This window comes from Phocoena sinus, chromosome 18 (assembly GCF_008692025.1).
Source record: "Phocoena sinus isolate mPhoSin1 chromosome 18, mPhoSin1.pri, whole genome shotgun sequence".
NCBI lineage: Eukaryota > Metazoa > Chordata > Mammalia > Artiodactyla > Phocoenidae > Phocoena > Phocoena sinus.
The window spans coordinates 74,455,662-74,599,840 of NC_045780.1; the positions used below are offsets into that span (position 1 = coordinate 74,455,662).

The 144,179-nt window shown below is 42.9% G+C and overlaps 2 protein-coding genes across 5 annotated transcripts; both read right to left on the reverse strand.

The window, feature by feature from the left end:
* Nucleotides 1-28,144: 28,144 nt before the first annotated feature.
* Nucleotides 28,145-73,029, reverse strand: EFNB2 (ephrin B2). Its single transcript, XM_032611619.1, has 5 exons — nucleotides 72,550-73,029; nucleotides 49,514-49,797; nucleotides 33,205-33,297; nucleotides 32,366-32,479; nucleotides 28,145-30,639 (listed from the first exon to the last, which is right to left on the reverse strand). The coding sequence occupies exons 1-5, from the start codon at nucleotides 72,669-72,671 to the stop codon at nucleotides 30,251-30,253; spliced, it is 1,002 nt and encodes a 333-aa protein (XP_032467510.1). The 5' UTR covers nucleotides 72,672-73,029; the 3' UTR covers nucleotides 28,145-30,250.
* A 7,042-nt stretch (nucleotides 73,030-80,071) lies between these two features.
* Nucleotides 80,072-103,934, reverse strand: ARGLU1 (arginine and glutamate rich 1). Of its 4 annotated transcripts, none has more exons than XR_004346672.1 (4): nucleotides 103,329-103,934; nucleotides 94,973-95,198; nucleotides 92,607-93,174; nucleotides 80,072-80,910 (listed from the first exon to the last, which is right to left on the reverse strand). XR_004346672.1 is itself a non-coding variant. In XM_032611208.1 (4 exons), exons 1-4 carry the CDS (start codon nucleotides 103,673-103,675, stop codon nucleotides 80,746-80,748), a joined length of 822 nt encoding a protein of 273 aa, XP_032467099.1. In that variant the 5' UTR covers nucleotides 103,676-103,913; the 3' UTR covers nucleotides 80,072-80,745. The 4 variants fall into 4 exon arrangements, 1 of the variants encoding a protein (XP_032467099.1); XR_004346671.1 differs by having other exon boundaries at nucleotides 92,607-92,687; nucleotides 93,117-95,198; nucleotides 103,329-103,932; XR_004346670.1 differs by having other exon boundaries at nucleotides 92,607-92,690; nucleotides 93,117-95,198; nucleotides 103,329-103,932.
* Nucleotides 103,935-144,179: the final 40,245 nt, after the last annotated feature.

Sequence of the window (144,179 nt, forward strand, 5' to 3'; positions counted from 1 at the left end):
GCCTTCATCAAAATCCACCTGCAACCAACAGTCCAGCCCCTGGCACCAGCCACGATTAGGACATCCCACAACACTGGATGATTTTACTGTGGATAAAGCACTTTGACCTTCATAACGGTGTGGAAGCAGGGCCTGGGAAACTCCATGGAGAAACTCAGGCTCCTGACTTGGCCCAAAGAGGGCTTTTGACCCACTCTACTCATGTCTCAGGGCCTCCTCTTGCAGGCTGCCTGCCGAGATAGCACCTGGGAGAGGAGTGGAGAGAACCAGCAGGTCAATAATCAGTAACTGGGGTTGAATGAGACGCAGCTACTAAAAGTCCTACAGAGGGCTCAGTCTGGACTGGCCTTGACATTGACCAGAGCGACAGCATGATTATTCAGCTCTTCATTTGTGGACAAACTGAAGAATTCAAAGGTGAAAACCAGCAACTTCAAAGAGTAGTCTCGCTTTGTAAGTCTAAGGTGACATAAGCTCTATGTCACCAAGCCAAGACCAGATTTTTACATGCAATACAAACTTTTCTTTTTCCAGAAAACCTGAACGTGGAGAAAATTAGTCTCTGTTTGTTTGATTGACTTTTAGGCTTGCTTTATTATTATTATTATTGAAGTACAGTTCCTATGATAAACCATAATGAAAAGGAAAAAAAAAACAAGAATGTATATATATGTATAACTAAATCACTTTGCTGTATAGCAATAATGACCACAACACTGTAAATCAACTATGCTTCAATAATATAATAATAATAATAGGCTTGTTTTTCTTCTTCTGAAAAAGAGAGTTACGAGATCGTAGCTGGGCCTTGCTGGGTTCCAGGGCAGGGGAGGGACAGGTACCTGGCGGAGGGGGACGCCAGCTGGTCCTGGGCCCAGACCAGTCAGGAGGGACACAACTGGGGCACAGGAGTGAAAGAGGAAAGGTGAGGACAATTTGCCAGGTTTTTAGGACGTCAAACTTGATAGAACGTGAGAAATAGTTGAACAGAGAGAGGGAAGAAAATCGAAGAAGAATTAACAATTTTTTTATTATACAACTCTGCATGCATACACCGAAACAGAATAGTGTAATCGACATCCACACTCATTCCACAAAGTTAACAATTATCCAGATTTTGTCATATTCGCTTCATTTACACTTTTCTCTTTGCTCAAGTATTTTATAGGAAATCTTGAAGAGCATGCCACTGCATTCTGCACCTCTGACAAGCACACTGATTCTGACACACACACACACACACACCCCTACAACACCAACAATAGTCTCTTGATTCGTCTAATGCCCAATCTACAAACAAACTTCCCAACGGTCTCAAAAATGTCCTTCTACAGTTGGGTTGTTCAGATCAGGGTCCAAACAAGGTCAATACCTTACGTTTGATTGCTGGGACTTGTAAGTCACATTCGTCCGGAGCCATCTCCCCTGTTTTTGTTTGTTTGTTAGCTTTGTTCGTATCATCGACTTGTGTGGAAACCCCGTCACTTAGCTTCTAGAAGGCCCCATACTTTGGATTTGTGTTTGTTTCCTTGTGCCGTCCCTTGACTACAGTTTTGAGCCTGGGCGATTACAAGAATATTAAAACCACCGGCAGAACTGGAGAAAACTCAAGAGGAGTGCTCTGGAAGAAAAGGTACGTTCCATTTGTTTTTATTAAACTTTATTATTATTTTTAAGGCAGTTTTAGATGTACAGCAAATTTAAGGGAAAGGTACCGAGCTTTCTTGCAAAACCCCTTTCCCCACACAAGCACAGCTCCCGCGTCGTCAACATCGTCCAGTGGAGTGGGACATTTGTTATAGTGGGTGAATGTCCATGGGCACATCACAATCGCCTAAAGATTGTAGTTAACATTAGGGTTCACTCTTGGTGTACATCCCATGTGTCTGAACAAATGTATAATGACATGCATCCATCATTACAGTGCTGTACAGAGTATTTTCACTGTCCTAAAACTCCTTCATGCACCATCTATTCATCCCCAAGCCCCCCAAATCTCTGGTGACCGCTGATCTTTTTACCATCTTCATAGTTTTGCCTTTTCCAGAATGTCATATCGTTGTAATTATGCAGTATGTAGCCTTTTCAGATTGGTTTCTTTCACTTAGTAATATGCGTTTCAGTTTCCCTTATGTCTTAACATGACTTACAGCTCATTTCTTTTTATTACTGAATAATATCCCATTGTCTGGACGGACCAGAGTTTATTTCTCCATTCACCTGCTGAAGGACATCTTGGTTCCTTCCAAGTTTTGGCAATTGTAAAACTGCTACAAACAACCAGGGGCAGGTTTTTGTGTGGACATAAGTTTTCAACTCTTTTGGGTAAATACCAAGGAGCACAGCTGATGGACAGTCTGGTTTGAGTATGTTTAGTTTTGGAAGAAACCACCAAACTGTCTTCCAACATGGCTGTACCAGTTTTCATTCCCAGCAGCAACAAATGAGAGTTTCTGTTCCACATCCTCAGCAGCATTTGGTGTCATCAGTGTTCTGGATTCTGACCATCTGAAAGGTGTGTAATAGCATCCCCCTGTTTTAATCTACATATTCCTAAAAACAAATGACGTGGAGCATCTTTTCATATGCTTGTTTGCCACCTGTGTATCTTCTCTGATGAGGTATCTGTCCAAATGTTTGGCCCACTTTTTAACTGAGTTGTTTCTTATTGTTGAGTTTTAAGAGTTCTTTGTATATTTTGGATAACAGTCCTTTATCAGATATGGCATTTGCAAATATTTTCTCCCAGTCCGTGGCTTGTCTTTTCATTCTCTTCGCAGTGTCTTTTATAAAGCAGAATTTTAAAAATTTAATGAAGTTTAGCTTATCAATTATTTCTTTCATGGATCACGTCTTTGGTTTTGTATCTAAAACGTTATCCCCAATTCCAAGGTAATCTAGGCTTTCTCCTATGTTATCTTCTAGGAATTTTATAGCTTTGCATTTCACATTTATGTCTGTGATTCATCTTGAGTTAATTTTGGTGACAGGTGTAAGGTTTGGGTCTAATTTTTTTTTTTTTTTTTTTTGCGGTACGCGGGCCTCTCACTGTTGTGGCCTCTCCCGTTGCGGAGCGCAGGCTCAGCGGCCATGGCTCACGGGCCCAGCCGTTCCGTCGCACGTGGGATCTTCCCGGACCGGGGCACAAACCCGTGTCCCCTGCATCGGCAGGTGGACTCTCAACCACTGCGCCACCAGGGAAGCCCTAAATTAATTTTTTAGCATGCGGATGTCCAGTGGTTCCAGCACCATTTATTGAAAAGGCTGTCCTTTCTCCATTGTATTAACATTGTTCCTTTGTCAAAGATTAGTTGGCTGTATTTATGTGGGTCGAATGGGCTGTCTGTTCTCTTCCATTGCCTGTTTTGTCTATTCTATTACCAAGGAGAAGTCTTGATTACTAGGTTTCATAGTAATTCCTGAAGTCAAGTAGTGTTAATCTACAACTTTGTTCTTCTCCTTTCAATACTGTGTTAGATATTCTGGGTTTATAGCCGCTGCATACAAGTTTAGTTTTGAAAAGAGCTTTTCAGACCAAACCTCCAGAATGACTACATGTTTAATTTACTTGCAAATAAAACCTTATTGATCACAACCACAATAGAAATAAACAGACACAAATGACCACCGTATCTCACCCTATGTTAATGCTGTTTATGTTTTGGAATGGCTTAACTTTGTGAATATCAGGAAGTGGAGACTCTGAAAGGCAGGGAGAGCTTATTCAGTTTGGTCCCTGCTGTTTATGCCCCAGTTTTCCTCATTTTATGAACTGTTTTGAGGACAGTCAAACAAAAACACTTTTCGCTTTGAATACGTTAAAATGGAAATGGTGAATGCATTATCCTTATAACCGTCCCTTTTCCTACCTCCAAAGAAAATATTTTCATTGAAAAGATGAAGTGTCTCTTCATTCTAGTGATGCCAGTGACCACTGCAGTTTCTGTTTTGCTTTGTTGTGCTTGGACCCCAAATCTTTCCCTGCTCCCCCAGGATTTGCAGCTGAACTTTGGGTCTCTGATATTTACTGAGGCTCCTTCCCCCCTCGCTCGGCCCCTTTCCTTCCTTGAATTCTCTCTCCCTCTGATCCTGGAGACCACTCACCCTTGCTGTTCCCATGATGAACCCTCTAACATGAGTTCGGTTAAGTCCATCTTTGTAGAACACCCACATAGGAATTTATAAGCAAATTATAGTCTCCTTCAATTCTGGCCCACTTGAGTCTGTGTACTTGTTATCTGGACAATAGAAACAAAACTGTAGGTCGTATGGGGTGTGTAGCACGTGCTCAGCTATGGGCTGAGCACCTCGGATCATAATCTTCTGCTCCTCGTAATGACTCTCTAAGGGTTGCTGTGTGACAGAAGGGGAAACTGAGGCCGGTAGAGGAACGGAACTTATCTCTGGTTCCAGAGGGAGTAGATGGCTGAGCTAGGATTATAGCAGTCTGACAATTGAGCCCTACTCTTTTTAAATTTTTAATAATTTTTAAAATTGAGGTATATTTGACATAATATTAGTTTCGGGCATACAACATAATGATTTGATATTTGTACACGTTTTGAAATGATCACCACGATAAGTCTGGTTAACATCCATCACCATACATAGTTATAAAAAAATTTTGTGTGTGTGGTGAAACCTTTTAAGACCTAGTCTCTTAGCAACTTTCAAATGCACAGCACAGAATTATTAACTATAGTCACCGTGCTGTACATCACAGCCCCAACACATTTGTATTTATTTTATAACTGGAAGTTTGTACCTTTTGACCCCCTTCACCCATTTCTCCCACCCCACCCCACCGTCCCATCTCTCGGAACCACCAATTTGTTCTCTGTATCTATGAGCTTGGGGGTTTTGTGTTTGTTTTTAGATTCCACATGCAAGTGAGATCATATGGTATTTGTTTTTCTCTGTCTGACTTATTTCACTTAACATGACACCCTTGAAGCCCATCCATGTTATCACAAATGGCAAGATTTCATTCTTTTTTATAGCTGAATAATGTTCCATTGTGTGTGTGTGTGTGTGTGTGTGTGTGTGTGTGTATACACACACACACACACACACCACAATTTCTTTATCCATTCATCCATTGATGGACACTTAGGTTTTTCCGTATCTTGACTATTGTAAATAATGCTGCAATGAACATGGGGGTGCATGTATTTTTCTGAGTTAGTGTTTTCATTTTCTTCAGATAAATATCCGGAAGTAGAATTGCTGGGTCATCTGGTAGCTCTATTATATTTTTGATTTTTTGAGAAACCTCTGTACTGTTCTCCACAGCGGCTGCACCAATTTACATTCTCGCAAACAGGGCACAAGCATTCCCTTTTCTCTGCATCCTCACCAACACGTGTTATTTCTTGTCCTTTTGATAATAGTCATTCTGGTAGGTGTGTGGTGGTATCTCACTGTGGCTTTGATTTGCATTTCTCTGATGATTAATAATGCTGAGCGTCTTTTCATGCTGTTGGACGTCGGTATGTCTTATCTGGAGAAGTGTCTATTAGATCTGCTGCCCATTGCTTAATTGGATTGTTTTGGGATTTTTTGTTTTTGCCATTGAGTTGTGCGAGTTCTTTATATATTTCGGATATTAACCCCTTATCAGATACACGATTTGCAAACGTGTTCTCCTATTCAGTGAGTTGCCAAATTTTCACTTTGTTGATGGTTTCCTTTGCTGTGCAGAAGCTTTTCAGTTTGATGTGTTCCCACTTGTTTATTTTTGCTTTTGTTGCCTTTGAATTGCTGTCAGATCCAAAAACTCACTGCCAAGATGGATGCTAAGAAGATTACCACCTATGTTTTCTACTAGGAGTTTTATGGTTTCGGGTCTTATGTTCAAGTCTTTCATCCACTTGGGCTTAATTTTTGTAAATGATGTAAGAGAGTGGTCCAGTTTGATTCTTTTGCATGTAGCTGTCCGGTTTCCCCATCACCATTTATTGAAGGGATTGTCCTTTCCCCACTGTATATTTTTGAGCGCCTTAACTCAACAAAAACAATGTGTTCAAGCCATTTTTAATGTTACTTACAGTAACATTCCTCCTTGTAGCTATTAATTTGAAAGACGGAATGGTCGCCTTTAAGTGCATCAGTACCTTCAGTGAAAGCTGCTTTTTCGTGAGCTCGTCCCTGTGAGCACCATACTATCCTGAGAAGCAGGGAAACACACCATTCTCTCCCTGAAAGAATGTGTGACATGAAGTGTCACTTTATCACCCATGGAAAATGCAGCTATTTTCACAGCACATCGAAGGTTGGGCAAATACCTCGAAATGTCATCACCACTCATCACTACTTCTGAGTTACATGCAGGTCTTACTACTTAATGAGTTAATAAAGAGGCACTGGGATTACTATAATATATGACAACTATTCTAATATTTTGATAACTGTATTTCTTTTTTTTTTAATTTGTATTTTTTTGATAATTGTATTTCTTGATATTTGATTTCCTTTGATAACTCTATTTCTTTTTTTTTCTTTCTTTCTTTGGCCACACTGTGAGGCTTGCGGGATCTTTGTTCCTAGACCAGGAATTGAACCTGGGCCACTGCAGTGCAAGAACTGAGTCCTAACCACTGGACCAATAGGGAATTCCCTGATAATTCTATTTCAATATAATTGGTATCTGTTTTTTTTTTTGAGAGTAACCAACACATTTTATTTTTTTAATAATTTTTAAAAATTAATTAATTAATTTATTTATTTTTGGCCGTGTTGGGTCTTCGTTGCTGTGCGCAGGCTTCCTCTAGTTGCGGCGAGCAGGGGCTTACTCTTCGTGGCGGTGCGTGGGCTTCTCATTGCGGTGGCTTCTCTCGTTGCGGAGCACGGGCTCTAGGCACACAGGCTCAGTAGTTGTGGCTCGTGGGCTCTAGAGCGCAGGCTCAGTAGCTGTGGTGCACGGACTTAGCTGCTCCGCAGCACATGGGATCTTCCTGGACCAGGGCTCGAACCCGCGTCCCCTGCATCGTCAGGAGGATTCTCAACCACTGTGCCACCAGGGAAGCCCCCAAATTGCTCTTCGAATTTGTACATTGCTTTGATTTCAGCCCCTTGCCCAGGACTCTGCAAGGAGCATGTGAGGGTTAAGCCAGAGGGCTCTGCGGCAGGCAGAGTGTTACGTTCTGAATCAGGCCTCCCCTGGGACCTTGGCCCGTGGCCTTGAACCAAATTGCCAAACCCTGTCTCTTCCTGGTTTGCTGGTGATCCTTTCCCAGGAAAGTCCTCGGCCCCTCATAGACATAAGCCAGTGCCCCTGGTCCACGAGCTGCCCTAGACAGGCACACACACACCCTGGGGTGATGTTCAGGCCCAGGCCTGGTAACACCTCATGCATGGGTGATGAAGCAGAATCCTGGAATCAGCCTCCAGCTGCCCTAAAGTTCAATTAAACAGAGAAGAGAGCTGGTGGAGCCTTTGGATGAGGTCTTCGTAACAGAGATGGAAATTGTGGTTTCTATAAAATGAAGGCTTGCCAATATTCTTTTCATTGGCATATTGTGCTAACAATAGACGATTTGGAAATAGTGTCGGTTGTAAGTTGGTAACGATTATTAAGACAAATCCCATGAAAGCTGCTGATTTACTATTAGGCGTTGTAAGTGCCATTTTTAATGAGAAGCCTAAGGCAGCAGGAGATTTCATCCTCAGCTCTGGTTTTTAAAGTCATTATGTGGTACACCTGAAACTAATATATGTCAGTTATGCCTCCATAAAAATAAATAAATAACTTTTTGCATCTTTATAAATTCACTAAATCTGCTGCATGGGAATATAACAACAATTATAATAGCAATAAAATCTAACAATCTTACTATACATGGTATTATTTTAAGTGCTTTATTAACCCATCTACCATCACGATGACCCTGTGAAGTTGGTACTGTTAGTTTCCCCACTTTACAGATGGGGAAACTGAGGCCCAGGCCCAATTAGAAACCTGTTCTCATTATGAGGCAAGATTTAAGAAGCAGAACCATGTGGACGCAAGAATACTTCTCTTTGTTCACTGCTCTGATGACCTTACCTTAATGCCCCGATTACTCTGAGCTCCTTTTGAGAATCATAAAACTCCTCTACCAGTGATTTTCAAATTGTGGGTTTGACCCCATTGGAAGCTGGGAAAAGTTGTGAAATGATGTATTGAGTTAGAGGTTTTTTTTAACTGAAATAGAACAACACGGTGTGCAAATAACATCCCAATGGTGAATGTTTCATGAAAGCTTTTCTTCAGTCGTGTGTGTGTGTGTGTGTGTGTGTGTGTGTGAAATAACCATGTGACGTATCATTGGGTTACAGTCAAAAGAACTTTACAGTCTCTCCAGCCTGGGGCAGGACTGTGAGGGTTTGAGCTCTTGCAGAGTTAACTGGACCCTGCCTGAAAATGCTTAACCTGAGCTCAGGTATCGTATCCCTTTGCCTTTAGAGCACAATGACAGATATCTGTCTGTTTCTTTCCTGGTGAGAGCCAAGGTAGCCTATTATCTTCATGGCGTAGTTAAACACAGAACCCCAAGAAACGAAACCACACACACAGCCTGACTCACTTATGACGGTCCTCACAAGGGAGCTATGGCAGTGGGCTCTTTGCCTGCCCTTTTCCCTCTGATCGCCCCTCCTGAACAGAGCTACATTTAGCCTAGAGCAACTCTCACTAACCTGGCAGCTAGACTGCACTACGTAGGAGCCTTTGGAAGTGTAATTTACTGGTGGCCATTGTCCCAGGAGTGGCAGCCCACGTGGAGGACCTATGTCACCCTCCCTTGGGTTATAATTAGGAGCATCCCTGCCGAGCTTTGAAAGCCTCCTGGTCATTGGCTAAGCTATCTTCATCCTGTATCCCTTGTGCCCCTGGCTTCGAAGTTGGCATGGTTGCAGTTCATTGCATATTTGTTGAATCTGAGGGGCCACGTTTCTGGTGTGTGCAGACATTTTGAAACATAATTTGAACAGAATTATTTTAAAAATAGAATGAGTAATTACTTCAAAGAAGTGCATGAGAAGCAACTGATACATAACATGCTTTGAGACTTGGCGGATTCATCATCATCATAGATCTAAGCTAAAAGCTAGAAAGCTACCCTGAAGAAGACTCAACTTGTGTCCTCTTAAGCTGCACTGCTTCAGCCTAATGCTGCAACCTGACCGTCATATGTTTTCAGGACCCAGAAACTTCTCTGGCTTTGCTGACCCAGCAGCAACACAGCCTGTTCACATCCCAACCCTTTGTGGGAACAGCCTTGTGACTGTGTGTGTTTGTTACGTATTTACTACAAAATTTTCAAGTATGAATCATTGGCAGAAAGTGTCCAAGGAAATTCCCGGCTGTTATCAGGTTGGGAGATATGGAAGACTTAGATTGTACCCTTGACTGTGACGACACTTTCTCCCCACGATCCTCCCCAAGCAGTGTGATGCTGCTACCCCAGAAAAAATCACGGGTAGGGCAAAATCTCTTCTTAGCTAAGTTGCATAGCCCCTCAAACTCTGTGTGTCTTCATTTTTGCCTTCAAAATAATACCTGCCTGCATTTAATCAGCCAACACGCTATTCGTCGTGCTCTTAGAATATGATGTCTTTTATATTCATTGACTCATTTGAGTCCTGTGACACCCCATGCGGTATGTACTACAACTATGGCCATTTTATGGTGAGAAGACTTAGCGCTACAGAGCTTATGAAAGATGCCCTAGGTCACAAACAACTAAGTTGTCCTCTGGAATGCAGGCCAAGATCTGTGGAATCCCAGGCCCTGCTCTGAGCTGTGCATCACTCTATTTGACTGCCCAGCGTCTAGGCCAGCATCCAGCAACCCAACACCAAGCGACAGCCTTACACTAAAACTTTATAATTCACTGCCTCTTACACTGGGGCCTCTTGGTGTCTTTGTAGGACAATATAGTCAATGTTTTAATCTGTCCAGGTAACATAACTCCTTTACCCAGGGTTAAAGCATAATGTTCCCAAAACAGGTTGAATCGTGATTCCCAAATCTATATAAAACTGGACAGAGGGTTAAAGATTTTACTTAACTCATTAACGAGGGAATTACGATGCAACAACCAGTTTAAAAGAGGATACAAAGGACAGGCACAATTTTAGCTCAGGAACGTTGAGATGAATGGGCCAACAAAGCCAGCCTCTTCCATGGTCAAGGAGGAAAGCCCATTGAACTCCTGTCTCTACCCGAGAGAATCTATTTCCATGTCTTCAGACAACATTGCATTGCTACCTGTTATCTGTTACTTATGTTGCTATAAACTAGTTCAAAGGCACGGAAAGGCGTGAATGAGGCAGCCCGGGTGGTGTGCCCTATTCCAGGCGTCTGCAAAGCCAGCCCGCCACCTGTTTCTGTGACTTTTACGGGAACACAGCCCATCCCCCGTTTGTGTACTTATGGTCTGCAACACCCTTCACTGTACATCAGCAGGATCGAATAGTCACAGCAGAGACCTGAGGGCCTGCAAAGTCTAAACTGTTTACTATCTGGCCCTTTATAGAAAACGTCGCCAACTTCTGCTCTAGATAATGCCCCGTTTTCTACTGAAGCATCTTTTCTCCTTATATCGGCTAAAGCCCGTGGCTTCGTATGTTATTAAAAAGCAGGTGACAAGGAGTCTAGGAATTTCTTTCAGACCAATAACTAACTGAGGGAGAGATGTGGTGTATTATTTGTCTAGAGCTGATGTAACAAAGTACCACAGACTGGGTGGCTTAAGCGATTGATCTGTATTGTCTCAGGATCCTGGAGGCCCGAAGTCTGAGATCAAGGTGTAGTCTGGGTTGGTTGCTTCTGAGGCCGTGAGGGAGGATCGGTTCCAGGCCTTTCTCCTTGACTTGCAGATGGCCGTCTTCTCCCTGTGTCTTCACATTGTCTTCTCTCTGTGTGTGTTTGTGTCCAAATTTCCTCTTCTTTGAAGGACCCCAGTCCTACTGGATTCAGGCCCACCGTGACAGCCTCACTTTAACCTAACCACCTCTGTCAAGACCTTCTCTCCTCTTCCTGGTTAGAGAGGAATTTGTACACCCATTAAACATAGCATGTAAATGGTCAGATTCTCCACCAACTTATGAGAATCGCACCCCCGTGGCCACGTCCAGAAGCAGACCCATCACCTTCCCGCTCATTCTGGAACTCAGTAGCTATTTGTGAACACCTTCACACCTGGTCTGACCTGAGTTTGGAAAAGTTCTGCTTTCTGGCTGCAGCTAGCAAATGCAGAACACCGACAGATGAGTAGGAAACCTAGCAGGGGTACATTCACTGCACACCTTTATATTATTGTAGCTACCACGCATTTTGGTTTATCGTATAAACCAGAAAAACAAGATCTTACTTTGGATCTGAATCAGTAGCAACTTAAAGTCTGTATGTATCATCAGCGTTGGATTAGAAAGTCAAGGCAGTAAAGTGAGGTGCAAAGAAAATTTGTTCTTTCCTTATCCTGGAAAAAAATTGCTAATGGGTTTTCCCCTTCATTTAGAGACATCCAAAGATGTTCTGAATGACATGTAATGTAATGTTAATATGAAGGCTTTGGGGACTTCCCTGGTGGTCCAGTGGTTAAGACTCACCCTTCCACTGCAGGGTGCGTGGCTTTGATCCCTAGTCCCTGGGTGGGGAGCTAAGATCCCACGTGCCGCTCAACAGAAAAACAAAAACAAATATTAAAAAAATTTTTAACGCTTTGTGTGTCCATTGAGAAAGGTACAGCTTTAAAAAAAAGTCAGCAACATGGGATGGCTTGCGGTCAAGAGTAAAATCCATCACAAAGCCAAGCCTTGAGGCCAGCTGTTTGATACAGACACGCTTCAGAGATCATTGTGGAGGACCTATTATTTTTCTAGACCCATTTACTTATGTTATTTCCACTAATCTTCACAAGGTGGGTGTTAACAGACCTCTTTTCATGGACAAAGAAACCGAGGTTCCAGGAGGTTATGTATCTTTCTCAAGACACGTAGCCAATCAGCAGTGGGGGCAGATTCCAACCGCCGCCCATAGCCAATGGGAACTCATTCTGAGCGATGTTTCGTGAAAGCTGTGAAGATGACAGCACTGCATTTCTGAAAGAGCCCATTTACGTATCAGATGCTGCATAATATAATTTGGATTGAACAGGAAAGCTGCCCCTGGCAGATTCTGCGCACAATGCAGGGAGGGAGAAATTCTTGATGATGAGCCCCATTGCACCCAGCTGCATACCCCTGGATTCCGAACTCAGGGGGAGACAGCCCTGGCCACTCCAAATCTGCTCTTCTTGCAATGTGATCTTTTCCTAATGTGTTTTGCTAATGCTCTGTTTCAACCTCCCGTAGCTCAGATCCACAGAGCACAAGCCCCGTGAGCTATTTCCCTGCCTGTGGAAATTGGCAAAAAAGAAAGGGGAGGAGCCTAAAAGAAAACAAACAGACCTCATTTTCTCTCTTCTTGGTTATCACCTTTAGCTATGGATTGTGTGTGTTTCTGAAATAGTTAAAAGCCTCACCCAGTTTCTAATGCCTCTATGAAAAAGTTGGGAGTGTTCACAGTGTGAAAAGAGGAGAGAAGGAAAGAAAATGATTATGCTTTTCCTTACTGTTCTAGGGAACCATGGCCAAAGCCAATCATATGTCTGGATGGGGAAAGGCATAGTTTGAATGATACAGAGAAGCTTTTGTTGCCAAAAAAATAATTCTGTATTGGCTTGCTATGAGCTGATTTTTATTGGGAGAAACAAGAAAAACAGGGACATTGTCTTCAGAAGGCCCGAGTTAAATAAACCATGTGTTTCCTGAGCAAGGCCTTCTCACTTTTAGAAATTGTTCATCAAATTAGACAGTCGAAATTTGGGGTCGGAGGAACTGAGATACAGGGAGACGGCAGTGGGTACAGTTTGTGCCAGAGAGAACTTGGAAGCATCGTGACAGGATGAAGGGGTCCCTGGGGAGGGGTGCCAGCCCGCTTTACTGGGGTAAGATGAAGCAGAGGGGCATTAAACTCCTTCAGAACCAACTTCGCTGGCTTTCTAACGGTTGATCCTCTCGCCGGCCCCTCTGTGTAAAGTCTCTGACCTATTGGCTTCATCTCTGTTTCTGAACCATCTGTAATACGTGCAGACAAGTGAGGCCCAGGTGGGCAATGAAGAGGCCTGGGGAGGAGGTGTCTGCCCATAAATGGAGACTTTTGAGTCTTAGGACAAGCCTTACTCAAGACCAAGTGGACAACCACACAAGCAGTGCAGTCTAGGGAGTTTGAGATCTAAGTTCTAGCTCTAAGGTGTTCTAAATTATTGCCCAAGGAAAACAGGTACATACACAACCACATCTCCTCATCCCGGTCCCTCCTTCGCATCTGATAACTGGAATTATGTTAGAGTTAATGTCCTTTAATGGAAGAGATTAAGCCTTTTTAAAAAGAAAATATTGATACCCCCATGCGAGAAAAAACACATCAGACATGGGTGTGTCAGCAATCTTTCATGCTTGCTGGGAAAAAAAGGATTTCGGGGTCACATTCAAGCCCTTATTGAACCTGAACATCTGGTTTCAGGTACAGGAAGCTCTATTTTAAAATGGGTAATCAAAGTTTAAGAACTACTTCAATGGAGAGTCATAATTCTTAGAACAATTCTTTATTGTTCTAAATTTTTTTTTTTTTTTTTTTTTTGGCGGTACGCGGGCCTCTCACTGTTGTGGCCTCTCCCGTTGTGGAGCACAGGCTCTGGACGCGCAGGCTCAGCGGCCATGGCTCACGGGCCCAGCCACTCCGCGGCACGTGGGATCTTCCCGGACCGGGGCACGAACCCGCGTCCCCTGCATCGGCAGGCGGACTCTCAACCACTGCGCAACCAGGGAAGCCCTCTTATAGGTTTTAAAGTACATCACAGAGGAAAAATGTAAACAAACTAGAGAAAGGAGGCAATGGAGCGGAGCAGAAGTTATATATGTAAACCAGAAAAAAAAAAAAGGATAGGAGTGAGATTGCTCGAAGTATTCCGGGAAGATGGCGGAAGAGTAAGACGCGGAGATCACCTTCCTCCCCACAGATACACCAGAAATACATCTACACGAGTAACAACTCCTTCAGAACACCTACTGAACGCTGGCAGAAGACCTCAGACCTCCCAAAAGACAAGAAACCCCCCACGTACCTGGGTAGGGCAAAAGAAAACAGAATAAACAGACAAAAGGATAGGGACGGGACCGGCACCAGCGGGAAGGAGCCGTGAAGGATGAAAGGTTCCCACACACTAGAAGCCCTTTCGCGGGCAGAGACTGCGGATAGCGGAGGGGGAAAGCTTCGGCGCCGCAGAGAAGAGCACAGCAACAGGGGTGCGGAGGGCAAAGCGGAGAGACTCCCGCACAGAGGATCAGGGCCGACCAGCACTCACCAGCCCGAGAGGCTTGTCTGCTCCCCCGCCGGGGCGGGCGGGGCTGGGAGCTGAGACTCGGGCTTCGGTCGGAGCGCAGGGAGAGGACTGGGGTTGGCAGCGTGAACACAGCCTGCAGGGGGTTAGTGCGCCACGGCTAGCCGGGAGGGAGTCCCGGGAAAAGTCTGGACCTGCCGAAGACGCAAGAGACTTTTTCTTACCTCTTTGTTTCCTGGTGCGCGAGGAGAGGGGATTGAGAGCGCTGCTTAAAGGAGCTCCAGAGACGGGCGCGAGCCACGGCTAAAAGCGCGGACCCCAGAGACGGGCATGAGACGCTAAGGCTGCCGCTGCCGCCACCAAGAAGCCTGTGTGCGAGCACAGGTCACTCTCCACACGCCCCTTCCGGGGAGCCTGTGCAGCCCGCCACTGCCAGGGTCCCGGGATAAAGGGAAAACTTCCCCGGGAGAACGCACGGCGCGCCTCAGGCAGGTGCAACGTCACGCCGGCGCGACGTCACGCCGGCCTCTGCCGCCGCAGGCCCGCCCCGCGCTCCATGCCCCTCCCTCCCCGAATCAGCGGCTCCTTTAACCCCGTCCTGTCTGAGCAAAAAACAGACGCCCTCCAGCGACCTACACGCAGAGGCGGGGCCAAATCCAAGGCTGAGCCCCTGGGAGCTGTGAGAACAAAGAACAGAAAGGGAAATCTCTCCTAGCAGCCTCAGAAGCAGCAGATTAAAGCTCCACAACCAACTTGATGAACCTGCATCTGTGGAATACATGAATAGACAACGAATCATTTTCAAATTGAGGAGGTGGACTTTGAGAGCAAGATTTATGATTTTTCCCCCTTTTCCTCTTTTTGTGAGTGTGTATGTATATGCTTCTGTGTGAGATTTTGTCTGTAAAGCTTTGCTTCCACCATTTGTCCTAGGGTTCTATCCGTCCGTTTTTCTTTTTTTAAATTTTTTTCCTTAATAATTATTTTTTATTTTAATAACTTTATTATATTTTATCTTATTTTATTTTACTTTAGCTCCTCTCTTTTTTTCCTTCCTTCCCTCCTTCCTTCCTTCCTCCCTCCTTTCTTTCTTTCTCTTTCTACTTTTACTAATTCTTTCTTTCTACTTTTTCTCCCTTTTATTCTGAGCCGTGTGGATGAAAGGCTCTTGGTGCTGCAGCCAGGAGTCAGTGCTGTTCCTCTGAGGAGGGAGAGCCAACTTCAGGACACTGGTCCACAAGAGACCTCCCAGCTCCACGTAATATCAAACGGCAAAAATCTCCCAGAGATCTCCATCTCAACACCAGCACCCAGCTTCACTCAACGACCAGCAAAATACAGTGCTGGACATCCTATGCCAAACAACTAGCAAGACAGGAACACAACCCCACCCATTAGCAGAGAGGCTGCCTAAAATCATAATAAGTCCACAGACACCCCAAAACACACCACCAGACGTGGACCTGCCCACCAGAAAGACAAGATCCAGCCTCATCCACCAGAACACAGGCACTAGTCCCCTCCACCAGGAAGCCTACACAACCCACTGAACCAACCTTAGCCACTGGGGACAGACACCAAAAACAATGGGAACTACGAACCTGCAGCCTGCAAAAAGGAGACCCCAAACACAGTAAGATAAGCAAAATGAGAAGACAGAAAAACACACAGCAGATGAAGGAGCAAGATAAAAACCCACCAGACCTAATAAATGAAGAGGAAATAGGCAGTCTACCTGAAAAAGAATTCAGAATAATGATAGTAAAGATGATCCAAAATCTTGGAAATAGAATAGACAAAATGTGAGAAACATTTAACAAGGACCTAGAAGAACTAAAGATGAAACAAACAACGATGAACAACACAATAAATGAAATGAAAAATACTCTAGATGGGATCAATAGCAGAATAACTGAGGCAGAAGAACGGATAAGTGACCTGGAAGATAAAACAGTGGAAATAACTACTGCAGAGCAGAGTAAAGAAAAAAGAATGAAAAGAACTGAGGACAGTCTCAGAGACCTCTGGGACAACATTAAACGCACCAACATTCGAATTATAGGGGTTCCAGAAGAAGGAGAGAAAAAGAAAGGGACTGAGAAAATATTTGAAGAGATTATAGTTGAAAACTTCCCTAATATGGGAAAGGAAATAGTTAATCAAGTCCAGGAAGCACAGAGAGTCCCATACAAGATAAATCCAAGGAGAAATATGCCAAGACACATATTAATCAAACTGTCAAAAATTAAATACAAAGAAAACATATTAAAAGCAGCAAAGGAAAAACAACAAATAACACACAAGGGAATCCCCATAAGGTTAACAGCTGATCTTTCAACAGAAACTCTGCAAGCCAGAAGGGACTGGCAGGACATATTTAAAGTGATGAAGGAGAAAAACCTGCAACCAAGATCACTCTACCCAGCAAGGATCTCATTCAGATTTGATGGAGAAATTAAAATCTTTACAGACAAGCAAAAGCTGAGAGAGTTCAGCACCACCAAACCAGCTCTACAACAACTGCTAAAGAAACTTCTCTAGGCAAGAAACAAAAGAGAAGGAATAGACCTACAGTAACGAACCCCAAGCAATTAAGAAAATGGGAATAGGAACATACATATCAATAATTACCTTAAATGTAAATGGACTAAATGCTCCAACTAAAAGACACAGATTGGCTGAATGGATACAAAAACAAGACCCATATATTTGCTGTCTACAAGAGACCCACTTCAGACCTAGGGACACATACAGACTGAAAGTGAGGGGATGGAAAAAGATATTTCATGCAAATGGAAATCAAAAGAAAGCTGGAGTAGCAGTTCTCATATCAGACAAAGTGGACTTTAAAATAAAGACTATTATAAGAGACAAAGAAGGACACTACAAAATGATCAAGGGATCAATCCAAGAAGAAGATATAACAATTGTAAATATTTATACACTCAACATAGGAGCACCTCAATACATAAGACAAATACTAGCAGCCATAAAAGGGGAAATCAACAGTAACACATTCATAGTAGGGGACTTTAACACCCCACCTTCACCAATGGACAGATCATCCAAAATGAAAATAAATAAGGAAACACAACCTTTAAATGATACATTAAACAAGATGGACTTAATTGATATTTATAGGACATTCCATCCAAAAACAACAGAATACACATTTTTCTCAAGTGCTCATGGAACATTTTCCAGGGTAGATCATATCTTGGGTCACAAATCAAGCCTTGGTAAATTTAAGAAAATTGAGATTGTATCAAGTACCTTTTCCGACCACAACGCTATGAGACTAGATATCAATTACAGGAAAAGATCTGTAAAAAATACAAACACAAGGAGGCTAAACAATACACTACTTAATAACGAAGTGATCACTGAAGAAATCAAAGAGGAAATAAAAAAATACCTAGAAACAAATGACAATGGAGACACAATGACCCAAAATCTATGGCATGCAGCAAAAGCAGTTCTAAGAGGGAAGTTTATAGCAATACAGTCCTACCTTACGAAACAGGAAACATCTCGAATAAACAACCTAACCTTGCACCTAAAGCAATTAGAGAAAGAAGAACAAAAAATTCCCAAAGTTAGCAGAAGGAAAGAAATCATAAAAATCAGATCAGAAATAAATGAAAAAGAAATGAAGGAAACAATAGCAAAGATCAATAAAACTAAAAGCTGGTTCTTTGAGAAGATAAACAAAATTGATAAACCATTAGCCAGACTCATCAAGAAAAAAAAAGGACAAGACAAATCTATAGAATTAGAAATGAAAAAGGAGAAGTAACAACTGACACTGCAGAAATACAAAAGATCATGAGAGATTACTACAAGCAACTCTATGCCAATAAAATGGACAACCTGGAAGAAGTGGACAAATTCTTAGAAATGCACAACCTGCCAAGACTGAATCAGGAAGAAATAGAAAATATGAACAGACCAATCACAAGCACTGAAATTGAAACTGTGATTTAAAATCTTCCAACAAACAAAAGCCCCGGACCAGATGGCTTCACAAGCGAATTCTATCAAACATTTAGAGAAGAGCTAACACCTATCCTTCTCAAACTCTTCCAAAATATAGCAGAGGGAGGAACACTTCCAAACGCATTCTACGAGGCCACCATCACCCTGATACCAAAACCAGACAAAGATGTCACAAAAAAAGAAAACTACAGGCCAATATCACTGATGAACATAGATGCAAAAGCCCTCAACAAAATACTAGCAAACAGAATCCAACAGCACATTAAACGGATCATACACCATGATCAAGTGGGGTTTATTCCGGGAATGCAAGGATTCTTCAATATACGCAAATCAATCAACGTGATACACCATAAAAAAAAAAAAAAAAAAAAAAGGAAAAGAGGAAGGAAATTGGAAGGCAACCCAGTAGTATTTATCAAAATTTCAAATGTGCATTTCCTTTTGGACAGCAATTTCACCACTAGGAATTTACCTTAAGGATATCCTTGGAAAACTACCTCACAATGGTGAGCATGTATAAAGTAGGGCAGGTTAGCACACGCTGCGGTAACAGCGCCCAGGATCTTCTTGGCTTACCGCGCAAATTGGAGTCGTCACACACAGAGCACAGTAAGTAAGGCAGACCAGCAGGAGGCTCTGCTCCATACAATGACTCGGGACCCAGGCAGCTGAGCTTTCACCGCCCCTGAGCTGCGCCCTCCAGAACTCGTGACATCCTCATCGAAGCATCAGGGGGCAGGGAGCCTGGGATCCCACACCTGCTCTTTTGTCCTTCACACGACATCCCCATCATGGCCCATTGCCCTCAACCTAATTGCAAGTGAACCTGAGGAAAACAGAGGAGTATGTGATTACCTGATGAGCCCCACTGTCTCTGCCATTAACCATGAGATTACTCATGATGTATTGGGTGTAGGAGCTTAAAAACCAAATTTTGCTAGTGGGTTATGACTTAAATGAAGTGTGGTGCTTGAAAAAAAGTGAATCTGAATGTCCCAATGAGGAAAGATCCCCTAGATGTATTATTTACCAAAAAAAGCATGATCAGTGTGAACAGTGTGATCTCTAGAGACATCATTTAAAAATAGATAGATAGGGCTTCCCTGGTGGCGCAGTGGTTGAGAGTCCGCCTGCCGATGCAGGGGACACGGGTTCATGCCCCGGTCCGGGAAGATCCCACATGCCGCGGAGCGGCTGGGCCCGTGAGCCATGGCCGCTGAGCCTGCACATCCGGAGCCTGTGCCCTGCAACGGGAGAGGCCACAACAGTGAGAGGCCCGCGTACCCCAAAAAAAAAAAAAAAAAAAAAAAAAAATAGATAGATAGATAGATAGATGCAAGTATGTACATACAATATCTTTCGAAACAGGTAGACAATATTCTGGTTATGACGGTTGCTTTAAGGAATGGAGGAAGGAATGGGAAAGGAAATATAATTTTTCCCAGATGCAAGCACAGTACTAATTCCTTTTTTAAATTTATCACATGAATAGTTCTTCAGATGGTAAGTGATGAACACTTTTCTGAATATATACAAATTGTTTTAACGACTAATAAATGAAAACTCTCAGGTGTAACCACTTAGACGAGTCCTCAAGCATTTAAACATTATTACTTAAATACTTCTAAGCATTTAAAGTCCCCAAGTTAGTACAGTTGACCCTTGAACAACATAGGGGTTAGGGGCACTGGCCCTCTACACAGGCAAATATCTGCATATAACTTATGACCTATAACTCTGCTCTTCCAACTTTTCTGGATATCTGAACATTTTCAAAGTAAAAAGTTAAGGAAAATGAAATGAAATGATAAAAAGCTTAGCACCTAAGAACAGAGAGCTTCACGAATCTCCTATCTTTCTGAGGTAGATGGAGTTTAGAGGTTGCCATATTAAAACGTCAGAAATCAGGCATCAAAATCTGAAAGCAAGACATATCACAGGAAACAGTGGTGACAACGGTCTAGTGGAAGGAGTTCCCTAAAAGGATTTCTGTTCAGGCCTATAAAAAGCTGGGCAACCTTGTTAAGCGAAACCAGACCCTTCAAACTGCTTCGTTGCTGTCATAAACATGGTACCTGCTTGGCTGGAGCTGCTGTTTGAAAAACTCAGTTGCCCTGTTTCAAACACTTTTCTGGAAACTGATCTTCAAGTTAATGTAAAGGAAACTCTTAAAAACAAATGTGTGGGGGATGAAAAGCCATAGGACTGTAATCCATCCTCTCCTGCGTCCTTGGGGTGGTGGTGACTCACAGAGAAGGTATGTCCCTCCAGGTCATTCTCGGGGAGGCAGGGATGCCACCATCAGAGTTGACAGCTGACTCTCACTGCATCCTTGATGATGCTGCACACAGAGGTTTATGAGTCCTGCCCGTTGAGTTCCATGCAAACCCTGATATTTCCCACATTCATTTCGCTGCAGCCAAACCCTGTCCCCATGTCGCAGAGCCGAGGTGGCCAGAGAAAAGGAACCATCAAGGGGTATTTTCCATCATCTGACAAAGTGAATCGTAGCTTCCTCTTTGGGTGGTGAGTGGTGCTTCTACCACGTGCTGGAGACCCTTTTAATGAACCTGACACACGTGCTCCTGGAAGGAACACATGTGGCGTGTCCTTGTCTTTTTCTGACACTCAGACAACAGTATGGTGGAAGCCGTGTGTGTCAATTACAGTGAAATTAACACCGTCATTATTTTTATCTAAGGTAGTTAAGGGAGTTGGTAGGCACCCCTTATCTTTTCCTCTCTCCTTTATAAGGAGAAAAGTTAAACGGCAGAGACCCAGGTCTCAGCAGGAAGGGCCCTGTGTCTGCTTGGCTGGAATTCTTCTACGGCACGCAACTTGGAGGTCAGTCTGGCAAACATCCCAGATGCTCACACTTCATTTTTTTTCCTGCTGTTTTTGAGCTCAGTGCTCACTACTGTTAGCAGACGTAAAGCTCACTGCAATTCTTTCCTCAGACCTAGCTACAAGAGAACTACCAATTATAGCCAAGAAACAGTCTTTCAAATACACATACACTTTGTAATGTGGGCTGGAAACCAATTGGAAACGTTTTGATTTGCCCTTTAAGGCCAGAGGCAGGCACTTAAGCAAACTCCAAAGATGTTTTGAAGAACCGTTATACTAAATTTAGCGTCTGAACCAGCCATTTGGCATATATGTAATGAAAGATTTAAAAGGAAAGAAATGCAAACCACAGTAACAAAGACATAGGTTACTACTGGACAAATACGTTTTAAAAAAGGTGCTCCAGGAATAACACATAGACTGGTTATTATCGTTATTACTTCTTTTCTTTACACGTTTGAGATGCTTCATTTTTATTCATGAAAGTTTTGAATTGCCGAATGGACCGTGAGGTCCCCGATAGGAGGAATCTTGTCTTTCATGTTGCCGTCTCCAAGGCTTAGGCTGCTGGCTGGCATATATTAAGTGCTAAATAGACGCATGATGGGTAAGTGAACAAATTAAGTGTGTGTGGGTGTTCACTGGACAGAAGCTTCTAGACTTGTGTAGGGTCTGCTTGGATGGGCCTCTTTTTTTTGCGGTACGCGGGCCTCTCACTGTTGTGGCCTCTCCCATTGCAGAGCACAGGCTCCGGACATGCAGGCTTAGCGGCCATGGCTCACGGGCCCAGCCGCTCTGCGGCATGTGGGATCTTCCCGGACCGGGGCACGAACCCGCGTCCCCTGCATCGGCAGGCGGATTCCCAACCACTGCACCACCAGGGAAGCCCTGGGTGGGCCTCTTGTTAGTGTCTTGGACCAGAGTCTGATGAAAAGGCTCTCACTGAGAATGGCTGAAGCCAGTGGTACTCCTGCCTTTGTGTCTTAAGTGTTCACTGCGGATGAGCTACAGACATAATAGTTTTTGATTTGTTGCTGTGTTTTATAAGCTACACTTCAAAATTAGATGCATGTAACTGAGTTTAACCTTAGGAAGTCTCCGTGAGTGTCGCAAAGAATCCAAGTACAGATGATTGGCCTCGGGGGAGGGGCAGCTATGCAGTTTGCCTGGGGGTCATACAAGGAGCTGGAAGTTCCAGACAGGGGTCCCCAGTTCCGTGGGGTGTGTGCTTTCTCTCAGGCAGATGACACTTCATCAAAAGGATGCAAAGGAGTCCAAATACAGTAAATTACACATGTAAAACAAAGACATTTGGGGTTATGTTTACAGAAACCTCTTACACCTTTCTCAGCATCCTGAGTGATACGCAGATTTCCCAGGTGATAAAAACTAACGGACCAAATAACTTACAGGCTCCAGTGAAGGATGTAGCAAGTTGGGAGCTTTTCCTGTAGCGTTGTTGTTTTTCCCACTTGAGAGATCCCGGAGCTAGACATTCCCGGAGCTAGACATTCATCTCCACTACTGTTTTGGTTTTCCTTTCATGTTGCATTAATGAAGCTACTATACAAAAATGATATACCTCAGAGGCATCTTGTGTTTGGCTTAAGGTTTCAGTCGATTTTAAGCAGTTTTCTTTGATGACATGTATCTCCTCTACTGTTCTTGAACTTTTTAAGATAGAGCCACGATGGCTTTAACAACAAAACACACACAAAAACTCTAATCTCTTTATTAAGCATGAATGGCACTTAGGAAATAATAGTTCCATTATCAAGCAAAGGATGTTTTTTCAGTCAGGCAGTTCTTTGCCACAGACTACAGATTCAGAGGTGTAAATAATAAAGGAGGTATAAATAATAAGGATGTGTTCCAGATACCAGTGTGGAAAGAATGACTAGTAAACAAATGAATCTCAAGTGCAGGGAAGACAAAGCAAACTTGGGCTCACTTAACTGGTGGAAGAGAACATTGCCAACAGCTAACACATTGCCTGGCCCCTGGTGGACCCTCGAGAAATGTTTAAATAGAAGCTGGGGGCCTGCTTGCAGTGTCCTGACAATGTTTTTAAATAAAGACAAAAGAGTTACAGGCATGCCTCGTTTTACTGCACTTGGCTTGCCTGTTTTACAAACTGAAGGTTTGGGGCAACCCTGAGTCAAGCAAGTCTATCGGAGCCATTTTTCTAACAGCATTTGCTCACTTCATGTCTCTATGTTACATTTTGGTAATTCTCACAATATTTCAAACTTTTTCATTATTGTTGTATTTGTTATGGTGATTTGTGGTCAGTGATCTTTGATGTTACTATTATAATTGTGTCGGCCGTTTTTTTTTTTAGCCATAAAGCAATTTTTAAATTAAGGTCTATACATTTTTTAAGACATAATGCTATTGCACACTTACTAGACTACAGTATAGTGTAAATATAACGTTTATATGCACTGGAAACTCAAACAATTCATGTGACTCGCTTTATTGCGGTATTTGCTTTGTTTTGGTTTGGACCCAAACCCGAAATATCTCTGAGGTGCGCCTGTACTTAAAAATTATGGATAAAAGACTGAAAACACAAGAACAGGGCTCCCAGTTCAATCAGTATGTGTAGATGCTTAGTTATTGGATCTTTCTGAGATTTCATGCAAGGAAGGGGTGGAGAACAGCAGAGCTCAGAGTCCAGATGCGGGCTCTTGATGCGGAGGGGGTGAACGGTCAAGTGCAGCCCAAAGCGGGGTGGGGTTTGGCTGTGAACAGTCTTCAGAGCTTTGCCCGTAGGATGCCAGGACAAATAGAAGCTTGCATCGAGATGCTTTTGAACAGCTGAAAAGACTGATGGCTTTGCTTCAAATCCTATAAAAAGTTGAAAGTAACCTTCAGTGTGTTGGAGGCCCACCCTCTCGCTTTATAGGTGAGGATCTGGGGTGCAGAACACAAAGCAATTTGCTGAAAGGCCATGGAGACAACAGTAGCAGGAAGAGAGCAGGAAGCCAGGTCTCACTTTCATTCATTGGACACATTTATCAACAATTTATGATTGTCCATAAACTGTGTGGGTATCATTATTTCTCATGCTGTGTACTTATGTCTCTGGAGATTTCTTATGAGGAGGTTGGCTGTTTCTTAAAATATAATTAAGGGGAAGCTGGGACAAAGTGAGAGAGTAGCATTGACATATATACACTATCAACTCAGCTTGCTGCTTTGTGACCACCTAGAGGGGTGGGATAGGGAGGGTGGGAGGGAGGCTCAAGAGGGAGGGGATATGGGGATATATGTGTACATATGGCTGATTCACTTTGCTGTACAGCAGGAACTAACACAACATCGCAGGGCAATTATATTCTAATAAAGATATTTAATAAAATAAAATATAATTAACTTCATATGAAGAATTGTTTCTAAGAGGTTCCATTAGTCAGTCCGTTTACCACAGTATAAAAATCTTGAGATGAATATATCTTCAGCTTTGGGGGCACAGTTTAATCACTAAAAAATTGATTCGTCTCCCTGGTATGCTATACTTTACTACAAAAATACAATATTTTAATATCCCCCCAATCTTTGATAAATCATTCTCTACCTGGAAAAATGAGGGGTAGGAAATACTCTTCTATTACAACACAGAACATTTGCCTTCGAGGACGTCTATTGTGTAAATATCACAAACATAATCCCAAATTCATTAAAAACAGAAACAAAAGAACATCCAGGTCCTCTGTACTACAGAAGCAATTATGTCTCCTTTTGGACCACCTGAAGACCTATTTGCTACCCAACCAAAAAGTGGGGTAATTATCCTTTTCTGCATATAATAGGAAGTCAGTTTTACTCCTCTGGTTTTTATTTTATTTTATTATTTTTTGCAGTACGTGGGCCTCTCACCGTTGTGGCCTCTCCCGTTGCGGAGCACAGGCTCCGGACGCGCAGGCTCAGCGGCCATGGCTCACGGGCCCAGCCGCTTCGCGGCACGTGGGATCTTCCCGGACCCGGGCACGAATCCGCATCCCCTGCATCGGCAGGCGGACTCTCAACCACTGCGCCACCAGGGAAGCCCCTGGGTTTTATTCGTTTTCTTCTTTCGCTGATTCTTCTCTGGGTTGCGTCCAGAGACTGACAGCAAGCTGCAGAGTCCTGACACTGATATTTTATTGATTTTTTTTCTCATTTCCATTGTGAACCTTTATCACAGTGTTTGAACGGGCAAACTGTTTTCACCGAAAAGGAAATGGACAACAGTGAGAGATGTTCCGAAGAGTTACCAGCTGGCCGGTCAACGCTTAGCAACGCAGGGCAGGGATGTTTCAACAGCAGGGCCACTTTTCAAACAAAACGAGGAGCGGCTGCTTTTACAACCTTTGCGAGAAGTTTCTGTACGTGAGATTCCTTCTCGCCGGTTGAAAAGAATAAACACCGGGCACATTTTATTCTTCTCAGTTGAGGTTGGCTTATTCAGTTGGGAAAGTCTGGTTTCAAAAACAAGGTGGAAAAGATGACACTTAAATCGTAACGGGGTCACGAAGTCAAAGTTGTAAATGCAGTATTTCGTCATTGTTTTCGTTTACTCAGACTAATCATTTGTGACCCTGGTAGGTGGGGTCCAGCATTCAGCTTAGTGGCGTGGCTGTATACTGTGCCCCGAAACTTGGATTTGCAGCGAAAGGGGCGGTTAGGGACAGTGAAATAATGTGATGGAGAAAATGAAACTACTATTCAAGCATCAGCTGAAACTGCGGGCCTCTGGAGAATTTTGTTTTCGGTTTTTGGAAGGAGAGCATTTGTTCGACAAACATTCCTTTAGTACAAGTCTGCTGGGCCAGTGCTGCAGAGATGCAGTCTTTCATGAGAATCTCCTGAGGGGCTTTTGAAACACACAGATTCTTCATTTACTGGGGCTGTGATCTTGGGCAAATCAGTCTGGGCTGGAACAATCTCTGGCTCCTTGCTTCAGGGGCCCTTTCTCATCCTCCCAACCTAAAATACTTCACTCCTTAAGGTAAGGATTAACCAGAGTTAATGCAGCTAGAGATCTGAGCACTTCATGGTGACTAGTAGTTGCTTCTGCCGTGACCACAGCTCTGCCCTCAGACCTCATAGGAAGATGAGGGCAGGTGTCCGATGATCAATCTTAAGACCTCAAAGACAACAAGAGTGGGGAAAACACTCAGGGCACCTGGTCACTTTCCCCAGGAAGGCAACAATGAAAAGGGTGGTTAAATTCACCACTGGCCCCTGACTTGCCTCAATCCAGTATCACAACACACGCTTTCACCCGTGTTACGGTACGTTAGGACTTTTTCCTTCCTCCTGGGATTATTTTGCGAAGAAAAGTAAAGCAGTCGATAGCAAACTGCTCTGCTTGAATGGAAACTAGATCATCTTGAACTAAGCGTCGGGATAAAAGTCCCTCTTCTTCTCCTGGCTACTTTCACTCAGTGCAGGTCAAACTGCTCAGGATGAAGAGGATTTTATAAAATTTTATGCTAAAACGTGAGTTCAGAAGATTTACGGGGAAACCAGTGGGCTCATACTGCAACACCGCAAGATTACCCTTCACGTGTGTGCACGGCCTGATTTGAAAAATGGGCATACACATGCCCGTGGGCAGAAGGGTCTTGATAACTGTAATCACAGAGAAACAGAGAAGGCAAATTAAAATAACAAACGAAAAAGAAAGGAAAAGGAAAAGAAAACAAGAAGGAAAGGAAAATACTTTGAAGGCGCTTTTTCCATAGGAAAAAAGTATTTTATTTTTTTAAGAACAAATTCAGTTTGAAACAGATTTGGAATGTGACCTCATGGATTTCATTTTCGGGGGGCTAACTGCAATGTGGAACTAAAGCAGATCAAAAACTTATGACAGGCTATCAAAATAAAACAAAGAAAAGAAAAAATATTTATAACTCAAGCATAATACTGCGTTACTTACAAATTGGACAACGAAATTTTAAATAAATATTCATGGTACATAATTACGGCACAAATATGCAGCAATTTGGCAACCTTTTATACCATTTTTTTTCCTCATTACAGTGCAAAGGGGAATGACACTGCCGTTTAACAAGCTGTAGCTAAATACATTGCAAAATTCAGATTTTATACAAAACATCTTGCTTAGACTTTATAAAAAACCAACATTGCTCTATGTACACAATCTGGGTAAGAAAAGCCATTTCTGTCTCGTTTTCATGTGTATTTTTATTAAAAAGGTGAATAAGGCTACTGTAACACCCCAAATCCATATACAGTAAAATCTGAACCTATTTACAGCATCTTCACTTAAACATTATGGTGCAAATTCCAAAGTCGGATGACTAGGGATGAGAATACAAGGAAGGCATTTACAGTAACTTTCCAAAGCTGAACCAACTTCAAATAAAGGGACAGTTGGTAGATTGTCATATTCTGCACCACACACAAAACAGACGCACAGAACACTGGTCAATTGCTTGCAGGTAACTCTTCAACAATTCATCTGATTTTTCACAGTTTAGCATATACCCAAAATGTAGCCAACCGATGATACACACCTTTGATTTCATTAAAATCAGACTATTTCCCATTTTCCCCCTTCTTGCCCCTCTCCCCCATCCTAAAGGTAATTTTTGATGGCTCACAAGAAAATCTTGTATGAATGCACGTACAGGAGAGGTTAGGGTGATGGAAAGAATTACATATGTACTGTGGCCGATCACCATGGCAACCTTCCACAGAAATATGATATAGATATATATAATATATATTGTAGATATATATTATACATATATATATACACGTATACCACACACCCACTCACGCATACACACACGCACTTTGGACCAACATCATTTTCAGGTTCAGGAAATAGAGAAGAATTTCTGTGACAACTCATTTTTGCAGGTATTCACTGGAGGTTCGAGAACCTTAAAATGCTGTTGCTACGTTTATTCTTTTCTCCCAATTCAGAAAGCAAAGTGTTACCATAGTAACAGGACTATGTTAAAAGATGTCTATTTTGCATAGCACATAAAAAGTAGGTTTCCTGTTTACTCACTTCTTTTCCCAGAAGGGAGGGGGTGAGGGCAGGGGGAGAGAGGAAGGAAGGGGGTCAGGGTGAACTTTCAGCTGAAACCCCCTCGATGTGACCCGGTGGATTCTGGCGAACACTTCAGCCCACAGGGCAAGGGAAAACACAGCACAGAAAATAAATGCCGGTACATCTTGTCATTGTCGAAAACGATGCAGTAACACCGATTTCCTGGTATTTGGGGCTTGCATTTCCTAATCTACGGTGACGCAAGATGCCTTCAGAGGACTGGGTTATTTTTGTGTTTGCTCCCATTATTGTTATTTTTGGAGTGATGTTGTTTTTCCCAGAAGTAGCTGTCCAATTTTTTTTTTTTAAAGCACGGAGCATTGGGACCACTTAATCGCCACAAATGAATTTCCCATCTTCTGGTGTGGATTGTGTGCAATCTTAAAATATATATTAGTAAAAATCTTTCACTTTATATCCCTTGTGTTCTATATATCTATTATAAATACATCCTACCTTCCTTCTCCCCCTCGACATCATAATTTATTTCGGTCCTCGGGACTCTTAAGAGGTTTGCCATGTGTGCCTCACCTTGATACAGGGTCCCGAGCTGTGGCCTCGCTCAGTACCTACCCCTTGGCCCTCGCGGCCAGGACAGCACCGCCATAAACCAAAGTGTCCTAAGGCGCAGTGGGGAGGGGAGCGGCGGGGAAGGGGCATTGGGGGGGCCGGGGAGTCTGACCTACCTTTTATATATGAGAATGCCTTAATAACGTCGATGATGATGGAATTACAGCCTGTGTGACCTTTGGCTTTTAAACTTCTAGGTCAGATTTGGCTCTCTGCTAATCTCCTAAATGCTCTCCCTGTGTTGAATAAAATGTGATAAGTATAGCAGCTGAGTCTGCCTTAAACATCACCCAAAGCAGACCGACGACTTTCCTACAGCTTCACCGCTGTACATCCTATTGCCAGTACCACGAGTCCTGCCGGTGTCCATCCATCCCTCCAAGCCTGGCCCTCTACCAACAACGCCCCTTTGTTCCACCCAGCGTAGAGGGACTATTTCTTTTTCTTTTTTTCCTGTGCATTGCTCTTTGATAAGAGTGAATTCCTTCAAATGCACCCTAATCTACCGTGTGTGTCGTTGTGTCTCCTACTTGCCTCTTAAAATCTTAGCGAAACCAAAGTGCTGTGCTATCTAATTGGAGTTTTCCCTCCCAACTCTGTTTCAGAGGTGGCAGCGCTGAACTGCCTTTGCAGACGGCCTTTCCCCCCGCCCTCCCTCCCGTGAACTCCTCACCTTCCCGGGCTGACAGCCTAGTATCTGACTGGAAGGCTCCTTATTAGCAAACAAAATTTCTATCCTTGTATCGCCCATTCGGCGGTAGCTGCTGCAAACAGATGAAGCAGGAGACGCCAAACGTTATTAATGTCTCATTAGTGATACGGAGTGTGGCGTCAGAAGAAATCTCATGTGAAGGCCTGCAGCGCCCTGGATGACAGGAGTGTGTGCAACAGTGAGGACTAAAAGCTAGCGCTCTCCGAGAGCCTCACGCGGCCAGAGTCTGTGCGACAAGACAAGTCCGGGGTGCAGCTCGGGCGGGGGTGGGGGGGGGGGAAAGGGCCACGCCCGTGGCGGAGGACGGCCTTTCCAGGCCCAGCAGCCTGGGGGACCCGGGACACCTGCCCGGGATGCTCCCGCCCACCGACCGCTCTGTCTCCCCTCAGCTCCTGCTGAGGCCCGAACGCCCGTGGTACCCGGAAGAGGAGAGGGGCGGGGCGCACGCGGTCCCCACACGCATCTTCCACGCGAGTCTTCCAGCTGCCGGGGCGCATCCTTCGTCACCGTGGCCGAAACGCTACAGACTAGTAAGCTGTCCGACTCCACAGGGCTCTCCCGAGAAGGAGTGTCCCCTCTCCCCGCTGTGCGCCAGTCCTTCGCAGACACAGGGGGCCTCGGACCCTCCGCGGGCGGCAGCGGGACAGTAAGTTTCCTCCAGGAAAGCGAAGGCACCGCCGAGGCTCAGACCTTGTAGTAAATGTTCGCCGGGCTCTGCGGTGGCATCTCCTGGACTATGTACACGGGATGCCCGTAGTCCCCGCTGACCTTCTCGTAGTGAGGGCAGAAGACACTGTCCGCAGTCCGCAGCGGGATGATGATGTCGCTGGGCTCCGAGCCGTTGTTGTTGCCGCCGCGCTTGGGCGTGGCCAGCGTGCTGAGCGACAGCGTGGCCGTGTGCTGCGGCGAGTGCTTGCGGTGCCGTCTCCGGTACTTGAGCAACAGGACCACCAGCGTGATGATGATGACGATGAAGATGATGCACCCTGAAGCAATCCCTGCGAATAAGGCCACTTCGGAACCCAGGATATTGTTCCCAGAATGTCCGGCGCTGTTGCCGTCTGTGCTGGAACCTGCAGGGGGTGGGAAAGTGCAGCCGGAAGAGTCACCGCTCTCGCCGGGGCTGGCCGGCTGCTGGCTGGCCAGAGACTTCCCTGGCAGCTAGACTGGCAAACCAAGCGCCTCGTTTAATAGCTAAATGCAGGGATAGATTTAGGAGGTTGGGAATTACCAGATACACACTACTATATATAAAAGAGATAACCAACAAGGACCTACTGTAGAGCACCGGGAACTCTACTCAATATTTTGTAATAACTTATAAGGGAAAAGAATCGGAAAAAGAATATATGTGTGTATATATAACTGAATAATATATCTATACATAACTGAATATATATATATATATATATATATATATATATAACTGAATCAGTGTGCCATACACCAAAACTAACACGGCATTGTAAATCAGTTATACTTCAATTTAAAAAAATAGCTAAATGCAAACGGCAGAAGCCAGCCATCGGGGAGATGGGACTCCAGGTGGGACTTTGATGCTGCTCCCAGACCTCATTGCTTCCCTTCTATACATCATCATCCATCAGCTGCGTGGACAGGTTGTGACAGCCAGCCCTTGATCTTGCCCCACGTCCAGGTCAGCCAGCCTGCGGCCACCACCAGGAGGAAGAAGGGAAGTGGCCGATTCTCCAGGTCAGCATCTGCCGCCCAGGCCATGCTGTTCTCGTGCCCTCTCTGGCTACCGTGGCTTCATGGGAATATCCAAACCGCCTGCCTTTAAAGACAAGCCCTGCCGACGGCTGGGTGGAGAGCTTGCAAAGAGGGATGGGGCCTGGGAAAACGTTCAACCCGTAACTCGTTTGTATTATTTGATTTACACTTAAAATATATCTGGAAGGCAGCAGAAAACTCTCACACGGAACAGACTGCCAACCCAAATGTTAAGCACTAAAAATCTGCCTGGCATCATTATATTATCCATTTATCAGTTTGTCATAAGAATTTGACACATCTTGTCATTGAAAGTTAGAAATAACAACTTTCCTCCTTGAAGCTTGGAAAGAGATGGAATATTGCTACAGATGCTAAATTCGCACGACTACCAACTAGGCATGCGGATCCCTAATATGGAGCTGCTGACGTCTGCTCAGCGACCACCATATAAAAGATTCATTCCCGTGGTAACAAACACACAGCTATTTGTTCAAAGACCGCTAAAAAACCAAAGTTAAACGGCAGTCAATTTTATCCAGTATTCTAAACTTCTGCCAGGAATCCGTTTAATATTTTATTCTACACTGAAAATGTGAAAAAAAAATTTTGACGAAACCACCTGAAAAATGTGGCATTAGGCAACATTTTAAGATGTTACCATCTTGAATGTAGAAGAGGATCAATCAGGCTCTCTGTGGATTAGCTGTAACTAGATGAAGCACTGGTACAGTTATATATACATTAACACTGGCTTGAAGCTAGGTTTGTAAACAGCACGATAAAGTGTCAGCCAATGAAAATAGCTTTGATCTGAAAGAGCAGTGCTAATAATTGGCACTTACAGCTGATGAATTCTACTCTTTTGAATGTAAGACTTTTGTGGGAATTAATTATTTTATTCTGGTTGAGTAATTGGCAACAACTGACCGAGAGCAAAGATTACTGACTGCGGGAGCTACAAGTTCATCCTCCTGGTGCAGAAGTACATGGACTCTGTTCTACCTGCTGTGATACGAGCAGTGTGGAACACACAGACCTAGGCACACATGGGTCACGCTGCTATACCTGGATTTGGTTTGACAAAAGGACTTGTGGTTGAACTTCTTCCATTTGTACCAGCTTCAAGTTCTGGCCGTCTTGTTGGATCATTATGCCTGGTTGACCCAGTGGAACTCGCATCTATATGAAAAACAAGCGATTACTTACAGCACAGACATCTGATGGGCTCTAGCTTTAGGAGCTGGATCTATATCTCAAGAGGCACAAATAGAAATGAACATAAGATTCTTTATGCAAAGTACTGTGAGATGTAAGAATATAATTTTCCTTTGAAAACAAACGGTTCTGCTAGTTATTTCAGAGGTTTAGATGGTGAGGCCATCTGTGGAAACCGTGGGGATTCTTGCATTTGGCAGGCAGAGCACTGCAGATGACATTTTAATTTAACTGAGTGAGTTGACTGACTACTATCCCAATTTCTAATTAGAAGAATATTTCTTTCTGCACAAGAGGTCATCTCTGTGTGAAAAGGCTCAGTGAACACGAGTCTTCTGTAGTCAAGATGCAGAAGTGGGCAAAATGGCAGAAGCTTAGTTTGTATTCTGGATATTTTAATGGTGAACCAAAGAGGTGTTTTGCTTTTAAGAAGGAAAAATATATCTGCAGATACAGACATGGCAATAGACATTGTACCTGGCTGACCTCAACTTTTAGAAGTATCTCCAGTAAAAGAAGTGGGTTGCAACAACTTGAGGAAATCTGTCAGTGGCTCAAGGTGCAGAGAAAAGTTTACTTTGGAAACTAAACTGCAGAGTGAGTGAAGGCACGTGTGGGCAACGCTCGCGCCATACTAGCTGGGGGCTTGACCAGATCAGTGGCTCCGTGAAGCAGCAGACGGTCTTTACCTTGTCCAACTTTCATGAGGATCTTCATGGCTCTTGTCTGGCACACCCCTCCCTCCTGGTTATCCAGGCCCTCCAAAGACCCATTTGATGTAGCTGATTAAAAATAAAATGGACAAAACAAAAAAATAAAGAAAAAATCAGGAAATCAATAAGCCAAGTTTACATGAACATGAAATGTCTGAAAACAATTTGGAAAATAAGAATTCACCCTTAGTCACAAGTTTTCTTAAAGTATGAGATGCTGAAAGGCAAAACGAAAAAAATAAAGAAATAAAGAAAGATGGATATCGTCCACACTGCCGCACGTATGACCTCTGGTTTCCAATGTACTTAAGTGCCTTCTCCTCCCTTTATAATTAACGGATTTTGTCTGATTCTACAGATAAAAGGGACAGCATCTTCCAAAAACCTGACTATTTTGGAGTTAACCTCCTAAAAGCAGAATAGTAAATACGGTAATTTCAAAACGTGGTAATCATCACACAGCACCTGCTTCCTCTACTATAGATTTCCTGCCTCAAGAACAATTACCTTGATGCTCCCTGTTTGTCAAGCATCCAAGTTCTATAAACACTTGGAGAGGAGACTCCCACGCCCCTTTTCTTTCCTCAGCTTTGCTTGAGCTTAAAAGGTTGTACTAGAATGCAAGTCTTCCAATTCTGGAGTTCTCCTCCATCATTTTGTACTCGACCCGAAAGAACGGATGTGTTATTGCCACCACCATCGACCTTGGTCAAACTCTTCAACCGAGCTCCCTGGTGCAGAAGAACTCTGAATGCACAGAGGGACTCACAGGTACCCGCTGCTCTCTGAGGGGCCTGGGACGGCTCAGGACCTAAGGTGAGGACTTGGTTCAGGTCCACCAGCTTGATGCCCTTCTCACCGCGAGGAGGAGGAGGAAAAGACAGAACATTTGACCAGTTTCAGTGTCTGTTTTTTACCAACAGTCTATGCCCTACTCTGTTTCAACCCATTGTTCTATCTCTTTAGGATGGTGAGTTCTCTGAAGAGCGCTGTAACTAAAGCTGTAAAAAGATAGGCTGCCAGGTACCTTGCTGAGGGACAGGATTTAAATTACAGGTCAAGTTCCAGAAGAGAAAAGGAGGTGGGGAGTGAGACGTTTTCATTCCTCCACAGTTCAAGGGGCAGGGAACGTAAATGTTTCATAAACAATTCTGCCAGGTAAATCCTTCTCTACTTTAATTACCAAAGTTTTGTCAACTAACTCTATACTTTTAAAAGCACTGAAAAAGGGACAGATTTTCTGAAAAAAAAAAATACATCCAAAGACATTCCTTTAATGGGCTGTTTGTTTTCCAAATGGTGGGGCAGCAGACAAGTTGGACAAGCATGCATGGAAATATGCATGCTGTGGGTAATTATCTTGGCTGGAAAACAAGGCCAGGATTGACTTGTCTTTGTGTTCTCAAGTTAGCGACTTTTACTTTCTCTGTTTTCCTTAATAATAATCACTGCCTCTTGTGTGCAAAAATATCTCTTTGCTTATCTGAGTGTTTCCTTAAAGTCCAGCCTCACAATCATATCTCACTCTTCTTCTATTGCTGACACTGAGTTTCTCCTGGGAAACTGGGCAAAAATTGCCATCAGTTTTTTTTTCTTTTTAGGGTGAAAAGTAGATAGTATCCTCTTGTAGATTGTTGAGAAAATGCTTGGCAGATAAATTAGAACAAATACCTAAGAACTAACTCTGCATGCTTCTGCGACTCTTAAAAAAAAAAAAATCATCTTTTTTTTTTCCCCCATTTTCTCCATCTTCTTTCCCTTTTGTTTCTTCCAAACATGTACCTAAATTTCAAAGTAGCCTTTCCTCCTAAAGGCTTAGAACAGTATGGATATCTACAAGCAGGCACTCTTTCTGGCCAATTTCAGAGCAGTGCTATAATCTTCACTTATTCACAGTTTTCTCATCTGATCTTTCTCAAGATGTAGGATATGCTTTTATATAGAAAAAAAACAGTGGAAAGCTGATGTCTTTATTTGGCTGACAGTTTCAAAGGTTTAGTTTACTTAATTCAAGTGGAATCGCCATGTTTTCTAATTAATATACACGTAAATGCACCCCAATGCAAAGTTCAATGCCTAAGTTTTTCTTGCTAAAAGTTGAACACTAAGTTAACAAATGATAAAAATAAGATCTGAAGGGTGGTACCCAGAAAGAAAAAAGGTGTGTGGGGGGAGGAATATAGATTTACTGAATATTTATTTTAACCTTGAGGTAAAAAGGTAAAAGGTTCAGGTCTAAAACAAAAAAATAAAGGAACATGAGAAAGGATAGCCAAGGCATGGCAGAGAACTGTCCCTGGTAAACAGAATTCAGAACTGCATCTGCAGAGGCAGAAACTACAGATGACTTCTACTTTGTCAGTCTGGAAGTGCAAGAGGTGCACATAACCTGAGTGACTTTTTCTTCTGATTTTAATTCGTAGGTCAGTGCCTTTTCTGAATACCAATGCCTTCGTGGAGAGCTCCCTTTGGTTTACTCAAAGTGATATCTGAAGAACTCCCAAATGTAAAGAACTCCAAAAGTATTCAAATTAAACTGCAATCTATAATTTAACATCCACAAACTATACACGGTAGGAAGAAAATTGGGTAGTGTGAGATGAAACGGCTTTGCATCTTTCACAGTGGAAACTTTTTTTATGCCTTGGGGAGGAAAAAACCCCTCAAGCCCTGGAGGTGCACAGAAGGCACCTGAAAATGCTGCCTTTGCTGAGTTCTTGGAGGCCGAGGCCACTGCTGGGATGGGGGAGGATGAGGGGAGAAGGGGGAGGGCAGGCCAAGAGGCAGAACTTTGGGAGTGAGGAGGGCTCTTCTGCTACATTCTGGGCTCTGCACCTTTCCCCTTTAAGTCAGCCTGGAAGGTGCAAAGGCTACTGGAAGATACTGAAAAATTCATTCCTAACATCAAAACAGCATGTTAGGAATGCTTAAGGCTGCTTCAAGGGGGGCTAAACTTTAAAATTCAGAGGAAATCCCCTGGCGGTCCAGTGGTTAGGACTCGGTGCTCTCACTGCTGGGGCCTGGGGTTCGATCCCTGGTTGGGGAACTAAGATCCCCGAAAGCCGAGTGGTGCAGCCCCCCCCCCCCCAAAAATACGGTTAGATGCTCTGCCAGGAAAGATTTTTGCCCCAAGTTAGGTATGATGTAATAAGCAGTCAGGGAAAATCCTGGTTTTTGTTTTTGCTTTTTTTTAACATCTTTCTTGGAGTATAATTGCTTTACAATGGTGTGTTAGTTTCTGCTGTATAACAAAGTTTATCAGCTATACATATACATACATCCCCGTATCTCCTCCCTCTTGTGTCTCTCTCCCACCCTACCCATCCCACCCCTCTAGGTGGTCACAGAGCACCCAGCTGATCTCCCTGTGCTATGAGGCTGCTTCCCACTAGCTATCTATTTTACGTTTGGTAGTGTATATGTGTCCATGCCACTCTCTCACTTCGTCCCAGCTTACCCCTCCCGCTCCCCATGTCCTCAAGTCCATTCTCTACGTCTGTGTCTTTATTCCTGTCCTGCCCCTAGGTTCATCAGAACCTTTTTTTTTTTAGATTCCATATATATGTGTTAGCGTACGGTATTTGTTTTTCTCTTTCTGACTTACTTCACTCTGTATGACAGGCTCTAGGTCCATCCACCTCACTACAAATAACTTGATTTCAGAAAACCCTGTTTTAAGATGTGAGCACCAACGGAAACTTCAGAAGGTCAACTTCATAGCAAGTTCAATTATAAAATAACTCAGAGTAACTTCAACTTACTTTATATTTGATCTCCTAGTAAAAATTAATGTCTCTTCCCCACGATCTGCTTAACATGGAGAGTGGAGAGCGTGGGCCTAATTCTAGAGCTGCCTGCCCACCTCACCACCTTGAGAAATGGCGCAGCTCAAAGTCTTCTGTCCTCATGGCGCCTCTTTACTGGCAGCGAATTCTGCAATAAAGCCTCAAATTAATATTCTGATTTCTGCTGCAACAGCCAGTCACCAAGAAGCTTTAAAAGCCTTAGTGGCTAACTTTGAAATACAACAAGAAATTGCTAACGCTTGGGAACAAAATCTACTTCCATTTCAGGAGACGGTTTTGCAATTATTCTTATTGTTGATTTGAATGTATTGGGAATTTTTAACTTGGAGAAAGTGAAAACAAACGGTTAACCTCATTCTACTTAGTTCTCCTTTGCGTCTCTCTAGCAGTAGCATCTAATGCCACCACAATCACAGTATTACTGTACTAGCTGTATGAAGCTGCATTTAATCATTTAGAGATAGAAAAACTAACACTGTTATATCTAAGCTTTTAGTGCCAGGCCTTTTTTTTTTCCTTGGCCCAGGGAAAAAAATAGACTTTATAAAATTAAAAATTACTAGAAAAGTATATCTAGTTAGAAAAGAGGTTTAATAAAGATACATGGGCATTTTATAGCGTGCTTTTAAAAGCTTTTGCTTCAGGGATCTACCTGCATGTAGTGAGTGCACTGAAAACACTAGACTGTTCCCCCAGGGCCTGATTTTAAGTGGGTGGAAATCATTGCTCAGCAAAAAGTACCCTGAGTTCACAATGCCTAAAAGTTCTCTTCACATCCGAAAACTACTCCGCCAACATCCGGGCGTTCCCATTTATTTGTACACGAACTTATCTACAGTGTGCTGGTTATCTGAGTAGAAAAAAGAAGAACCAGCGGGTAAAGCAGACTGAAAGGGCAGGAATATTTCTGGCTGTGTTTCTTAGACTGTGCCCACGGAGAGGAAGTCCTATCGCATTTTAATGCGTCTTCATTTGGTTGTTACTGCTCTGCACACCAGGAAGGGTAAGCTGCTGCCCTGGATCTTGGCTGTTTTTATTTCAGTCTATCACTTCGGTAGTCAGATGGAGAATTAACTGCTGGATGTGTGCCGAAATATGGGTCCCATGCACAAAGAGGTTAGGAATGAGGGCAGCAGAAACAAATTCTACAGAGTAAATGCATCCCTATGAAGGAATATTCTTAGGTTATCATGGAAAGAATGAAACATCAAAATATACTACTGAGGACATTTTATACTATTTTATTTATTTGTTTGTTTATTTATTTATTTGGCTGTGTGACACGGCATGTGGGATCTTAGCTCCCCAACCAGGGATCAAACCCACACCCCCTGCGTTGGAAGTGTGGAGTCTTAACCACTGGACCGCCAGGGAAGTCCCTATACTAAATGTGGCTTACTGGGATGGGGCTGGGATGGGGTGGGGGGTTGATGGACACTCCAAAGCAAATAGTTTTTATGAACTTCATCAAAGAGGTCCACCAAAGAGACACAGATAATAAGCATACAGGGTCAGGAAAATGAGAGAGTTCAATTTTTTAGTAAGAATGAAAACTTTGTGTTCATATAAACTGCACATGACAAAATTTGCTCTTATTTGATTACAAAACAAAGACCATTTTATGAAAATCCTCTGTCATCTTCTTGGCACTATTCTTGTCCATCATGTCATCATACACTGGCCCTGCTAATTCTGATTTCTTAGGGCAGCCTTTCAACAAATCAGTCTCCTGAAACTCAACTCAAGAACTAGAAGAACTAAATGCCTATTACCTGGCAAACTTAGGAAATAAAAGAAGCAGAACCAAGTGAGAAACGTGAAAAGTAAAGCCATGACATTAAAATAAATATGACACATAAACTAGGTTACTGTTTTCTTCTAGCAGGGCTGACAAATTTTTGAGTGTCTAAAAACAAAAAATTAACTGAGATATGTAAGTTGAAAACCAGAAGGCTGATAAAAATATAACTACCTAATGTGAATATACAACTCAGGAAGCTAAGATCTACCCTACTTCACACCCTGACACGAATTCAAATTCAAAATATATGATGCACATTCAAAAAATGTACTAAAGAGACAGGAATTCAATTTCTAGAACTCAGTGTAGTTCAGTGCCTTGGGTATCATGGTTTTCCTTTAAGATACCAACTTAGAAGAAAAATTCTAACCATGGAAATGACAACAACCCCTGACTGCCAAAAATAAATGCCCTTTTCTTTAATTAATAAAAACTTCTGAAGCAAAAACATCTGTATAATGTGCCGAAAGGACAATGAAAAAAATCACTTCTTCTAACTTCTTCCTTTTTATATGCTTTTCTCTGTGGATTTATAGTCAAAGAAATGAGAATATACCACCATGATTTTCCAAAGGCCTCACTATTTTGCTTGGTGTAATATCAAAAAAAGTTCAGCAGTATTTCAACACATACGGCAGTTTATCCCAGAATGCCTGACCTTAGAGTAAAAGTTTTATAGATTCTTCTTAAAATGGCCTCGATTTGACAAAAGAAAAATACAAAGGAAGTTACACGATGTGTGTGTTTTTCACCCAAGGAAACAGTGTTCCAGAACAATGGGATGAATCACCTGAAGTAAACCCACATCATTCTGGTTGTGTTTTGAAATTTGAAAGCAGTAAGTCAGGCATTAAGAGGTAACTAGCTTAGCCCCAGTGACTTCTTTACAGCACAATTAATTAGTTTCTCCACTAGACAGAACGATTTGGAAAAATGAGTTAAAAAACCAGAGTCACAATTTAGCCCATCCTCCCATATTAAAATATGAGTAAAGATACCAAGTATCCCGTGTAAATGGATGTTCTTGAATAAAATGGTATAATTTTATTTCCTCAATGTTAAATGTTCACCATGAGCAATGATAGGATATTTTACTGACAGCTTAGAAATGAGAGTTTTGAGACATGTAACCTTGAAACACTTCTGTAAACTGCTTTTGTTTCTGTATTCACTGAAAGATTGGATGACATATTACTTTGCCACCTTCACTCTTTTGGGAAGAGGGAAGATACAAAGAACTGAGTCTAAAGGTGCCAATATATGTTAGTATATTTCCTATCTCCCGTGTTATGCGAGACTTGGACGTTGAGGGAGGTCAGCCTATAAGAGAGAACGGTAGTAAACACCATCCCTAGAACATAAGAAATTCCATCACAGCTTACTCATTAAACCTCTTCACCATTAAGAAGTGTATACAAAAATTAAGGTAGTGACAATCACTGAAGATGCTAAGAGCCATAGTCATCTTTGACGAGATAGTCCTGAAAAGCCACTGACTATACACAACCGGAGTGGAAAAGAACAGGCGGTAAATGTGAGTGTGCAAGTATGTGCACACATAGCGGGGATATGTCAGTGACAGAAATACCTTCCAGGCTCAGTGGATGCTCTGACACTATCCTGAGAAAGATCAAGTAGGCCTGGTAATAAATCACCTGTCCCCTCTTTTTACAAGAGGCATGCTTAAACACACAAGATCATTTATGAGTGGCTTACTTTCTTTCCCCTCAAAATACTGCTTGCAACACCTTGATGTCTTGATTTTTCATAAATTCTGTTGCGGGAAAACATCTCTTTCTGAGTCTAAAATTTTATTGCTAAAGTTATGATGATTTATGCAGGTAGTATCTCTCATCAGGCAAGAAAAATTTTCAACAAGATTTCATTAAAAAACTTTACATCTAGCGTGCTTTCAGGGAGTTAATCTTAGTGTCACTGATTCAGAATGAATTGTGAGAATGTGATAGTCAATGGTTAAAGCATAATTTACCTTTATACATGAGAGTCAACCTTACTATGGGCTGAAACCTACTAAGGAAGAAGAATCATGTGTTAAAAATAGGGGGCCAGATGACCACTTCAATATAATGATCAAACTCACGTTAAAAAAAAAAAAGGATGATGTCAGAGTTCTAAAGATAAAACATAATTCCCTATTGTCTATATTAGCTTTACTTAAGCATTCTGATTTTTTTTAAAAAATGAGACTTCCTGGTCAAGAGATAGTGATAACATCTAATAAAAATATTCTGAGCCATGAAAAAACATGTATTTGCATGAATTATTTCTAGCACACAATTTCTAGCCCATCCCGAGTTTTTGACGGTCTTCATCATTGACATATCTTTGTGGAGATGTGGAAATGTCTAGAGAGTGAAGGGTCAGAGTGAAAAGTTCACAGTGGGGAGGGCACACATCCCAGAAGCCTCGTGCTCAGTCTGCTGTCACTAATCGCCTGCAATGATATTAATGACCCAGTAATTGGGAGACCGCGGCACTGAAGTGGAAAACCTCCATCTGAGGCAGGGTTCACCTCTGGGTGGTAGGGCTTCACCAGTGACTGAATTAATGTTTGCTGACAGTTTAGAACATAACACTGTAGATGAGAAAATGCACCACTCTCATGGCATAATAGCTTAGATGGACATGATGTTATTTGCTTTGACCATCTAGAGACCAGTGGTAACCCCAGTAAAGTGCCCTGTCTGAATTTGCCCTACACATGAACCTAATTCCGTTCAGGGGATGTGTTCTATGCTCCAAGAAGCCAAAGCAATTTTCCACATGTTTGCTTCAATAAAAGAATACCTTCATCTCCTGGTTTAACATCGGGAACAAGGAAACTGGGTTACTCCACTAATGCAAAAAGCCATTTGCAAAGCAGGACTGTCTTTTAGCAACACACAGCCTAGCTCCTCTGTGAAGTGATCAGTTACGCTCCTGACAGAGGTTCTGCCTGTCCATCCATCTGCCCATCCATCCATCTATACATTTATCCACTCATCCATCCATCCACCCATCTACCCATCCATCCATCCCTCCCTCCCTCCATCCATCCATCCACCTTGTCCACTCATCCACCCATCCATCCACACAAACTGTAGCACTTGTATACTTGGCTAAGGAAATTTGAAGTTTCTTACTACCTCTTTTGTACATTTGAGAGATTTTTATTATTTTTAATTTTACTATTTAGCCACTTCCCATTGAGGGGCTCAAAGTACATTTGACCCCTGAACAACATGGGGGTTAGGAGCACCAACCCCTACCTAGTCGAAAATCTGAGTACAATTTATAGTCAGCCCTCCGTACCCACAGTTACTCCATATCCACGGATTCAACCAACAGCAGACAGTGCAGTGCTTGAGGATTTACTACTGAAAAAAATCTGCATGTAAGTGGACCCAAGCAGCTCAAACCTGTGTTGTTCAAGGGTCAACTGTACTCGATAAAACAAAAAGCACAGTCTTATTGACGAAATGGAATTGATTGATAGTAGCTCTAAAAAGAAAAAAGGAAATTCAGGAGACCCGACAAATTTCTATTACAACCACCATTAACCAACGGCCCTTTCTCCTTTCCTACTGCTCTGTAGAATTTCTTAGGTCAACTTTGGGGCACATGACTGAAGTTAGTTATACGTTACAACAAAGGACAGGGCCTCTGGCCCAACACGTCTGATACAAACACAGAGTTGTCTGATATCCAGTTCGAGTAGCATCCTTGCATTGCTATGTATGCACTAGGTATGTACATATGCTCTCTTTACTGTCACTGTGTATGTGTCGTGTATGTACTCGTACTCTCTTTACCATACTCTGTAAGTAGTGTGCTTTGGACTAGACCATCTTTCCTCTTGCTTTGTGTACATGTATATGCTTGGTGACCCAGGAGACACTGTCATAAAGTAATGACGTTGGTCGAAGGGTCTGACAGCCCAGTTTGAGTTTTGCCCCTGACATTTCAATGGCTGTGTGAACTGAACTAAACTACTCACACTTTCCAAGTTCTGTTTTCTCACAGTGATAAAAATTCCTCTGTCACCTGTCCTTTGAGACTGTAAAGTGACAGTCTCAAAGAGTGTGTGAGGCCATAACACTTCCCTCTAAGTGATCAAACACCCAGCCTGAGATTTCAGACTGTTAGGAACAAACGTGGGACTCTTAAAAACTATATAAATAAGTTTTCGCCAAGTAATCTTTTCATGTCTGTCTAATGCCTCTTGGCTATTTCTTAAAGTACTTTATTTTGCTTTAAATTTTGATGATACATATTTAAAGGCTATTAAGAAAGAACTCATTCTCATGCTTGTACAAAGAAGTCTCCAGGACTGTTCAGTTATTTACAAGTCTAAGTAAACTTTGCAAAAGCTATAAATACAGGTGCTAGAGATATTAAGACGTATTTTATGAAATAGTAAAGGCAGTTTTACTCTGAGCAATTCCTAAATAATCCTTTTTTTCCAAGGAATCGCCTTCATTTCTCATCTGCTCTTATTTTACATAGGAGGTTTTCAGTCTCTCCCCATTGCTTTAAGAACCAGTCATCTTGTCCGTTCATGAGTTATTTTGGGAATAAGGAACAGTGCTCACAGGGCAATCTCTGTCTAGCTTTAAATGAGATAAGCTGTCACTACTGCCTAGGTGATGCCGTTGAATATGAACAGAGTCTCAATCTACAATAGCCTAATCCTCCTAAACCCTGGCAGATACGGGATAAATACCCCAATGACCATGGCTCCATAAGACCCGCGAGCCAGAAGCTTCTCAGCACAAGCTGCAACTGAGCAGAAGTTGAGGTTTTATTCCTTAAAGTATAAAGAATTTAAGCTGTATTCATATGAAATTGAACAAGGAGCTTTACTGATATACTCTAGGAGAGAGCCTTCAATATGGTCAGAAAAGGATTTTATGTTAAGTTAAAAAATAATAGAAATTCGGGGGACTTCCCTGGTGGTCCAGTGGTTAAGACTCTGTGCTCCCACTGCAGGGGGTGCGGGTTCAGTCCCTGGTCAGGGAACTAAAATCCCACAAGCTGCGTGGCACGGCTGAAAAAAAAAAAAAAAAAAAAAGAAAAAGAAAAAGAAATGATGCTTTTCATTACCAGACTAGTGAAATGATGTAGTGTCCCAGCTTGTCTCAGTGACAAGGCAACCCTGACATGTACGTTTTTCTCTAAAAGAATATTTATACTACATTGGAATGTTGCTGAAATGATCAATAATAATAAGCCTTTCCTTTGTGTAACAAGGAACAGAGAAAAGGCCCTGGCAAGGCTGGTGAGATGGTAAAGTGGGGGATGATTATATGTGTAGAACCCTCCTCCCAGTCTGTCTCTTTTGAGACTCAGGGAGGATCTGCTAACAAGCTTGGGCAATTCCACCAACAAAAAAAAATCCATAAATGCGTGTTTCTTGGTAAGGAAAGCCCAAGGACAAAAGAACTTTTATAACACTCCAAAAAGACAAAAAAGAGGGAAGATCTTATAATTAAGTTACGCAGCATTACTGAAACTTGGACGATCTCTGGAATTTCATTTTGTGGACGGCATTTCAAATAAGTGACACTTTTTGAGCCCATCTTCCCCGCCCGCCAGCTCTCAGGAGAGCACAGGCTGTCTCACACCAGCCCCCCACCTCGCCTCCCCACAAAGAGACTCTCAGTTGTCCTTATTTGGTGCCAGCCATGGAGGCAAGCACTTTACATATATCACCCCATCTAAATGCACATCATCCCCAGCTGACAGATGAAGAGACTGAGGCAGACTGGGTAAGTTACTTGCCGAAGGACATTCAAGAACCCAGGTCTGCCTGACTTGGGACTCTCAGCTAACTACCATGTTCATCTTCGCTCTAAGTGCTGTGTGTGTGTATCCTCCAAACACCCAAGATTCTGATGACCATTCTATTACAAAGCCAACCGTCGTAGGTTAAAAATAAAAATGTGTTTAAATGCTTGAATTCACCAATGGTATGCAAGGTATCGAACGTAAATCCCTACCTCAAAGTCAGATAAGTGACAGGCTGATGTTGTCACATCCTTGAACTTGATGATGTTTAGTGATGGAAATGTAGATCTTGCTACCTTTATCCTATAAATAATTCATCAATCAAAGCACATAATCACGTTACAGAGGCCACACATATATTCTAAAATAAATCTAGGGCTTCCCTGGTGGCGCAGTGGTTAAGAATCCACCTGCCACCGCAGGGGACACGGGTTCGAGCCCTGGTCTGGGAAAATCCCACATGCCGCAGAACAACTAAGCCCGTGTGCCACAACTACTGAGCCTGCACTCTAGAGCCCGTGCACCACAACTACTGAAGCCCGCGCGCCTAGAGCCCGTGCTCCACAACAAGAGAAGCCACCGCAATGAGAAGCCCATGCACTGCAACAAAGAGTAGCCTCCATTCACCACAACTAGAGAAAGCCCTCGCGCAGCAATGAAGACCCAACGCAGCCAAAAATAAATAAATTTTTAAAAAATAATTAAAAAAAAGATATCTATATGTAAAAGTATATTTGAAACCTCCCATAACCATTTTGCTAGGGAAAGGGCTTACAGTACATTCAGTATATTCTAGTGCCACTTGTTACACTTACTCCCAGAAATAAGTAAATCAAAAACAGAAAAGAAAAACACAAACAAAAAAAGGAAAACAAACACTCAACAAAAATACAGGAATGGAATCTGCTGTTTTGATTCTTTAAGAATAGTGTTTCCTTATATTTGTGTGCAAGCATTTTAATTTATTTTGCATTTTTGCTCAGAAGTGGAGTTTATGTCTGAAAAACAGCAAAGCTGACTGAGGAGTTTCCTAATTTTATATGCTCTGATAAAATTTTTTTTAAAAATTGCTTTGGAGAATGAAACCAGTGAAGGGCCTAAGAAATGGTGACTCATTCAAATTCATTCAGTGTTTCTCAAGGAAGACTTTCCCAGGCAAGGAAAGCAAGGAGTGGCTTTTGGAAGGACCACTGTGAACACAGCAGGGTGTAGTTTCAGAGCAACGTTTCATCGAACAGTCATTAGAAATGATGACTTTTAGACTATTCCACAAATCCATGTCTTGGCTACAGATTTGAGGTAAAATAATGTAAAAAACCACACAAAGCTAAATTGGGAGGTACCTCGGGCATAAGGTGTTCTTTCTAACAGCTGGGCTGTGCCCATCGTTCACTTAAAAAGTATCCACACAGTGGCATTCATTTTCATCCATCTCTGACTCACATGATTTTGGTAGTGTGATGAAAACCTCTTTGTAGGTATTTTGCAAGGTTTTATGCTGAGGCTGGATGACCAAGCCATGGAACCTTCGTAAGGGTAGATACTGCAAAGGGCCTCCACACCAGAATTTCTGACTCATTCAGCTCCGGGTTATCACTTCTAAAAAGAAACTGGAAACCAAGCACAGAAAGTGTCTACAAGAAAAGTTTTGGACACAATTATGTATGAAGGCTGAGAACACAGTTAGGAATGCTTGCCTCGTATTAACTGGTGTGTTTTTCTAAGACAGAGCTTCCCTTGACGACGGGCCACCTCAGAACAGATAGTTCTTTTATAAACTTAAAAAAAATTTTAAAGACATGATCAAAACAACTGTAGGTTATATAAAATGTTTACTTTCTTTTTAAGGCAATTAAGAATCTGAATGTAATGACAAACAGACCAAATGGTTGTAACATCCCCACCTCTGGATCATTTAATATTAAGAGATTTTATTATGCAAATTAAACCCAAGTCTAACGACTGAAACGGGTCACCTGAAAAAGTCAATTCTCAACATTAAGAAAACCCATATATATCATTTTGCCACATGTCAAAGCAAATAATCATCTAGGAGAAAAACTAATGAGGATGCATATCATTTTGTCGTGTCATTTCCTAGGGGAATTTAGTGGATACTCGGTAGGTTTAAAAGTACAATCCCCATTTAAAAGTAATGTTGACTTCTAGAACTTAAAAGTGTGATGCCTGTATTTTAAACTTGGTAACACTACAAATCAAATTCAATGTCTTTAAAGAGTTTACAGCAGATCCTGTCCCTTCAACTGGAGAAGAGCCACCCTGACGAGAGATCCCATACTGGATATGTATGTCTAACTATAAAACGGTTTGGAACTAGAGACTTCCATCATTAGCCAGAATAACAACAACAACAACAGTAAAAGCAGTTTCTAGAGAAGAAATCAAAATTCAAAGAAATGAAGTGACTTTCTCGTTAAGCTCACACAGCACGCCTAGAACCCAGGTCTCTGGGCTCCTGGCCCAGCGCTCCTGGAATCGGTTCATCTAGGGAATGACCGAACAACATCAATTCCAAGTCAGTCCATTGGCAACTTGGACTGTTCCCCTCTGGGGTTATGAAGCACTGCCCCAAACTATCACTTCTCTTCTTCCCTCCCATGGAAAGAAACCAGGACACAATAACGATGCTGTTCATACTAATACTCTTGGTTATGAAGGTGCTTACTAGCTAGACAGGAAGATTTGGAGTTAAACACATGTCATATACTTTGTAGCAACTCAGAAATACCAACACTGTTAACTCTCTCAAAGTTGAAGTGGTGATTTGCAGTGTTAAGGGCAGAGTTCCATCATGCCGCCTAGCGTAGTACTGTTTTAAGTGGAGTGTGACTCTGTGTGTATGTGTGAGTGATCACTGGCTGTGGAAAGCACTGACTCTGAAAAATCTCTTAATTGTCTGGGTGCCTTGTGATTCTCGAAGAAGCAATGGAAAGTCAACATTAACTTTTTCAACTCTTTTGAGAGTTGTACTTCTCATCCTTCATTTCCCTTTCAGGGAAAGCTGTCCATCCACTGGCTTTGCTGGAGGATGGGAGGGAAACGGGGCCTGCGTTTCCCGAAGTATCTGAAGTGTCTTCCTGTGTCTGTGACGTGGTGCGAGTCTTTCAACTCTGTGCTCTGAGTCTCCCTGGGCTCCCGGCCACCCTCTGAGCCCTGGGCCCTTCCCCGCCCAGCCTGTAACAACCACCCAACCAGCAGCATTCAAACTTGAAACCCTCATCTCTATTTTCCGAACAGTTCTTGTATCCCGGGCTACCACGTGCTTTTCCGGGTCTGGTGGCTTCCCTCCCTGAAGAGCCAGTCAGCAGCTAGGGCTGCAGGTGCAGTTTTAGAGACGTATTTCGCTCTGAGGAACATCTATCTTCAAGGCACCCCCTCGTCCTTTTTCCCACCCTATTCAGGGGTCTTAATCTGCTAAATGAATTCAGTAGGGTGGGTCCCTATAAATGCTATGCTAAAAACATCCTGGTAAACAGTCCTACTTAAAAAGACTTTTTTTTTTTTAAGACACTGTTGGACTTCCAAAAGCTTCAGGTTTCCGTTTATTTCGTCTAATGACTATTTTATATTTTCAAAGATTTCCCTCTTACTTCATACACTTTACCACCCCATCTGCTTGTCCCAGCCCTCAAAATGCTTTTATTTTCATTTTATGATCATTGTGCTTTAAAATCTATAATTCACCACTTTCTCTTTTTGTTACTTATTCTCACTAAGCCACTCTATGTGTATCACGTTGGTTTAAAACTACGTTTTCAGCCTCTGTGGCATTTCAGGTTCACAGCAAAGAACAAGGATTAGATGGCTATGACCACCTTTGTTTTAATTACTAATGAGTGTAATAAAAAACAGAAGATAGTATATTGTTGAGTATTTAATAAGTAGTCAATGAATTATTGATTTTGCATTCTCAAGAGCAGCTAGGAGGTACAGAAAGCCAGAGTTTCAACCTGATCACTCAGAGATGGGAGAGCACACCCAGCAGACAGCAGCTCAGTACCTCTGACGACCTGGAGCTCACCATGACGAGTGAGTGCGGACTCCCACCAGAGAAACCAAGAAAAACCATTTCATTGCTTGCCTGATGTGAACAGCTATCCTAGTCACCCAGACTGCACTGTGACAGACCCTGGGCCTGGAACAATCCTAACTCTGTACCAGCTGGTAACCTGCACCTAGTAGGCACGTGTTTCATCAGATTTCACAGCCTCAGGAGTGAACAGTAGCTCAGATAGGACCCAAAGGATACACAGTATCTGTTCCTAAAACCATGTGTCAAATTATTGTACAGGTAGATAAAAAAGTAATTCATTGAACAAACCCAAGTTTTTTCTTATTCTTCCAAACCTGGTTTTAATGGCGCCCATGTACTAGTGTGGGTTGCCTGTAACTCCCATTCTTGGAACCTACAAGCTCCATGAGGAATGGGTACCACTTTACCATCTTGTTCACTGTTGAACACCTAGCATTTATGCAGTTTCTGGCACAGAGTAAATACTAAATGAATGAGTGAATGGATGGACGCGTGGATGGATGGATGGATGAATGGATGGATGAAGAGAAAAGTCATTGCACAAGATTCACCTATCAAAATCTCACCAATGGTTCTTAAAAATGGTTTTGTCAGTAGAGATGCTGAATATATTCATATATATCCACTTATTTCAATACTACAAAAACTCTAGGAGGCTTTTTCTCTTTGGGTATCTATGTTAATGAGTAGTACTAGTACAGGGGTCCCTCATTCAACTAGGGCTTCTTTAAAAAACTTTTCAGCAAAGGTTCCCACCCAATTGTTTGCCACTGTGATAATTTTAAGGAAACAAAAATTCCTAATTTCTATAAAATAAATGAATAGAATTATACTTACATATAATGTAATAATCTCTGTTCTTCTGAAATTCTAGACCCCAGAGGTTAGGGCTGAATTCTTGGAACTTGATAGTGAATTTTACATCTTGGTCTGGTCTGGCACAGTTGAGAAGAGGCGTATTTTCCTTCTTAATAGTGCATCTGTCTGCTTGGTCTTTATCCACCATATAAACTTTATAATATTCATACTGGCCAACAGTTTTAGAGTCCACTTTGGGGCAAATAATATCCAATTTGTCTCCTATCTGTGGGTATAGAACCAGTCCTTGTCCAGGCAGAAATCTAAAAGCATAAAAAAAAAGCACCACTGAGTTGATAAAAAATTAACAGTATTAATGATCATGACAATATGGCCAGACAACATGAAGAATTCCAAACCACAATTTTATAGAGCCACACTTTTACTGACCAAACATATCTGAGTTCAGATCAGCATGGGATGAATGTATTTAGGAATTAAGCTTTAAAGAAAAAAAAAAATAAGAAAAAAAAAGAAACCACACTCCTGACTTTACCCAGTAGGATCAAGGCAACCTACTGACATTTCTTTACCGCCTCCTCGCTTGTAATATTTCAGTGTTCCTTTGTGTAACTTCACAATGACTTTTCCTTGGTGGTGAGTCAGACCTTCCCATCTGCTCATTATTTTTTAACCACTGGCAGCCTCAGTTTATTGGGCACGCCACAGAAAGAGGGCAGCAATTCCAGGGAGCAGTGGATGCGCTAAGACTTTGTTGTTCTGTTAGTTTCCATTTGCTGTTGATGCTAATTAACAGACACGTTTCATCAAGAATGTTTCAAATTACTGATCATAATTAGTCAGTCACTGATCAAATAATGGGTTTTTTTATTACCCCAAACAAAAGAAACATCTTACAAACCCATAAAAAATAACCAGAAATAATTAGCTGGAGTATTGATTCAGCTGCAAGATGAAAAGTCCTCGACTGGGGAAGACAGCAACTACTGTCCCTGTCCTTGCCCCACAAACCTTTTTTCCCCCCCTCCCTTGAGATGTATTTGCTTCAGTTAATCCTTAGAAGCAAATCTTTAGAACCCAAACCACTGACACACTATATCCCCTTGGTGCTCACAGACCACAGCGCCCTCCTCCCCTTTCTCTTTTCTCCCAGCCATGCTGCGGAAAGATCTTTCCTAATGGGGAGTTTCTCGGAGAAACTGAAACAAGAGCTTCGTAATGAACATCCTTCTACAAGTGCTAACACTAAAAACACACTTAGAAATCCCCTCTTCTTCCTTCCGAAGGAGCCAAGCCTGCAGGCTCATTAAAATACTGAAGCCGGAGAACAAAGCATCACGTCTGGGTCCTTCCAATCCAACCTCTTATTGAACCAGGGAGGCCCACCAGCCATGACGATGAATGGGTCATAACTCAGAGAGAGAGGAGAGAGAGGGAGGGAGGGAGGGAGGGAGAGAGAGAGAGACAGACAGACAGACATGGTGAGAGACAGAGACAGTCACGGTGAGAGAGAGACAGACAGACAGACTCGGTGTGAGAGAGAGAGAGAGAGAGAGAGAGACAGAGTCGGTGAGAGAGAGAGAAAGAGAGAGGGAGAGACAGACAGACACGGGGGGGGGGGGCGGGGGGGGGGAAGAGAGAGAGAGAGAGAGAGAGAGAGAGAGAGAGAGAGAGAGGGAGGGAGAGAGAGCGAGAAAACCAGGATGATGGGCATCACCAATTTCAAATTGATACTGAGGGAACAGATGATGATGAATGTTAATGAACGGTATTAATTTTTCTGAAAAGTGCATGAGGTTGATTATGAAGCATCATAGAACATAACAGAAATTACATTACAGATTTATATTAAAAACCAATACTCTTTACAGCAGGGAAAAAAAATACATGTTGAACACAGTGGCTTGTCACTCTTCCTTGGGAATGTGTTCTTTTACAATCCCAAAGGGAGGGCGGCCCCCTTTCTTTCTTATTTTTTTTTAAACTGAGCTTGCTAAAGCAAGGATATATGACATTTATTTAAAAAAAAAAGTTGAAAAAGAAAAGTGAATGAGAATCACCTAACAAAATATTTCTGTGAAGTAGAACTCAAAATGACTATTTTTTATAACAATGACAAATTTCAGACCATCATGTGTGCACCCTTATAGAATTCTCTAGAACTGTTGACAAATGTAGATCACCATTCAGTAAGAGCCTCTCTGTGAACCTCTTGGCCATTTCTGCAGTTTTCTGGGGAGGCGCATGGGAAATTCAACTCCAGGGGACTGAAGGCCTCCAGGGTCTTCTCCCTGTCCCCCCTCTGAAGGCCAGTGGTCTCCATCATCTTTGTGGTTGAAACACAGCTCTGGTTTCTGATGAACAGACTGAAGGCTGAATCTGAATGTCTGAGGCTTAAGTCTTTGCCTCACGCCCCCGTGCCTCAGTGATTCTGCTGGGCTTGGGAAGCAGGGGCAAAGTGCCTGGCAGTCGACATAAGTTAGATATGGTTACAAGGCTCACCTTCCTGACACATCCTTCTCCTCATGTTTTATTCTTCGACCTTCTTAGGAAATCTTCACTGCACCCGAGAACCAGAGGCCAGCTCCTGTCTGGGGTTTCCCACCCCCGTTCCAAACATCTTCTCTCCTAAACCGGCTTCTTTACCAGCCGACACAGAGCAAGCCCCACGTTAGCTGTAGTGAAAAGTATTCCTGAATCACAACAGAAGTCTGCAGCCTGGACACCGGTACCTGCCTCTTCTCAGCTCTGATCTCCACACTGAGCGAGTTTCACCCTGGACCACCTCCTCCGGGGGCCCACCTAGGCTTCAGACATCAGGATCCTGAGCAGCCAGATGGATCCATCCTCTTGTCCATCAGTTCAATTCCTTTAAGAGAATGCATCAGACCTACCCTCACCCCCAAGCTGTGTATCATCTTTGCACATCTTAGAATTCTCCCACATTACGCCTACGTCTGAAGCTGGGCTCACCAAGCTCTTTCTTCATTCAAAATGCTCCCAAGATCCCGTCTCCTTCACGAAGATTATTTTTTCCTGCTTAACCAAAGACTCACTGTTGAGTTCCTCCCTGCCCATGTGAGAACCTCATGACTCTCTCTTCACTCACCAAATCCAAGTTCTAGTTTTTGCTGGGGCTGATGGGGTCAAGAACAGAGGACACATGGGCTGGTTTGGCTACAAGGATCTCTGCACTTCAGTCTGTATTTTCAGAAGGTACTAATCACTCAAAAAGCTTTAACGGTCAGTGACAGGGGAGCAATGTATGCGGAGGGGTCAACCCATGGGATGGCTTTTCAAAATAAAAGAGAAAGGGAGGAATCTCAATTTCAATAAGCGTATTTGATACACTCATAAAAAGTGAATCCTGATAAAACCCACTATTCCTAATGCTTTGAAAAGCATTAGCTCACTTTTCAGAAGACACTGTGGCAAAAAGTTAGGCAAGGATTTGCTCCTTCACCGTGAAAAATGGTTTCAAGAGAACAAACGTATGGACACCAAGGGGGGAAAGCAGGGGCAGCGGGGGTGGGATGAATTGGGAGATTGGGGTTGACATATATACGCTGATAGCTGTAAAACAGATAACTAAAAACAAAAAATTTTTTTTTGCTTCCTTATTTAAATTCATATAAAAGAACCCAATATTGGAGTGCTTTAGAGGTTTACTTTTTAAGCGTATATAGGTATACAGATATACAAGCTGGTTAGCACACCAGTCTCTTTAATTGCTGACATTATGGTTTCTCAGTAGACAAAGGCTGTGGTTGAGCTGAGAGCCCAAATGGTAAGTTTCTTACTTATCACTAAGTACATCAAGCCCAGGAGTCTCTTTGCTCCCCTGGGACCTTCACAGTTTTTTTTTTTTTAATTGAGATAGAGCTGATTTAGAATACTATATTAGTTTTAGGTGTACAACATAATGATTCAAAAATTTCAAGGTTCAAAATATAAATTCAATAATTTATAATTATTATATATAAAAATCAATGATATTATATATAATATAATAATATTAATATCAATTGTTATATAATTAATTATACATATAATTGATTACATTATATATGTTATTATAAAATATTGGCTATATGCCCTGTGCTGCACAATTATCCTTGCAGCTTATTTTATACATAACAGTTTGTTCCTCTTAATCCCCTGCCCTGATTTGCCCCTCCCCCCCCCACTGTAACCACTAGTTTGTTCTCTATATCCGTGAGCCCATTTCTTTTTCGTTACATTCACGAGTTTGCTTTGTTCTTTAGATTCCACATATAAGTGATCACACACAGCATTTGCCTCTGTCTGACTTATTTCACTAAGCATGATACCCTCCAGGTCCATCCATGTGCTTCACAACATGGGAGCAAACAGAGTAACGTGAGTGTAACAACTAAGGCACCTCCACACCAGATGCTCTGAGTGACAGAAAACTAGGATCAGGGTCGCCAGGACTTTACAATCTAGCTTCCTGAGGGCAGGCAGGTCCCACGTGTGGCTGACTCAGTACTGAATGCCCAAGGCCTGACATCTGGTAGATGCTTAAAATATGAAAGAACAAATGGCAGCTAAGATACACACAATAAATTTAAGTCAAATTTAGTGCCACGAACTATCGATATTTGCAGATCACAGGCACGGAAGGAATTCTGAAGATAGGATGAGCTAGGATGAGCTCGAGTTGGGATGGGGGTTGCTGAGAGCACAGCAGGATCACCTCTGGTATGATGGTGCTTCTGGACGGCAAGGAGCACTGTGGATGGAGTTTTGGATCCGTTCTCTCAGGATTTATGAATATTGGCAGTTTTCCGGAATCCCTTCCTAGTTGAAATGCAAGGCAATTCACCACCTCCAGAAGCACTAATAACAGAAGCACTGCTGCTTTTGAGCACTTATTCTTCGCTAAGCACTGATCAAAGCACCTTCCACCACTGTCTTCATTCAGTCCCTGTACACGTGCTTGACACACAAACCAGATGAAGACACGCCAGGCCAAAGGTGAGATGCGACGGGAAAAGCCCCTTTGCCTGCACACTTCTCAGGTCTCGCTGCCTCACATTAAAGCATAAATCTGGTTTGGGGAAATGCAGCTTTTTCTAAATTGAGCTTTTCATAGACAAGCCATGAAGTTAAGGGAAATTTAAGAGAAAGTCCATCCACATGCAGGCATCTGCCCAGGCTTCAGAGATCAGGATACTCAGCAGCCAGATGGATCCATCTTCTTGTCCATCACAAGGGCGGCCATCTGCTACCCCTGCCATGCCATGTCCTGGGAAGCCAAGGACCAAAGGGTGAGGAAGAAACTTACCACACATGGAACTTGTGTTTTAAATGTAATATTACAGATGGATCCAGACGATGCATGAGAATTGCAGAATGTACATGGAAAGGAAACGGGGTGAATTTTTTAATAATATCATTTTCGAATGGAAAGCAATGCGTCCTATAGGTTATAATCAAGCCAGTAACCAGAGAGTTCTATTTTTGAAGCCAGGTCACTTATATTTGGATTTGGTTACCTCAGGATTGCTCAGAGACTTTAACAAGTCGGACCACATAGCACATCTATGCCCTGAATATTTGGTAATAGTCAATAAGACTTGTCTTATTATTGACTTTGGAAATGTTTTCCTTTTTTTTTTTTTTAAAGAATAATTAGGGTGGTGACAACTAGCTAATTTTAAATTACTACACTGACTCTGCCTAGTGAATATGAAATGCAGATTTCTTTTTGTATGATGAGATTATGTCCATTTTTGTGGCCAAAGACACCTAGAGGAAAATCCCCATGTTTGTAACCCATACCACAGAGGTGAAGTTGTTTCTGTTAAACTACATCCAAAAAAAAAAAAAAAAAGTGGTCAGAAGTCTTCTTTAATAGTATCTGCTGATTTTTAATTCAAAACAAAAAACAAAGGAGACTCACAGTGCCTCTTGTCTTATACAGGAGAGCGAACACAGGAGGCCAGATCCCTTTCTGGGCCAGGTACTCAAAGTCTGAGCAAGCCACCCTGCTGTGCTCCTGGGACGGGGAAGCTGCATCTCCTCCCCATCAAGAGAGTCTGGGGTCAGGACTGCTTCCTGGGCATTGGTGCTGTGGTTTTGTGTCTCTCACTGGAGGGCTTCCCTGGGATGCCACAGCAGTGGGGTGTGCTGAGCAGAAATAGGCAACTCCTATGGTTTTTCCCAGTGAATCATTCCCAAGCAAGACAATAAGACGTGATGACTCTGAACTAAATCCAGAGACGGTATAACATGGAATAAAATGGAAACTCTGAGTAGGGTTTCCAAAGTTTCCCTGCCCAAAATGAAATGATTGTTTTTTTGTTTTTTTTGGCCACACCATGTGGCAGGCAGGATCTTAGTTCCCCGACCAGGGATGGAACCTGCGCCCCCTGCAGTGGAAGCTCGGAGTCCTAACCACTGGACCGCCAGGGAAGTCCCTGAAATGAAATGATTTGATATTAGAATCTGTTTTTACCTTCTGATTACCTATCAACCTGAATCCAAGTTCTTAAAGGTTATTCACCAAACTAGATTCTAATACTTCCACAGGGAATCAATCTAATAACACACATTAGACTTTAATCTTTAATAATCTAAATTGGATCTCTAATAATCTCAATTAGACATTTATACTTCATAGTCATCATTGTAGGAACTTCTAAAATAATACAGCCATATGTGACACAACATTCTTTTTTAAAAAATCTACTTTGTTGGAGTTGATTTACCATGTGTTCATTTCTGCTGTACAGCAAAGTGATCCAGTTATACATACATATACATTCTTTTTCAGATTCTTTTCCATTTTGGTTTATCACAGGATATTGACTAGAGTTCCCTGGCGACACAATATTCTTTCATGTTTTAACCCACTCTTGGAACACACGCTCGTTGAAAAAACTAGCATAATATGCATTTAAAGCCAAAACCTGCCACTTAAGAGTTCAGGGGTCATGACACACAACTGTCTCTGACTGATCATAACATCACATGTTTTGATCTCAAGTCTGGACCCTTCTGTCGACCAGCATCGCATCCCCAGGTGTCACAGGGTAAATCAGATGGGGGCAGTGGTTGCTTGATTGACTCCTGAACCTGGCCCGACGGAACAGCAAGATCCACGGGAGCAAGGAGCTGAGATGCTTGGGGCCCGCTGGGTAGTGGAGCCACAGCTGCTCTCCCCAGCCCCCCATGGATGCCCCGTTCTCCTTGCTTCTCTTTTTTCCCCTTCCCGCTGCTGCATCTGCACCTGCCCACAACACGTGCACCTCAGGACGAACGTGCAACGACTTCTTACACTTGTCTTCAAGGTTGCCAAAAATAAGCAGGTGACCCTAGAAGGACAGCCAAAGCACTACGGTCCCTTGATGCTGAAAGAGTCTGTGAAAGGAGATTTGAAGTAAGAAGTCCTCGTTCTCCTGAGGGAAATACTACGTGGAGGCATATAATTGAAGGATATGCCAAACTACCATATAAACAAGGGCAAATCAATATATTGTAGCCAAATGCAAAACTATCAAACTGGCACAGAAGGAAGGAGATCAGAATGAAAGGATGTAGACAGGAATGGCCACTTTCTCTGTCCAAACAAATGACCGGGTCACGCAAACCCCCTGCAGACAGCCATGATCACAGTGCTTCTCATTTAAAGAGTGTCAGCTCAGACCCAGAGCCACTGCTGTGTACTGTCGTACACGTACAACTGTAATATCTATTTAAATACCTAATCTTTCTGCACACTATGGCCGCTATCATCCGCCTGAGAAACAGGACCATCTTACTCACGTAACAGGACCGACGCAAATCCTGCCAACGTGCAATCTGGGGGGAAAGAGACCTACAGGTGATACTCTTCTCCCTCTGAAGCAAACTGCTAAGCAAAAGAAGACTCGATGTCTGAGTGAACAGACTTTACTTTTCCATGGAGAACTGATTTTTCCTTTCGTTTCAAAACTACATCATTAGAGTACATGATTATTTTAAGTAAATGGCTAAGTTCAGTTGAAAATATACACACATACACAGTAGGTGGTGTGTTCTTCTGCTCATCTCGCTGGCGACACAGACACAGATTTGGTCAAACACGGGGCCTTCATCTGCGGCTGCTTTGGGCTACTGGATGGTGGACTTGGGGTAATTTTTAGCTTTCTGTATTTTTCATAATTTTCCGCAATAAATGTCAAATGCTTTTGCGATCGGATTAGAACATTACGTTTCAATGTACAGTTTCAAGGAACAAACTCATGTTCTTGAGCAATCTTTCCTCACTCTGATTTAAAACAGAATATTCAAGGCCTGTAGACTTTTTAGACTGTTTTGTAATGTATTTTCTGAGAATGCAACGAAATAAAATTATTCTTCTCTGAATTGTGGTCTATTTAACAAATCAATTCCTGAGTCTACAAAAGCTGTAGTAACACACAACCAGTTTATTCAAATAGATGAAAAATATGGGGTACAGTTTATGCTTAATCATTCAGCTGCACAGATCTGGGAGTTGGCTAACATTTCAGGGACCCTGAATCCCAGCTTTAGGAACAAGTTTATTACCCTAGCAGTTGGCACACCCCAAATCATACCACAGAATAAGTTTATTCTCAAACCAGAGTTCTGTATTGAGTACACGTCGAGTTTACCACATTTTGGAAAACATGCACTTTTCCCAGAAAATGCTTTTAGTTTTAATTAAATGTCAAAGGCTGCGGAGGAAGAGCAGTCAGTTTGTAAACCGGTTCGTCTGAAACTGTGAATGAGGACAAGCCACTGCTGCTTTGCTGTCACTGAGGCTCATCTTCCCAGGTCCTTCCTGACAAAAGATGCTCGCTGCTAGGGATGAGCCCAAAGCCTTGACCCCATAACCTCCCCATGCACTTGAGGCCTTCCAGCTCTATGTGGAGCTAACACAGCATTAACACAGAAGCCCGACATTCCTTTCAGAAATGCTCTGTACGCTTGGGAACATAAATCCCCCAGAAAAAAAAAAAAGGACTTAAATTCACGAGTATGTGAATTTGATGGCATATTTCATCAACAGGCAGGATATCTGGGCTTGCCTTACTTCCGTTTTATGTTAGATTGCTGCTATGGCTTAATAAGATCAACTCCAAATGCCCCAAACAGAGGAGTTTGTCATAAATGAATAAAACTGGGGCTCAAGAAAGACTCAGGTAATATCGACCATAAGAAATACCGGGGGAAACAATTTTTCTGTTTTTGTGGATAGCACTTTACTGCCCCCTTTTGCACTTTCATATCAGAACAAGTTTCTGCCCAAACTTATTCTGAAACCAGAGAGATAGTGGGGTGTCGCTATAGGGTGTCAGGCTGATACAGAATTAGGTTACCAGACACCACGCTTGGAGGAACAAGTAATTACCTTAAAACTTCAAGTAAATGCACCACTATCTTCTCAGTGGCTTTAAAGCTCCAAGAAATAAGGTAGTAATTGGAGGCTTTAATTGGCATTTTCTGCTGGATGGGTGTTGGGACAATTGTCTGTTTTCACAGGTGCCCCTTCTTTCACACTTTTCTAAAAACAAATATCATCTGCAACATGAAACTGATGTATTCAAGGAAAAGAAGAGGTGCCTAAAAGCAGGCTCTACAATTTAGACCATTACTGGGTTCCAAATCTGAGAGTGGGGGGCAGGGTACATTTCAGACTTCACACCAAGGACAAGCAGCATCTTTTCAAGGCAAGGAAAGATGAGAAGCACTGAAATTCACAGGTGTGGTGAGCCTGTAGGTCCCTGGGCCGGTTTTGCAACTCTTCCTGGGAAGGTGGCCTCTTCATCTATGTAGACACTTGAAAGAACCGTAAAGTGCAGAATGAAGCAAAGCTTTATTTATAAAATTCTGATCTGCAGGGACAGTGCTCAGGGGCCCCACTCTTGGCCCAACAACCTCCACCTGCACTGGGCAGTCTGTGTGCGCTGTGCTGTATCCTTCTACTTCAACTTAATCCATTTCCCTCTGTCATTCTACAATTACCATACAAGTCAAAATAATATCAAATTTCACAGCCTACGATGCGGCACAATGGAATGGAAGCTGACTCCTTGTGATGTTAATCTTGTTTGTTATTTGCGATATAATGCTCAAAACACTGGGGGCTAAAGTAAATTTCATTTTCCAATGCTCAAAGATAAATGAGATGCTCACCGTTTAAATTTTCGTTCAGAAAAATAACACAAGTATGTATTTAATTTTTTATCCGTACCATAATTTCCACTGTAACAAAACCCTCCAATTCACAGAAGGTTTGCCTGTAACGAGCTGACGCTGGAATAGATATCTTCATTGCTAAGTCAGACTTTAAGCATGTGATGGGCAGAGATCATGGTTTTCTTTGCCCAGGTTCACAGAGACTAGTTAATCTCTGGCATGGAATTAAAAACAAAAATCAAGCGCCTAACTCAAAACAAAAAAAACACAAAAAAATCAAGGTCTTTATTTATGAAAGTGATCCAAACATCTCCTCCCTCAAAACTTTGCAAAAAAAAAAAAATCATGCCATGAATGTCGTAGCTAGCTGAGGCAAAAGTCGGCGGTGGGCGGTGGGGGGGGGGCGGGGGGAGGCGGCGGTGCTGGAAAAGGAGGTCTGGGATGCCGAGATATGCAGTGGGAAAGCGGCTGGGGAGTGAATCCCGGAGGCCAACCTTTGTCATGCTGGCCTGACCACGCACCCCCATCATCCAAACGGGGATTTCATAACCCTCGGAGGCAAGAGACGGTGCAAGCTTCTTTCCCAAGTGTAATTTGTTTGCACCTGTACTGTCTTATTCCAAACCATGCTCTTAGCAAGCGTCTACAAAGGAAGCTGGAACTCTCATTATTCATAGGTGAGGCCCCAGAAAGAAAACTGGCTTTCCTATAGAAAGAGCTGGTTCTCTGCTCTTTTAGACCTAAGTGTGGACCTCCCTGTGCTTGTCTACCTGAGTGGGAGCGCTGCAGGGAAGCAACGCACGTGGACATCATACAGAAAGAAGCGGACTGGCATTTTAAGAACCTGAAGGGATGGACTTCAGATCTTAGCGTGGTATTACAATCGAGCGCTCAGGAGCATCTTTTCCATCAACCCTGCTCATCCCTTTCATTTCCATCAACACTTTTTTTTTTTTTTCCTCTTAACTTCAAAGAATCTTGCCTATTTAGAGAGACCATTCACCCATGTTTTATGGGTGAATGACACCTCTCCTTTTGGTGGGGAAAACAGCCCTGAAAGAAAGTACACACCAAGGGGATGTGATGCCCGCTCTCCAGGCTGGAGTGTGACCCCAGGACTGAGCCTGTCGTGTTCCCCGCTGGACCCCGGGAACCCCACACCCCCGGGAACGGGTGTTTGTGTAATCATAGAAGGAGCACGTTCATAAGTAAGGTTTAAAAAAGAGACAAGACTCTAGTTCTCTCTTGGTATAAGCAGAGATCCCCCTTGCCAGGCAAGCATAATCTACCGACACAATCTATACGGCTGTGCACTAGCCCTTCACAGCGACCTACACGGTTGCCTCCTGGACACTTCCTTCTTCATGGCTCCAGAGAGGGTCAGGGACGGATCTGCTGTGGGCGGGTGACAGCAGCCGTTCCCCTGGGCCTCTCAAGTCAGGTCTGCGCTGTGAACGTCAAAAAGGAGGAAACCCCGGACTGGGAGACTGACTCCTACACAGATCGTCCCCAAACTGCATAAAGCAGAAAAAAAAAAAAGAAAATTGTGAATGGGGGCTTCCCTGGTGGCGCAGTGGTTGAGAGTCCACCTGCCGATGCAGGGGACACGGGTTCGTGCCCCGGTCCGGGAAGATCCCACATGCCGTGGAGCGGCTGGGTCCGTGAGCCATGGCCGCTGGGCCTGCGCGTCCGGAGACTGTGCTCCGCAACGAGAGAGGCCACAACAGAGAGAGGCCCGCGTACTGGGTGGGTGGGTGGGGGGGGCGGAATGTGAATGGCGCGCCACTGTAACTTTGGGGACAATACATTTCCTGCTCAGTCGCCACAAGCAGCCTGGAATGAGCTTGACCAAAAAACATACACAACGTTAAACACCCTGAGTTATTCAGGCTGCTACTGAACTCAGGGACGGGAACTGGACCGTGAAGAGGTGAGAGGATGCCTGAGGCCCTGAGCTCTGAAAGGAAGGAGGACCTGGTGGTGTGAGACCCCCGAGGGCTGCAGGTGAGCAGACCCGAAGCCCTGGGGAGCCACAGGCTGCTCAGGAATCAAGAGCACCCCAGGCCCACCGATCCTCTGGCCCTGCTTCCTGAAACTAGCTGCTCCAAACTCGCAGAACATCAAAAGCCAGATGGGCTACACTGAGTGAATCCACAGGCAGGGAGCCAGAAGCCCAGTTTGCTGTAGAAATAGGCCTGGACTTGATTTGAGTCTTCTCAGCTCTGACAAGCTGGAAGCTGGCACAGATCCCCAAATCCAAAATAAAATGGCATTTAATTGTGACTGGACTCTAAAAAAGATGTCATGCTATCTCCTTAGCTTGACACACGCGTGGCATCGAACCTCATGGAACTCTCCTCTGAAACCTGACCTTGTCTTCTCCCAGCAAAGAAACAATCGGATGTTTCCATTTTATAAAGGAAAATGTTAAGAGTCAAAGGAATAGCATGCAATAAATGCATTAATATGATAGACTTTCATAACTATCTAGTTTCCACCGGGTAGAACCTCGTTATCAAAGATTCAAAGGATCCATTTAGAATCGCATGTCCATCATAGGAAAGATTATAAATCAAGGTGGACAAGGGAAGAATTATACGCCAAACCTTCTTTTAATCCACCTCATATGGACTGCTTTGAGCAGACACATGCTTCATTTAATTATGTGATTTCTAATCACTCTATGGAACAGCCTAAGAAAGAGAACTGGAGAATTACGAGGAAAGATCCCGGAAACAGCATACTCAGGTTCAAATGCAGACGGTACCCACTTATTAGCTATATGACTTTGGGCAAGATAATGAACCAGTCTCTGCCTTGGTTTCCCCATTGGGGATCATGAAAGTATCTCCCTCAGATGGTTATTATGAAGGTTTAATGAGTCAGTATTTGTGGAGCAGCTGGAACAGCCACTGGTCCCTAGTACGTGCTCTATACCACCATTGTTAAATGAAACAAACTGTGTCCACCGGGTGAGGAGGTTTCTTAATAAGAAACAGCATGTAACATTAATGCAAAAAGGCTACACTGCTCATGCCTATGGGTTGCCTTTGTGTATTCACTGAACAACCCAATCCCTTACTGTACCCTGCACATAAAGGGGATTCAGCCCAGGCCCTCCCCCATCCTCGGTGGAGAAGCTGAATGAATTCAGGGTTACAAATGTTACAACAAAGCATCAGGGTAGGAAGCAGAGGAGAGAGCATCTAACTTGGCAGCTGAAGGGAAATAAAAAGGTGCCTCTTGTAGCAGAGAGGCCTGCAAGAATGAGTGGAAGTCTGGCAGCTGAGCAAGGTACCATATAACATCAGGGGCTTGAAAAGGTGCAGGCGCCGTGGCATAATCTTTACTAGCATTTTATTTATTCTGCATTTGTATGTAGAAGGCAAACTGAGCCAGAGACAGGCACACAGTAGATGCTCAATTAACTTTCAACAGCAAGAGTTGACGTTTATTGGTTCGTTGTGCTAAGTCCAGAGCTAAGGTCTTTAAATCCTGACCACAGTTTTATTGCTTTTCTTCAGTCCTGTTAGATTACTGTCCCCATTTTAGAGACGGGACAAGTGAGAGACACGGAGGATTCTGCTCCCAAAGTTACACAGCTAAAAAATGACAAACCTGGGAGTAGACTCATACAGCCAGATTCCACGGCAGTCCTCTTCACTAAACTAAAATAGCACTGGCCCGGCTCGCTTTGCTCAACTGAACTGCCTGACCTTTCCCATTATCAGCACAGGCCTTCTGAAAATCAAAAGGCACTGCTAATTCTCATGAGGATAAGGCGGCTGAAATCGCTGGGGTAGCTCTCCCACAAGAGAGCTGTTCATTTGTTCATTTGCGGGAATCTGTCTTTGAGCTCTGCTCAGACGTAGGAAATAATGTAGATTACAGAAGTACAATGTAGATACTCGCCTCTCTTACCTGAAATGTGTTTCTTTGACTTGCTCACTGTGGTTTTTGTTTCGGAGCTCTCCCTGGACCGCTGTCTCTCCTGCCTCAGTTTCCCCTCCCCCGGAAGGAACTCCACCCCCTTCCTTCCTCTGTTCTCACGGCCATACTTGCCATGCACCACGGCACAGAACGTGTTTCTTGCACCAGGGAGTCCCCCTACTCCCTTAGGATTGAAGTCTCTTGAGGGTAGAGACTGCTCTTCACTGTATTCTCAGAGCTTAGTGTAACAGACCTCACAGTTCGTAAATGCTTGTCCAACAAATCAACGAATTATCTACCGTCAACAATCAACCAAGCAAGAACGGAGGCCGAGAGTAGGGAGGCAAGGGCCACGGATTTCTTCAGGGATCCACAGCAGCCTCTAAGAGGATGATCATCTAATCTTGTGCTGTTACCCAAAAAAAGCTGTTACCCCAAAGAATTCCATCCAGGGCAACAGTTCTCAAGGTGTGGTCTCAGAGCAGCATCAGCGAGAGCCTGTTAGAAATGCGAATTTCAAGTCCCACCCAGACCTCAGGAATCTGGATCTCTGGGGGCGGGCGGCAAGCCTGTTTTAACAAGTGATTCTGATGCCCTAAAGTTCTAGAGCCGCGGGGCTGGAGGTAGATCTCCAGTAGCAGGTCATTTGTTAATGGGAGCGGCCAGAAACAGACATCTGGGCTGTGTCTGCTCTTCCGACTAATACTCATTGGATGTCAATGCTCGCCGGCAAGACACTGAGGACATGAAAGCATTCTGGTGCCTGCCTCTTAGGGATAGGCGGGGTGGTGAAGGGGATTAAGACTTGCATATGAATCATGACAGTGCCATGTACTATGTTCCTCCAGTGCCCTCGGTATTTAACTAAAGTGCTCTGGGATTACAGAGAAAAGATTTAAAGAAGTTATGTTTGATCTACACCATAAGGAGAGAGCAGTCATTTCAGGGAAATCGTGAACTTTAAGGACAGTCCATTCTCATGAAGATCCATTTTCCCATAGACAAAGGGGGATGCAGGGCTTAGGAGAGTCTGTTTTTATCTAAAATGTACCCCAAATATAGTTCTGGTAAGCTAAGGGAAAACTGGCATTTTCTAACTTCTTCTGCAGGTAGATGCATTCTGAGCGGGACTTGAACGTAACTGGCTCAGCCCCACTCACTCATAAGACAGTTCTCATTCAGGACAAATGTTTCAGACCACAGTGAGCCACCTTAACAGGGGGAAAAAGCAAGGACCGAGTTCAGAAGCATTTCAGCAGGTGGTGGTGTCACGCTGGACCTCGGGTTCCTCAGCTGGAACACGAGAGGCTGCAGAGAGGCTGGAAGGTGGCATTTCAGACACTGGCTCCGCAGGTCAGAGCTTCTGATGTGCACAGGGATATGTGGGTAGCACTCATAACTACTCTGGCGGGATACGGGAGTCATCAGTATGTGAAAAGCACAGAGTAACGCCTCAGAGGCAAGAGAGGCTTAACTAGCAAGTACTGGTAGAAGGATCCAAGGACTGTAATTAAAACTGGATGCAACCAAACGTGAATTGAGAAAATGAACTGGATTGTTTAAGAGTTTCATATAGAAAACATGAAGCAAATGAAGTTTTCAAAGCACAGTTCACGCGTAGCCTTCTGAATGCTTGCCCACCACTGAGTAGTTAGAACGTTTACCTACTCATGCTCTCGAGAATGGAAACAGCAAACTATTAACACTTCACTACTGCCAATTTTTTCTTCATATTTTGTTTGGAGGATTACTAAGAGCAGAAACAACTTGTTTCCCTTCAATGGAGCTTTCTCCTACTATGGTTTTTCATTTGAAAACAGCATGTCTGTGTCCAAAGCCACAAAATGCTTTGGACTAGAATTACATATTTGATATCTATACATCAAAAGGGAAATAAAGAGCCTCTGCTGATTCTCTGCAGGAGCCACAGAAATTGGTGCACCTGGCGTTCAGTGTGCACGGAAAACATTTCATAATTTATCACCTACTCTTTTCACTGGGTCGCCGGATCCAACCATCCTTATCCCTAATGCTCCTGCAATAGGCTCTTGCAGGTAGAACGCAAAGCTACGTGTTGGACGCTGGTTTGTAAACAAGTGGCAGGACTTTCCTATATCATTTCTTTAATCATTTTAACCCTGTTCCTCATAGAAAGCTGGAGGCCAGGGCAATTCAGCCCCTCCTTTTGTCCTTTGCCTACCATAAATATGCACCAGTCTGCATCTGAAAGGCGGAAGGAGGCCGCAAGCTTGCTGGACATTTATCATGCTCTGTTCCCTGCTAACAAGCAAATACTTTGGCTGAATGGACCATTAGCAATCATTGTCAGATGTAGAATGCAAGGTGCTGGGATGTGACCAGCTTGTAAATTAGGGAGTGTCCGTTCTCTTTGATGAATCTGGACAAATGTACTGGATCTTTTGATATGTTTTCTGAATTAAATTAGAAAGGAAGGTAAAGTAGCTGGCACTGGGTAGGGCAGGTCTCTGTGCAATGTTTTAAATGTTTTTAAGTGGTGAAAGCGACACAGTGATGACCAGAAAAATAGGCAACAAATGCAATAAATCCATAGCTCCAAACAGCTGAGTCAGCTCTCTGAGAATTAGCAACAAAATCCACGAAATGGGTCTGAAATAGAATATTTAGGATGTAGTGAAGATCTTCAGACACAGAACGTGTTCCTCTAGAAAGTTCCCATGTTCAGAGACCAGCCCTGAATCCCCTCCATCCACGCCAGCAAGACAGACACTTGGGGTGTTTGTAAGCTTTCAGTATTGTCAGCGTCTTAAGTTCAGACTTTCCTAAAGAAATGCTGGGACTTTTCTAAGGCCCCGAATAGGGGGCAATAAAGCACAAATCTCCTTTCCGGCTTGACGCAACTGCGATGCCACTCTGCCCCCCAATCACAGCTTCAATGACTGATTTTGGGTAACGACTAAAATGGAAAGTGTGGACGGCCAAAACAAAAGCCCAGCTTATTTACAAGGTTGTTCAGGACAGGGGGCAATAAGATTCAACAGCCTGGCGAGCTTCTGCTGTTTTTAACTTTCAAGCTGGCAGCACTCACACTTTTATAATCCTATCGTTTACACGAAGGGGGCCTGTCCCATTCAGCTCAACTCACAGGAGTGAAACACCATCTCCATTGGGCCCGTTGGTTTGGGCATATTGGATTACTACCAATTTGAATGAAAACTCAATTCCCCCTGTTATTTTTTTATTATATGTTTTTTTCCAGGGTGGGAGAGACAAAACTCAGAGGAGAGCTCTCTGGAAGAGGGAGGGGGACAATGTATAATGTTTACCCCGGCTTCTCCGGGGCTGAAAGATGGCTGAAATCAAAAGGTCTGTGTTTTCTTTTCGGATCCCTCTGGGCCTACCTAGCCCCTCTGGGCTCTGTTCCTTCCCAGCAGGTCCCTGCCTGGAGCCTAAAGAGATGAAGGCGAGCACCGCCAACTGCAGCTAATCCTACAGAACGGCCGCCACTGTTAGGCCAGGAGCTAAAAAGGAAAACCTTGCAGGCCTGAACTAACTGCAGTGATCTGAAGTTTTAATCAGCCCCCAATCTCAATCTCTGGAAAAGGGAGTCAATGGAATCTACCTTTGCCATATTATCCGCCACCAATGAGCAAGAACTGAGCATCTTTTCTTCCCGGCTTCAACCATCCCAGGCCACAAGTGGGGCTTTCATACTTTCTAATCCGAGTTTCCAAGTCTGTGTGGCTCACACATAATAGCCAACAGCCTGGAGCAAGGGCCTTCCTTTCTACACCCTTTTCAGAGACATGTCATTGCCGACATCCAGCTAATCTATATGTTGCCATGGCTTCACCCTTTATCTGCCTTTACATCTTATGAACTGCATGGATTTACCACATTATTTTTATCTGAAAGACAGAAAATGGTGGTTTTATTGCCATACAATCAGATTACCGCTGCTAGTTTCTCTATGCCTTTTTACCATACTTCAATCAAAAGGGATCAGTTTCTTTATACTCTGCCCTTGATTTACATTACATCTGTAAAGACCCAGTCTGGGTTGTAATCCCCTTATTAACTATGACCAGGGTTGATTTGCCTAAAAATAAAAGCAAATTGTGTCAGACCCTTTCACTTTGTTTTTGATTCGGAACTACAAAATGGATTACTAAAGAAATCTTCAGAGTTCACACGGCTCGTATAGTACTGAATTTAAAATGAGAATTAAACAAGTCAAACAGGAGAGCCATGTCCACGGTTTACATTTTCCATCATGGGAGAAGGGCTGAATTGCTTATGTCTTTGTGTTCTTTGGCTTTAGAGAGACAATGAAGCCACAGGAGTTTTTCCAAGCTGTTCGGAACCCTGTCCCATACCCTACCCTTCCCTCTTTGCTTTTCTTCTACCCTTCTCCCAGCCTCATTCTAATTCCTCCCCCCCACCAAAAAAAATTAAAAATAAATAAATAAATAAAAACTGGGATGGGGGGCAGCTCTTCCCTGAAAGAACTAATTCCCGACTAGAAGCTTCTAGTTCTATGGGTTCTGCATATTTTAACCAAAATATTTTAAACAGTTGAACACTCCTATTTAAGGCTCTACTCCACCACACAAAGGGCGAGCTCATAAGCAAATCTATGTAGATATATGATAAATGACCTGAAAAACAGGCTCTTTAGGTCAGCAGCCAGCGAAGGCGGAGATTGGGTGGGCCCGAGTATCATTTCAATGATTATTTTCCTTACAAGAGCCCTCCTTCTTTTTGTCTAATTTGCAGTGGGAGAATTTAAGAATAAAGTTTTCATGAAATGCTCAAGTAATGTCCTTCTTAGATTTTTTTTTTTCTTTTCTGAAGAGGGTCTCCAGTCTGTATTTCCTTCCCCCGCCACTCCTATTCCTGTGACGCGTCACTGCAGTCATGCTGGGATCTCAAATCATTTCCCATTAGGTGACCTCGCTGGGAACCGTTGCCAGATGGTGGGTGTCACCCTCAACCTCCCCGGCGCTACCTGAAGCATTTCAGTGCAAGGCCAGGTAGCGATGCCCCTCTGCGGGTAATTATCACGCTGACCCACCGACCAGAGGATTCCTCTCTGTAAATTTCCAGATAAGAGGGTTTACCGATAATTATTCTAAACATACCATTTACTCTCCAGCTGACTCTGTATGGAGAAACCATGCCCATCGGCAGTTCTCAGCTGGTCTGGGGCTTGATAGCTAATTTACCTGTCTCCCTGCTTCAGCCTGGGAGTCAGGGACACTTCGGAATGCTGGAGTCATTTGCATTTCTTTGCATCCTGGGACAAGTGTCAAGAGCTGCGCTTTGTGAAAGATTTAGAAGCAAGTGCTTAACAGAATCATCTTAACCTCCAGCTCCCGTTTCTGAAGCTCGAAGCTGTAATTGCTGAGGTTACAAAGTACAGTCCCTGGACACACGATTCCCAAATAAATTCTGTCCTCATCTGAAAAGACGGCTCCCAAACATGTTGTGCGACCTCCCGGCAGCCCCGTCTTTGTGCTCTCCCTTCTCAGTCATCCCGTGGAACAGCGACAGTCCATTGCCTACAGTTTATCATCCTGACAAAATGTGAGGAATGTAGATGTGAAAGCACTAACAATTCCACCCCTTGGTGCTTTGGGCTTTTTTTCCTCTCTATATTAAAATCGACAAGATTAACCCAAACGCAAACCGGGGAGCACAGTTCAAGGAGCTATTCAATCCGTGCTGAATGTGCATTTGTTTACCTACAAAAATAAGAATTTCAGACACAATGGAAGGCAGGCTGGCTTATATATGGTACTGAATGGACTGTTTAAACAGCACTATCCATTGTAGTTTATTTTATCAATCTCTGACAGATCCGTATTTATTCAGAGCCTGACTGTGGTGGACCCATGTATTATAGGTTATCTGGATATTATCCAGCCATTCTTTTGTATCAAGGCAATCAATACCAGGAATTCACCATTATGTAGGGGAAAAAGACCTGGGAAAAGCAAAACGCTTGGTTAACTAGTATATGGTGCCTAGGGAATCGCACCCCTAGACGTAACATATGAATGCTCTGCTGAAATTTTCAACAAAGTCAGTGTAACTCACTCTAGAATACCATACCGATACTTTTTTAAAAAAGAGCCAACCCTTTTACTTTGGCAAAAACATCGTGCTGGAAGAAAATTGTTCTACTGAAATGCTAAGCCAGGCTTTGCTTTTCTCTCCAGAGTTAAAAAAAAAAAGAACCAAAAAACAGAAAAAAACCAACAAACTACACAACCTGAATGGCTACAACTGACACAACTCTTCCGGAACCTATGGGTGCAGTGATTACCGTTTCAGTATTTGGAACTTCTTCCCACTACTGCAAAAACTCTCGGGGGTGGGAGAGGCAGACAGTGTGATTAAAGTAGTTATGGAGACGGTGAATTTACAAAGGATTTTCTGGACCCTGTATCCAAACAGCTGCTGCACGCTCCCTCTGTCCACCACCTGCTAAAAAAGCTGACCTCCGAATGAAACAAATCTAATTACTGATGGCTGCTTCATTACAAATGAATTGTTCCACAGTCCCGAGGAACTGATGTGCAACTTCAATGCCTTTGATTACCTTCCTGCCACATCCCATTTACTGACGGAAACTTTTCCCTGGAAATAAACATGAAACTTCCCCAACAAACAGGCAACTCCTTGGCACCGGGTTTTTCTGGGTTTTTTTAATTCATTCTCAAACTGAGAAAAGGCTCTTTCATATCATTCCTCCAGGAAGAAATCTTTCTGATCTTTCAAGCTAGGATTCAGCTGCATAACTTTGTTAAGCAGACCTTTTCCAGGGGACAAATGACCCCTTCCTCTAGGCCAGCCATTACGTGCGAATTTTAAAAGAAATTCTACTCTTGAGGGCAGGAGCAGTCACGCCAACAGCAACATCGTCTGTACGGGGAGGGAGGCTTCTCCAAAAGCAGGCCTCCAGGAGGGTCTAAATCAGTGGCCACAGCTCAGAAAAACAGCCCGACCCTCACAGGAGGCTAGTGAGTAAATATCAGTGAGGAAATATAAGTCACTCCCTTCCCCCAGCGCACGAGGGAAAGAAGACATTCGTGTCGAAACCTTAGGCTGAAATAATGACTGCTCTACCTTTTTTTTTTTTTCCCCCAAGTAGGTATTTGTGATCCTACAAACCAGATAACGTCTACTGAGCCGAACGCTGAAGGGATTAATGGGAATTTCTTTAAACAAGATAGAAATGTAAAAATTAAATCCTGTTGGGGGGCGGGGAGGGAAACGCCAAACCAAAAACCGGCTCCCGAAGACGGTCGGCGAGCGAAAGCGCCAAGCGGGGCAGAGCAGGAGGCCTGGGGGGCAGAGGCGCGGCCGGCGCGGCGAGCATCGCGCAGGAAAGAGTGACCCCTGGAGGCAGAAAGCGAAGCCGGCGGCTCCGCCGGCTCCCGGCCAGACTCCCGGGCCGCAGGTCCCAGCCTCGCGCTTTCCCGCACCACCCGGCGTCTCACGCTGCGGTGGTGGACCAGAGCCGTCACTGCCGCGGCTTTCTCAGCAATCACGATGATCTTACACCCAGGGAAAAAAAAGAAGTCCATCCAAGATCAGGCTCCAGGGAAGGAGGCTGCATTAAGTAACTTCTACACAGGAGCAGTGTTGGGAAGTGCCAACCAGCATCCTGCAAGAATCTCTGTTTCATCCCATTTACAGCGGTGACGTCTTTCGCCCTCTAATAGGGAATTCTTGGTTAACATGTTGGTGAATCTGAAACTGACCACTCTTAAGAGTGGATGTAATTATTTAATTACGATGTGATCTTTAAATCGATCCCCCATCCCTTTATTTCTAAATCCATGGCCGATTTACTCAACTTCAAATAGGTCATTGACTTTGCTTCTGACAAAGTAGGAACAGCCAGTGTTTTCATACTTTCCCCAAGCTTCCCAAGGTTAAAATTCCATGATTCTGTAAAATATTTTTGGCTAGGATTCTAAATGTATCCCCAGAATGAGGTAATATACAACCCTGAACGCACAGACGACTACGAGTCACGGCCATATATATTTATGGATGGATCGCCTCTTCTAAATTCTAAATGTACTCTGGTTGCTCGGACTGAAAACCTCCGCAAGGCCTGGCTTTCTCCCGGCTGCACTGTTTGATAAAAGCAAGTCGGATCCAAGGATCCCATTCCCGCCCAGGCTCCCCAAGCGCGAAGGCTTCAGGAGCTGCGTCGACTGGGCAGGGCCTTAATTAAGCTTTTGCAGACAGCGTCCCTAAAAAAAATCAAGTTAGCTGTCGGGACCACAGAATTCGGGGCCATCGGTTCAGAAGCAAAGGGAGAGGCCGACGTGCAGAGGGTTCCCCGGGAGCAGCCTAAGGCCCGTCTCCCGCGCGAGGAGAAAAGGGCCCGCTGCCCGAGTTGTCCCGAGCAGGCGAGCTCCCCGCGCAACCCCGGGCAGGCGGCGCAGCGCCCAGGCGCGCGAGCTCCGGGCGTGCCAAGGGAGCACAGGCTCCCTTCTCCGCGGTGCGCTTCACTGCCCCCGGCCCGCGCTCCGCCGCTCCTCAGGAGCGCAGCATCCCTGCCTCTCCGGAGCCCGCCAGCCCCTGAGTGCCGCTCAGCCTGTTGGTGGCCCGGCTTCCCGTCCTCTGGAGGAAGTGAGGGTCAGGCCTCGCCATCGGACACCTTCCCGGACGCGACACCCGAGTCAACAGGGCTTTTTTTTTTTTTTTTAAGCGCCGGGGAGCTCCCAGGGGGAAGGAGGACGAGGAGAGCGCCCCTTAGGGCCGGCGCTCCGGCTGGAAGGCCGAGCGGAGTCTCCACGAAGTAAAATGTGGTGGTGGGGGACCCGGGGGCGCGAGGAATCGAGGGTCCAGAAACAGGCTCCGAGGCTCCGCAGCCCGACCCTTCCTCCCGCCGGGACAGCGCGACGCGGCGGACCTCGGGGCGGCGATCGAGGGGGGTCGTGGACGCGACTTACTTGGAGTTCGAGGAATTCCAATAGATGGGCTCTAAAACTATCGATCTGGAAATCGCAGTTCTGCATAAAACCATCAAAACTCCCCAGCAGTACTTCCACACGGAGTCCCTCCTCACGGCCATGGCCAAGCCGCTCCCAGCTCCGCGCACTCCTGGCGTCGGAGGGACAAGGTGCGGGCCGGGAGCCCCAATCCTCTGGGCAGACAAGGGAGAGACTGCAGGCAGTTCCGGGGCGCGCCGAGCAGCTCCAGCGGGCGCCGAGGCCGGTGGCGCTCCCCTCGGGGCCCTCAGAGCGCGGGGCGGGAGCGCACGCGAGGGGCGCGGCGGCGCGGCGGGCTCGGGGCTCCGGGTCGCCGCGCCGGACGCAGCTCGGACAGCCGGCTCCCGTGCGGCTCCAGGGTGCCGGGCGCGGGGCGTCAGGGAGGGCGCTCGGCCGGGACACAAAGGCCAAGAGACGGCTCGGCGGAGGCGGCGGGCCGCCTCGCACTATAGATCCAGGGGGGCGGGCAGCGGCCCGAGCGCGCGGGCGCCGCTTCGGCGCGGTTCCATGTCCCGGAGCGCGGAGCGCGGTGCGCGGGCGGCGAGGGGCGTCTCCGGGCGCACAGGAGCCTCCACAGTCCTCGCGGCTCCCAGCCCGCGGAGCAGGCAGGAGGGGCTCGGTGCTCGCCGCGGGCGCCGGATGCGCGCGGGCCTTTGTGTGCGGGGAGGGCGCCGGGACCAGCTCCGCGCGCGTCTCCTCGCCTCAGCCGGCGCCGCCGTCCCCGCCGAGGAGAGTCAGCTCGGCCAGCGCGCTGTCAGAGCACTATAAACGCGGGGCCCCGCCCCACACCGCGCAGCCCATTGGCCCGCCGCTCGGCAGCCGCTAGCCGGTTGGGCAGCCGGCCGGTCCGTCAGCAGCCCCCACCCGACATTGGGCGCCGCGAGGCGGGGCGCGGGCTGACAGGTGAGCCCCGCCCCCTGTCCCGGGCGGCGGCGCGAGCGGCGCGCGGGGGAGCCCGCGAAGGAGACGGGCCTGCGCGTGCACCCGGCGCCCCCCGAGATGGTAGGGCCGGGCGAGTGGGGAGCGGGACAGCCCGGGGCACCTGTCCCCGCGCCCAGCACGCGCTCTCATTGCCCGGCAAGTGTCCAAACTTCAGCAGAGGTACAACGTCGAGGGGGAAACTTTCCCTGCGGAGCGGAAGGCAGTGGGCTTCCCGTGGGTCTCCCTCCTTCACTGCAGAGCCCCCTCTGCGTAGACTGGCTCACACCCCGCTTGCGCAGCCCTTCGCCGCGCCCACCAGGCCTCTCAGTGATGTGTTTCACACCTGGTTTCGGTACCGAACGTCGGCTGGGGCCCGAGCTAAGTCAGTGGGGCCGGGAGACGCAAAATGACTCCCGGGGACGCGGCGCCAGCGAGGCAGCCGACTCCCGGGGCGCGGCCGCCCGGGCCCCGCTCCCTCCGCACCTCGCTTCCCGCGAAGGCAGCACCTCTCCCCCGAGTGCACGGCGGCACACCCGCGCCCGCCGCGGGATCTTCTCCTTAATTAGCCTCCGGGCCGCGCTCATACCTCCCCAGAGTGACCGGGAATTTAGGGGTGACCGTGACGAATAGCGCCGAAACAGGGAGGCGGCAGGAATTCTTCCATTGGATTCCCGGCGAAGCGCCTGCCTAAGAGCCTCTGGGACGAGCGCCACCGCGCCGCCGCTTCCGCGGGCCCACAGCGCCCACTAGCGGCCGGCCTGCGCGCTCTGCCGGCGAGAGCACGACTCTTCGGGCCACCCGGACCCAGACCCCGCGCAGCTAACCGCGTAGAGGGTCCGAAGGAGGGTCGGCAGAAATGACCTGACCAACAGCAGGGAGAGCTCGGCACAAATCAGGCACAGTACAAATGTAACAGTTCTCATCTTTAATGTTTTAAAAGCAAAGAACCGGCCAGTATTCCTACAAATTCTTTTTGTTTTTAAGGCAAATTATCCACGAATTTAAAAGAGAAAATATATATGGTAAAAACATCTCGTTTAGATACTTATGTTTTCTTTTCACTCTTCTTTGTAATAACTTTTGTAGGGCTTTATGGGTGAGTTAAGTATTCGTTTTTTGAACATTAAACGTTAATGTACATTTTAACTGGGAATGTTACATACTTGTGAAGACTAGTTTGTTAAGACCGAAAACACTGAGGCACGCGAGGCACCGAATACATTCATATTATTCCAAGTATGTGAACGAAGAAAACAACTTTATTTTCTGCAGTTTCTAGTTTTAAATGAAAGCCTCCACTTTGAAGAAACATTTTTCTTTAAAGTCTCAAAGACAGTAAACCGATTCGAAGTCATCGTCCGATTCCCAGGACTGAAAAACCAGGAAGGAGCAGGCGGTATTATTTCACAAAGGCAAAAGAGTCGTTTTCTAATAAGCTTACAACATTTAAGGGATTCATTTGAAATTTAATATAAACCTAGTTTAATATACTCTTTTAAAAGAACTAAAACTGGGTGTATCTCAGTAGCTGTTTCACATTTAGCAAACCTATATTGTGAAATTTAAGTTGTGAACTCTTAGCACCTACATGCTCTCTCGCCAAGTAAACTAGAGGAAATAAAGGAAATCTGCATTGTCTGAAAATAACCCTGGCTCCCATTTTTAGTAAATCTGATACTCTCAAATCCAAAGCCCTTTACCTTGGGAAAAATGAAAATGTACATGTTTAAACTGCTTCCTTTTTTTAAAACAAAGTGTGTATTTGACCAAAAAATAAATCCCTACACAAAGATTCCTATTGTATAACTTAAGTGTGTGAATATGTATTAACTTACTTTCAGTAAATATAATTAGCTGTAGAAACTATGTGAAAAGTATCAGCAGTAGCAACTCCACTGCTCTTTAATTTCAGTAATTAAAAGCATCACCTCAAGCCACTTGTATCTATTGTACATATATCATACGAGGAAAAAAAATCAGCAACATCGATCTGCGTGTACAAGACAAAGTTGAAACTTTAAATCCTCAGTCACATCAGTTGAATACCTCTTTGTATTTTTGTTTTACAATTGTTGGAGAAACGTGGTTATTTTTGCAAATCTGTAATTCTACCATCACATATTTAACCCGACATCAAAAAATGAGATTTTATTTCAGCAAAGAAAGTTACTTCAACTGTTTCCAGAGTTAAGGAAGAAATTTCTAAAAGCCTAATTAATAAAAATTGGGGGGATTTCAAAGACATAGCCAAGTATAAATGTTGATGGATATAAATTTGAATAAATGTAGAATGAGGTGGCAATTATAAAAGTTGGATAGTTCCAGTTTTAAAAATAAGAGGGCAGGGCGTCCCTGGTGGTGCAGTGGTTGAGAGTCCGCCTGCCGATGCAGGGGACACGGGTTCGTGCCCCGGTCCGGGAAGATCCCACATGCCGCGGAGCAGCTGGGCCCGTGAGCCATGGCCGCTGAGCCTGCGCGTCCGGAGCCTGTGCTCTGCAACGGGAGAGGCCACCACAGTGAGAGGCCCGTGTACCGCAAAAAATATAAAAAAAATAAGAGGGCAATGAATTTTGCCCAAATAAGTGTGCCTTACTAGTCAGGTTTCTGCCCCTTTTGAACCCATACGCAAGCTTTGGTCTTTAGAACTTATAGTTGTTTCTTACATATTCCTTGTACAGTAATCCACTGATTCTAAGATGTACTTCGAAAGACATCTTTAACTCCTATAAAAACAAAGAACAAAAGCCTTATCTAAATGTAACATTACACAAAGATTATTCTGCTTTATGTATGTTGATTAAATCTTGTCCAAGCCATGATCTTTCTACACAGCTGGAAGACTCTACTAAACTGCATGCAGTTTACCTCATACAAGTCACTGAAATTTTTAGAACTCTCCCACAAATGACACTTTGCTTGGTTTATTCCACGGGAAGACCTTTCAAAACAAGAGTAAAACTCTTTAGATCAACTTCGCCATACATTTCTGTCCATCTGCTTCTAAAATTCCTATTACACATTGTAGCACGTTAGTATCTACTTATTAGTTTGGTAGGAAAAGTATTAGTCATTACATGGGGCTCTTGGTCAAAAGAATCATTTTTCCCTTTGGGAAGTTTCTTAACTCATACCTTACAGACCATACCTATTCTTTATGGAATCAAAATAACCATTATTTTCCACTACAGTAATTTAAATCTCTAGCTCAAATTATCATTGCTTTTATAATGTTATTAATGCAAAAGCAGCCTATGTGGAAAGAATACAGGTTTGGCTCCAACTAGGTAGGGTACCTGGCTCAAGACCTCATTTCCTTATATGTAATCCAACCAGTTGAGAGGGCCAGCCATTTCTAGTCACCATTCCAAATTGGCCTAGGTAGTTCGGTGGAGATAAACACGCAGGTAACAGCTAGCTGTGCACTTTTATCACTCATTAACTTTAGCATTTCTGTGACTCCCACTTTTCGGACTGATATGATATACACATACTGTATGTTATAATAAAGTTAAATTCTGCTCTCAGCATATAAGGGGTATTACTGACAGCAGTCATGAGACAACCCATCTCCCATTATGGGTCCATCAAACCATTTTTGCTCCTTTATCCCACCTTACAATAAGCTATTCAACAGAGCCAATTGCAATTATATATTCCTTTGTTAATTCATGTTGTCATAAATTTAATTGATGGTGAAAGCCTGGAAAATGAGGAAGGCAACAATCATCATGCAAATGTATACAAAGAACAAAAAGCCCATTTTATTCGAACCCTAATAAACCAGGTTTAGTGATCAGCAGTTGTATTAATCTTAGAAGATACTGACACTACTGAACACACACACACCTTTGCCTGAGTGACAGTAAAACTACTGAACGTTGATTTTATTACTCTTTTACTCTGAAACCTACTGGCTTTAGACGTGGAAATATAAACAAATATGTATAAAAAACAAGACTGTTCCTGGAGGCTCAAGTAAGGAAAAATCTTCTTTTAAAATGAATTTCAATCATACACACACCAACTTTAATTTCTATTGGGCCCTCTGTATCCCCCTTCCATTGCTTCCTAGCTGCAAGTCAGTTACTCTATTAATTATAGATACACCATATATAATAGATCAGACAATGCCATCTAATCATCTAAAAACCAACTATGGCAAATCTGCTACAAAACATACAGTGCAGTGTTATTAGCAAATTACTGCACCACTGGCAACTCCCTATGGACAACAGAACGTTAAAAAAAAACCAAACCCACCCTCAAAACATAAGAGTAAACAAGAAACATTACAAATAACAAAGGTGATGGTGAAGAATCAAAACTGGCAATTCAACAAATGAAAGAATGGGGCCTCCTGCTTGGGCTTCAACACCCGTTCTAGATTTTTTACCTTCAGTGGTCCTTCTGCTAATTAATAACACTCTGGTATTTGTTTATAAGACTCCTGGATGGACTGGCAAGTCTCAAAAATTAAGATATACTGTTTTCAGAATTTCTTACGGCCAATACAAAACAGATGGATGGTTCTGGGGTAAAGGAGCAGAAAATTGGGACAAATGATAACAGAAGCTCTGGTTTTATTAACAGCTTTGGAGAAATTTTAGTTAAGAAGGACCCGAATATAAAACAAGGCATTAGAAACAACATACAGAGTTCAATTGGCCAGGATTCTGTACTTATTTTACCTCAGAAAATTAAAAAGTACAAACTTCCTTTTGCAATTTTTTTTTTGTAAACTATTGTTATTTTGGGGGGAAATTCTTGAAGTACTGGTGGCCATACAGAAAAGCTATGAACATGTTACTAGCACAACTAACTCAGAAATTAACTGAGGACACAGAGAGCCTAATTTGCTACATCTTCGTAAGAGAAACTGGAGCAGTAAACCCTTAACTACAAACCCCTTCCCCTCTTTGCAAGCATTAAAGAGTCCTCACACATAGCTAATTTAAAGGTTTAGTTTATACAATTGATTTAATTCTGCAAACTCCACAATATAAATGGCAATAACTACATATATTAAATACTGTAATAAAAATAAACAGTCATTAGTTAATTCTATAATGCATTAAGAGCAACTTTAAAAAACAAATTGTGAATAAAGGCATACTTAATAAATTAGGGAACATCTGAACTGCTAATAGTTTGGGAAAGAATTTGAACTTTTTACAAAACCAGTGGAAACAAATGAAGAGAACAAATTACTACACATTGCTGTAGCACAGAAAGGATTGGGTGCGTTTTATTAACAATGACATCCTCTTTCCTGCAGCCTGACACAGGAACAGTTCCATTATCTGATGTGAGCCTCCAACAGCAAGCAGATACTGCAGCACGTTACTAAGCAACTTACTGTGATTTCACACTGTATGTGGCAGGAAGAAAGTTTTTAAAAACGAAAAGGCAGGCATAAGCTGATTTCTAATATTTTTAAGTCCAGGCTACTCTCTTAGATACAATGTTTAGAACACTTGTATACCAAAACAACTTTTAAATGAACATTTCCAAAAACTTGCATATACAACTTAGGTACAATGGATCTGGCACCAAAAAAAAAAAGGTTACATTAAAAAAAAAAAGTGTAAGAATCATGAAATAATTAAAGCTAACCTAAATTCTTCAGGTAAATAAAGTGAATGTTTTCGAGTAATAGTATCATGTTTACTAAAAGTCAGTTCTCACGAGTTCATGCCTATTTAAAATCCTATCTTTAAAGATATGTAAACCTATTTTATTGTTCCTTACCACAATGAGACTTATGGAAGAGCTCAAACTAAAGCAACAGCATTTTTCTTAGCATGCACAAACAAAATAATCTACCATTTAGGCATCTCATGAAGTTATGTTTTCACGTTTAAAAGACTGAGCAAAACTGTCTCAAAAATACTGGAAAGTTTCTCTACTTTGATGACATATCTATGCATCTCAGGTAGCATTTTTATATCCATATCCTTTTCTTGAATAAATGTTTTAATACCAGTTCACTTAAACATATGTAAAGATAAATGAGGCAGATTTTAGTGTAGCAAAGTCATCCATAAGATATAACATGCAAAAACAAAACAAAAGCCTCTAAGTTTAAATGTGTTTGTCCCCCCAAAAAACGTGCAGGTACCCTACACTGAAGATGATTTGACTACCTTAGCCTTCTATAAAAGTACAAAGCTAAGTTCTTTCTGATGGCCCACTTTGAAAATAATCTAAAACAGTATAACTTTTTAGAATCATTCTTCTAGTCTTTATTAAGTATAATTTGTGGTAATAATACTTATATCCTAAAATAGAGGCACAGGATTGAGAATTTAAATCTTTTTCTGGGTGCTTAGTCTTTCTTAACGGTAATACTGTTGTCATAATTTGTATCAGCATAAATTAGGTATCTGTAAAATAGCCATTAAATACTAATTCTCAAGTATATTTAATGTACATATAAATCCTATGTTAAAAGTGAAAAGAAATATACAGCATAGTCCTAGGATTTCTAGATTGTTGACCATCAAAAAGTAAACCACCCTCTTTTAAGACTTAACAGAACTTTAAAAAAAATTGCTTCAACATATGAATTTAAGACTTTACTTTATTCAGCAAAATCATTTATTTACACAATGGGGAATGCTGGTTTGATTTCATCAATGAAATAAAAACAAGTTGAACAGAGACAATACTGAACTGTATGTATATGTTGTATCAGAGCTGACCAACTGTTTCCTTACCTGTGTCAGGAACATCAAGAGTAACAGTACCACGAGGACACTGGTTAACAATACACCACAAAGGTCCGGCAACACCCTGGGCGCTTCCGATGCAATTACCAACTTTTTCTTTTTTTATAAATATATAAAAAAACAAAAAGTCAGCAAAACCAGCATTATGATGTAGTAAACAGAGTATAACGGTGAAGTCAGTGGGTCAGTAAAAACCTTATCAGACCATCCATAGTTTACAAAGTGATCTGCTCTTCTTCAGATCACTAATACAGAATCCAACAGGTGAAAAAAATATCGCTTTGTGGAAGATAACAATGATCTGATAAGGATTTGACTTAATGGACATTAAAGGGGTGGAGGGAAAAAAAAGGAATTGCAGAGCATAGCCCCTATTAGAACAAGCTAACTTTCCAGATTTTCCAAATTAAAAAAAAAACAAAACAAACAAAAAAAAAAACCACTTCAACATGAAGCTACCATACAAAGTTTTTCCATTTTTCTTTGTAAAAAGTTCAGAGTTTGCAATTTAATCCTGGGTTTTTAATGAGAAGGACAGTTTTGGCCTGGACTTCCCCTTGCCCAAGATAATTTTTTGTTCTTCTTTTTGTTGACGCTGTCGCTCTTGTTCTAGTTTCATCCTTTCCTCATGAATCTTTCTTTGTTCTTCAACAATTCTCAACTGTTCTTCAGCCTGAAAGGTAAAAGTAAAAAACTAGAATTTCATGTCTTCTATTAGTAATATTCCAGAAATTGGGTGACAAATTCATCAACAGGAGCACACAAAAGTGTATGTTTAAAAAATCTTGCCTAAGATCACATAGAAAGTATCAGGAAAAAATACCTAGGAATTAGAAAAGAACTCCTTATTAATTATTCCAACATTTTCTGATTTTTTTAATGAAAAATATATGAACAAATTGTAGGAAAGCACTTGAACATTTTGAAAGATATGGGATTTCCAGCTGGCTGAGGAACATCCAACTGGGAAACCTCTTCAATACCTTCAAAACTCCACATGTTCAAGATTTAAATTCTTCAAGCCTAACCCTAAAATGAACCAGCCCTTTCTGGCCTCCCTCCTGCCACGCATCTAGTATGGCTTATTTCCTTCCCCTCCTCCCTCTTCCCTCGACACAACCAAACAGCCCTCAGGTTTGTCAATTCCCCCCTTATATCCTCTCTTCCTTTATATTCTCTCCCCTAGAGCTCTGTCCCTTCCCTCTGCCACCGTGCCAGTTCAGGGTCCCAGATCTCTCGCAGACCTAAAATGGTCTTGTTTCTAGTCTCTGCCCTTCAATCCACCCTACACAATGCTGCTGGCTTCACCTTTCCTGAGCACTGTGCTCTCCTGCCCTCAGACTTCCAATGATTTTCACTGTGCACAGACATGGCCTAACTTCCTAGATTAGCATACTATTTGTGACTTTCCATATCCTTTCTATCTGCCCTCCACCAGCTCAGCTCATGCCATTCTTTCCTAGGACAATCCTACCTGTGTGTCAAAGTCCATTGCAAATCACCATTCTCTTGTTTAGACTTTCAGTGATAATTACAAGAGAAACAATCATCTGCTTCTGATCACCATTAGTAAATTCATATGCAAATTCATCCCACATTTGGGGTAAGAGCATGGCACATGCAACTGAATCAAGACTTAATAAAGACTCTTAGGGGGCACGCTTGTGCTTTGGAAACTCTTTCCAGGATAAACACCACAGACTTGCTTTTCCGTAAGGTTCTAACTCAGCCCCTAGGAAAGCAGATTAGAAAGAAGCTTAGGGACTAACGGGTTTGAACATCACAACTTCAACCCATTTGAGAAATTTATGAAAACTACTTTGGCACTATCCACCCCAAACTACATCTCGCAGTACTTTTATATCCAGCAATTTAATTTTCTAGATTTTATACTATAAACATACTTGCATACATGCAAAATTGAACAAGTTTATTGCAACGTGGTTTGTAAAAGACTAGAAAAACCCAAATATTCATCAATATGGACTATTAAATATATTATGGAAAGTATATTTTAAAAAATACTGTGTGGCTGTTAAATCTTGAGTCATGTGATCATATTACCTAATCAAAAAATTAAACAAGATTTAAAAAGTAACTTCCTTCACAGACAGAAAATACTATTTCTACTGCACTGAAATTATCTTTAGATTTGAGTGAAGAGAAAGAAAAGGTTCAGTTTCATTGAAGTCTACAAATACAGGAGACAAAAGCATATGTGTGTGTGTGTGTGTGTGTGTGTGTGTGTGTGTGTGTGTGTGTGTGTACAGAGGGAGAGCTGTAATTAACCAGGAGTGATAGCTAACAGTGTTATCCCCAGTGCTAAGCACATAGTGCCTATTACAAGTACCTGACAATGGAATGGTTTTAAAAAATGAAACCAAGCAGGCCCTTCCCGTCTTTATGTATAAATATTTGTATTTTGTTCTATTACAGCTTTAAACTAAGCATATTCAATTACACCTTGGCAAAGAAAAAAAAAAGATGATGGATTTTCACTAAACTTATCATGGTAATCATATGTTAAATCTTTATGCTATACAGTGCTGTTATGTCAATTATATCGCAATAAAACTGCAGAAATAACAAAAAAAGACATTTTCAAATAAAAAGAATGATACAGATACAAGTGTATTTACTTTATGTAAAAAAACATGTATCCTAAAATGTGGCCTGTAATAAGTTTTCAACAATTCTAACACATCGGGGAGGACTCCCTATTTGTAAAACTAACACTCATAAGGCTTTTGTAAAACAAAGAAGAATTTTATGACATGCATAGTTGGTCGTTAAGTTTCAGTACTTCAATAATCCTGGGAAAATCTTATTTTTTTGACCCTTACTATATATAAAAAGAATGGCTCTAATAACAATGACAATAACCATGAAATTATGACAGGGTAATTATGAGATGAAATAAGATAATTATGAGAGAACACACTGTAAAGTGCAATACTTTAAAATGCTGGAAATTATCTTTTAAACCAAACAAAAAATATTTGAGAGCCTAAGTACAGTGACCAGAGAAGGAAAACAATTATTTTAGCTCTAAAGTAAGAAAACTGGGGCTTCCCTGGTGGTGCAATGGTTAAGAATCCACCTGCCAATGAAGGGGACACGGGTTTGAGCCCTGGTCCGGGAAGATCCTACATGCCACGGAGCAACTAAGCCCCTGAGCCACAACTACTGAAGCCCGCGCGCCTAGGGCCCGTGCTCCGCAACAAGAGAAGCCACAGCAATGAGAAGCCCATGGACCGCAACAAAGAGTAGCCCCCGCTCGCCGCAACTAGAGAAAGCCTGCGCGCAGCAACAAAGACCCAATGCAGCCAAAAATAAATAAATAAATAAGAAAATAAGAAAACTATGTTGAACTGAAAGTTACAAAAACTTTTTCAACTGGAAGTTAATGAATGTCTTGATAAACTGCTAAATCTTGACAATAAAAGTAAATTTTATATATTAAAAAAAAGCAGGCTATGGGCTTCCCTGGTGGCGTAGTGGTTGGGAGTCCGCCTGCCATGCAGGGGACGCGGGTTCGTGCCCTGGTCCGGGAGGATCCCACGTGCCGCGGAGCGGCTGGGCCCGTGAGCTGTGGCCGCTGAGCCTGTGCTCCGCGGCGGGTGAGGCCGCAGCAGTGAGAGGCCCGCGTACCGCACAAAAAAAGAAAAAAAAAAAACAGGCTAGTTGAGAAAAACCAAACCTGTCTCTCATTTTAATACAGTGGCTTTCAAGTGATGAAAAACTGCCTATCCATCTGTAAGTGTGATATGACTCTACACCTTACTTGCTAGGTATTCTTCTAAAGCCTTGCCTCCCACCTCCCTCTGCAATTAACTGACTGAAAGGCTGCTTTGTTCCTGATGGTCCCATCTGCTGGCACATATACACTGTTCCTCTCCCCTCGCTTCAAATGTATGCAAAAGAAAGCATTATTCCAAATGGGGGAGGGTATGCACATTCGTATTGATACAGGTGAACAACACTAAATTCTCCTACAAGACTGACGTGGTGGACATCAGGGAGGCCAAAGAGAAAGGTAACACACCCACCATACTAGAGCCATTACAGTGGGGCAGTCCTTTCCAGCCACTACACCCAGGACCCTGTTTGGTCTCAAAAAGGCTTTCAACCCTGCACCCCATGCAAAAAGAATGATTGCTGAGATGAAATACACAAGAGCAAAACATACCATTACAGTAGAAGGGTCTACTTAACCCCCTTCCCAGTATCTTGTCTTCCCCTCCCACTTTACCTAGAGGTCCTACTGCAAAAATCTAAAGATAGAAATATTTATCAGGAGTGATTACTGGGATGATGGGAAGAACTTAAAAAATCTTACAATTAGGAATCATGCCCCTACTGGGAAATGTGAATTTCTGCATTTTAAACTCCCAAAACATACCTCCTGTTTCACTCTGCCATTCTGCAATTTTGTTTCTTTAATGCACCCTCCCCTCCATAAAAACTATAATGTATGTCCCCTTTTAGATAAACAATGAGTAAAAAAAATTATAAAAAGAAAGTTAATGTAATTAGTTTTGACCCTTAGCGAACTATTATGATGTTATTCATGTACAAGGTTTAAAAAAGAAAATAACAAAGAAGGACTGAAAAAAGCAATTCCCTCTTTTCCTCCAGGGGCCATGGCAATTTAGTTATTCTGAGAGTTACCTCCTTAGGATATATACTAACTATCATTACGGGATATCATTAGCTACTCATCTAAAGAGAAATCATACCACCACACTCCTTCTAGCCCCCTTTTACTTAAAGTACAAATAATTGCTTCAAGAAGGAACTGACTGATAGTTGAGCTTGGTTTGAAAAGAAACATTGGGTACAAAACTCACTGCCTTCCAGACCTCTGGAGAGAGTGCTCTGTGTTACTGCCAAAAGAGAAATCTGATACCTTCAGGATTTTACCATTCACGTCCTATAAACATAACAAAAAAACTGTACTCTTCTAGATGTGGTTCTTTAATATTCTGTAGCCTAAATTCTCTGTTCTTTTACTCAGTTCTTTTGTTTGTCTTATTCAGCATTCATTCCTTTTTGTGAAAGCTCTCCTTCAATGCCTGGTGATCCTTGGCTCTTAGCACGATTACATCAGGTCTTCCCTGGTTCCCACAATAGACTTTTACCTTCCTTCCTTTTTCTTCTTCTCCCTCCCTTTGTACAGCCTTATCACTCACCAAGTTCAACTATTCTCATTACTGTTTCTACTCCCACCTGATCAAGTGCCCATCTTTTTCACTGACCTCAGTGGCTTTCTCGTTTCTAGTCTCCATCCTTCACACCACCCCACACGACAGCAATACATTAATGTCCAGAAAGTTTTTAAAAAATCGTTGCCAAGAATACATGAACATCATTAAATCAACCTTCTACCTTATCAACTGGGAACAAGCCTTTCAGTGATTTAAAATCCTTACCTAATTTGCCCACTCTTTCAAATTAAAATATTTAATTGACATTTACATTTGATGGCATACCATATTTTCCTATCTCTTAAAATGTATAAATATGTCATTATGAGCCATCCTAAGTACTGTGCTGTTTCAACTTACATAATACACTCACTCTAGCATAAATGCCCCATTCTCTTCCCAACTATGTTAGTTTCCTGTAGCCACTGTAACAAATTACCACAAACTGGATAGCTTAAAACAGCAGAAGTTTATTCTGAAGGCAAGAAGTCCAAAATCAGTATCACTGCAACAAAACCAAGGTGCTGATATTCCAGAGCCACATTCCTTTGGCCAGTACCTTCCTATCTCTGTTCTGACTTCACATCACCTTTTCCTATGTTAGTGGAGTCTGAAAGCCTTTCATCATTAGGTCTTCTCTCCCTTTCAGTCCATGTTGGCAGTGTTTCTGCTGATATAACATCCTCAAAAACACTGTGAGTCTCCCATGTATATCAGGCCACTAGACAACAGGCTCTTCCACAGGTCTTTTCTGGATAATCTCATCTAATCCTGGCTTTTGCTAAAATGGCTGAGGTAACCTATGAGTCACAGGCATAAACTCTTCAGCATTAGCAAAAGGATGCCCAATCATACCCTCAGCCTTCTTTCCAGAACAAGTTTTTCTAATAGTGAATCTAATTTTAGCATCTTTTGCAATCTAAATAGGCTAAATATTTCCCCAAACATCAAGCTCTCATTTATTTTACTTCTTGGTTCTTTCCTCAATTACTCTCCTCTTGCATTTTACATAAATATTCAGAAGAAACCAGATTGCACTTTACTTAGAAATATCTTCAGCTGTACATGAACTTCATCGCTTAGGTAAGTTCTCCCTTTCACACAACTGTAGGTCACAGTTCAGTTGGGTTTTCTTCCACCATACAACAAGGAATTCCTTCCCTCCAGTGTGCATAACACGCTTTCATTTTCTTTCTAACCCTAACCACAAGTGCCTTTTTAAAAAAGGGATTTCTTTATTTTTGGCTGTGTTGGGTCTTAGTAGCAGCACCCGGGCTCCTCTCTAGTTGTGGCGCATGGGCTCCAGACTGCGTGGGCTCTGTAGTTGCGGCACGCAGGCTCTCTAGTTGCTGCGAGTGGGCTTAGCTGCCCTGCGACATGTGGATCTTAGTTAGTTACCCGACCAGGGATCAAACACGCGTCCCCTGCATTGCAAGGCGGATTCTTAACCACTGGACCACCAGGGAGGTCCCCAGAAGTGCACTTAAAGCCCATATTCCTACTAACAGTCTAGGCATTTTCTATCATGTACCTCAAAATTCTTCCAGCCTCTACCCACTGTCCAATACCAAAAACACTTGCAAATTTTTAGGTAACAAGTTATCACAAACTAGGTAGGCTCCAAACAGCACATGATTAGTCTGAGGGCCGGAAGTCCGACATCAGGATTACTGGGCCCAAATCAAGGTGTCAGCAGGGTGTGCTCCCTCTCAAGGATCTAAAGGGAGTCTGTTCCTTGCTTCTTCCAATTCCTGGTGGCTGCTAAGAGGATTCCTTGTCTTCTGACCACATCACTCCAGTCTTCAAGGCCAGGATCTTCAAATCTCTCTCTGTTCTGTCTTTGGCTTCTCCTGCCTGTGTTTTGTGGTAGAATCTCCTTCCACCTCCCTCTTATAAGGATATATGTAAAGGCATTTAGGGCACAGTAATAATCCAGGATAAACTCCCCACCTCAAGATCCTTAACTTATTCACATCTGTGTAGACTCTTTAACTGTCATATAAGGTAACACTCGCAGGTTCTAGGGATTAGAACATGGACCTCTTTTTTGGGGGGCAGGAGACATTTTTCTGTCTACTACACGAACATTAAAAAATTCTTTCTTACATCTCCCTAAGAACTCTTTTCAGAGCTATCTCTTAATTTCAAAGTGAGATCTGGTTTACTTGAAACTTAAGTATGTGGAATATATTTCATATATAGTCAGCTTGTAAACATGGTACTATCTTTTCATCTCTCATACTGGTGAGATACCACGTGTTATATAGCACAATGAGCACGCTAAATCTCCCTAACTGGCAAGGGAAAAGAGGAAGGTTATTTCAATATTAAAGAGAGGAAATCTACTATAGACCCAGAATTTCAGGAGACAGTTTGAGGGGTTGTTTTTCCTACTGACATAACCTCCTAGAACATTTCATTCCATGGCAACACCCACCACCTTCACTTAGTCTGTTTCCTGTTCTGAATAAATAAGATTCATACACATTTCAGAATAGTATCTGGGCCCCAGACGCATCACTAAAAACTGTGTGAAGAAGAGGACTTTGAAAAATTTTAAGTACTACTTTTAACATTTTAAAGAAACTTAAAATTCTCCATCGTACTAACAACAGCCTTTCAAATGTCTGATGATAGCTGTGCAATGCCAATACTAACCCAAGAACTAGGAACCAATCTGCCAAAAAACCAAATCAAGCTAATCCACTTTTGGATTAATTTTTGTTTGATTTTATAAATCAAATACGTATGTTCGCTAATATTTTCTTGCCTCCTTATGGACAGATAAAATCAAGTTATCTTGATAAACAACTTGGAACTAAAATGAGCAAAAACTACTCTTGGTCTAGACCACTTAACATGTATCATATATGAGAGTCCGTATGGCTTAGCTAATCTGTTCCTTATTACAGACATTACTGGGAGCAATCTTTGAAGTTTTGTCACGAGGGCTTACTTAAAAGTCTAAGTGTGGCTTAAATTTACTTTATTTACTAGTTATTCTTACCTGATCATAATGGTGATACACATTACTTGTAAAAAAGAAAAAAAGTAGAAACTGGAGAAAAGTATAAAATTACTTATAGGCTTACCAATTAGAGATAACTATTCTCAGTACTTTGGCATATTTTTCTATTAAATGTACAAATATACATTTCAAATTAGGAAAATCATACTTCCCCTGTATTATCAGATGCTTTTTGACTACAGAAAAATCCACTGTATGTATGTGTTATAATTTATCTAAAAACCTGGGCAATTTTCACTATTGAAATAAGGGGAAAACATTTTTGTGTGTGAATTGATTTGTACTGGATTCAGTTTCCATTAGGTAAGTTCTTAGGCGCAGAATTAAAATTTAAGGTTCCTGGTATATACTGATTTATTGTTATTTTCTAAAACGGTCACATCCATTTAAACTCCCAGAATAGTGCACTATATAAAGGGTCTCTTTATACCATATTCTTGCCAACACTTGGTACTAACGGGGAAAAAAAAGTCTTTTCAAATTTGGTATATAGTATTAGAGAAAAAGGAAAAGAGAGGGGGCATTTCTTTGCTTTCCCATTAAGGCTGGGATTTATTTTCAGGAATTTACTACAGCTACTTTTCATTTTACTTGTGTGAAGTTACCTCTCGAAGTAGTCCCCCCCCCCTTTCAGGAAGTTGGTCTCCTTTATTGATTTACAAGAGATCACTGTGTTATTCTTTCATGGTTATAGACAAGAAATCTCCACCAGGGTACACTCTTTTCCAACCTGTCTAATCTGCTTTCAAAACCTGAACTTCTGACTACACATGAAGTGGGTTTACTACAACTACTACTGCTTATCCCAAGAGATCCCATACATTCTTGCTTTTTTTCTAATTGTACTTCCCTAAAGGTCTTTGCCCTACTTCATTTCCTCACCCTCTTGTCCTCACCCGAAATTCAATTTCTAACTGTCCCTCAAGGTCCAGAGCAGTGGTATCTCTTCCAGGAAGGTTCCCAGGGCAATTATGTCAGTTACCTCATGTAACTCATACCACTTACCAAATAGTTCCATATCATTAGCTGACTTTTCTTTGAGTTGTCCTTGTCTCCACAATTAATACACTAAAGCCTTTAAGAGAACTTAACATTTTGGCTACTTTTATCTCCAAATTGCTTTTTATTCATATGTCTATTATTTTAACAAGACTTTCAATATAGTCTATGTAGTATTTCCTAGTGTAAATACTAGGAAACGTGTATAAAGATTAAAGAACTGTGCTCAAAATTGAGAGGAAGGGGAAAGGACAATAAAAATGAGAGAAACTGCAATAGTGTGCCTTGCATGTTTATACAGTAACATTTTCTTGTCTCTTCCTACACAAAGGGTACTCTACTTTCCCTGCAAGGACATGGCCACCAATAGAACCAAATAAAAATTAATTCTCTCCAACAGGAACAATAATTTTTTATGCTTCCAACATTACTGAAAACAAGAAGCAAATTAGTTATGTCCAGATTTTTACCGATTTTCCTCAAATTCAAGCTTCTTCTTCCCTAAGATACCCTTTCACTGAAGTTTTATTGATAACATGCAGTCAGAGCAGCGTCACTGCAGTCTAATAATACGAAGTCAAACTCAAGGGTTCTAGAGCAGTGCTACTCTAAGGATGGCCCATGGACCAACGACAGTGCACACTAACTGACCCACAATAAGATATGCAGAAGCCAAGAATAAGCATTTTAGAAACTTCTATAGCAATTTGACCTCATTATTCTAATAATTCATCTTAACTGTATTTTGCAAAAGTAGAGGTCTGAGATAAACTGGGATTAAAAGACAAAGACAAAACCTGAGCAACTTTACCACCACTTGAAAAGCACTGCTTTAGGATATGCTTTGCTAATCTCCTATTTTTATGGTTCATTTGGGTAAACAAAGAAGGCTATTAGAGGAACATAAGGAGGCCAAGCTGACCCCAGGCACTCAGACAGCTACCCCAGGGTCAGAAGGGATCAAGACCTTGGCAGGGTATACCAAGTTTAGAACCTTTGCTCTAGAAGTCACAATCTGGCCTTTCAGGACATCCGCAAACTGAACTCCCTATACAGTCTCTTACACCACGTTCTAAGAGGAGTTCTATCCCACGTACTGGGTAATTTTGCTTCAATGTTTCTAGCACCAACTATACTGTTCATCTCTCCTGCAAATACCCATGGCCTTACAAACAAGACTGTATCTACCTTTCAAAGCTCAACCTTCAAAACTACAATGAAGATGCACACTTCCCCTCTTACTTTCTCTCGCACTTGCACTGAGATTTTCTCCTTATGTGGAATCACTAAAAGAAAAAAGCGTTATCACATATGTATTAGTCAGCAATGTATTGATACATCTTATTATGACTTCTCACCCACCTCATATTCATGGTGCTTCCTCCACCTAAGCAGATTTTAAGGCCTTTTCATTGGTAAAGCACGAGTAGGTCTTCCCCTTTCCTTGTGGCTTTCACAGTAACCAGGACAGTGATATTAAGAATCCCTTGTGTCATTTTCAGTAAGTTGTTTAGGGTATTTCTAGTTTGGCTCTTATCTGGGGCAGATTATCTTTTAAAAGATCATACTCTAGAACCAACTGCTGGTGGTTTTAACTTTCACATTCTTATTCACTATAAAACAATTATGTACAGTCCTCCTTCACCAACCCCCCAGTGGGATTCACTGTTAATTACTTAGATCCTCCCAGATCTTTTTCTGTGCCTTTATAAACACAGTCACAGAATTTGTTTTTTCTGAATCGCTTAACTGGAGCTTCCACCTTGCCTTCCTCCCCCAGTCAAGAGTGTGACTTAGCAGCAAACGTCTTCCTATGGCTGCATTATTCTCAACACATTTCTAACTAGACAAAACTTGTCTAAAACCAAGAGTCCCTCTAGGGTCATGTCTTCATTCCTGGGCAGTAAATACCACTAATCCTCATTCATTCTAAGTAAATTTCCCTCTATCTCTGATTTATATTCTTACTTTGAAGTAGAATTCCTATATGCCATCTTCATAAGGAAAAGAAAATTTTCCCTTATAATGTCTGACTATCCTTCTTCATTTTTTGATTTATTTATATCCATAGTCCTTTAATTCTAGCTTTCTTTTACATCATACTGAGAATGCTTCAAAATATATTCATACTCTTGGGCTTCCCTGGTGGCGCAGTGGTTGAGAATCTGCCTGCTAATGCAGGGGACACGGGTTCAAGCCCTGGTCTGGGAAGATGCCACGTGCCACGGAGCAACTAGGCCCGTGAGCCACAACTACTGAGCCTGCGTGTCTGGAGCCTGTGCTCCGCAACCAGAGAGGTTGCGACAGTGAGAGGCCCGCGCACTGCGATGAAGAGTAGCCCCCGCTTGCCACAACTAGAGAAAGCCCTCGCACAGAAACGAAGACCCAACACAGCCAAGAATAAATAAATAAACAAATGTGGGGTTTAAAAATATATATATAATATATATTCATACTCTTAATTGGGAAAACGCTACTACACCAAAAACTGTATCTATTTTTAAATTCTATTTTAAATGTTAGTATATGCTACAAACAAACAAATAGAAGTACTAAAATACAGAATGGGAAAGAAAAATAGAAGCGATATGTATTCATTTTTCTATTTAAAAAATTTACTTCAATATTCTTATACTGACTTCTTTATTAAAATGTAAAAATTGTATATCCTTTTACACCTGTATCTCATATTGTAATTCTTTAAGTCTCTGTGTTCCTTGTTAGATTATAAACATGAAATATGAAAAAAATTTATTCATCTGGTACACTTAGTATCAAATATATACTCTCTACTTATTCTGTCTAGTAATTGGTAACAAAGCAACTAATGCCAAGTGAAACGCTGCGTATTAGTAGGCTTAATTAAGAACTTAACCTTCAAGTTTTTGTTTTTGTCTTTTTAGGTACAGAAGAAATTAGGGATGGGGATAGTACAATTTCCCCTAGGAAAGCTGTTTTAAACCACTGTGAATTTTGGAAATTTCTCCAGATTAATCAGAATTTCTGGCTTGCCCCAAACAGATTCCTCTAGAAGACAGTAGCTAAAATCTAGTCAACTATTCCTACTGTTCCCTCAAATCCCTTAAAATAGTCCCGAGAACTCTAAAATGTTTTTCATGAATGCTTCATACATACCAGTTTGGCTTGTGCTTCTGCAATTTTTCGGTTATTCTCTTCTAGTATTCGCTCTAGCTCCTCACGTTTTGCACGTTCTTCCTCCTAAAGGGGAGGACATGTTAAGATGTTAGAAAAGTAAATTTTTTTTTGTTGATAAAATATTCACTAATCTTCCTCTGAATTATTTCGATCTGACTAAACAGGGTAGCTTTATAGCTACCTTCTGTCTGACAAATGATAAACTGTGCAGCCACTAAAATTTGTTTCTAGTACTAAATTTAAATCATCCCTCCCAGTCCAAACAGCAACCAACTAAACCCTCCCTAATGACAGTTTCCTGGCAATTATTACTAATACTTTAATATCACACAAATCAACAAGGACAACTACAAAACTGGATAGTATTTACCAAATTAAAAAAATAATATATAAAATATAAATAAAGTGAATATTTGTCTCACCAATTATGTATACCTACGTATTCTTTACCTATACTCCTTTAATCAGCATTAAAAGTTGAATATTTACTGTCTTGTCCAGTGTCCTGCAGAGTGTGCTCCTCGGCTGCCATACGCGCCAGCTTCCTCTTTAAAATGATTTGTACTGTTAGCTTGGCAATACCTGCATCAGCAGCTCAACCATTTATAAAGAAACAACATACAAGGAAGGCTGAGCTGAGGAATGCAGATGTTTATGGTAAGAAGGAACAAAAAATGTAATTCATCATTCCTAAGGCAAACAATTAATAAGAAAAATACATTTACTGTTAGTGAAAAATACAAATGGTAATCCATACTTCATGGAACTAAGGGCTTCTTCCATGGGGAGAATGGACTTAACATTCAGATGTTGACAATTTCTAAAGGCAGCTTATCTTGTCATCTACAATCTGAACTGAAATTCAGGAATCCAGGGGGTACATGGTCAGGAAATAAAATTCTGTAATTTATTTTTTCTTGGAGAACTTCATGAGATTTTATAATGCAAGCTATATGAAGATTGCTTGATGGTTTGGGCAGTGTTGAGATCACAGCATACATATTCAAATGATTTTAATATTTGGAAAGACTGTCAGAGGGTTGTGTCCGTGTAAAAAAAAATTGTTAATATGAAACAAAAAGCAAATGAAGAGAAAAAAATCTTCCTATGATTAATAACTCGCTACAAGACAGCACCATTACTCCAAAAGTATCTTCATTATTAAAGGCACTAACAAAAATTTCATATACTCAATGGCACAGAGTTTGGGATATCCACCAAATATAGACATGTATATCTAGACAGCACAAGGGAAAATGCATTTGAAAAACTAAGCTTACTGGGAAACAAGAGATTTAATAAGATGTCAACTTGTCCACAATAATGCCAAGATTAAAAATGACAATGAGTCACATATTTTGAGTCAAACGTTGAAGTTCAAGAAAATATAACCACGGGATTTCCTATGGCACACACCAATGGAATTCACAGTCACTATGCAAACTATGTTGAGGGACACTCAGTGCTCTAAGGTAATTTGCCTTGAGTGTTCCAGTGACTTTCAACAAGTTTTAGGATCCTGGAGTAATCAGTGCAAATAAGCCACAAAGCTTCAGTAGCAAATTACTGTCTCACAGAAAGACATTTTCAACTTCTGCTCCAGCTGCTGATAAAACAAATCATGTGTTTAGCTTGACTCCAGACAAGGACAACCTGTTCCTTCATAACTCTCTAGAGAAAAAAAGGAGTTGTTAGTAGATACTAAAAAAGTGGACGAATAATCTGGACATTTTTCCTAAAAAGATCTTTGAAACACATTAGGAAAATGGAGGGCCTTATGATCAGAATGCTAGAATTAGTCCGTTGTGTTGAGGCAGGATTTGGGGTAGGGGGGTGAGGGATAAATGAAGGAAAAAAAGAAGAGCAAGAAAACCTACTTATCAAAAGCAGGTGCTATCACTCAATGTTAGGCCCTGCTCTTTTTAATCTGACTGAAGGCAAAAAGCCTCTCACAGTCTAGGCAATAAGAGAGATAAACAGAAAAGAAGAACACGTAACCACAGGTGGATTTTTAACCTTTTCCCTTTACCACTCCCTGTCTCCCCCCACCCTCCCAAAAAAAGAATGTAAGTCCTGCAGCCATGGCAAAAGTTTCAAACACTTCTCAAATATGTAAGCCAGCTCCATTAAATCAAAAAGTCTCCTTGGATAGTTTTGTGAAAATAGCTTTTAAATAACGGTCAGCACGTGTGAATAGGCTAAAATATTAACTTTCGCAGCAACGGTAGTTTAGGTGAGAAAGGAATTGTCTGCATTCCATCTCTTTCTGAACTGCGCAGCAGGCACGCCCGACACTGAAAGTTTTGCCATGGACTGTCTCTACTTTCCAAACGACCGAGCGTTACCTCTCTGGCTTTTTGCGCTGCAAGCTCAGCTTGTCTCTGTCGCTCGAGTTCTTCGAGCAACTGCTTTTCCATGATGCGCTTGGCCTCCTCGACCCTTCGGAGCACTTCTCGCTCAATCTCGTCCTTCCTTTTCTCCAATTCTTCCTCCACCCTTTTTGCCACCAATTCTTCCACTCTTCGTGCCGTTTCTTCCTCGATGAGTTTTTCTTCTATTTCCTGCTGCCGACTAGCAAACAAAGTGGGGAAAGGACTTAGATAATGTAAGAAATAAACCTAAGAATTGAAATAGAACTAGTTGTGAGTCTGTAAAACACTGAGTCTGCTTACATATTTCTAAGATTTTACAACTCATTTTCATGTAACATTCAAGGAAATGATAGATACCAAAAGATTAAGTGATACAGAAATTCAAATAAATATAAAATCATGTTTTTTTCTTTTGTCACTTTCTAAAGTAAATACACAAAGACTAGTATATACAAACAGCTTATTAATGCAGTAGTTTTAGGAACTGTAGAGTGAATCTGAAACAGGAAATCTACTTTCGTTACCAGCTTCATAAGGAAAAGACAAGCTATTAAATATATAATTTGCTCATCTGTCAATCCATTCAGTCTAAGGGTTGAGCTACAGACAAGTCAGGAGAAACTATTATGCAGCAAGCAGTTCAGACCAGCTAAAGTCATTCTCCCCTCCCCCACCCCAAGCAAGATCAGAATAAAGACAGACTCAAAGAGATTCAGACTGCTAAAGCAACATACTGTGGTTTTTAGCAAAACTACAGACAAACTTATTCAGGTTCTAAACTTTTGCCCTTTACTGCACCTTTTCTTTCGTTAACTGACTTTCAATTCAAAGCTCTTCTAGATATGGGAAAGTGGATGAAATACATTACTATCACTTCTAAAAAGTTCAACGAAGCATGAGATCGTTTAATTATTTTAACCCCAGTTAGGTATTATAAATGAACTTATTCACTCAAAATGAAATTCTGTGCTGAAGATATTGACATTTATCAAGGCACTATGGTGGAAACCTTGCACATTTTATACAAAATAGTCTCCAATATGATAGCCACTAGCCAGGTGTGTCTGGTTTGAACTGAAGATCAGTAAGAAGAAAAGATATATAAGATCTCAAGTATTTTTATTTGATTACATGTTAAAATGACAGTATTTTGAGACAGACTGGGAATATATTAAAATTAATTTCACTAGTTCCTTTTTAATGTGGCTCACACTGTATTTCTCTTGAACGGCATTACTTGAGACAATAATTTGTGCTGGAATGAATGCAGAGACTGAAAGTATACCTAAATCCTAAGAGGTCAATCTATTAATGCTGCATATTTCTCACAATCCACAAAATTAAACAAAATCTGTAACTCTTCTATCTTTTGATGACTCATACATATGTATGAGTCATTCAATTTATCTGTTTAGTAAAGGCTTTACAGTTTCTAAGTGACCTTTAACTACCCAATCCACTTCAACCCAACTCTTCTTTGGGGGGTGATTCAATTCCCACTGAAGTGCTTTCATTCTCAACTCCTGTTATTTATTCACAGTGTTACCATACTGACACCAATGTATCTAATATTCTGATTCATATCTGTTTCTGCATTTATAATCCCTACATACTTCTGTCAGGGAGATAGTAACTACTTGAGAAGTCATAATTTCTGTTAGGTTCTAGATATCTGCAATAACCATTCTTGTTTCTTAAATATCTCCTCCCCAACGCTAAATTATTGGTGATTTTCACTGGGGGAAAAATCCCCCACAAAAGCCTAACATGTACTCTCTATCTATACTCCTTTTCCTTTTTTAACTTTGAACGAAATATAGTATTAGGGTAGTTTCAATAAGCCTTTAGCTATAGCAGCTTAGTAAAAGAGAAGAGATATCCACCCCAACGCTAGAATGGCCAGGAATACCTAAAAGAAATCGGGCAGCGATTTCAACAGAAATTAAACTACATTCCAAACATAAAAATATTGTTTCTCTACTTCATCCAAAGAGAAAGACAGAAATATGAAATGAAACAAGCAAGCTAACAACTGCTGAACCTGGATGACAGCTGTATGAGGATTAATACCCTATTTTGCTGAATTGGAAAGCTTTCATGACACGAAGTTTCAGAAGCGTACACACCCCGCCCCACGCTTTCTTCTGTTAGTTGGTTCTTATAAAATTAGTAAATGTAGCAACGTCTACAAAGAAACCTCATTTTAAAATTTCAAAAATGGTACAACTCTTAAAGCAGAACGCTGTAAACCAAGTTCCAGTTAAAACTTTCCACACAAACAAAGTAAAAGATGAGGGAAAAGAATTGGATAAGGCTTTGGGTTTGTTTATCAGTAGAAAAGCTGCCTAATTAACTCAGGAATTTGGTAAAGGTGGAAGAGACCTGACACATGCTCAAGGTTTCTGTCAGGCAAACAGTCCCTAAAGGACAGCAATATGGCACAATGGCCAGTGGGACCACACCTCCACAGATCTGGTCAGCAAGGAGAAAAGAGCTCAAACCAATCCAGTTCCTTACTTACAGCAGGAGCCAGATCAGCATGCTGTCAGCTCCCTGTGTCTCTGCTCCCACTGATGGACACCAAACCAGAGAGGCCAGGTGACAGGCCGTACAGGGTGACAAGCAATGTAGCAATAGGTGGCTGCTGCTAAGGAGTCCGTTCTAAGTACAGCTCAGCAGTTTTCCAGCCTAAAGGGGAGGGCAAGCGGAACCTCCCAAGCTCAACTGAAACCCAGAGGATGAGAAACGGCCTAGTGGAGTTTCTTACAAGGCTGCTCATCCCCCTTTGTTCCTGAAGGCACCACGCACACCCCCAGGACTGTAATTAAGCCTTGCTGCTGCGCCCTACACAAGGAGACAGGCAAGGTCAGGGCACCAGAGCAGAGCTGTTCCCCTACAAGCATGATCAAGGATATAATTTTTGCTGTCACTGTTATTTTCGGTAAGGTTAAAATTGCTACTTCAGCACTCAGAAAAAAATTTAAATCAATTTTTAGATCCAGTGCTGAAAAAGTTAAGAGCCGGATATTGCTTTAATCCCCTTCCCCCCACACACCTGGATCCAGAAAACCAAGGGCACACGAACAACAGAATTAAGCATTTGAGAGATACAACAAGTCTTTATTGAACAACCTACTATGCACTAGATGCTGTGCTAGAAACCTGAACCCCGCTAATACCTACTAATAGAGCCTATACTTCTGCGACTCTGTTCTACAGCTAAATATAAGTATTAACATACATGATAAGTAAAAATTCTCCGCACGTCTCAGCAATCTCTGTATTCCTGTGTTTTTCTTCATTTGTCTTGTCTTTTCCCACAAAAGCACAAACATATAAGGTATAGAATTGAATGAAACTTAGTACAACATAGCCTTCCTCTACCAGTTAGCCGAAGGAGGGTGGGAGGGATAGGTGGCTCTTAAAATTTTAAAAAGTTCATTCTTATTGATGACAAACTTATTATCATAATCAATGATAAGGCAGCAACTGGGCTAACTTTCCTAAGAAGCCCTGAAACTTTCTCAGAAAAGAAAAAAAAACCCAACAACCCATTTTTGCCATTAGTATCTTAGGAAAGATCCTTCACCTAAAATGACTGCCTAGCCATTCCTTAAAACTGTTGTCATAGGAGTTGTTACTCTCTTGATATTCTTTTTCTCTCTCTAATCTTTTCCTCAGGCTCCTCTGCTGAATCCATCCCCTTGCTAAGAATCTGTGAGAGCTTCTCTGATGGTGCAGTGGTTGGGAGTCCGCCTGCCAATGCAGGGGACACGGGTTTGAGCCCTGGTCCGGGAAGATCCCACATGCCGTGGAGCAACTCAGCCTGTGCACCACATCTACTGAGCCCACGTGCCACAACTACTGAAGCCCGCGTGCCTGGAGCCCGTGCTCCGCAACGGGAGAGTCCACTGCAATGAGAAGCCTGCGTGCCACAAGGAAGAGTGGCCCCTGCTCGTTGCAACTAGAGAAAGCCAACGTGCAGCAGCGAAAAACAAACAATCTCTGACCCTGATGAAAGGGTTGAATGAAAACCTTGAAGTTTTTCAATAGATAAGAGTAGGTCCTCATTTTCTCCATGCTCTCATAACACTAATCACAATCAACTTTAAAATGGCAACTATTAAAACAAACAGCAAGGGCCCATCGTTAAATGCGAGTGTGACTTTGTACAGAGCATCGGTTAATATTACTTTTAAGTCTTTAAAATGTACAAACTCAACCCTAGTAGCGTCCTTCTAGGAACTGCTTCATATTAGATGCGAGTGTGACTTTGTACAGAGCATCGGTTAATATTACTTTTAAGTCTTTAAAATGTACAAACTCAACCCTAGTAGCGTCCTTCTAGGAACTGCTTCATAATATTAGCAAACAGTATTTACTCAGTACTGAATAGACACCAACTACTCTGCCAAAAGCTTTATACTCCACGGTATAATGTGCATCTCTGATGGCTCCTGAGGCTAAACAGGTGACTGAGAGGTGACCCTCAACCTAGGCAACTCCAAAGATAACGATCTTAAGCATGCTACTACCCTGCACTGTTTCTCCACGACAAACATTAAAGGCAAAAGGTATGCACAAAAATTTAGCTACCAAAATAATTACCAAAAAAATTGATAAAATTCTTACCAACATCAGCTTGATCTTATGCCCTAATGTTTTTGTCTCAAAGCCCTAACCTCCCTGAGGTACGTAGTTCCAATATAACGCATTTGCTCTCACAATGAGTATTCTTCTAAGAATCACTCATATAGATCCCAGTTCACTTTAGACACTCGGATTTAGGAGGCTCTCGATATGCCACGCAATTGAACACCAAGTATATGCGACCCTAGATACCACAGGCTACAGTAAGTTACTATGCCATTAATATTATCCTGATCTGCTGCAAGTCATTTTCAGCCACTCATTTTTTCCAACAGTTATCACAACAGGCATAAAGCGTCTCAAAATAATACATAGGAAAAATGATAAGGGTGCAGAGGAGGAAAGAGAGAGCAACACTGAATGACTGGGACATAAGGAGAAGGAAATCTTTTGAACTGAATTTTCAACCACAGGAATGAACTTTTCAACAGTGAGGAAAAAATTTTTTTTTTAATTTTAAGGTCTGCCTTTTACTGCATCAAGATCGTAACTTGTAAGATCACTTCTTAAAATCACCAGGTTCAATCTGCCTACATGTAAAAAAATTACATTAAATAACATTATTTACTGAGTCTCATTACATACATGCCAAGTATCACCTAAGTACTTTTAATCTACACAATAAGCGAGACAGGTATCTCCATTTTACAGATAAGAAATCAAGCTCACAGGTAGGTAGTTTATTCAAGGCCTCAGAGTTGTAAATGGCAAAACAATCTGGTTTCCAACCTTAAGGAGACTTTCTAATCAGTTAAGCCCAAGAGATTTTAATTTTGCTGTCTCTCTCCATCTCACACTGGACCTCTAGAAGGCACACTTGACAGTGCGTGTTCCTGTGTTACCTCCTCTGCTGTCTACTACACCACACACTTGTCTCCCTTTGTCCAACTGTACATCCAGACGTTCCCTAAGGTTCTTTCAGTCCCATGAATCAACTGCTCTTCTCCCTCCACTCTCTGCCTGGGCCATTCTATCTACTCTCAAGGTTTCCCCCAGGCTTCAGTCTCCCGTGTCAACCTTGGATGAACTCACTATGTCCAAAATCGAGTGCCTACATTGGAAGTGCCAAGTGCAGGTTTCTGACATTTTAACTAGTGTTTGACCCACAGCAGTTACTTAAACATTTGGTGGCTGAGATGCAACAGCCACAATGTAAACATGAGAGCCAAAACAATGCTATATTTCCCCTATGTTTCACATCCAATTTTCTTTGCCCTAAATGCTTCTTAAATCTGCCCCTCTCTTCCATTCTAACAACTGCTCCCTCACTACTCCTATGTGGACTTACTGTAACTTTCTATCCTACACAGCAGTACACGCTCCATTGAAAACCAAACCTACAATTCCACGCCATTTGCCTGCTTAAAACCCTTCTGGTTTCTATGATGAAATCCAAGCTCCTTAATATGGCAAGACCCTTCCCATGATTCCCTGCCTCTATCTACCTCTCCAGCCACTCCATGACTTGAATACTTACAGAAATTCATGTTCCAGTCAATATTCACCTCTTTACTCCACCTAAGACCATACTGCACCCCTCCCTTTATTCTGGCAGGGGTGGAGGGGGCTCCCTCCCTTGGTCCACAGTATCCTCCTATGCTTAGCCTGACAGAATCCTATTTTTACCTGCCACTCACTCCTGAGGAGCACTAAGGTGTTTATCCATCCAGGATGCTTCCTTTTTACAGTCACATCACCATCACTGAATTTACCACACTGTATTATTATCTACCTACCTGTCTTCAAGCTAGATGGAGACCTTGGAGGGGTCAATCATCTTCAGAGTAACAGCTCCTAGCATAGTGTCTGGCACTTATTAAGATGCTCCATAAGTATCAGGTGAATGAACTAACCAACAGGATTTGTAAATAAACAGCTACTTCTGCCCATTCCCATGACTGCAAAACCTGGATCTTTCAATCGTCTCCTCTGCATTATTAGGCATTAGAGCGTACTAAGTAGTGCCTACTGCACAACACACAGGGATTCAGTGGACAGGTGGCTGCTAGCTCTGCCCCCTCCTCCCTTCATAAATGCTAACAGCCATGTGCTTCCTCTATCAACTTGGGACAATATAACTGCTCTATTTTCTCATTTCGTCCCAGGATTTCTTCTCTGCTATTCGTGTGTAGCTTGCTAAATGCTTCTATCTATTCCTTGCATACCACGTTTCCTTTCACTCTTCCCCGTAAGTTTCAGCTCTCTAATGAATGGCAAATCATTACTCTTTGGGGTATCCTTTGTTTTCACATAGAAGTACTATCTCAGAATTATCTTAGCTAATTTTTTTAAATGTTCATCTGTTGAGTTATTTGAGAGCTACATCTTCACAGTTAAGGATCTTGTTCCAGACCAAAAAAACTGGATTCTATATAATCACGGTTTCTTGTGACACAATTATTCGTACTCAGTGTTCATACTTCCCACCAATAGTTCTAAGTAAAGGAAAAATGCAAGCGTTGTGCATGTTTTAAAGAAACGCAGTGAAAGAGATCTCCAGGTACTGCTTCCTCCAGTAGTAATAGTTAGTTTTCCAGTCCCCTACTTCTTAATGATTTCCTTTCAGAAACAAGCTTTGCTGGAACATAACACAAACTACACTGCAGAAAGACTGAAAACGCCTACACAGTTCAGCACTCATAAATCTGTCTCAGGAAAATTCTATATTCAGTAACTCTCCTGCCTTATGAGCACTTTCTAAACATGCACTGAAGAACTGAGGAAGATGGCTGGTTAAACAGGGAGAGTTAGCAAATCTCTCTACCTTTCAACGTGGCTTTGGGAAAGAATACCCAGCGCATCAGAGTACCAGGGTCTTGAACCAAAACACAACTCTACACTTTAAAACCAAAATTTCATTCGTTTGGAATCATTTGCACCTACTCTTAGACCAAAAGGTACTTGAGAAGTGACTCTTCTGCATATGATCAATGCAAAAGTAAAAGCGAATATTCTATCTTCTGAGCAGCACGTATACACCAAAAAGGGAAACGAGTTACAGTCTTGCACCGAAGTGTGCTACGGAGACCTACAGCCCATAACTAGTAAAGAGTGAAAAGACGGAGCAGGCTTCGATTGGTTACACAGGTGAACTCAAGCGTCAAGATTCATTTACCTCACTGCACACCTAAGCTGCGCGCATTCTGTTTTTACACCTCAGAAAACAAAAAGAGCAGGCCCGAGACAGGAAAAGCGACCACGACGTCTCTACCAGCAGGAGTACACTAAAGTATAAGGACTTATATTGGGTGCGTGTACGTTTCAACCACCTGAAGCGGTTCACCTCCGCGAATCCCTGTCCCGCGTTTAGGGTGCAAGGCAAGAAGGTCTTCTGCAGGGGCCCCCAAACGTCCTCCGTCCACTTTCCGGGGCCAGCCTGCTCCAACCCCACACGGAACTCCACCCTCTACTTCCGGGACGCTCCTCCTCCTCTCGCGCCAAAATGCTTGCCCTGCTCCAAGCCCTTCCAGCTCCATCCCCACTACTGACCTTCCCAGCCAACTCGTGGGTCTGTCCTGCCCCAGGCTTTCCACAGGCCAGGGTTGCAGCCGCTCGGGGCCGGTCCCTGCGACCCCGCTAACCTCCTTCACTCCACCCAGGGCCAATCAGCTCCCCCCTCCCCGCCACCCCGCACCCGCCGCCTCCCCGGCTCCCGGCCCCTCCCCCCGCGGGCACTCACATTTTTCGTTGCCGCTCGAACTCTGCTTTCTTCTCCTCCTCCTCTCGTTTCTGCTTCTCGTCCAGGCTGCTGCGCTTGCTCACCGTGCGCCCGAAGATGTCGATGCGGTCGGGCGGGGACGAGGCGCGCTCCCGGTCCCGCTCGCGCCGGGACACGGCCGTGTTGGTGGAGCGCGAGCGGGACCGCGACTCCCGCCGCCGGTTCCGTTTACTTTCCCGGGACTTGGAGCGCTTTCGCACGCGCTCCTTGTCCCGAGACCGCGACCGGGACCGGCTCCGCTTCTTGTTGTGTTTGCTGCTCTTGGTGTGTTTGGAGCGGGACGAGCTCCGGCTCCGAGACCGGCCCATCCTTCCGGGCGACGCTGGGACTAACCGCTGGCTTCGGGCCCCGCACGTGCCCGGCTGTCCTCGCCTCCGCTTCCGGAAGCGGGCTGGCAATCTTGTCGAGGCTGGGGGAAGGAGAGCTATCAGAGAGCTGACTTTCTGCCTCCCCCTGAGGCCGACGGCCGCCACGAAGGCCGCCGCCAACGACAAGGCCGCAACGCCAGGAATTGCTAAGATGGCAGCCGCGGCTGCACCGGCCGCCCCTCCCACAAGGCCCCGCGCGCAACGCGCCGTCACGCGAGCCCCGCCCCCTGACGCTCCCTGCGGAAGGCGTGGCGAGCGCTTCCGAGCGCGCTCGGCTTTTTCCGCCAGCCTCGAGCCGGCGTGCCGCGCGGGCGCGGGAGTCCTTCGCCTCCTCACCAGAGCAGTTTTGCTTTCTGGTAAGATGCTGACACCGTAAGCATGGAACTTTCCCGTTTTGGTGCGAATGAAATCGTGCCTCGGTACCAACTTCCTGACCGCATTATATCCCAGGAACTGGTTTCGTCAGGTAGGCCAAAATGGTGTCAGAGAGACCCTGGGCAGATCACTTGCCTCTCTGAGCTGAGCTCCCTCATTTGCCCAGTGGAGACACCAGACACCACGCTTTATGACGTGGTTGTGAAGCTTACAGGGTACAAAGGGGACTGAGATACATGGAAGCCAGTGCTTATGTAGGGCTTCAGCGGCCGAGTGCAAAAACTCATGCCTCCGTTTTAAATCTGAGTTCAGTAAAAGGCTTAAAACTCAAGAGAGAGAAGCAGAGGAAAAACTAGCAATTTTCCTTTTGAAAAACAATAACCTATTAAAAATAAAAATATTTTATCTGCAACAGCGTCAAAAACTATAAAATAATTGGGAATAAAGTTTAACGAGTTACAAGATCCTGATGATGAAATCCCTTGCCCTTTGCTGAAAGGCGGAAACAAGACCAGAAAAAAAGAAAAACCTGCCATATCTGTGGATGAGAAATCAGTACCAAAAATATGCCAATTCTTCCCAAGCCGAATTTGCAAATTAGCACAATTCCCATCAGAATTCCAGATTCTCTTGAGGATAAGTTAGAACTGACTAATTTTAAATTTTGAAGGGAAGATCACATTGTTGTAAATGATGAAGAAAACCTTGAAGGGAACTCCTTGGTGGTCCAGTGGTTAGGACTCCACGCTTTCACTGCCCAGAGCCCTGGGTTTGATCCCTGATAGGGAACTAAGATCCCGCAAGCTGTGCGGTGAGGCCAAAAAAAAAAAGACCTTGAAAAAGAAGAGTGATAAACGTTTGTCCTATAAAGAATTAAACACCAAGATGTTAGCACAGAAATAGGAAAAACCATCACTGGACTAATAGGACAAATCTATTCTTTTTCTTCAGATAAATTCAAGTAAAATAATGTTTAATAATGCAGAATGTACAGAATTACCTCATTATACTGGAAGTATTTCTGTCAATCTATTACATGTACACATGTATATATACATACGTACACAACATCTGTAATGAGGACCATCTAATGTTAAAGCTAGTTGTTTCTGATTAGTTGGTATATTGTTTTCCTAGAGCACCACAAACTGATGGCATAAAACAACAGAAACTTATTCACTTGCAGCTCTGGGGTCCAGCAGTCCAAAATCAATATGCGACAAGGTTGGTTCTTTTGGAGGCTCTGAGGGAGGATCTGTTCCATGCCCCTGTCGTACCTTCTGGTGGTTGCGGGTAAGCCTTGGCTTTCCTTGATGTTCTGTGGCTTCAGCCTCTGTCTTCACATGGCATTCACTGTGCATCTGTCCTCTTCTTGTATAGATACTAATTCTTTAATTAGGACCCACCCTAATCCTGTATGATCTCATCTTAATTACATCTGCAAAGACCCAATTTCCAAATGTTACATGTGCAGGTAGACATGAATTTTGGAGAGATACTATTCAATCTACTACAGCTGGATTTTTAAAATTTCTTCTTATTCTGCATGTCATGAATTCTCTATTATAAATACATAATATTTTACAAAAAGAATAAAGGGATGTGTCTTTTTAAAAGTATGGAAATGTGAGAAAGTCTACAATCTAATATAAGGGTGATGCTTTAATTTAGTGGGAAAAGAATGGTTTATTAATAAATGCTGGCATAATTAAAGACATTAAAAAATACAGTTAATTTAGAGTTTTGCATCATAACAGGAAGCAAATTAAGATGGATTGAAGACTAAATATATGCAAAAACATAAAATGTCATGTATTTAATAATTATCTAAGTCATAAAAATAAGTGGCTATGAAACAGTAGTTCTACCATCTAGATATTTGTTTTAAATACAAAATCCTGTGTCCTTTTCCAAGAGATTCTCATAGAGTGCTTGGGCCCCAGAATCTCCATTTCTAGTGAGCACCCCACATGATTATCTTACAGGCACTCCATCAACGACAGTTTGAGAAACAGTGGTGTAAATGAATAGGTTAATATATATGTGTATGTAAATAAAAGACAAAACTTTGGGAGAAAATGTTTGCAATATTTAGCAAGCAGGGCATTAATATCTGTAGTATAGAAAGAGTTTCTAATAATCAGTAAGAGAAAGACAACTCAATAGAAAAATAAGCAAAGGATATAAACAAGCAATATACAGAACAAATACAACTGATCCAAAAAAAACACTAGTAAAAGAATCTAAATCTCTCTAATTACTCGAGAAATGCAAATTTAAATTTAATAACAAGTATGTGTGTGTTTTCTTGTAAGACTGACAATTATTTAAACACTTACTAATAAAGTGTTAAGATGAAGGGGAGAGGAGTTAAGACAAACACCCGTATATACTGTCAGTAATAGTTTATTACAACCTTTTTAGAGTGTAATTTGGCCATGTCTACCTGCATTTTAACTTTTATATCCCATGACCCAGCAATCTTACTTCCCAGAATTTGTCCCACGGATGTAACAGCACAATCTATGTGATATAACAGTGTACAAGAATATTCATTGTGTATTGTTTGGATGGCAGGCAATTGAAAACAATCTAAATGTTAAAGAACAAAAAGTTTGTGATGCATCCACAAATGTAGCACAATACAGATCTATATGGACTGATTCGCAAATATGCCCTTAGTATAATTAGGCCATTACGTGAGAAAAGAAAGTTGTAGAAGAGTGTGCAGGTTGCAATCTCGTTTTTGTTTCTAAAAGCATATTTGTGTGTTTATATTTATCTCTGAACAGTAGCTACATATTACATAGAAAGATCTAGAATTGAAGGAGTAAGCTGGGGAATTTAGTCTGAAGTTGCTCACAAAGCAAGTAATCTGTTTTATTTAGATTGTATGTATATTGGGGTTGGTTTTAAGATAATTATGGAACTTTTAAAGGAGGATGGCATTTATCCCACTCAAGCCATATATTTTTGCTGCCCCCGGGGGGAAAAAAAACCTGGAAAAAAAAGTGCATCAAAGCCACTCAAATTACTGGGGATTATTTCTGAGGATGCACTGAAACAATGAGGGACACACACACTTCACTTCTCCACTTTATAATTATAAAAGTCTCGGCATTGCACACTGCATGAACTTACCGGTGGAGAAACAAAGGTCAGCATCACATCAGACTTCTCACTAGAAGCCATGCAAGGTAGAAGACAGTGGGGTGAAATGTTCAGTTTTGAAAGAAAAAAATACACTGACCTAGAATTTTGTACCCAGCACAATTATCCTTTGAAAGTAAAGGAGAAATACAGACTTCCTCAGATAAAGAAAAACAGAAAATTTGTCACCAGTAGACCTGCCTTGCAAGAAATATTTAAAAGTTCTTCAGAGAGAAGGACAAGGGTAAGGGTCAGAAGCTCAAATCAAAGTAAAGAAAGGAAGAGTCAAAGGAGAAATAAGTGAAGAGTCTTATTTTTTCTTCTTTTTTTTTTTGACATGGACCATTTTTAAAGTCTCTTGAATTTGTTACAATATTGCTTCTATTTTCCGTTTTGGTTTTTTGACTGCAAGGCACGTGGGATCTTAGCTCCCCAACCAGATATCGAACCTGCACCCCTTGCATTAGAAGGCGTAGTCTTAACCACTGGACCAACAGGGAAGTCCCTAAGTGAAGAGTCTTAGATTGTCCTGGAAGCCCTTACTGTTGACAGTGCTGACTGTTACCTGAACTCTATGCTCCTGGAAAACAGTGAAGGTTAAGAGATCTCCCACACTTTGTGTTCAGAGAAAAGGCTCATCGTTCCCCATCCCCGCCCCAGCCCCATATGACTAGGCGAGACTCACAGGAGCCCCTTGATTACTTATGAAAAGGCCAGACACAGTCCCTCTAAATTCCCATTCTTTACCTCTGAAATGAGCTGAACTGTTATGTCCCCACTGATCAATGGGAACAAAATGTGTGTTAGTCAAACTTTGGTTAAACGTCCATCCTGCCCCAGGGGCCTGAACTTTGCCCATCCTCTGCCTGAGCCCACAGACAGCCCCTGCTGAGAACAGGCTGGCCTCTGAGTGGAACATCCTCTGATCTCCTATCTGATAGTGTTCCCCTTTCCCCCAACTCCCCCCACTCCTTTTAAAAAAGAAACCCCCTTTTTGCCTAAGTCTGGAGATACTTGCAGATCTTATGGTTTCCATCACCCCCTCTCGCCCCTCTCTCTCTCCCCCTTGCAATCATCCCTTTGAACAAAACCCCCCCTTCCTAAGTCAGGATTTGTTTCTCATTTACTGAGGTCTTTCCTCTTGCTGGGTTGGTTGGCATTTGTTGTGACGTATTTCGAAACGGCTACTCCCCTCACCCCAGCCAAACAAGGGGCTTTTCTCCCATCTTCACCATGAGAACCTGGTGGGAGTGCCAGAGGTAAACCGCATGAAAACGTGGGGGTCCTTGCTTAGACTGTTAGCCCAAGGTCAGCTTCCGCCGGCACCTTGCTGCAGGTACCATGGGTGTGTCCCTACCTGCTTCTGGCTGCAGAGGCTTCCGCCGTGTGGTCCTGTGTTCTCTGTCCTCACCTGTCTCTCCAGTTTTCAGGGTGGTGGTTTATCCTGGGACCTCAGTTCTCTCACGGAGCTAAGAAAAGTCATTGGCTTTCAGTTTGTGCAGCTCTTTTCTCGTTCTGAGAGATGGAGGCATGACTTCCAAGCTTTTTGTTATGTTTTTACACTTAAATAATTGTTTTCATTTCCATAAGAATTACACACCAGTAACCCATGAGTTCACCCATTTCAGATAACACAACCTTAAAAACTGTGGCTGAGCTGTGTCCCATCTCTGGATTTCTTTTCCCCACGTAGTATGAGCAATCTTTTCTTAAATTAAAAAAAAAAAGTCAATATATTCCAAAGAGTCCCAGAAGTTAAGTGTTTCACTAGCAGCCTGTTTCTAGGTAGCCAAGTTTTTCTGAATGAGAGATTTTGAGAACGGCCTACACTCCTCCCTTCTTTCATTTTAGTCCACAGTTATTAAGTTAAACGTAAACTCAGCTCTTTTATTTAAGTGCCTTTGTGGGGTTTATGAGCAGGGGGGATTAGCATTTATTGGCAAATTATCATGCCCCAAGGACTGTGCTAAGTGCTCCTCAAGCTTTAATGTGCCTCAGAAGCAGCTCGAGCTCCAACTTAAATGCAAATTGTGGCTCAGTTGGTCCAGGGTCCGGCCTGAGTGTCAGCATTTCTCACAGGGTGATGCCCAGGTCGCTGGTCTATGACCACACTTGCCTCAGTTAATCCCCGCTCACGGATAAGTGTTCTGAGACTGGAGAGGTGAAAGGGCTTTTGCACAGCTTCACAGCTAGTCAGTATTTAAATCCAGGTTCTTGGCTTCAAAGGAAGTGGCAAAGGGATCCCTGCGGTTAAGTATCCCATCTTACCCACAATCACAGCCCTTTATTTAGACCTCTGTTTTGGACACTGTTGTTAGTTGAGCTGTGTCCCCCCAAAACATATATTCAAGTCCTAACCCTGACCCCTGTACCGGTGAGTGTGACCTTATTTGGAAAGAGGGTCTTTACAGATATAATCTGGTTAAGATGGGATGAAACTGGAGTAGGGGCCCTAAATTCAGTATGACGGGTGTCCTTATAAGAAGAGGAGGGTGACAGACACAGAGAGGACAAGGCCTTGTGAAGACTGAGGCAGAGATGCAGCCACAAGCCAAGGCACCCCAAGGATTGGTAGCCACCACTGGAACCTGGAAACGGTGTTACCCATCAGGGTTCTTGGCCTCCTTAATCAATGGAAATTGATCAGAGGCCAGACAATAAACTCAGGCAAGGCTTTGCTGGGCCCCTTGCTGCGTAGGAGGGAGAGAGAATAAGTAACATTCCCTTGCAGCCTTGCTCCCCTATTAGCTGATTCCTTATACGGGCTGAGGGTAGGGGTGTGTACAGGGGTCAGGCGGGAGGGGTGGCTTAGGTGATTTGCCCACCCCTTCAGTGGTGGTGTGTGCAGGGGGCATGCGCAGTACCCTGCTTTTGTTCCCGACCCCCTTCCCTGCTTTTGCTCTGGGCTCTTCAGAAGTGGCAGTCGGGCTTTTTGGTCTCTTTGTGCAGAATTTGCCCCAGCTGTGCATGCACACAGTTATTTTTAGGCCCTTATAGTTTCTTTGTATTTTGTAGCTCCAGGCCACGTTTGCCCGGGTGCAAGCATTGCAGCAAAGGGTGCCAGGTCCCAAGTCCCAGCCTGTCTCAAAGGCAGGGAAGGATTCTCCCTAGAGGCTTCAGAGAGGATGTGGCTATGCTAACCCCTTGACTTAGGACTTCTAACCTCCAAAACTGAAACAAAACAATTTTGTTGTTTTAAGCCTCCAATTCTGAGGTAATTTGTTTACAGCAGCCATAGGAAACTAATAGAAGCACTTAATACAACACTTTGGTTTTCCAGGTCTCTGAATGTGTCTAACTGCCAGGCTGGCTTGTCATCAGGCACACACACGATACCAACACAAGCTCTCAACACCCTTTGTTTACTTGGCTTAAGAAAATTAGAAAAAAATAATAATGTTTACATTATGAAAGTAAATCAGCCATATTGTACTTTAGAGCAGAGAAGCCTCTGGTTTGCTTTTGTTTTCAAATAGTTTTAAAATAAAGCTCTATTTTTCAACAACAAAAAATTTCTCCACAGGAAAAAAAAATCCTGTATACATGTGATTAATTGCCTAGATATTTGCTTCAGAGCTGTACTGCTAAGCAAGTGTTTATCATCTGAAAAATCTCATGACATTTAAAAATGAAAAACCTCTTGGTATTGCCTTATATTGGTTCCTCAAAAAAAAAAAAATCTGTGTTGCAGAAGTTAAAATTCAGAACCAAGTTTTATTTCTTTTCTCTTCTCAAATCACGTATGGTCTTTTGGCTTTAGTTGGCCTTCCTCTTGGCTCCCCTTTTATAAGTCCTTCGTAGTAGGGAAAAAATAGTGTTCATTTTCATGCTGCTGTAACAGACCACCCCAAAACTTAGTGGCATAAAACAACCGTTTTGTTATGTGCAGAGATTCTGTGGGTCAGGAATTCAGGCACTGTACAGTGGGAATGGCTTGTCTCTGCTTCACGGTGTCTGGAAGCAGCTAGGAAGACTCAGTGGCAGAAAGCAGAAGGGGAACTATGACTCAATGGCCAGGGGACCATTGTCTGGAACCTCGGCTGTATCATCTACACGTGGCCTGGGCTTCCTCACAACATGGTGGCCTCGTGGCAGCTCAGTGCTCCAAATACGAGTGACGCAAGAAAACAAGTGAGACAGAAACTACCCAGCCTTTTCTAACGTGCCTCCAGAAGCTGTGTGACGAACTTCTGCTACATTCTGTAAGTTACCAGTGAGTCACTAAAGTTGGCCCAGATTTTAGGGGAGGAGACAGACCCCACCACTTCCTGAGGGTTCACAGAATGTGCAGGTGGGTTTAAAAATCATCACAATATCCTTTGTGAACAAATGTTTCTGAGAACAGGTAACGAAAATGGTGCTGAATTCTAGGTGTAAGAGACTCGAGTTTCTGTTTGATTTTGAGTTAGATGTTGCATCTCTTTAGTCCTCACTTTCCTCAACTGCAGGATGAAGGGCTGTATACTAGGTGGGTCCCCAGCTCCTTTGCAGAGCTGTGATCTTACAGTTCTAACTGTAATTGTACCAACTGAAGTGTTAGAGGTTCTAGTTTGAATTTTACAGCTGATGTTTATCTGTCACATTATTTTATGCTGGATTTCCACTTTTAGAATATTTTTTAAAAGTCTTTCACTTACATGATCTGTTTTCTTTGCTTTTTGTATAGAGTCTTTATATTTAATGTACATATTCTTGTTTTATTGGCTACTTTTATAAATATAATATTACACTTACTTTTACTCTTTACTTTTTTAGGTGGCAGTGATGATATTAGATCCTTCCCCTGGCCTCTTTTTCTTCTATAACCTGATTTTAATCAGTAATAATATATTTCTCAGTATTTACATTTTAAAAAATTTTTACACAATTTTTAAAGGTTACTTTCCATTTACAGTCATTACTATTGGTTATATTCCCCGTGTTGTACAATACATCCTTGAGCCAATCTTATACCCAATAGTTTGTACCTCCCCAGCCCAGTATTTTTATTTGCGCAGGGTAATCTGCTCACACTTCCCGTACTTGATGTGTCAGCTTTAAATCACATCCTCTCCCTATGACAATGGGCAGATGGACCCTATCTGCCATTTTCTCCCACTGCCCCCATTTGTTACTTGTGTCATCTCTGCATCCTTAGCGTAGGTGGCCTTTACGCTCTTCTTCCCATTCGTCACCACAGCACCTTTAGTCCTTCTGTGGTGGTTTTGCTTGACTGAAGTTCACCCCCGGGACTTCCTCAAGAGCGTCTCTCAGGAGTTGTGGCCCCTGAGTTTGTGCAACTTCAAAACTCTCTGTCACCTTTGTGTTTAACAGACAGTTTGGTTGGATATAAAATCCTTAGGTCATGGGGTTGTTGCTTTGTTTCTAATCTTAGAGTTATTGTTCCATTGTCTTCTGGGGTTGACTGTTGCTGGGAGGGAATCAGAAGCCAGGCTGATCTTTTTGCCTACCTGCCCAAATGAGTCTTTCTTTATCTTTAAGGTCCGATAACCTTACTAGAATATGCATCTGCATTGATGATACTGATCAGTTTCTCAGACGTAGTGTGTGCTTTTCTCACTTAGAATCATGTCTTCTTTTATGTCAGGAAAGTTTGCTTTTAATTATGTATTTAAATATATGTTCTATCCCATTGCTAATAATATTATTATTGTCATTGTACGTGGGAGATTTTAACCATGCATACTTTGTTTGCCTTTGCAGTCTCTGGTAGCTTTTGTCTTCCCTCTAATCCTTTAAAATTTTTAATTTCCATTGTTCGTTTTTTCTCATTTCTGTCTTCTACTTCCCTCACTATGTTTCAACAGTATCTCTTATCCCTTGTTTGCCTTCCAATTTATTTTCTTTATCTGATTTTTTCTTTTATTTTTGTCTCATCTTGCTATTTCTAACTTGCGTCCTTGTGTTTCTCTTGTGGTGTCTTTCTTCACAGAGGCTTTTTCCTTATTAGATTTCTTTTTTTTTTTTAAGAATGAGAATATTTCTTAGTTACTTAGAGATATCAAATAATCTCTGATATATTGTAAGTGAAAACAAAAACAGAGCTGTGTCACTAATCGTATAAAAAGGGGGAAAGAAAGAACTATAAATGTGTTTGTATGTGCATAAAATATTCTCAGATAGAATATCCAGGAAATGGTGACATTACTGGCCTTCAGGTGGGGGGAATGCCTGTTTGGGAAATACTAGTAAAAGGAAGATTTTTTTCATTGTATGCCTTTTGTAACTTTTGAATTTTGAACCATATAAAAGTATTATCACTTCAAATGAAAACAACTTGATGTGAAAAACTTAGGTCAGCTGGAAATACATATGTGCTCAACTACTCATGATAGTTTTTTTTTTTTTTTTTTTTTGTGGTACGCGGGCCTCTCATGTTGTGGCCTCACCCGTTGTGGAGCACAGGCTCTGGATGCGCAGGCTCAGCGGCCATGGCTCACGGGCCCAGCCGCTCCACGGCATGTGGGATCCTCCCGGACCGGGACACAAACCCATGTCCCCTGCATCGGCAGGCGGACTCTCAACCACTGCGCCACCAGGGAAACCCATGATAAATTTTAAAAATAAGGATAAAAACTGTTAGCAAGAGGTCCCTTGCTTTATCAGACATTAAAATGCTCCATAGATTTCTAGAATTAAGTGGGTTTAGGCCAAGGTTAGTGAGACAGATGAATGGAAGAACCATCCTTGGCCCAAACAAAGTTCGACCCCCAAACTGGGTCTGGATTCTATTTCCTCTTGTTCCTGCCTTTATCCCCCTCACCTTCATGGTTAATTTTTTCTTTCTCCTGGGTTACTTCATCAGTGTGCAAAACATGCTGAATTAGCTTACCTTAAAAAAAATGTGAGTCCCTGATTGTACACACTTCTCCAAGCAGCCTCCAAACGTCTATTTCTGTTTCTGCACTTCGCCCTTATTCTTTTTGCCCCGAACTCTCTTCAGCTGGGAGCTGTACTCCTCCACTGCAGCAGCTCTTGTCTGTGTTGCCAATGGGCTTGAGCTCACCCAACGCAGCCGTCCATTTGCAGTCTTTACCTCGGTCACCCCTCAGCAGCCTGAGGGAGCAGATCCCGCCATCCTTCTTAAAACTCTGTCCTGGCTCCATCTCAGGGCACCACGTGCTCTCCTCCCTCACTGGTCATTCCTCCGCATTCTCCTTCTCTTCCCCTGGGCCCTCTGATTATCTGCCCTCACGCTGTCTCCCCAGGAGATCTGCAGGCCCTGCACGCCGCCTGGATACCAGTGACTCTCCCAAACTTGTATTTCCAGCCCGAACTTTCCCCCTGAGGTCCAGACTTGTATATCCGGCCACCCACTTAATATCACCACTTGGATAGGTCACAAGAATTTGAACCTGAACATGTTCAAAATAAAACTCTCGATGTTCCCTACGGAAATTTCTGCACCTCCAGTTTTTCCCATCTCAGTTGTTCGGGCCGTCTCCAAATTCCTTCCTTTCCCTTATGTCCAGCAAATCACCAAGTCCTGTGAGCTCTAACTTAGTGTCATAGCTTGAATCTGATCCCTTCTCGCCGTCTTGGTACCTCCCACCCTAGTCTCTCTTGGATGTGGCTCCAGGTGCTTCTTACCTGGACTCCTAGTCCCGTCACAGGCTCACTTGGTCAGTTTTCCACACAGCTACAAAGGCGCTCATTTAAGTGATGGAAATCAGACCACACTCCCTAAGTAAAGAATCTTCATCCATGGCCTGCAAAGAGCCCCCGTCTAAATCTCTGAACTTCTGCTCGTTTGTTTTGGTCCAGCTGCTTTGACCTTTTTGCTCTTCCCCGGCAAACAGTAAATCTGTTCCTGCCCCGGGGTCTTTGCACTTGCTGTTTCTCTACCCCCAAACTTTCACAAGTTTATTTCCTTACTACATTTGGGGCTCCTTTTTTTTTTTAAAAAAAAGAAGGATATTTATTTATTTTTGCTGTGTTGGATCTTCGTTTCTGTGCGAGGGCTTTCTCCAGTTGTGGCTAGCGGGGGCCACTCTTCATCGCGGTGCGTGGGCCTCTCGCTATCGCGGCCTCTCTTGTTGCGGAGCGCAGGCTCAGTAGTCGTGGCTCACGGGCCTAGTTGCTCTGCGGCATGTGGGATCCTCCCAGACCAAGGCTCGAACCCGTGTCCCCTGCATTAGCAGGCAGATTCTCAACCATTGTGCCACCAGAAAAGCCCCATTTGGGGCTCCTTTGTGGTGTTCATGTTCCTTTTGCTTCTTTCAGGTGTTGGCTCAATTATCAAGTCCTTCCAGACGCCTTCACTGATCGCTTTTGCTACAATAGCTCTCCTGTCCTCCTTTCCGTGCTGTCACTCTGCTGCTCTGCTTTGTGTTGTTTGTGCTGATCACAGTTGGGTTGGTGTCTGTGCCTACTACTTCATCAAAAGCTGCAAAAGGCAGGGACCATGTCCCTCTCATTCAGTGCTAAACAGTTCCCAGAGCATAGTATTCACTTAGTCAAGGTTGGTTGAATGAATAAATGAATGAATGAATAAAAATTCAGAAACAAACCCATGTTTATTTCCAATTTTATTATATTATGTAATGAAGGTGGTATTATATAACAGTGGATAAATAGTTGATATTTATTTATTGGTATTGGGATAATTAGCTAACTAACCATTTGGGAAAAAATAAATTTCATGTTCTACCTGTTTGCATATAAATAAATCAATAAATAAAATGTGAATTAAAGTTTTAAATTTAATGTTTTTATGTTTTGTGCACCTCGGCACATGTTTTCTTTTTTACTTACATTTTAAATATTTTAATGGTAAAAAAAATGAAACTATACTAGTGCTTTAAGGATTTATATTTTCTTACATGTATATTTTGGGTGATTGTTTAAACATGACCCTGAGGAAAAAGTGGTAAGAGAAAATATTACTAAATTTTAATAAGTAAGAACTTAAAGGGTCATGATAAAAAGTTTTAGAAACAATATTTAAAATTAAGTGACCTGGTAAAAAAGATTTCAACACATGTTGTAAAGACCAAATAGCCTTAATATATAAAGAGAGTTTATAAGTCAATAAGAAAAGTGAATATCCCGGTAAGCAAAGACAAAGGGCATGAACAGATACTTCACTAAAGAATTAAAGACAAATATTAACATTTTCACTAATAATTAAAGACTCGTACATTTAAACAATATGATTCTATTTTTCCTCTTATCATATAATGAAATTTTTTTAAACACTAAAGTCAATTTTTGTATTGGTAGGGTAGGGAGAAATGAATTCCTGCACACTACAAGTTTAAAATAGTGCAACCTTTCTGGATAGTAATTGGCACTACTAAAGCTTTATTACAAATGCAAACCAATCAAACTCAACTTTATACTTCTTGGAATTGTTGTTTATAATAGTAAAAAAATTGGAATATAGCATAAATATCCGAAAAGAAGGTTATAAGATTATGATATATATCCATACAAAGGAATAGAATGAAATCACTATGAATACTGACGTAGTTGTATAATAGTCATATGGAAATATCTAATGTATAGTAAAAAAATATGTCAGTTGAAAAGTAGTATGGCTTAATTTTTGTTAATTGTTAATAAGTGTGTGTTTGTTTACATGTTTATTATGTGAGATCATAACTTAAAAAATAAACTTGTTGTTACAATAAAAAATTGTATTATCAATAGGAAAAATAGGAATTACTAAGCAGTAATTTACAATTTTTAAATTAAAAAAGTGAAATGTAAACAGGACATTTAAAAGATAAACAAAAATATGAAAATTTACCACAAGTGCCCAAGACATAAAAAATGAATGAATAAAAATTCAGAAAACATATCAGTTGGTTAATTGGTACATTTGCTTTATTTTTTATCTATGCAAGTAATACATAAGTATGCTCTTGTTGAGGATATTCAAATAATATGGATAAAACAGTCTCCGTTAGTATTCTCTTTCCCAGAGATAACGTCTGTAATATTTATTGCATATACCTCTAGACTTTTTCCTATACTTATCAAATACATTATTTTGTTTACTTTTTTAAATGACTGAACCATATGTCTTAGAATTTTTGCCTTTCAGTATATAGAGATTTAACACTTTTTAAAAATGCTGCATAATATTCCAGAGTACATGTACAGGATTGTTACTGAGCCATTTTCCTTTAATAATTCTATTTATTTACCCAACAAAAATGTATGTGCCTGCACTGCACTAGATCCTGTAGACAAAGCAATGACAAGAAGGACAAAGCGCCTGGCCTCAGAAGCCATTCTACTTAGGGAGTTCCATTTTGGGGCTAGAGTTGGAGGATCCCAGAGTCCTTCTTCAAGTTCATCATCTTTTCCAAAAAAAATTAAAGTGTTTTTTTTTTTTGTCCAACCCCCTGGAAACTATCTCTGCAAGACCCCTTCTCATACTAATCCTGCCTTGTTTTAACAGCCTTTACATCTCCGATCACCACTAAAACAACTAAAAGCAATGCCGTTGGCTCATCAGCACCTTCTTTCTGGTATTGCTGAATGGGATGTGTGTTTGCAGAGGGAGTGAAGGCTGCCGGATGGGGTCAGGGAGAAAGGCAGGAAGGATCCGAATAAAAATGGCAGCATCGGGGGCCTTTGAAAGCCTGGCGCGTGGCAGGAAACACTGCTTTAGAGGTTCACCTGCATGACGTCTGGAGGTCGAGGAAAACCTGAGGCCATCCAGAAATTTAAGTCTATGATTCTCTTATTTGTTTGAATGAATATGGACTCCAGCTCATTTTTAAATAACTGAGTTTTCTTTCCATTGCTTAAGTTTGTTTCATAAAAGTTGCTTCCGGGGCTTCCCTGGTGGCGCAGTGGTTGAGAGTCCGCCTGCCGATGCAGGGGACACGGGTTCGTGCCCCGGTCCGGGAAGATCCCACATGCCGCGGAGCGGCTGGGCCCGTGAGCCATGGCCCAGTGAGCCTGTGCTCCGCAACGGGAGAAGCCACAACAGTGAGAGGCCCGCGTACCGCGATTGAAATGCAAAGTCATGCATGCTTAGAGTCAATTTTTATATGTGGGGAAAGTCATTATTATTTTTGCCTAAACAGGCTGTATATAATGCTGGGCACTCCCGCCACCAAGAGTCTGAGATCATTTTATTTTTTAAACGTGGGGTTCCTTGGTTGGTCTCCAAAGGTAAAAACTTGTTCTCCGAATAAGTTTTTATCATTACTATTAGCCAGACCCCTTTCTGATTTCCACAATTAGAACTTATTATAGGGACTTTCCTTTAAACACAGAATGAACACATGTGATTAACAATCTCCATACCCTTCCCAAACCCCAACAGAATGATAGAAAAATCATCTTAATACAAAGGTAGAAGCAATAAACACACACACACACAAATAACAGAAGAGACAACGTCAGATGAGTGGGGACTTCAGAGCCCTATTACAAGTTGGAACGTGGAAGCCACTAGCTGTGTTTGGAGAGGGACAGAAGCTGGAATCTTTCTAAACGAGTCAAGAAGGGGGTATCAAGAAGTGAACCAATGGAAGTGCCAAGTGTGGTGGCAGACAGGGGACAGCCTGGGTGGAAAACGTCTGATAAAGAGTAGTCACATCTGCCCCCAGGAGACTGGCGCCCAGATGTTTGCAGGAGGCAAAGCCAGTGGGGTGGAGGGGTGGGAGGGCGAAACATGAAAGGCGGAGACAGATTTTGTAAGACAGAAATATGAATAAGTTGCATTACACCAAATGTAATTTTCTCTGTAATACAACTTTTTTGGATCAAGGAATTAGGTGTTTACTCCTGTTTTCTGCATGCGAGGTATGTTGGGTGTATTGTACGTGTGTTGTGTGTGTGTATTGTGTGTGTGTGTGGTGTGTTTTGTATGCTGTAGTGTGTTTGTGTATATTTGTGTTGTGGTGTGTTTGTATTGTGTGTATTGTGTATACGGTGTATGTGTGAGTAGTGAGTGTATTATGTATGTTGTGCGTGTGAATATGTATGTTGTATGAGTGTGTGTGGGGTGTGTGTGTGAGTGTATTGTGTATATTGTATGTGTGTTGTGCACATGTATGGCCTCTAAACCCTGCCACTCTTATCTCTCATAGCTCTTCCACAAGGTCATTCTTTTCATTTTAATCAGTCTTCTAGTTTTTCCTAAATGCAGTATCCACGATTTCAGTTTCTTAATATGTATCTTGATTGAAATATACTTTTCATTCTTTCTTCCTGTCACTTAAGTCAGACTCAAGCCTGCCCTTCCCATGACATCCTCCTTGACCATACCCGTCCTTGTCTTCTGCACCTTTAGCCTGTACTCCTCTGGCAGTTAGCATATGTTGCCTCAGATTGTTGTTTAGATTTTGTCCAACTTGAACTTGTGTCCTACTTCTTTTTTTTTTAAAGAATCAATTTTATTTTTTTATTTATTTTTGGCTACGTTGGGTCTTGGTTGCAGGGTGTGGGCTTCTCATTGCAGTGGCTTCTCTTGTGGAGCATGGGCTCTAGAGCGCAGGCTCGGTAGTTGTGGCTCGCGGGCTGTAGAGCGCAGGCTCAATAGTTGTGGTGCACGGGCTTAGTTGCTCTGTGGCACGTGGGATCTTCCCCAACCAGGGATCAAACCCGTGTCCCTTGCATTGGCAGGCGGATTCTTAACCGCTGTGCCACCAGGGAAGCCCTGTGTTCTACTTCTTAACTTTTGTTTTGTTTTACTTATTTCTGCATAAGTAGGTGAGCCATATTTATTTTACCTGACGTTACAACAACTTGGTTATAGAAAAGGGTTGGAGGCAGTTACCTCTTTTTTAGGAGGCAGGTGCTGACCCCAGAATCATAGGTATTACAGTTTTACATTCGTCCTTTTATGGTCTCATAGTTTACATATTTATGTGCTGATAATGAGATTTAACTTTGGGGAGTTCATATGCTTTTTTAGCAGAGAAGTCGTCAACAGATCAGATTTTTTTCTTTAGCAGTTTTATTTTGAAATAATTTACGTAAGAGCTGCACACAGTACCTAGAGTATCTTTTTCTGTTTAGATATATACATTAATATATTTTTAAACTAAGATGGAAACTATATATTATTTTGCAACCTTTCCTCATGTCTCAAATATATGTGGGTATCATTTGTGTCAATAAAATGCACACCTATATAGTTATTCTTAATGGCTGTGAAGAAATCACACATGTACCACAGTTTATTTAACAAATCCCTCATTTAGGCTGTTTAGGCTTTTATGCTATTTATAAGTTTTTACTGTTTCAGAAATGTAGTAAAGCTAATTGTAGTTGAATACTTACATTTTTCCGCCAGTTTCTTTCCTTGGTGTAGATTTCAAGAAGTGAAGTGACTGAGTGAAGGGGTGTGTTTTTAAAGATGTGTGATGCACTTGCCAGGTGCCTTCCCATCAGTGGCACTTGAAAGCGTTCATTTCACTGCCTGTTAACCACGTCAGAGACTATCTTTTTCATGTTTTCAAACTGGGTGATGAGAATGTGGTCTGTTTTTCCTTCTCCATTGATTTGCATTTTTGATTAGTAGTGAGGGTGAATACTTTTTAATGTTCAATAAATTAATATCAGATGTTAAGTAAGAGAAATTCATGAGCCTTGACGAATGACAGGATGTTGAGCGGGAAAAGACTTCAGGGGTTTGGGGAGCTGGGCTCTGGGGGTTGGAATCTCGAGGAACAATGATAGAAAAATGCGTGAGCAGTCTTTGGGAGATGTTGGAAGTGAAGGTCCTCCTTTGGGCCAGAGTGAGTCTGAGATGCTTGGTGGACACATGAATGGAGATTTTCAGTAGATAGTTTAATACCCAGGAGGTTGGGACTCAGGGGTGAGTTTGGGGCTGGAGTTAGGATGTAAGAATCATAAAGAGGCAGGTGTTAGCAAAGATCATAGCTTTGGAGGAGACCACCCAGGGGAGCTGTGGACTGGAGGGGGCACACAGGGCTGGGGAGATGAACAGTGAGAGCAGAAGGAGATGATAAGGCAGGGAGACACTGAGCCTGCGAAAACCTTCAGATCTCAAGCATCAGGAGTAAACAAGGCTCAGCAGTGAGCCCTAGAGTATAAATGACACTTCCTTTGGCTTCTTGTTTGACTTACTCCATTAATTTTAACTGATGTAGATCGATTTCAGTGGCAAACACACACACACACACACACACACACACACACACAGAAATGCTCATTGCTTTACAACTTTACTAAATCATAAATATTAACTTCTTTCACTCTTTTTGAATCTGAAAAGTAAGAAGAAAACTCAGGACTTATTTTCTTTTTGCCATAGATGCTCCCTGACCTTCACAAAGCCCCTCGTGCGAATCCTCCCCTCTGCCCACGTCTGAACAGATGCCCCTTTTCCACTTTAGGTGAGCTACTATTTACCTTTTCCAAACCTTACTTTTCCAGAGCAGTTCTCAGTGTCTTGAGATTCCAGTAGAAGTTGCTTTGAGGGAATGAGTGCTCACGCTGACCTTGTGCCTTGCACCTAGGCTGACACTTGCAGTAAGAGGCATCCAACACCTTTCATGCAAAACGTCAGACTCCTGCCGCGTTCCCTCCTTCCTTCCGAGCATCTGCTTCGTTCTTTGTGTGCTCAGCTCCTGCCCCTTTGGCTCCACTCCTGTTTCTGTCCCATCCCGGGCATCATTACTGCGTGAACCCCAGCAGGACTCTGCATCTACTGTTTGACTCTCTCTGCTCCTGAGGGCTCTAGCCACCTCCCCTGTCCATCCGTCTGCAGCTCTGAGGCCCACCTTTGACTTAGCCCACCTGGCAGTTCTCCTGATGAGTCTCTGGCCTCCCAGAGGCCGTTTAGCACATAATCCCTAAGGATGCTCTCTCATGGGGTGATCATGGGACCTCTTCACCAACCCCCTCTAGCAGCTTACAAGCTAGAGGACAGTTTGCAATGGGTTCATTCATTCAGGCATCATATGTACCACCTCACCTCCTTCAAGCTCACTTGCTCTGGCATCTTCTCCAACAATTTTCGCACCACATGAGAACTCCACTTCTTTGACCTTCCCACGCCCATATCACTCCATTTTCAGTTCCTTCTTCTCTTGCTAACATGCTCGATTCTCTTATCCTTTTGCCTCTATTGTAATTTATGACAAACTTCTGACTCTGATTACAGCCACCCTCAACCCTGGTTAATCCATGGACCCAACTCTCCAGCTCTTCTGCACCTTCACCTACCAGGAGTTACAAGTTACCTGGGAAAATTACATATCACGTGGAAGGGTTTCAATGAAAATTCATGACCACAAGCCCCACAGCTTGAGCCCTCAACACTCCCTCATGGTTCTGCTACATTCTCCAAAATGTTTCCTACTTTTCAACTCTTCTTGAAATTCTTACACCCCCTCCTCTTTGCTTCCCTCTCTCTTAGCCTCCAACCTTGACTTCCAAGCTACTGGATGAATGGGAAATCCCTCATCTTCCCTTCACCAAAGCTACACGCCTATCTGTCCCTGCATCCTGTTACGAGAGGAAGACACGGCTGCTGTTTTTCAAGGGCAAGCTCTTTCCTTTACGATCTGCACCATCTACCCACTCCTGCCTGTTCCAGGCTTTTATTTCTGCAGTTACTCTGTCTCTCTGCTTTGCATCGTCTGTTTCTCCTGTGTTACTGGCTCATTCCCACGGGCACTCAAACTAGCTATTTTGTTGCCCATCTTTAAAAGGACTGTTTATGGACCTGTCATGCTCTTCTAGCTGCAACGCCATTTCTCTGTGGTTTCATAGCAAAACTTTTTGAAACAAAAATGTTGTCCACATGTATTGCTGTACCTTTCTCAGTTGCTATTTACTTTTCACTTTTAAAACTTTTTTTTTAATTGAAGTATGGTTGATTTACAGTGTTGTGTTAGTTTCTGGTGTACAGCAAAGTGATTCAGTTATACATATATATTCTTTTTCATATTTTTTCATTATAAGTATTACAAGATATTGAATATAGTACCCTGTGCTATACAATAGGACCTTGTTGTTTATCTAGTTTATATATAGTATTGATAGTTTGTATCTACTTTTCACTTCTTAAAATGTGAGCTATATTGTGAAATATGCATTCAAGAGTATGTAAAACAAATGTTTGTTTATATGTATATTTATATATTTTATCTATATAAATATAAGATATATTTAGAAATCTGTGTCTAGCACCTCAGCAGTCCCCTGTGTGATGTTTCTAAGCCACATTCCCTTACCTACCCCACAGGACAGTGGTCATACCCTTCACAATCTTAGCATTATCAGACTTCTTACTTTTTCCAGCTGTTGAATATGAGATGCTGGTTCACTGTGGTTGTAATTTGCATTTACCATATTGCTAATAAGGTTAATCACCTTTTAAAATGTTTATTGACCATTTGACTTTCCTCTTTGGTAAAATTCCTGTTTACATCTTTTTGTTTGTCTTTTCTTATTGAGTAATGGGAGTTTTTTCTTTATAGCCTATGGTGCTGATGGTATTATATGTGTTGTAAATAACTTCAGCCACTTTATGTCTTATACTTTTACCTTCCTTGTGGCATCTGTTGATGCACAAATGTCCTTAATTTTAATATAACCAAATTTACCAATCATGTCTTTTATGATAGGTCTTTGTTACCTGTTTTAAAAAAATCTTTGCTTACCTCGAGGTCATAAACATCTTCCATATTTCCCTTAATGTTTCAAAATTTTGCATTTCACAGCTAAGCTTTAATTAAATTAATTAATTTATTTATTTTTGGCTGCGTCAGGTCTTCGTTGCTGCGTGCGGGCTTTCTCTAGTTGTGACGAGCGGGGGCTACTCTTCATTGCAGTGCGAGGGCTTCTCATTGAGGTGGCTTCTCTTGTGGAGCACGGGCTCTAGGTGTGCAGGTTCAGTAGTTTCAGCACGGAGCCCTAGAGCGCACAGGCTTCAGTAGTTGCAGCGCATGGGCTCAGTAGTTGTGGCTCGCGGGCTCTAGAGTGCGGGCTCAGTAGTTGTGGCGCATGGGCTTAGTTGCTCCGCGGCATGTGGGATCTTCCCAGACCAGGGCTCGAACCCAAGTCCCCTGCATTGGCAGGCGGATTCTTAACCACTGCGCCACCAGGGAAGTCCTAAGCTTTAATTTATTACTCAAATGCAAATGAGACAAATGCTCCAGTTAAAATACAAAGATTGAAATTTTAGAGGTCCGATTAAATGCTTAAATTGTCAGTTACATGCTTAAATTGTCAAAGTCTAAAATTAATAACTTTATCCTACACCTGCAAAATATAAGGACTTAGAAGATTCATTCTCTAACCTCTTTTTCCAACTATCTGTCATCACTAGTGTTGTTTTATGTTGCCAGTTTTCCTATTCACTTATTTATTACCACTCTGCTCTTCATTTCTTCTTTATCTCAGATGTTTCATCTGAATCACTTTCTTTTGCCTTTAGGCTTTCCTGTCATGAGGGACTGCCAGTGGCAAATTCTCAGTCTTTGAAAATGCTTTTACTTTGCCCCTGTTCTTAAAAGATAGTTTCACTGGATTGCGATTTTAGGCTGATGGCTCTTATTTGACAGTATCATTCTTTTGTCTTCTGGTCTCCATTGTTGCTATTGAGAAATCACCTACAAGTCTAATTGCCACTCCATTAAGGGTGATCTGTCTTTATTTGTCTGGGTTTTCTCCCTCTTTTGAAATCTGTTTTTCTCTTGGTCATTGGTGTTCTTCAATTTTTCTATAGTGTGACCAGGTCTGGATTTCTTTTTTTTTTTTTTACCATGGTTGGTATTTGCTGCATACTGGAACATATGCACTGATGTCTTTGTGGAAAGTTCTCAGTTAATCCATCTCCAAACATTGCTTGTTCTTCACTCTTTCTCTCTCGATTACTTATAAAACTCTAATGCATCATATATTAATCTTCTCAGTGTCTTTCCCATTTCTCTTTACTTCCCGTTCATGTTTTACAAGAAATGAAAGATGCATCGGCATTAACTGAGCAAAGTTGGGAAGGTGCAAGAGTGTTTCAGAAGGAAGGGTGTGGGGTTGCTTGAGGAAAGCCGAGAGAAGGCTGGTGTGGCTGAAGCTCACAGAGTGAGGGGAGAGGAGTGGGATGAAGCTGGGGACATGAGGAGAAGCTGGTTCAGGGTCTTCAGCTAAAAAGCAGTGGGAACCATCGTGGGGAGATAGCGATGGTGACAGGGTCAGATTTGTGTGCTGGAAAACTCACTCAGCCTTTGGGACAGAGGATGCATTGAATGAAGGCCAGAGAAGATGTCAGGAGTAAATTAAGAGGCTACTGTAGTGTCCAGGCGAGACATGTTAGCTTGTCCTAAGGTGGCGGTTGTTGAGTTGAAGAGAAGGGAGGAGAATGAGAGACACTTAGGAGATGAAAACCAAGAGAACTTTGTGTTTTGGAAGTTCTGGCGAGTACAACAAGAACAGAACAGACATAAAGGACATACTGTGTTATGGAAAGAATACAATAAGTCGTGATTTCAGACTGTATACCTAGGGAATCTCAAGTCATCGACTGAAAACGACTTGAATTAGTAAAGTTACTTAGTAACCGTGAATTTCCTCACCCTATTTACTTTCTCACTCTCCAGGTGACTGCCTCACCCCTTCTCCTCTCTCCTCAAACCTCCAACACCTTTTCTGTCCTCCTCATTTTCCTTCACGACCGTGGTTTCTAGTTCAGGGAAAACTAAAAGCAATCAGAAGAGGACTTCCAGAGGCTCCCATCACCATCCCTTCTCTCCTGTTCATATGAATATATGCCCTTATAGTCTAGCTTTTCCCCTGTTCCCAGAGGTGAATTACCCCCAAGGCCACACCCTCCACTTGTGCTCCCGCTGCCCCTCCCTTGATTCCCTCCAACCTCACCTTTCTCTTGGCATCCTCATGTGTTCTACTCTATTCGACTATCCCTATCAGCATAGAACAGGACATAATTTTTCCATTAAAAAAGACCCCCTTGACCCTGTGTACCTGTCCAGCTACGACTCCATTTCTCTGCTCCCATTTGCAGTAGTGCTTCTTGGAAGAGCTGTCCACCCCCACTGTCTGCAATTCCTCCCTTCCCATTCTCTTTCTTGAATACACTCAGTAAGTCTGTGCTCCTACCTCACCACCCAGCCTGCTTTGATTAAGGTCATGAGTGATATTCTTGTTTCTAAACCCACATGGACTGTGGCCCCTGACCTAGCAACACAGGGGCATTAATGGCCTCAAGGTAGGACAGACTGTGTGTGTCTCCACCCGCTAAGCCTCCTTGTGGGCTCATCTCCAGCGGAGGGACATTCTTGCTTAGCTTTTCCTCCTGCTGTGTCCTGCTTCCTGTACTAACCCTAACCCTTCTCCCAAGGTTACGCTCTAAATAAACTTCTTGAACAGATATCCTTTCTCAGGCTCAGCTCCTAGCAGCCCAACATGCCTCATCACTGGATGTTCAAAGGAAAGCTGTCACATCTGTGTCAAATATGAGACTTTCCCTACTGTCATAATTAGCCTTTGCCAAGATGCCAGTCTGTCATGTGTCTGATATTTTCGGAGCTAGTTAAGAGGTTCTGCTTAGGTCCTCCTGTCTCCCTGACCTAGTTTCACTCAGATGAGGATAGCTTGCTATGAAAATTGAAACTAGCTTCTAGCACAGTGGCCAAAAATTAACACAGATCTGGCATATGGAAGGTATTCAGTACACACCTTCGAATGAAGGAATCACTTACTTTAGGCCTCCGATGGACTCAGTCCATTTGTCTCGTATCGTTGCTGGGCTAGTCAGTACCTTCTGCCCTCTAACATCTGGAACGTTGAGTAGATGCTGACTTCTGCCTCCATAGAAGCAGGACATAAACTAAAAAGATGAAGCTTCTCTTCTTCTAAACAACACGCTCCTTGAGAATGCACAAAGGGCCTAGCACAGATGTCTTCACAAAACAGTCTCTTAGCACATGACACTTCAGAGTGTCCAAGAACCTGTGGTTAGAAGAAATCTTAATGGACATTTATTGCAGCCACTTCCTGTTCTAATCTTTCCATCATGTGGCATGGATCTAATGCAAACATGCAGTAAGGTTTGTTAAGCCCACTTTCTGGCAGCCTAGTTGATCTCTGGATGGCTCTGATTGGTAAACATCACTTCTTTTCTATTCATGTATTGTTGTACCTTCTCATTCCCATTCACTGGTCTAAATTCTACCGATTGGGGCAATATTAAACATCTAACTCCTCTTTCACAGGTTGCCCATTCAGATATTTGAAAGTAATCATCCTATTTCCTCTGAGTTTCTTTGACACATATCTTTCTGTACTTACCAAAATCCAACCCATTTGACATGCTCTGATTCCCATCTCGTCTGTCTTCTCAGGGGTTTCTGTTCCCTCTCTCTGCTCCATTGTCAATCTCTCCCTGCCTAATGCTTCGTTCCTGCTAGAACTATACATAATCTGGGATAGTATTTCCCAACTCTGGCACACTCGACATCCCCCCTTTTTATAGCAAATATTTTGCAGTCCTCTCTTTCCCTTCAACAATGGAATTCATTGACAATACAATTTATACCTAGTTGAGTCTTAATAAGATGTGTTAGCCATAAAAAATTAGAGAAATAAAAGGAATGCAATTATAATGGGGACATTTATTTCTATATGTAAATACTTGGGCTGTGTGGTAGGTAGCTTCTTAAGTGGCTTCCAGTTAAATTATCCCTTTGTTTCATCCCTTCCCCTTGAGCATGGGGTGGACCAAGTGACTTGCTTCTAATGAATGGAATACAGCAAACTGATGGGATGCTACTTCCAAGATTACACTATAAAAACTTTGACTTTCATCCTCTCTCTCTCTCTCTCTCTCTCTCTCTGGTTTTTGCTTATTCTAATGAAGCAAGCAGCCATATAGAGAGGACCGTGTTGAAACAAATTATGTATACAACCTCTGGCCCATTGCCAGTGAGGACCTGAGGCCCTCAGTCCAAAAGCCTGCATGGAACTGAATCCTGCAACAACTACATGAGTGAGCTTAGAAGTGGATCCATCCCCAGTTGAGCCTCCATATGAGGCTGCAGCCCCAGTAGATATCTTGATTGCAGCCTTATCAGAGACCCTGAGCCAGAGGAACTGGCAGAGATGTACCTGTACTCCTGACCCAGAGAAATGTGAAATAATAAATGTTGTTCTAAGCCACTAAATTTCAGGGTAATGAGCTACTCATTAGTAGAAACTAACACTCCATGATGAAGTGGTCAGATGCTTTGCATCTGTTTCTAGGGAATCGTTTGGATTTAAGAGAAGTAAGATCAGAAGTTGTTCTGAACAGAAAGTTCAGGAGTGGAAAAGAGCAGAGATGTGAGTGGACACACCGATTATAACCAATGTTAGATTACAAACTAGTTTTAGGAAAACCAGAAAGACTCCAATGTTGACAAAAATCATCCCTTTTATAGCCCAGTGATCATCACACCATATATTCTAAGTTTAAAAACTTAATGACCAATGAGATCCTTGATGTTCTACTTCCCTGGACAAGCACAGTGGTTTGTTTATAGAACCTAAATGTTTTCCTGGACAAATGCTAAAATCTTTTAAAAATGCACATTATCAATACTTTGAAATAATTTTTTTCCCCTTAAATATGTGCTAATCTTTGACTATAGCTGCATTTTTTCCTTCTCTGCTGGGAATCAGTATGTCCTGTCTTCCCTATTTGATTGTATGAGGCCCCTTCTTCCCTGACGACCGCAGGGAAAACCTTGGAGGGGCTTCATAGTCTGTAGTTTTTTTCTCACAAGGGTGTAAACTAAGAGGATAAGGGAAATATCCTAAACTGAACTGGGAAAGTTGATAACATGTCAAGACAAGTTACAGACTCAGACTGTTAAAGTGGAAAAATGAGGAAGTATGGTAATCTTATAAGTGAGCTCAGCGTTATTTGCTATTTGTAAGTGTTGGGACAAAATAATTTTCTTTGTTGTGATATGGATCAGGGTGGCGATAGTGTTATAGAAAACAAATCTCTTTGCAACCCATGTTGCTGTAGAGCATATAGTCAGGCATAATTTTGGTTGAGATACGTGGAAATTATGCAGGATTCAGAGCTATCTTATTTTTGCAAACTACCCTGTGCAAGGCAGGATATCTGACATCCCTGGCTCTTGCCTAGTAAATGCCAGTAGTTCCCTTTAATAATTGTGACAATCAGAAACACTCCCACAAATTTTTAAAACTCCCTTCTGAGTGGTGGCACCCCCATTGAAAAATCACTGCTCTATTATTTCTTTAAAACTCATCATCAAGTCCTGTCAACGCAACTGTCAAAACAAACCCTGCCATTCGTAGTGTGATTAGTCCTAGAGCAAGGCTCCACCCGCAGCTCGGGAAGGGAGCATAAGACAGCTAAAGTCAATCGGTGCGTTCTATTCATCAGATGCCAATCATTGGTTTAGGGTACGTGACCCAGTCAGAGCTGATGACACAGAACGGAGCTTTTGCTTAGTATCTGGGGAAGGAGACTGTGGTCTTTCCAGCCAACTTGAATGACAGAGGTTGTAGGGTGTGGAGCTGCTGTAGTCACTCTGCATCTTGTAGAGCTATAGTAGAAATCAACCCAGTGGAATGCATCATTGGCACTGGGTTCCCTGCAGGTGATTCTTTCCAGGCTGTAAGTACTGCTAGATTTGAGGACAAGGAAACTGTATTTCTACTTTAGGGGTTAAGGGGTACATAACAGCATGGCCAGAGAGGAACTTATTTGTGTAATCTGTGATCCTCGTACTTTCATAGAATACTTTCACTGCACTGCCTTGATCTCTGAACCAGTTATATTGTTTTCAAGGCTACAACCTGTGCCCTTAGGGGAGGGAAGAGAAAGCGGGGGTCAACACACAGGTGCACAAAAACAGTTTCCCAGTACCAATTATTTTGTTTATTGTCTGTTTCCCCCATTAGAATGGAATCTTCATAAGGGCAAGAATTTTCACCTGTTTTGTTCAATGCTGCATCCCCAATGCCTCGGACAGAGCTGCTGAGAGAAGCAGAAAAGGTTGGTTTCCTGGTTTCCTATATTTGCTGCCTAAATAGTATTCATTGATATCCACTCCCTTTCTGTTTTTTAACTTTTTGTTATGGAAAAAATTTAAATATATGCAAAATAGAGAATACATAGATGCATCTCCTCGTACCCATTACCCAGCTTCACCATTGTCATAGCCAATTCAGTTTCATGTACACCTGTCTCCCAGTTCATCACCAACATCACCAGTGAAGGTTTTAACAGCAGTGCTTCTCCAGCAAGCCGAGGACTGTCAGGGCCTCACCCACCTCCAGGGATGGGGCTTTGTTTCCAGCTGGCAGGTGGATGATCCAGTGCTACAATTCTGTTTTAGAGTTTATTTCCTTGGATCACTCCTGGCACCAACTCTCTGAGGTTAGGTTCTCTGGGAAACAGATGTGGAGATGAAGATTTGTGTGAAACAAGTTTCCTGAGGAGTGACCATGGTGTCTTTGCCTAGAGAGGAATAACAGAAGTAACCCTGAGCAGCAGAAGTTGAACTTTTGCTGTGGCTGTAACAGGGCCTCCGGTGGCGGTCCCACTGGAGCCTGAGCTGGGACAGCCTTTCCATTTTTTCTTTCTTTCATTTAACTATTTGAATTCAAAACAAGACCTATTTGTTGGAATGAAAGCATGGTAATAATATAAACTGTAATTAATTTGGCTCCATTTTTACTCATTCATAGATAATCCCTAGCACAGTTCTAGGTAACAAAGATACCACTGTGAACAGTGCATAGATATGGTTCCTGTCTTTATGGAATTAATTAATTAATTAATTTTTGCTGTGTTGCGTCTTCGTTTCTGTGCGAGGGCTTTCTCTATTTGTGGCAAGCAGGGGCCACTCTTAATCGCGGTGCGCGGGCCTTTCACTATCGCAGCCTCTCTTGTTGAGGAGCACAGGCTCCAGACGCGCAGGCTCAGTAGTTGTGGCTCACAGGCCTAGTTGCTCCGTGGCATGTGGGATCCTCCCAGACCAGGGCTCGAACCCGTGTCCCCTGCATTAGCAGGCAGATTCTCAACTACTGCACAACCAGGGAAGCCCTGGGGCGGCCTTTTAGAACTGGCCTACCACGAGGGAGCTCCAGGCCGCTGTCTCCTTCCATGGACCAGTCACTGGATGCCGTGAGCCTGGGCAGGGCGGCTCCCTTCACTGGGGCCAATTCCCAGAGAGGGGCTCAGCAGAGGGCCCAGAGCCACCAACACTCCCAGTAGCTGGGGGACGATGCAGGGGACCTGGCATCACTGTAGCCACCACTGTCCCCTTTTAAACGCCTGTTGACCCGTCCAGCCCTTATTAAGCATTGCTTCTCCCCAGGCTCCACTCAGGCTTTTTCTTCTTTGACTTACATTTCTCTGGGGGAAGGGGAGATGCATGACATCTAGTGCCCTGGCTTTAGCTAGCCCCGTGCCTGGGTCCCCAGGGTTCCCTGCCCCCTGGTTTATACTTCTGTTTGCACCTGGCCCCTCTGGACTGCCCACTTTTTGCATTGCCTGATTCTCCTCCCACTCGGCCTTAAGTGCCTCCCTGCCCTGCACACTGTGGACCGAGGCTCCGCCTCCCAGCATGGATGTCTCAGCCCACCTGGGAATGGACATGGGGTACATTACATGCATGTTTCCTGTCTCAGTTTCCAATTTTGCTCCATCCTTCTGTCCCCCAAATCACAATCCATCACCCACACTGCTGCTGGGGGACAGTTCCTCAAATACACATTTTGATTCACACAGGAATAGTTACTGAACACTTGCAGTGTCCTGCCTACATTATATTCTGGGGCTGCCGTGGTTGAGTGGTGCAAATAAAGTTTCTGCTCTCGTGGAGCTTACATTTCAGTGGGGAGATACAGGCAATTACGGCACAGAAATGAATAAAGGATTGAGCGAACCGATAAGTCAATATGAGATAGTGGTAAATGCAATGCCAAGAATTAGAATAATGTGATAGAATGATGGCAGAGCTAGCAAAGGTCTCCCATTGTCTTATGGGTACGATTCAGATTCTAATATGGCACAAAAGACTCCGTGGAGACAAGTTCTGCCCACCGCTCCCCGCCCCTCCCTGTGAGGGCTGACTGGGGGATGTGTGGCGGGGAGGACGGCCTTCCTGCCCTTGGACTTAGTTGTTTGGGGTCGGTTTTTCCTGCAGGGCCCGGCCGGCTGCCTAGGTTCCTCCTTCCCTGTCTCCTCTGCCTTCCCTTATCCCCCTGGGACCTCCTGTGCTGGAACAATGTCCCTTGTGAGCCACAGTGACAAAAGCCCAGCTGGCCTCAGCGAGTTTGTTCATATCAACGACTGAACCCAGACGGTTAACGATCCCTTTCAACAGCAGCTTCTGCCGTGATTTTGGGGAAAGGCTGACTAGGACATGACCTTTGGGAGGAGAGATTTTTGTGTTCGTTTGTTTGAAGCCACAGGTGCAGGTTCCTATTGAACCCATTGCTGGGGCTGATTTGCAGCTCTACATTTAGCCTTGTCCCCTCCCAGCCCGGCACCCCGTCCCCAGTTCCACCTCACTGAGGCTATGGAAGGAACCTGTGCTAAGGAGGAACACTAAACACCACCAAAACGAAACCAAGCATGTTCTCGGCGGGTTCCACGTCGTGGCTGATGATTGCTCGAAAATCCCCGTTCTTATCAGGAGCCCGTGACCGCATTTCCCTGCGCCCCTCGCTGGTCAGCACGGATGAAAGTGGGAAGAGGGATTTCCCCCTCGGCTCAGAAACGGAAGCCCCTGGCAACCTTGCTTTTCCTACTTATGGGGGCACCTGATCATTAACCCGAAGACACGGATTAATGATTTCCTAAGTGCCCCTGATGTCCAGCCGGGGCTCCTGCCCCTCCTGGTGCCGCCCCTTCTCCCCTTGGCTTGGGCACAGCTTCCATCACCTGCGGCTCACCTCCCTCCTTCGCAGACCTGGTCACTGTCTTCCCTTCGGCTCCCCCTAGCGGCAAGCACGGTAAATCACCCGTGCTTGTAACCGAGCCCTGGTTACAACAGCCCCTGCTCCAAGGCAGACTGAAAAGATACTGAAACGAGAGAAAGACAAACATTTACCACTCAGAGGAGGTCCAACTTTTATTTGAACCAGACAGACAGTCCCGTCGGAAATCGTGAGATATTTGTTCTTTATTGTTTGATTACACACAAAAAAATAACACACGAAAAATTACAGCTATATAAATCAGACTTTGTAACTTATGCAGTGGAGCCTCTTAGGTGTTTTTTCAACACAAGTGATGAAAAATAAAAACATTTTTATCTGAACGTTTATATCTGAATTGCGATGTGAATGAAATTGGTTCTGTAAGACTGATATTGATCATACTGACTGCCCTTTTGAGTGCAATCAAGTAGTTTACTGAAAGAGAACTGTTAACACTAGGGTTATGTCTGTATTTCTGAGGCTGACAGTCTTAAGTGGGGTGAGCCGTATGGTATGAAGAAGATTAGGAAGACCCTTCTGTGGCTAAAAGTTTTTCCTTGTGTCACGAGGTCTGAATGATACACTTACCTTGAGCAACGCTCATATCAATAGGCAGATGTCATTAGAATCAATGAATTATCAGCTCTTTTTCCTTTCCATTGTTAAATCTCTAAAAGCCTAACTCTGAGCCACTGGGAAGAGGTGGGGAAAGGGTTCTGTAAGGAGCTGGGTCTATTTTCATGCCTCGGGGAAACTAGAGAACAGAATGAGAAGTGGGGACAGAGGCTGGGGGAGCCTCCTAGGAGATGGAAAGAGGGGGTGAATAGGAGCTCATAGCTTTCCCTTCAGCTGTCCTCAGGCACCACTTTTAAAAGTTTCTATTTCATGAGTCTCTATGAAAATTTCTCTCTCCAAAACGTCAGCAGTCCAAGTCTTTCAGGAAAGAACGTTTATTCTTCAATTTACCTAAGTGTCAACGCGCTAAATCCTCCCAACAGCGTTACGTGGTAGGCACTGTTATAATATTCACTGCACAGATAAACGGAGGCTCAGAGAGGTTAAGTGACTTGCCTAGAGTAAGCAAGGGGACAGATTCCAGCCTGGCAGGCACCTTAGCACACGTTCTGGAGCTGCCCTTCCAGCTGGAGGAGCGCACGTCTGGGCTTTGGAAGCGTGAGCCGATCAGATCCTTGCAGTGGGTCGACCATGACCTTTTAGGGCCCGTTGATTATCAGTCAATCCTAAAAGGATAGTCTTTCACTGAAGCTTGATTTAGCACACAGAATGCTACCTTATCCTTCAGGATTCTAAGCAGATGAGTTAGGTGGAATCTGGGTGGCCTCAATTTTTTTGAGTTTGCATGATAGAGATAAGAATACTCTTTACCCCCCAATGGACACCAATTTTATCAATTACTATTTTTAGAACAAAGACAAGATTTCTTTAAGAAAGCTTTTTCTTGGTGGTTTAAGTGTTTAAAAATGACCAATCTAAAAATTTCACAGCAGTAGGAGCTGGAAGACTCATGCTCTGTGACCTTGACTGTGCTTGTCACTGCACAGCGTATTGTTCTGGGGGGACCAAAGAAAGATGGAGGAAAAAACCCAGTCCACGACTGAAACCCACACTCACTTTGTACATGCAGACAGTCCATTGAATTGAAAGAGCAATTAAAGAGGGCTGGGCTTCCCTGGTGGCGCAGTGGTTGAGAGTCCGCCTGCTGATGCAGGGGACGCGGGTTCGTGCCCCGGTCCGGGAAGATCCCGCATGCCGCGGAGCAGCTGGGCCCGGGAGCCACGGCCGCTGAGCCTGCGCGTCCGGAGCCTGTGCTCCGCAACGGGAGAGGCCACAACAGTGAGAGGCCCGCGAACCGCAAAAAAAAAAAAAAAAAAAAAAAAGAGCAATTAAAGAGAGATCAAACTCACTCTTGTTGTAGGGGCTTTTTTTTTTTTTTCCAACTGCGATTTTATCTAGCATGTTAGCATAAACCTGTGTGGTTAGAACTGTTACCAAGGGAAGGAGATCTAATTCCAGATCAGCCAGTGAAAGCCTGGGTAGTTTTAACCACCGACATCTGCAACAGCTAAATAAGACCCTTGACGCCTCCGCTATGCAGTGTTTTCTACTGTATTTCTGGAAATATGCTCAATTGTCACATAGTAAAAAATAAATATTGGGCCGGTTCCCAGGGATGGTGGTGCTCTTAAAAAAGTAATTCCAGGGCTTCCCCGGTGGCGCAGTGGTTGAGAGTCCGCCTACCGATGCAGGGGACACGGGTTCGTGCCCCGTTCCGGGAAGATCCCACATGCTGCGGAGCGGCTGGGCCCGTCAGCCATGGCCGCTGAGCCTGCGCGTCCGGAGCCTGTGCTCCACAGCAGGAGAGGCCACAACAGTGAGAGGCCCGCATACCGCAAAAATTAAAAAAAAGTGATTCCAATTCCTATGTTCTTTGAAAACAACTTAAGTAAACACATGAAATAAGATTCTCTTCCTTTCACCTCTGATACTGGTCCATCTAAAATTCTATCCATTTGGAATGGATGAGAAGATGGATGATGCCCTGGGAAAGATATATGTCTAGACTAGGGGGCAGATCAGTTTTATATTTTCACACAGAAAAAAACTTTTCTGCTCAGAGAGCCAGATGGTAAACAGAATTGCTCTACTTCATTCTGGAAGCGATTCATGAAAGACAGTGCACTGGATACACTGACAGAGATGAATGCTTTGGAAAGGACTCCCACCAAAACCAGAGACTTGATTTGCAATTGAGGGGGGGTGTTGTCTGTTTCCTAAGCGACTGATCTTCAAGAATGACTTTAAGAAAGGTTTGAAATTAAGATTAAATCTGAAATCACGAGATAAGTAACATCTTCCTGAATACTTACACGTTTGGGCACACGATTAATTTCTGGCCATTTGGCAGGACTGTTATAACAAATCACAATCTGAAACAAACTTCTTATATTCAATTTGTACGCTAAAATGTATTTGCTTGGCATCCAAGGGTTAGATTTTTGCCAGAGTTTTATAAAAGGGAATAAGGATTTGTGTTGCAAAGAGAAAATTAAGGGTGCTGGTATATCATCCTTCTGAACAATCCAGAATGCTATTGTGGTTAAAAATGAACCAATGTAGGATTAGCACTTTAGTATTTTAGTATTATGTGTTCACATACAGAGGTTCATGTATATAGCATTTCTCTTTCCAGAAGTAATTAGGGGATTCCATTAAAACCAATTATTTGTGAACACTTTTGTGATATAAAAGAGGTCCCTGTGCTGAACCCCACACTGGGAGATGGTAAATCAGTGGTTCCTTCCAGGATATGTTATGTTTGATTATACTTGTGTTCCATAATATTTTACCCTTTTCATTTTGTGCTCATAGTTGCAGTGGTTTATGAAGTAACAGTCTCTAGATTTCATTCCAAATGGAAAATTGGCATGAAAACTCTCAATCCAATTATTTCTGTACACATTTTGAAACAAATCGTTTTGGCCCTTTCGAAAATTTTACAGGCGGTGATAAAAATAGGAAATTTCAGGTTTCAGATGTTTTATTGCATTCTTGTAGCATAATAACAGCTTCATTAAAAAGAGTTTCAGGGCTTCCCTGGTGGTGCAATGGTTAAGAGTCCGCCTGCCGATGCAGGGGATACGGGTTCGTGCTCTGGTCCGGGAAGATCCCACATGCTGCGGAGCGGCTAGGCCCGTGAGCCATGGCTGCTGAGCCTGCGCGTCCGGAGCCTGTGCTCCGCAACGGGAGAGGCCACAACAGTGAGAGGCCCACGTACCGCAAAAGAGTTTCACAATACAATGTGAACTTTGTGAGATGTCTAGAACACGTTTGCTGGCCTTCTTTAGAAAGCTTTGTGTGCAAGAAAGTTGTTCTATATTACATGTTATATTTCACCTTATTTTGCTAAGGTTTTGTGAGATATTAAATTACTTGGCCCAAATGCATGATTGTAAGGATTAAAGAGCCAGGAAGGTGGTAACTGCTCTCGGGGTTGAGGGCTCAGGACACCTCCCAGCTAAGATCACACACGAGCTGAGATAGTGGGCTCAGTTTCAGGACTTGAAATCTCATGAATCGAGGGTACTTCAGTGTATGGGATGAGCTGGAGGTGGCGGACATGGGGGAGCTCTTCCCCAGAGCCCTGGAATATCAGAGCTAATGCTCAGTCATTGTGAGAGAACATGACGGGGAAAGCAAAGATGCCCTCTCTCCTCTGATCTTGGGAATTGATTGTTTCATGGGCTGACCACATTTTGGAGAGTGGAAAGGATCCTTAAAAGTCATCTAATGTAGATGTGCTTTTGCTACTCCATTCTCCTCTCCAGAAACCCCCTTCCAAACAATGGTCAGATTTCTCCAGCGATGGGAAATTGAGTCTCCAAAGGCAGCGCCTTCCGCCTGTGAACAACCCCAGGGTTACAGAGTTCTTCCTGCTATCGAACTGAAATCTGTCTTCCTGTAATTTCCACCCATTGTTCCTAGTTATATGCCTCAGACCTGAAAAGAAACAGGCCTATTTTCCATTCTATGACAGCAGTCAGCTCTCAGAGGGAGGCAGTGGGTAGAGTGAGAAGGATTTGTGGGCAGACAGGGTCCTATTCTCTCGGACCCTCGGTCTTCTCTTCTGTGAAATGCTGATTATAAAACCTGACTTACAGGGTGGTTGTGAATATTCGAGGAAATGTGTATAAGACATACAGAGGTGACTCAGTAACGGATTATCATTATTATTACTATCGAAGGTGCCTGGTAATCTCCTCTAGAGTTTCCCTTTCTTTAGGCTAATTAGCCTCTGTGTTTCATCCATTTTTCATATTTTGTGGTTTGGGGCCTCTCCATCTTCCCAGTCGTTCTCGTCTTGCCCAGTGCATTTCTGTCCTTTTTTATGCATGGCAGTTGCCAGAGAGCAGAGCTGGAGCATTTCCTGGGAGCCACATCACTGGCCGCTGAAACCGCATTGGTGTCCACAGAGGGTGCTGTATTCTACTCCTTTCCTTCAGAGACCAAACGTCCAGAAAACCCCTGTTGAGGAAATGATAGGCATTTCACGGGATAAGAAAAAGAAAGAGTTGCGAGACTCAAATTCACACTCTCTAACGTTATTCTGTTAAATTGCAGCATGTTCCTTACCTGTTGGTCCTTGTGCCAGACACCTGTGTATTTCTCCTCTTGCTTTTACTCTTCACATCAGCCCGGGGATGTCGACAGTGTCTCTTACTTTCCTACTGAGAGACAGTCTGGAGAATTTAAGTATTCCAGACTTGAACTTAGGTCCTCTTACTAGGAACCAGGGCCCTTCTCCAAGTCCGTCGGTGGGATGAACACTCCAGACCGCTTTTCATCCTGCCATCCTAGTATTTCCATCTCCTCCTCGCTGCCTCCCACCCTGCTCCTCTGCCTTAGTGGGAAGGGAAAGTGGCAGTGGTGGTGGTGAAGGCTTTGATGCCACCTCCGCTCCATACAGGGCCCAGTAGAACCGGGAGGTTTGAGGGACCCTATCACTGAGTGAGGTGATATCAGTCTCTTGAAAACTAAGGAGGCAAAGATCATGTTAGTGACTTCTGAGGCCATTCTGATGATTGAACCCAATCAATCAGCACAGAAAACAATAGGGTAGACATGGTTTCCAGGCAGTGGGAAATCAATGCCCTGGGCGCTCTGGACACTCACCTACATAAACCTTCTCCGGAGAACAGAAGACCCCCAGAGGGAAGCAGAAGGCTCCTCCCCGCTGTGTCTGCCACCAGCTTGTCCTTCCCACCGAGAGACAAACGGGGAGACGTATACTTGCAGACCACGTTCAGTCAGAGCGGACAGTTATCCCAGACACCGAGCCCAAGTCTGCTTCCAGATCACCAGACCCACAGAGAGCCTAGAACCCTCCCTCCCCAACCCTGTCCCAAACTTCTGCTCTGCATCCATCTCACTGTTTACTCCTGATTCTCTTGACTATTTCCTCAATACAGCATGTAGTTCCCTAATCCCAAAAGGGTATTTCACAAGACAGCCAATTACCATTCCTTGGTTAAGAGTACCATAATTATAATATCTATAGGCCCTTTTAACATTGCTGTAAATGGACATTTTCAAATCATTTGAGAAATATTAAAATTTAAAAATGCAATAGAACCTTGGCCTAGGGGTAAGTGTTTAATAATATATAAAAAGAAAGTGGTTAGAAAGGAAAGAAATACGCCTGTAGCCAATGTTCTCTATGAAACAGAAACTCTAAAGCAATAAGTCCTAAACATCAGCCTAGAAAGGCCAGGATGGAGGTTGTCCAGCTCATAATAACATTCCTCTTCTTTTCATGTTGTTTCTTTTCCAGCTCATAGGAAAACAAGTATAATAATATATTTTGCCTGTAGGTGCCAAGACTTGTTCACTTTCAGACACTTTTCTTTCTTGTGTTTGGGAACAAAAGCCGAGCTATAGCACGAGGAAGCAAGTGTTGGGTGGAGACAGAAGGGGAGAAAGGATAGGGTGTAGGAATGCTACCCTCCAGGAACTTAAAGCACTTGGTAGTTTCAGAAACTACTAGAAGACTCGTCGTTTGCTTGAATATGTCCAGCTCTTTCAGTCATACAGCTCTATTCCGGAAAAGCCCTTGTGTCAGTCAGTGGTCCTGCCAGGAGACGGCTGGCATCTCAAGTTAGGGTGATTCAGGAAGGGTTGACTAAAGGGACCATTTACAAAGGTGTGGGTGGGTTGTTTGGGAGTGCTGATAAAACAGATCTGTCACCACCCCTGGACCCAGAGGGACAAGGGGAGGGGTAGTTACGGGGACCTGGGAGAATCATGAAAAGAGAATAGCCTTTGGAGGATGGAGGGATACAGCCAGCTCCAGGGGACCCCATGGGGAGGGGGCTGGAGGGATAAAAATCTTAACTTTCTTCCCAGTCTCCCTCTGGACTCCTCACTGGCCAAGCCAAACTGGAATTCAGAGGCCACTGTACACCAAACAGGTCAGAGAGCAGAGAGCCCAGTGAGCTGGGAGGGGGAGGGGGTGCGATATCTGGACAGCGCTGAGCGCCCAGCATAAGGTGAAGGCAGGTGTGTTGTGCGGGTGGATCACTGTTCTGCTGAGTAATGTCAATTGTAGGCTTTACCAAGACTGTGTTGTTGCAGAATCATATATAATGTTCTTCCTCCCTCTTGAACCATGATTTAAAGTGCTCTATATCTGAAAATCCTTGCTTGTTCTTAGAGGGTGTGTGTGTGTGTGTGTGTGTGTGTGTGTGTGTGTGTGTGTGAGAGAGAGAGAGTGAGAGAGAGTTCTTCCCTAAGCGCTTAGGTGGTACGTTGCAAAACTGGACCCTGGTGTGAGCGACCAGCAGGCCTGGTGTTTTCTCCCCTTGTATGGCATGGAAACCATGGAACTGGGCTCAGCACAGTTTCTGGAATTGGGCTGGCGGGTTCCCACACGTGGTGTTATTTAAAACTGAATCAGACAGACTTTGGGTATTGCTCTGTGAATTATTGTCATTGTTTGGTACAGGCCTTCTGAGTTAGACACTAGCGGGTGGGCCACGGGGTCCACCATGGGGGAAATAGCTGTGGCTGCTCTCACTGAGGAGAGCCTGAGACTGGGAGAGCGAAACCTCTCTGGGACTCGGAGGTTTGGAGCCACCAAAGTTTCCACTGATGGAGGTAGAAGTGACTGCCCTCAGCTGGGCACCCCGGGTTGGGCAGGAATGCTGAGGTCTGGTGGGGCCTGCAGGTCTGAGTGTCCAGTTCCAGGAGTGACTGTGACACATGGTTCCATCTCTCTGCTGACCGTGAACCTTCTGTACGTTCTTGTTAAAGGTCACCATTGCTGTCATCTGTGCTGGGGAGATTAGGAGGGCAGAAGTCCTTTTACAAGAAGGGGTGGGGTAACACAAGGCATTTGTCTTTGGGGGATGCTTTATCCTGAAGAGCGGAGACAATGGCATGGATGCAAGATCAGGATGAAGGCCCCGGGGCTTTGCCATAACTACTCAGGTCTTAAAAAGAAGCAGTGATCCCATTTCACAGGCACAACCTAGTGAAGCCATCAAATATGTAAAACAGACCTCGGCAAAGGCAGCTGCTCCTCCTTCAGCCTCGAGGACCTGTCGCCCCTACCTGCTCTGCATAATAGAACTCTTCGCAGGTGGGTAACTCAGCTCAGCAGAGAAAATACATTAGTAGACAAACTTTCCTTTTACTGGGTGGTAGTAGGATGTGCCAGGCTAGTGTCCTCCACGCCTAGAAATCTGGGAAGACGTATGGGACTGGGTGTCAGAATGGCGTGGAAACATAGACTTGGAGCTATAGGGTGTCATTGATGGTGTGAATTGGGCCCATTGCCTGGGAGAGCATTGGCTTTGTGGTCTGGCCATAGCAGGGACCAGGCCCACCCTTTAAAGCGACCTTCAAGCTTGATGGCCTTGCACAAGGTATTTCCCCTCTCTCTCTGGTTTCTTCATCCGAAAATGGACAGAGCAATAGTGGCCGCCTTATAAAGTGGTCGTCGGGATAAAGTGAGTTGCTACATGTCAGGTACTTAGAAAAAATGTCTGGAACTTACTAAGTGTTTGATTCATTTGCCCATTCATTCATTCATCATTCCAGAAATATTTATTGAGTTATGTGCCAGGAACTGTTTTAGGCTATGGATAACCCAGGTGAAAATATTTGCCTGCATGGAGCTTATTATTAGGGGCATGAAGCCATAAAGATCTTTACAGTTTCATCCTTTTCTTCACATCACATGCTCCTCATATGTTGAAAAGATGTGCAGGTTACGGGCTTATGGGCCTCACTAGCCTTGCTGATGTTAGGCATTTCTGATTCCTCATTGAGGCTGAAGAAAGAACTGCGTTCCTATTGAAATGGTTCATTCTTTCTGAATTGCTAATACTTCCTTGCGGATTTATGAGTTCAATACTGCTGACTTGGGGATGGGAAATTTAAGTCAATGGCTGACCTATTTAGCCACCATACTGGATAGAAAAGCCCAGTTTAGGACAGAATTGAGTTTTGGGGGTCAAGCATGAGGCACTTTCTCACTTCTGAACTTGGCAGTAGGAAGGGGTGAAAGTTGAGAGTTGGTTCAAACGTGGAAGTTTTCTGGAGGTTTAAAAACATTTCTATTTGTGGTAGGGAGGGACCGCCAACTCCCAATTCAATTAAAACCCACAAAGAAGCTCCCCACAGGTCCATACCACATGGCTGCGATTCACACCAACGTTGGCTCTTTGGGATGGTGTCCTGGGTTAAATGTTTACAAATACTGCACTTTGTTTAGGGCTGGATCTCAGAGTTCAGCTCTCATACTCGTTCATTTTATTAACTGATTCCAGGAAGAGAAACTGGGAAAAAGACTTGCAAAAGCACAGAAAGGAAACCAAACAACATTTTCTCATCTTTTAATCATGGCACTTGGCATGGAGGAACCTCAGCCTTTTCATGATTATTATACAATTTTATTTGTTCACTTATTCAGCAAATGCTGTTTGAGCATCTAATTAGGATCAGCTATCGCTCCTCATGCTGGAGACGACATGGTGAGCAAACCAGCAACGGCAGGACCAAGCAGCCCTGCCCTTGGCCCTCTGGGAGCTTACAACTTAGTGGGAGAAACAAATGCTAAGGGAACTGATTGTAATGATGAACATCAAAGTAACAACTGGAGTGTTTCTAAGAAGAGATACTGGTTCCTTTATATGCGGAATCTAGAAAGAAATGATACAAAGCAGAAACAGACTCACAGACTTAGAGAACAAACTTATGGTTGGGGGTGTGGGGGAAGGGGTAGTTAGGGCATCTGGGATCGACACGTACACCCTGCTATATTTAAGATGCATAACCAACAAGGACCTAGTGTACAGCACGGGGAACTCTGCTCAGTATTCTGTATTCCCACCTAAGTGGGAAAATGTATAACTGAATCACTGTGCTGTACACCTGAAACTATCACAACACTGTTAATCAGGTATATTCCAAAAGAAAATAAAAAGTTAAACAAAATTAGTTAGCACAGGTTAAAAAAAAACTTTTAAAAAAGAGAATGAATAATAGGAGAATTTGCTTCATCAGCAAAGTCAGGGTGAGCTTTCTTGAGGGGGGATAATTTGAGCTGAGCTCTGAAGGGAGAGTGAAAGTTTAACTGCAGGAAGAGGGAGTGACGAGAAGCAGAGGACTGCAGGAGAAGGAGCCATGTGTGCCAACACCGGGTGGCGCATACAGCAGCACAGATAGACAGAAACGGGGTGAGAGGGGTGAGGCTGGAGGGCAGGGATGCCAGACCCCGCCATGCTTTGACTTTGATCGTCATCCTGACCGAAAGCTGCTGGAATATTTTCAAGGGTGCTGTGAGAAGTGCCGTTAGGTTTATTGGGGGAGGGACACCACTTGTGCAGGGTTGGACAGGCAGGCCTCTGCACTGCAGTGAGCTCTGTTACTTGCGTAAGAGGGGGCAAGCAGGGTGGGGCAGGAAGAGCTGCAGACCACAATGGAGCTGTGACAGTCGTCAGATGATCCAGTGCGGAGCTGTCCACTCTGGCTGCTATTGGAACGACATAGACGGGGTGGCTTAAACAGCAAAAATTTATTTCTCACGGTCCTGGAGCCTAGAGGTCCGAGATCAGAGTGCAGACAAGGTTTGGTTCTGGTGCCATCCCTCTTCCTCTTTATGTCCCACAAGGCCTTTCCCTGGTGCAAGCGCACGGAAAGGGAGAGGGACAGGGAAAGGCTTTATAAGGGCACTAATCCCACTGTGGAGGCCCCACCCTCATGATCTCATCAGAACCTAATCACCTCCCAATGGCCTCACCTCCAAATACCACCACATTGTGGCAGGAGCGGGGGCTAGGGCTTCAACATATGAATTTTTATGTGTTGGCGGGGACACAAACATTCAGTCCATAACACTCGCTAGGTGCCAAGAGCTGTGCTCCTGCTGCGAAAACGGGTGAATAAAATTGGTGTGGTTCCTGTTTTCGTGGAGTTTACAAACTCGCGGTAAGAAAGA

Excerpts from the sequence above, each read along its gene's own strand:
- ARGLU1 (XM_032611208.1), bottom strand. The coding sequence starts at position 103,675 with ATGGGCCGGTCTCGGAGCCGGAGCTCGTCCCGCTCCAAACACACCAAG. Across the intron at positions 92,691-94,972 it reads CAGCGCAAAAAGCCAGAGAG|GAGGAAGAACGTGCAAAACG; the intron begins GTAACGCTCGGT and ends CCTCCCCTTTAG. Across the intron at positions 80,911-92,606 it reads CAGAAGCACAAGCCAAACTG|GCTGAAGAACAGTTGAGAAT; the intron begins GTATGTATGAAG and ends TTTACCTTTCAG.
- EFNB2 (XM_032611619.1), bottom strand. The coding sequence starts at position 72,671 with ATGGCCGTGAGGAGGGACTCCGTGTGGAAGTACTGCTGGGGAGTTTTG. Across the intron at positions 32,480-33,204 it reads CCTCATGAAAGTTGGACAAG|ATGCGAGTTCCACTGGGTCA; the intron begins GTAAAGACCGTC and ends TTTTTCATATAG. Across the intron at positions 30,640-32,365 it reads TTTTGTCAAACCAAATCCAG|GTTCCAGCACAGACGGCAAC; the intron begins GTATAGCAGCGT and ends CACCCCCTGCAG.